Source organism: Cebidichthys violaceus, unplaced genomic scaffold (genome assembly GCF_023349555.1).
Source record: "Cebidichthys violaceus isolate CVI_PGR_0920_01 unplaced genomic scaffold, fCebVio1.0.p SCAF_19, whole genome shotgun sequence".
Lineage (NCBI taxonomy): Eukaryota > Metazoa > Chordata > Actinopteri > Perciformes > Stichaeidae > Cebidichthys > Cebidichthys violaceus.
Window position 1 is genome coordinate 12,546,489 of NW_027176361.1, and position 121,896 is coordinate 12,668,384.

Genomic DNA, 121,896 nt, shown 5'->3' on the forward strand with positions numbered 1-121,896 from the left:
CAGAATACCCATATTTAATTGGCTGAGCTACATTACGTGATGTGATTTACGCCGCCGAACAAGTGCCGTAAAGGCTGAAAGAGCTGCGCCGGTTAAAATGCAAGTGCTCTGTTTTAGGTCCTGGGTCCAGACACAACGGCGTCTGGGTCTGGATCCGGACCGCGGTCTGCCTATTGGTGACCCCTGGTTTAGAGCATGGTCCCAAGAGACTTAAAAAAAGTATCCATAAGATACATGTGCCTACCAAGTTTCATACATGTAGGTCAAACGTAGCACTCGGGCTGGTCTTTTGAAATATTGTAAGGGGCGTTCTGGAGGCAATTTACTACAACCAAGCCAAAAACCCATATAAAATGTCTTCCTATGACACATGTACAAAGTTCCATGAGTTGTTGAGCATCCAAAGCCGGTTGTTGAGCATTTCGGTGCTCGGGCCCTAATGATAATTAACCCGATGAGGTTCCTGGTTGCTCATCGGGGACATTGAAGGGGAAAGGCTGTGCTTGTCCCACCTGAACAGAGGACAGCCCTTTAGCTGGAGGGAGAGACTGGACTGTAAACAGCTGCTACAGGGACGACGCCAGTTGCCTGCAGCAGCATATCCCTCCCTTTTTATCCCTCTGCCGCTGAGAGAACCTGGGAGACAAACACAGATTGTTATTAGGCTCTTCATCAAACGATAAATCTCAGATTACAACCCATCAAAACTTTAATGCTTCATGTTGAACCCTTACCACTGGGTCAGGGTCCTCTGATTCAGCTCAACGAGCTGGATCTCCATCTGAGGCATCAGCCTCCGGCTGGCTAGCACCGTCTCTCTGATGGCCACGTAGTCCGTGATGATGAGGGACCACCGAGTCCTCGTGACCCCATGTGGCCGCTGAGTGGAGCTGGCAGAGCCGACTGCAAATGGTTGGCTGAAAAAGTCACGGAGAGCAAAGTGTGGGTTCATTTTACACCCGAGGCCTATTTGCAGGCCTCAGCTAGAATAAAGATAAGAAATACCTAATTAATTGTATAAAAAAAAAAATATATATATATATTTTTTTTAATATATTTTTGAGATGAGAAAAATCATGGAACTATCAGAATACATGTTACAGGTTCACATAAGATAAGGATGGAACACAGCACAACTTGGAAAACTCAAAAGCTCGATCTGGAAAAACAGCACTTTTAGGGTATTGTTTTTTGGAAAGTATGGGTATCCAAGACTTTTAATATGCTGGGCTCTTAGAACAACTGATATAGGCTCTATATACACAGCTATACATAGATGCAGTGAAACATTTATAAAATATAGAGCATATAAAATTAGAAAACTGATCAAATATTCCAATATTTGAATAAAAAAGTATTTTTTAAATTCAAAAACACTCTATATCACTTCTATGTATCACTCATGATGTTCAATGAATCAATAGACAGAAGATTGGACCTTTTTTGAGTGTTTTAAGCTCTTTCTAAGCCCTTTTTAGTTTAGTTTAAGGTCAAATACTGCTTCAGACTCAGCCATTCTCTCTGTTCAGGGCTGTATCTCAGCCCCCCCTTCTCCGATTTTCACCATTGAGACATCCTTCGAACCGTAGGAGCCAATAGAATTGCCTGGAATTGAAAGCTAGATGATTGACAGCACTATTAGCCAATAAAGCTCAAAAACGTCCCAGCTCTGAAATCTGATTTGCTGAGCTTCCAACCCTCCCAAGAATCCGAGGAGTGTCGGAGAGACACGAATCGAACGGATTCACACGGAGCACCAGCAGCTGGACAAACATGCAGTGGAAGTACGGAGATATTCCATTTTTTTCGCTGAGATTCGACCAAAAGTAAGTACAATATTCGATGAAAGCTGTGTGACTTTTTGTGTTCGAAGCTGAATATCTCTGCGATGGTTTACCGGGGAGAGAAATGGAAACTATGTCCGTAATCTCCGTCAGGCGGACATGCTTTTTCATGCTGCATGTTCGTAGGTAGCACGTTGCTAACGGAGTGTAGCAGCTGTTTTCTCCGGTCTGTCCCAGTCATATCGAGTATGATTTATGATATTTTGTTATTTGTTTGCTTGGCTGATGGGAGATGTGTTTGTCTCATGTAGAAGTGACCTAGTTCATGTTGTTCCCAGGACGCTGAGGTTTCTGCAGAACTATAACATCATTATATTCGTTCTTCGTGGGTTCTCTGCCAGTTACTTTTAACACAAAACTCTCTAAGTTTTGATGTACTCTGCGTCCAAATGGGGGACCTACGGGTGTATAAGGTTTATACAGCAGATATTTACAAGAGGATACGTTCATATTTGAAAAAAAATCTTACCGTTGGAGTCCTTGCCAGGACAGGAGGTGTTCTTCCCCTTCGTTGCCTTGAACCGCCCCTTAGGTTGCCTCTCTCGGTATCTGGGAGGGTAGACAACTCGCTGTTTGTCCTGCTCTGGCAATCGATTCCAGAGCACCTTACGGTTACCAGATGACCCTCTTAACCCAGTGAGCCACAGTCGCACCCAAAATAATGACTCCTCTGAGGCGCAAAAGCTGTTTAAGGTTCTTCTTGCGGCCCCCGGTGGATCTCTTTTCTAGTCTCTCTATCACACTTGTTTTATTTATCAACTAAATAAATACCTTCGAGTCATCGAGGATGCTCTCTTTGAAAGCTCTTTGAAATGTGGAGCAAAAGGAGAAACAACTGTTGTTTGAATTCATGGAAGTCAATGAGGCTGGAAATTGTCTTAGTGTCAAAATATTTATTACACAAAGTGTATACACATTACATTAGTCATTTAGCAAGCGCTTCTATCCAAAGCGACTTACAATTCATGTAAGATAGATATATCTACACACCGTAGACGCAGCTACGAGAGCAAGGACACATTGACATGAGACTAGTAGAGCAGTAGCCGGGGATCGAACCGCCAACTCTGATTGAAAGGCTGCCCTGCTCTCCACTTTGCCAGATAGATAGATCGATCGATCATTGATTTAATGAGCCATTCGCAGTTTCACTGTACCGGCCGTGTGTACTTAGACTTGCATATATATATATATATATATATATATATATATATATATATATATATATATATATATATATATATATATATATATATATATATATATATATATATATATATTCACACAGCACACTATATCAGTCTTTTTTTTTTGTGTCTTGACTTCGCTTGCCTGAGATCTCCCTGGCCCTCTTTTGTCTGGCCCGGGCGTTCCTCGTCTCCATCTCCCTCTGCTTCCTCTCCCTGCTGGTGACCCCCCCACTCTTCTCTGTGAGCCACTGGTCCACTGTTCTGCCCAGTGGGTCCGACTTTAGGCAGAAAGTCTCCCTGGCTGAGCGGAGGATCGAGTGTCCCGTGGCTTTAATCATCCTCTCACTGCACTTGGCACAGGACCTTATCTTTCTGGGCGGGAAGGTACCAGCTGCCATTGTTGCCCGTTTTTTTTTTTTTTTTTTTTTTAACCGCCATATGGTGGTCCTGGGCACCCCTCTGTCCTTCAGCCATTCCTCCAGAGTCTTCCCATCCTCTGCTGTGGCTTCACAATAGACAGACCCCTTGTATGGGAAGTGTTCAGGGGTCTGAACAGAGTCCCCACAGTGAGGACAGGAGGAAGGGCGTTTTTTTAGGTTGTTGGTGGGTGACTTTATCAACTCGTCCAACCGGGGTGGGGACCAGGTCCTGCCCTCGCCGGTCTGTCCCTGGCTGGACGTCCCTGGCTGCTCTGAGTCCCAGTTCTCAGTCTCCCGGAGAGGAAGGTCAACGGGAGAGGCAGCCAAATCCCTGCAAGAGATAAGAAGGATGCAAATATCATTTACTTTTATATTAATGTTCATCTGCTGTGACCGCCAGTCACCTCAACAGTCCACCTGTCTATTTGCATTAAATGTAAGTTGAATATAAATAAATGTTATTGAAGAGTTGTTGTTCACCTTTCTTCTTTGCTCTGCTGCTGCTGCTGCTGCTGTTGCTGCTGTTGCTGCTGCGTTCCATCTTTGAATGAAGTGATGGTTGAGGCCATGCCACCTCTGTATAGTTCAACCCCCCCACCCCTCCTGACACTTCACCCCAGCTCCTCCCTCCTCTTCTCCTGCAGCCAATCCTCCACAGTTCTGCCACCTGAGGAGCGCTGGCAGAAGTGAAACATTTGTTTCAGCTTCTTACTGTAGAAGCGGCTGTGCCCATTCTCCTTTGTCTTTGGGTGGTGGCATAGGCTGCAGGTGCAGGAGAACTGGGCTTTGACCACCCTAACGTCCTGCCCCTGTCTCTCTGCCTCCTGCCTCTGTCTGTCACGTTGTTACGCTTCCACAGCGTTGAACGTGGCAGTTGAGGAGGAGGAGCAGCAGCGTGCCCGCTGGCCTCCACTGTGGGGAGAGATGGTGGAGGACCAGCACTGGGACCAGCAGCAGCTGGTAGGTCTCTGGCTTGCAACAGTGCCGGCTGCTTGGAGACACCTGCTAGGGGCGGGTCTGTTTGTGGCCTCTCCTCGGTGGGTGGACAGGGAGCTGGTCTAGCCAGAAGTCCACTGGTTGAAGGGACGTCGGCCTGGAGGACTGAAGCCTCCTGGGTCGCCTTCCTCCAGTTGAACCTGGAGTTAATACAGGTTTTTACGATTTAAAATCCAACCAACCGCCGTGAAGACATAACTAAAACTTTCAGTACTTTGCACTTCTCTTTGTTTAGTTTGGATACTCACCACTGTGTCAGCGTCCTCAGGTTTATCTCGAAGAGCTTGAGCTTGTCTCGGAGGCCGGAAGTTCCAAGCACGCAGTCTCTGATGGTGCAGTAGCTCCTGATGATCAGAGACCAGCGGCTGACCCGAGCTCCTGCCAGAGAGCGGCTCTGAGGATGGATCCTGCACAGCAGGATGCAGATGGCCTCCACCAGCCTGCTGGTGTCAGGCCTCGTGCAGGGGCCGCTGCCCTGACTGGTGAGACAGCTGCAGAGAAACAGGAAGTCAGAAAAGCACCTTACCACCTCGGTGTCATTTTGTCAAATAGACCCTAATATCGCTTACCGCCTCATGCTTTCCACCCCAGGGGTGACATTGGACGGTGTGTGGGTGGCAGACTTGGCCTTTTTAAACCTCCCCTTGGTGAGGTTGTCCCTGTAACGTGGGGGATAGGTGACAGAGCCCATGTCTACCTCCTGGGAGTTTGGCCCACAAGGCCAGGATCTGCGCCTCACGCACCACTGTGACCCGGCTCGTCACCCGCAGCTTCACCAGGTTCTCGGCCAGGTTCAGCACATGCTGATAACCCGGGGAGCCGTCGGTGTGCCTGCACTCCTACAGAGGAAAAGATGAAAACAGTCCTCCGTTCGTCATGTGGCTTTGAGGACGGAGGTGACGTGGAGCTGATGTAGAAAGGTGAAATGATCAGGTACCTGCTCGGCGGCGTCCTGGAGGTCATCGGCCGGCTTGGGCTCTTGGGGCTGCGAGGGGTCTGACAGGAACTCTCTGTTGAACAGCAGCTCTTGAAAGTCCTCGTCAGACTCTTCCCCCTGCACCACGTCGTCGTCCTCCTCTGGGATGTCGCAGTCGTCCTGCAGTGCCTGGCCATTCTGAGAGAACAGGTAGTTGATCCCTATCAACTTCCCTGTGGTGGCAGCACAGAACATGAAACCAAATTATGAACGCAGTTAAAGATACGGGCGGTTTTCTGAGTTTCTCCCTCCCTCAGCAGTTACCTGTGTACTCCCGTGTCCGGGTGAAACTGTCAACCAGCCTCATCCTGTACAGGCTTTGGGACAGTGGCCAGGGACCGGCCGTTGTAGCTGCGCTGCTGCTGGCGGTTCCCCCCTGCACCGAGGCATGCCCGCGGTCCTCGTTCCATCTCGTCAGGCCCTCCAGCAGCTAGAACTGGAAGTTCATGGCACTGGCACCAGTGCCTGGAACGTGTCACAGAGAGGAGTGATGCGAGGAGCAACAGGCACAACACAGTGAAGATTAACTTGTGTGTTCAGGGTTCAGACACTTACCAGGGATGAACCTGTTTAGGTGGAGGTGAAAAGACTCCAAGGAGGTGGAGCCGCGGGAAGAGCGGTACACCGGCAGGCTGACCCCATCTTGCCTCCTCGATGAGACGCTATCTCTCATCCGCCGACAGTGCCGAGCCATCTCCTTGAGGGAGACACTGCTCCAAGCCCCGGGTCCCTCTGCCTCCTTTGCTCTTTTCAGCAGGGCGATGTCCACCGGGTCCCAGGCGAAGATGCAGGCGTCGCATGAAGTGGGCATAGAGGGGGTGGCTCTCGGTGGTGACCATCGCCGCCAGCCTCCTCATGAAGTGCCAAATGTCTAGCCTGACCACCAGCTGGGTCCACTCCGGGAACAGAGCTGCAGCTGCTGAACCCCCAGTGATGGAGCAGCTGTCCCTGTCCACATAGAGGACCAGAGGTGGCTCTGCCCCAGCCTGCTGGTACCGCCTGACCAGCCCGGAGGTCATCCGCTTCAGCCCGTAGCCCTCAGCCACGGTGACAACCGACATGAGCACCTGCCCGTGCTGGTTGCCCACGTTGGTCACCCGCTGGGCCGTCCCCGCAGCGTGCCCGGCCAGCTTCCTGATGATCTACGCAATCACAATCGCAATTACTCTATTGATCCCTGTGGGGGAACCCGGGAATCTATTCTAAAATACAATACGTATAAGAGCATGTGAAAGCTGAATACAACGTAACAATGTCTCAACATTCTTACCTTCTTTGTGGAGTCCATCTTCAGGATGGAGCCAAAGATGGAGGTCACCTTGCTTTACCAGTTGTTTACTCTCCTCCTCTGATTAAAGAAGCATTTTAAAGTTAAAAAAAAAAGTGTCAACAATAAATTCAAGTCTTTCTGTTCTTATCAAATCGTGACCTGAATATAACTTAACTTTTTACTTACACTTCTCCAAGTCAACTACCACCTTTACCAGCTCTGCATCCGAAGGCTCCTCAGACCTGGTCTGAAGTGGGAGGCTGTAATCACATGACAGAACATAAACAGTGAACACAGGATTTTCAATAAAGTTCAACTAACTCTGTATTAGTTTAGGCCTTGCCTGGAAATACGGGCCTGCATTTCCACGTAGACAGAGAACGCCGCCCAGAGACAAAGTCTGCAAGTGCTGAACCAAGAATCCTATAGTAAGAATAAATGACACACAGCAACATTAATAATGAAACATTACAAATACTAACATTCTTCGGGGAGGTTATCCAGGTACATCAATGTCAGAGAGCTTTACAGTAAAACACGATGCACTCTTGGTTCTCTGGCTTGCGGACGAGACAGAGACTGTGCTGCTGCTGCTGGTGATGCCGGTGGTGGTGCTGCTGCTGGTGGGCCGGTGGTGCTGGTGGTGGCGTCGACAGCAGCCGTGGTGGTGGATGATGAAACAACAACAGCAGCAGCAACAGAAGCTCTCGTCCTCTGTCTGTCTCTGCTCCGGATGTACTGGACGGCAGTCTCCATCTGCGTACCCGGAGTTGGTGCCTTCCTTCGGGGGTAGTTGACAAATCTGTACAAATCAGACAATTTGTCACATGATTTTATTAATCGATGGCCAGCACAGCAACTATATTATAGTCCAAATGTTACAAAGATGTACCGGATCTTTTTGGAGTCCTCAGCCTCGTACAGGCTCTGCAGGGTCTCAAATTTATGGTCCCCAAAGCCAACAAGCGCCTGTCCCTCCTGACCGGGCTGGAGGGGCTTCACCCGCGCCTCCTCAAACGACTGGTGCAACCTGACTGCTTCCGCAAACTCAGGGTACGCCAAGGAGTAGCGGGTGAAGGCGTCCTGCAAGGTCACAAAGGGAGGTTAAAACCGTCATCACTCTTTTTGAATAAAATGAACTTGTACTGAAGGACTCCACCTTGTTGGCCATCAGGGGGGACTGAGACCCTGCCCTCTCTCGCTCCTTCTGGTAGGAGGACACCAGATTTATGCTGTAGCCCACAACGTTCTCCAAGAGCCAGTGGAAGATCTTGCCCTGATATCGACCAAATTGCATCTTCCACCGGCTCAGGACGAGGGTGGCGTTGGTGGTGTCGCCACCCTCAGAGGCAACGTGGGCCCAGGCCTTGGCATCCACCTCCTCTGCCTTCTTAGCCCTGTATGGAGCTTGGCCCCCGGCTACCTGCCAAGGGTGTGGGCCTGTGGGGAAGCCTTCAAAAGGAGGGTCCCATTCAGAGCCCTCCTGAAAGTTGGATGTTCCATCTAAACATAAATATAAACATTAGCAGAATACTGCACTAAATACTTCAAGATCATACGGAAGAAAAATGAATGATAATGAAGAAATGACATGCAACACTTACACTCATCATTTATAAAGTGAACTCTATAATAGGACAGAGAGGACATAAAAAATAATAATAATAATAATAATAATAATAATAATAATAAAACATTCAAGAATACTCAATTCTGTTAAGTTTAAGTGCAACATGAGGTATGTTGATACCCTCTTCCTTTGATCAATATTGAAAGAAAGAAACAGCCAGTGTGTCTACAGCATTACAAATGTGAAAAAAATAAAAATAAAATAAAGAAAGCAGAGCAGACCGGAGCTACCAAAAAGATGTTGAAATAGCTTTAGCCCGGTCTGATTCTGCCACAAACTGTCTCTTAAATGCCCCGCAATGATACCTTGTTGGTTGTTGTTGTTGTTGCGTCTTGGCCCCCGTCGCTGATAGACAGGCATGGTGGCGCTTCATATGTATGGACATGCCCGATGTTTTGCCGTTATCGTATGTCTTTCTCTTTAAACAACGCCTACATACCATAACGGTTTTGTCCACCACAATTATCCGTCATTATGAGTTACAGGGTAGACTAAATGCTCCCAAACTTGCGACTTAAATAACGCCGTCTAGCTGACGTCCATTATTTACATTCCCATGTATAACATACAGCGGTGCGTTAGCGACGGAAGAGCCCAGCCAACAGCTGATAAAACGGTTCAAACAGCACCAACATCAGCTGGTTAAAACAAAGCACAGATAAAGAGTGTAACGTTATAACTTCAGGTATTAATATTAAAGTTTGACATAGTAGGACCTGTAAAGCTCCGACTGTAACGTTACGGTCTAGTGACCATCACTCACTCAGATAATGGCAGTGCAGTAAACTCAGTGTGACCAATGTCCGACGTATATATGAGTTTTACTGTGTTTCACATTCATATCTAACACAAATTAACAAGCGCTATATCAATACAATTGAATAAAATTTAAAGTATTGTACTTACATGTTAATAGCTGACAGGTCTCAACTTGAACTGAGCGCTCGGTAGCGAGGATCCAAGATGGCGCAAGGCAGCCATCTGATTGGATGCCAACATTTTGGATACTCTGATTGGCTCCTGGAATGACGGTGACGGCAAAGAGGTAAGGTAACCAAGTGGGCATGGTCAGTGGTTAGAGTAGAGGGTTACTGGTAAAGAGTAGCTACAATAACTTAGTAGGTAGACTATGTAATAAACTACATGGTTATAGCTGTGTAATCCTGTAGCATCCTCAGCTGTAACATCTGTCCCTGTCTCCTCAGCTGTAACATCCTCAGCTGTAACATCTGTCCCTGTGTCCTCAGCTGTAACATCCTCCTCTGTCTCCTCTGCTGTAACATCCTCAGCTGTAACATCCTTAGCTGTGACATCTGTCCCTTGTGGTGGAAAAAAAATCCTATACCCGCTTTGCGTGAGTCTTTTAATGCTGAAATACATAATGCCAAAAACCAGGTTGTCTTTTAAGTATTTATTCTCTACACAGAGAAGGTTCAATCATCACAACAGAATGTGTACAGTGTCAGTGAGGAAGGACTAAGAAAAAAGTGAACAAGCTTTCTTTATACAGAATGAGCAAAGGTGGGGGCCGATGGCCAATGTTACAGACGTTTCAGTCTCAGACTTTTGGTCTCAGACTGATAGGAACAACAAGTGAAAACAAGCGGCCCTACTGTCTTAAATTAACAAGGTCATTATTGCGCTACCTACTGCCACCCACTGAGATGGAAGAGTATTTAATTACTTAGCCAGCCACTATATTGCAGGCTCAGATGCTCAATAATGGCAAATGAATTGCAACAACTAAATCATATTTTTTTTGGACCGATTAAGTGAAATTGGACATTTTCCCACAGCACACTTGATGATCTCTCACGGTAAACTGGTGGAAAATCACTGAGGTAGACGACAAGCTACAGCCTTAATTTTAATCAAAACGGGGCGTCTTCCGAGCGGGACGAAAAGCATTGGTCTCAATGTGCGGCCGGCTGTGAGACGAGTGTGCACAAAGTGCAAATGTGGAAAATACATAAAACAATATTCAATAGCTTCACCGCCATGCAATGTAATGCCACCAAAATCACTTCATACATCAACGAGCTTCTCTTTGTTGAACTACAACTGTTATTTTTATAAAATATGCGTTTGATTAATTTTAGTGATTTTTTTTTTTTTTTTTTTTGTTGGAAATAATATTCAATAACTTCCCTTTTATGTAATGTTGTACCCTTGCCTTCAAGAACCAGCATATCAAAACTCCTCACAGCCATAAAACTAACAGTTCACATTTAAACATCACTGCAGTTTGTACATTTCCTTCCTGTAGTGCAAAATACTTTGTGGGAGCCAGTGGGAGAGACCCTGGTTAAGATCTCATTTTTACAAAGAGGAAAACTGGCAAACACAAAAAGTGAAAGAAAATTCACACCAGCAGCAAACACAAAAAAGAGATCTATAGTAAACTAAAAGTTGATTTCAGGAAACCTAACCCGAAGTCTGAACAAAAATGTTTTCAAAGTGATCAGTTAAGAGCAAGGTTATTATTAACGAAAACTAATGAAAAAACGAAAACTAGGTGTGAATTTTTTTTTGTTAACTGAAATAAAAATAAAAACGAAGCTTTATAAAAAACGATAACTGAAACTGTATTCTGTCTTTACAAAACTAACTATAAAATAAAATAGAATTATAGAGAAAATGTCTTTAGCTTTCATCTTTGTCAATTTATTTCATAGATAGCCTAAGTCTATCTTCCGCTGTACCACTTTTAGTACTTGTCGGGGGTGCTGGCGGGACTCCGGCCAGCACGGCCAGGAACGTCTACGACCGTCGGACAACGCAAGTTTGACATTTTTTTTCCTATGTGGACCGCCTGCTGCTGGAAGTTACGCTTTGCAAATACTCAACCAGGGACATGCAGGCAGGTGAGGCAGCCTCACCTGTCATCATGAAAAATAAAAAACAAATAATGCTAAAATAAAATAAATGTTAATATTTCTCTACTGATCTGTGCATAGTCGTGGGGAGGAGTGTTTACAGTTCGGTGGGCTGAGGATTGCATCGCTGCTGTTTGCAGATGATGTGGTCCTGATGTCTTCATCAGGCTGTGACCTCCAGCACTCACTGGATCGGTTCGCAGCCGAGTGTGAAGCGGTTGGGATGAGGATCAGCACCTCTAAATCTGAGGCCATGGTTCTCAGCAGGAAACCGGTGGATTGCCCACTCCGGGTAGGGAATGAGTCCTTACCCCAAGTGAAGGAGTTCAAGTACCTCGGGGTCTTGTTCGCGAGTGAATGGAACGTGAGATTGGCCGGAGAATCGGAGCAGCTGGGGCAGTAGTGCAGTCGCTCTACCGCACCGTTGTGACGAAAAGAGAGCTGAGCTGCAAGGCAAAGCTCTCTATCTACCGGGCAATCTTCGTTCCTACCCTCACCTATGGTCATGTGGACTGGGTCACGACCGAGAGAATTAGATCGCGGGTACAAGCGGCCGAAATGGGTTTCCTCAGGAGGGTGGCTGGCATCTCCCTTAGAGATTGGGTGAGAAGTTCGGTCATCCGTGAGGGACTCAGGGACCCCTGCTGGAGCTGTTGCCCTCGCGACCCGATTACGGATAAGCGGTTGAAGATGAGATGAGATCTGTGCTATAAATGTAATTTCTGTATGATTCCAATCATTTCAAGCATTTTTATTATCAAAATCGCTGAATTAGCGCATGTCCTGTTCAAACAGAGGAGACAGTGAGGTGAGGCAGCGTCGAGCTGTGCCTCACCTCAGATTGTGAATCCCTCACTAACTGGGTTGAGCGAGTGCCTTTTGCTTTCTCATTGTTTGTCACCACTGTACTATTTGTTGACACTTTTATTTTATGTCCTTTCTTTACATAGAATAGGTAATGTATTTCATGTATGTGTAGATCATATTTAGTGTTGCTAATCTGACCGCAGTGAAAAAGCACAGAGAGGCAAACAGTACCTCTGCCTCACTGAAGGGGGCGTGCGAGAGCCCACAGGTCGGGTTCATGCTTGTTCTGTCGGTGCTCTTCTTCTACACTTCTCTTCTTCTTCTTCTTCTTTTTATATTTTGCTTTGACCGCAAAAATTTAAGATTCTATATCCAAGCTTAAAAATGTCTAAAAAAAACAGGGAAATATGACTAAATCAACAGAAATTCAATGTCGGACAGGTAAAGTAACCTATGTGTTTGTTGTTCTCTTTATACATCCGTGGTTGTTACACAGATTATCGCGGAATCTCACGATTTTCGCGGGTGGTGCCCGCGAGCGCTCCGCTTCTGAAACGCTCCCGGTGGAATCAAATATGTACCTTACCTATGTGTGTAAAGAATGCTGATATGAAATATGAAAAACAACCAGTAGTCAATGTGCAAGCTGCCAATTGAATGTTGATTTAAGCTACTCTATTGGGTTCATATATTTGTAAATCTGACTTATGTAGTGTCAGTGCCTCACCAGCCACGAACATCACTGTACTCCACCGCTTTCTGTATCCTCTGTGTGGCGCTACAGAACATGCCCAAACATGCGTTATATCAAGTGCAAACCTCATAGTGTAAAAGTCATGTAAATCGGATGCTGTTTGTCAGAAAATGCAGATTTACTTGGTCTGTTGCATTCCGTGGTAAAGACTAAAACTAATACTGAAACTAATAAAAACTAAACTCAAACTAAGCATTTTCAAAAAATAAAAACTAAACTACACTAGCGAGTGAGGTACATGGAGATGTACCTCGCTCAAAATATCATGAAGGAATGTGATGTCAAATTTCACAAGATGCTTGGGTGCCTACAGCACTTTCCTTTGGTGTACATATGTATACTGAAACAGGAATAAGCATAGTTGCGCAACACTTGAGAAAGAAGACCCCACTGACCTTATACCTAGATGCTACAGGTAATGTTGCATCCAAAGTTCCCAGGCAGACTAAAAGAGTCCTTTAATACTCTCTCACTCTTCCTGGAGGTGGGCGGAATGCACCTCCCCTCCCAGTCTGTGAAATGCTGACAAATGAACACTCTATACCACTAATCACATTCTGGCTAATGCAGTTCATCCAAAAACTGTCACAGTACGCAAAACTAAGAGTACACCAGGTTGAAACGGACCACAGCTGGTCATTACTTCAAAGTGTTCTTCTGTCATTCAACAAGGAGAGAGAGCATTGTCAGCTACTTGTTTTAGCTACTTACAGGGCTTTTGCTACTTGTTCAAAACTGAAGACATGGAAGGAAATAAGAATGTATACAGTGCTTCACATATGCTCTGCACACATGCTCAAAGCTGTCACTCAGTCAATTGGGAGAAAAACAGCAGACAAAGGCTTGAAGGATTTTACAACATTTGGATTTGCTCGGTTGCAAAACACTACCTCGATGACCACAGCACTCAAAATCTTCCGCTCACTGTGTGCTGTCTTAATGGGTAAATACAACACCAATACTGTCCTGATTAATTTGAAGGCCAATCAGGATTTAATAAAGACATGGAAGAGACAGAAATGTTACAGGACAGCCCCCTGGCTCAGGAGGAAAATGATGACGAAAGGAAAAAATGCCCACTCAATTGTTGGCAGATCTCCCTTCACTTCTGAATACAAGAAAGTCTTCGAGGAGGTACAGGGAGAGCTTGAAAAAGAGGATGCCAAGACCCCAAATGAAGAAAATCCATTCTTCTGCCCAGGCATAGTTGATATCCTTTTTGAGAGCTACCTAGGCATTTTCCCATTTTAGAGTGGTCTGCTGTTGGGGAACTTGAAAAGGTATGCATCTAACACAGAACAAGACACCTTTGGTCCCAGTAAAACAAGGGACAGAAACTGCCACGTGGAGAGATGGTTTGATATTGTTACAGTCAATTCTGAAAAAGCAGAGGCAACTGAGACCAGGGGCTTTTGTCAGAAAAATGTATGGCTCTCTACAGGGGAGATACAGAAAACACATCATGTCTCATAACTTCTCTGAGCAGTTGCACCTTAAACCCATGCTACCAAAAGAGACGGCGCAAAGCCCCACACTGCCAGGTCCAAGTTCTACACTGCTCCAACAATAATAATTGTTGTCTGCATTAGTTGCTGGTGACGAAGTCACAATTGGACGCTGGATGATAAGCATTGAAAGCCACGTCGTCTGTGAAGGCATCCAACCAAGCTTCATCACAGGGCTTGCTGCAGTTTTCGCCAACTACTATGTGTTCAACTTGCAATACCAAGAGGAAGCTGCAAGGACACTGGAGTTTGTTCAAAGTTAAATCTTCTGCAGTCTTAAATATTGTTTGGATATTTTCTGAAGGGTAATATGTTGCTAAATGATTGAGCTTGATCCTCCACACAGGACCTCTAATAGGAGGAAGGAGAGATAGCCCACACTACAGCCTGGTGTTCTTTTTTCCTTTTAAGGTAACACCTTTCAAAATTGTGTTCTGTTCAGTTATATCCAGTTGTCTCAAACATGCAGTTCCAGATTTGTTCTTTTACTCGGTTTCCATTGCACTAATGACTGTAACAAAACAAAATACTGAAGGTGGGGTACATTTAGTATACTGTGTTGAGTTGTATATAGAGTGTTGAGAATCTGTTTAACATGATTCAGTGTTTAATGAATGCAATTTGATATGGTGCTTTTATTATTTGTATTTTGCAAAAATGTGATCACTGTAAAATTGTCAGTTATTGAATGTGTTTGACACTGCATCGGCTTTAATAAAAGCTTATTAATGTAAGGCCATCTCTTGTTTGAGTCGTTTCTATGCTAGCAATTTTCAGGGGTTTTATTTTGAAATGTAACATTTTTAAATCATTAGCTTCTAGCAGTGTCATACTGTAAATATACATTCTACAGTACTGTAATCAATTTTACGGTAATGAACTGTTCATGGACATTGCAGTAGGAACACTAAAATAACAGTATAATGCATTTTCTATACAGCTCTGTACTGTAATCATTTTTACAGTATCAAACCGCTGTTGTAAATTACAGTAGGTATGCTGTAGAATTACAGTTGGAAGCTGTAGCTGCCAGCTGTTTACTGTAATTTAACGGGGAAATTTGTTACATTGTACTTTCAAAAATCCCAAAACACAACTATTTTAATAGTCATAAATAGTCATGAATACAAAATGAGGGGGGCTCGTTCAATGTCAGCTTTCTGTACCAGGACAATATAATTTGCAGCTAGAGTACTAACAAATCTCAAATGGAATAAGTTTGCAAATGCTGTACACAGTGATTACAGAAAATTAAAGAATCCTCTTAAACTTTTTCAACTTTGAAATTCTTCTACTTCCTCATACTTTCAGCTACAGACACCATTTAAAGTTTAAAATGTTGAGAAAACTGATTAATTATTGTATGTTATAATCTTTTTTATATCTTTTACACTTTTTGAACTGTTAAGTTTCAACCTTCATGATTTTTTTTGGTCCTTTTCTGACTATAATGGTTGTGTATTGCGCAGCTTAGAGTGCGTGATGTCACCGCCAGAGTGAAGAGGAGCTTGAGATTCTTGTGAAAAAAATGTCTTTTGCCACTGACTCCACAATTTTCACTCTTCATGCATAATTTTTGGATGGAAAAGTAGCTAATCTTGTCCTTGTCGTAGACTGTGGAATCCCACAGATTTCCACATTTGGCACAAAAGCCTTTTAATTGAGAGGAAAACCAACTTTCTGCTCAATAGAGACCAATGTTAAATTTTACTTCAAAAACATCTTCCACAAACATGGTACCCCATTTCTCGATCACCAGTTAAGCCACATTTTTTACACTACAGACACAATTTTCACACAATCTGTTTTTCAAGTCATCCTTCCGCTCCAGTATTAATATCGGACCAACAGAAGCTACAGTTATGGGGGTTTTTAGGTTTTGTTTGACAGGTGTTTCCCAGTTTGTTCTCCATGTAAAGGCTGCAAGGACACAGGTGTTATTATTATTTATTATTATTATAGGTGCAAATTATACAACTAAAAACAGTAGAATAATCAAGGAATGTAAAAATCCTTTTTATTATTTAATAAAAAGGATGTCATTGTGGTGAAACATGGTTTTCATAATTCAATAACTGTTAGAGTTCTTTAGAATTCCATAAAGAATCAGCTTCATTCTTCTTCTTCTAGGTTGGTTCCAAAAATACCACATTTTGTTGAGGAGGTTATCTCTCTATACAGTGCCACTGACTTCAGAAGTAATTTCAGACTCTCAAGAGGACAAGTGGAGGTAGGCTTACCTACAGCGTTTCAAGGCTAAATATAATCACTCATATTTGCATATCAGTTTGACTCTCTTCTTTTCTAACTAGGACCTTATGACCACGCTGAGACCACACTATGTGAACAGACAGCAAACTAAACTTCCTGTCTGTAACAGTGTTCTCGCGTGTCTGTGGACTCTGTCTAACCAGGAGTCATATAGGGGTGTGGCAGACAGATTCAACATTTCCAAATCTATCGACCCATCTACATCACTTCTGTTCCCTGGTCAATACACATCTGTCCCATCACATTTCGTGGCCTACAGGGGAAGCACTCCACACGTCCCAGTTACATTTTGAAACAGCTGGATTTCCAAATACAGTCTGTGCTGTCCATGGATGTCATATTCCCATTGTCAAACCACATTGCAACAATCCCATAGCCTATTATAACCGGAAACAATTCTACTCCATCATCCTCACTGGATTCTGTGACAGTAAGCAAAGCTTCTGTCACGTCGATGTAGGTCACCCTGGTAGTTGGCATGATGCCAGAGCATTTCACAACACTGATGTTGCACGGTTTTTGGAAGAGGATCCTCAGGCCCTGGTCCCAGAGGGAATGCACATCATCGGTGATTCAGCTTATCCTCTTTTGAGGAAACCATACCGGGATAATGGCCACCTAACCGCCAGGCAGCGGCGCTTCAACCAAAAGCTCACTGCCGCTCGTGTAGCCATCGAGCATGCTTTTGGCCTCCTGAAATCTAAATTCAGGAGACTCAAATGTCTGCACATGAAGGAAGTGGGAAGTATCAGTACAACTGTCACAGCATGTTGCATCCTTCACAACATTTGTTTGGAGTCAGGTGATCAACTTGATGAAGATGAGCAGGGTCTCCTTCATCAACTTAGAGAGGACATTGATGATCCACATCCACCACAGCCCAACCACCAAGATGCATCTCAGTACAGAGACATGATCTGTGCCCAAATTTAAGGACAGTATACACCTTCACAATACTTTGTTTAAATTTTCTTTACACATTTTTGTGAGCTGGTGTGCAGGATGCCACAGGGTGATGGGAGGCACTTCAAGTCAAATGCAAAGTAGAAATGAACCTTGTAATATTTTAAAGACATTCCCTTTTGATTGAAGTGCCTCTACATCATCAAGACTTCTGCTGTGCCTCCAAGTGGCAGCTCATGGTAACTGGGTGCAAGAACCCAGGCAAAATCAGCAGGGGATCGTCGAGTAGTGGTTATACTGGTTAGGGTGAACCAGCCAAACACTGCTAGTTTTGTAGAGAAATTTCTCAAAAACACAGATACATGAATATGGGTAAACATTTTTTATTTTCTGTTGATTTCTTGCAGTAGTGCTATCATTTCTTGTTGCTGTTTCAGCATTTGACCCATACATGTCAGCATTTTCTTTCTAAATCTCTCTCTTCTTCTCTCTTTTAGCCGCCGCCAATTCCGGCCTCACCAGTGACTCCAGTGCACTTGTCCTTTGTTCAGCGTGGGACTGGTAGGTCTCTAGAAAGGACTGTTGCCTGCTGCCTTTTTTCCTCCTAGGTGCTCTGGTGGGTTGCGTGGCAGTTGAAGGACCGGGTTGCTGTTAGTCAGCCGATTCCACAGTTGATGGCATCTGACTGGGGAAAAGTGGTGTTGAAAGGACCGTCCCTGGAGGTGCACTCCCCACCTCGGAGCCACCAAATATTTCATCCATTTGCTGTAAAAGGACACAAACAGGATTCCATTAAAAATCATATGTACAAAGTGGTTATTTCAAGTTTGTCTGCAGAGATACAACCATGTTACATAGTTAATAAATTGTAGGGGGCAAAATACTGACCGGGGAAAATGGAAAATTGATACTAAGAGAGTCCAAGTAACATTTAAGATGTGTACACAGAACAAGCACTTACCAAGTAGTATTCCCAGGTGATATTGCTCTCTCCTGTTGCCCGAGATCGGTCTTTGGCCCTTTTGTATGTTGTCAGCATGTTTCCCAGTTTCTTCCTAATTTTGTCATTGTTGAATTTGTAACCTTTGGCATTAAAGACTTGTTCCAATTTCTTGTAAAATGATATTTTATTGTGGTGGTACAAGTTTTTGTAAGTCATTGTAAGCTGAAGTAGTAATAGTGTGGTCCGGTGTTTGAATTCTGTAAAAACAGAGTAATGTTAAAAATCATTAATATTTATTATAATCTATTATAAAACAAGACACTATACCTGTCAGGGATTCGTGGCATTCTGGCTGCAAGGATGGCAACGGGCCCAAGCTGTCTGTAGAGGAGGACTGTGGTGGTTCCGGGTTTGTTTCAGTGAGGCAAACAACTGTGGCTGCTGGCTGCTGGGTCCGAACTTGACTTAAGGCGGGGGAAACTGTAGGTCTGGGCACAGGAGTGGGGCAAAGAATGAAATTGGCTGCTGGCTGGGTCCCAACCTGAGCTAAGATGGGGGAAACTGTAGGCCAGAGTGAATGTTTGAGGTTAATGAGGGAGGAAGACTAGAGGCTAGGTGACAACACTGTTTGGAATAAAAATCTGAAGCATTGCCATTTGTAAATTTACTGCAGAGAAAGATAGTCTAAACATTTAAAAGAATTATCCCTGTGCATTTGATTCTAACTATTTATAATAATTACATTATTTACCTTGATTGGGTCCTGCAGCTCTTATTTCCGCCATTAAGTTCATGGCAAACGTGGGATCTGGAAACAGATCTAAGGTAATGATGGCCATCCAAATGGACAAACAAATAACAAAGTTATTAAGGTATCATACTTGTTTTTACTCACCAGTTGTCACTCGATCAAAAGTTTCCCTGCTAATTCTTAACTCGACAGAGCCTTCATCATCCTTCAAGATAACCGTTAGTTTGTCCATTGTTGCAGGTTTAGCTGAGGTCCTTTAGGGGCCTTTATATACCCAATTGCTTGACAATAAATGACAACACACCTGCTTGAAATGGAGCAGATCTACTGTGGGGGAGCCCATTACAATTGACAACAGATTGTGGCCATCACTGTGTGTGTGTGTGTGTGTGTGTGTGTGTGTGTGTGTGTGTGTGTGTGTGTGTGTGTGTGTGTGTGTGTGTGTGTGTGTGTGTGTGTGTGTGTGTGTGTGTGTGTGTGTGTGTGTGTGTGTGTGTGTGTGTGTTGCTGATTTTCCAGATGATGTTGTGGAAGATATTTTATATCTCCAGTATATACATGTTAGAATTGATAACATTGTATATAATATTATAAGCAACTTATGAGCAGTCTCAACATAATTTATTAGTATATATTTCCATTTTGTTGTAAAATCTCTCACACACACACACACACACACACACACACACTATTCACAGATGAGCTCTGTGTAAATTGGACACACTTTCGTTGAACAGGTGTTTGTGATCAAACCAGTGGAGTCAGCTCTTATACAAAATAGAGATTTGTGTACTGCATGACTGTGTTCAAAAAATACATCAAGTTGGATTTAGGCTTTCTCAAAAAATAAATATTTACAGATGCTAAATAAATAACCTTATATTATTATTAACAGCCACATCATTGCACAAAATGAGGCTGTTGGCCAACAATCTAGCATTAAGTATTACAATTAATTACACAAAATTAGGATTTTCTACAAAACGTGTTGTTTGGTGTCAAATCCAAGAGCCAATCAGCTCTTTGATCCGAAGACAGCCAGACGTTTCCCATCATGCCCTGGGGTCCCGCAGTCGGTGGAGAGCAACTGCAGCGCCTGGCTCTAAAACCTGCGGCCGCCTCGCTCTCGTGAGGTTATTGTTGCCCACGTGTTCATGACATCAGAGCAAGTCCCATCATGCCCTGGGGTCATGCAGTCGGTGGAGAGCAACTCTGCAGCGCCTGGCTCTGAAATCTGTGGCTGCCTCGCTCACGTGAGGTTAACGTTGCCCACGTTTTCATGACGTCACAGCAAATCGGATGCAAATCTACCCGGCACGCATTGTGCGCCGATCGCCGGTGATTGATTCTGCGCACGCCTGGCTTATGTCGAACAAACCTAATAAGACACTGTTCCTGAGGAGGAACTTCAGACCTCATGTGACCTCTGGGCAGTTAACTAGCTTTGCTCCACTAGCTTTGTGGAGGGTTTCCTTGAGTCTGTGCTCCATGGATCATATTTCTATCGACAGGGTGATTCACTTTGTGACTGTTTTGCTTCTGTAGTTATTAAATATCTTTTGAACCAGCTGATTTTTTTGCACTGCTTTGCTGACGAAAGACGCAGCAGTGGGAGACGCACGGCCTTACTTCGTCTGCGAGAGTTGAGACTGTGGTGGAAAAGAATCTTTTTAACCTCCCTGTGAGAAATAACTGAGATGAGAAAACTCTTAAATATAAAAAACATATTTAATGAACAGACAGTTTGTAATAATTCAGCTGAATTGATAGAGCTCTTTCCCCACGGATGGTTCGGAGGTCTAACAACAATGAATAGACAAAACAGAGTATATATGCACATTATCTCTCCTCTCCCTTCACCCCCCTTCACAGATGTCGTCCTCCTCTGTCTGCCGATGCACCCACCAAGGCCAGATTCCAGCCTTTTGGTGGGAAGAGGGTTAGGTGGTGAGATCAGGATGACACTACAGCAAGCCAGAAATGCTAAAGTACCTTTGATATGAGATCTTATCTTATTAGTTCTTAAATTAGTTTGGTTGGCCTCGTCTGCATTTCTGCAGGTTTTAAGCAATACAAGTCAAATAAGAGAACGGTATGATAAATTTCTCCAACAGAGACCATAACACTTCAGGTCCCTGCTGTGTCGACCCCTTGATTGACCAAATGCAAACTGTATGTCCTCCTTGCAGATCTGAATGTGAATGCCCCCCCTTCCTGCCCTTTGTTCATAGTCTCCTCTTACCTCTGTTTTACATACACTGCTCTGGCTCCCTGTATAAAATGCTTCTTTTTCATTTGTTCGATGTCAACCTACCAGCACAGATCTGCTCTGTGTCGGTGAAGTCACCAGTTTGCCGCCACACTATATTAAACTCATAACACCACAGCAATTTCTGAGCTGGACTTCAATGATTTCTTCGACAATTTGGTGCCATAACCCGGATGGCAACAGACTTCCACGGAGCCTCCTCTTTCCAGACCAACAGCACACCAGTGACTAGAGAATCCAAATTATTCTAGAGGTAAGAGGTTCTTTTGAAAACCTAATTATTGTTGCTATGTGCTGTTGGAGGTCTGTGAAATTGGATTGAGACCAACGCTATTCATCCAGCTCGGAGGAGATTATGATTAAATTAAGGTTATAGCTTGTCGTCGACCTTACTACGGTTACAGAGAGGTATCGTTTGTATTTTAACGTTTCGCTAACGATTTATTGATCCGGGAAGTACAAATCTTTGAATATCTTTCCAACTTTACCTAACCTCGTTTTTCATCAGACAAAACACTGCTCCCATGAGAAATTCCCTTGAGAAGGATGACCAAGTAACTCTGGAGATAATTTGTTAAATTGGTAACGACAATGTATGAAGGTATATTTGTGTCTTTATTACGCAAACAAAAAAAATGTTTTGAGAGCAAATTTTTCAAACTGCAATCCAAAATCAAGTTTGTAAGTAAAAATATATACTGAGAATAACTCAGGTGGACTTGATAAATAATTTGTTGGTTTTGCTTATGAAATGAAATTTTTGGCTGCAAATCAAAAATCTTTGCTCTAAAAAAAACAACCTTTGCCATCAAAAAAAAACTTTGCTCTCAAAACGAAAACCTACAAGTTGACTTTGGATGTAGTGGGCGGGGCTTAATGAGCTGCTGAATGAGCCAGGAGTTTCTATTGGTGGGTTCGACTTGGCTCTTGGCACACTAATGGGAGGTTACTCTGATGAGCGACATGGAGCTAAGTTGACATTATACTGCTCTGTTTTGTCAAAATTATTTTAAATGTAGCATAAATATAAATTTTGGGGTTCCTGCTAACAAGTACGAAACATGTAACAGTAAAAGGTACCCAAAATATTCAAGATAAACACTATTGTAAGTAACAATATCAGTTGACCCCATACAAAGGCTTGTATCATTTGATACTTGATAATTAACAAAATTGTACCACCTGTGCCTTTATAATAAGCTCCAGAGAGTAAAATAGTGACACAAAACACTTTACACTTACATTTAAACTATAAAATAAAATAATTTAATTATGGAGGGGTTCTGTATATTTGTTAAATCATTACACTGTTTAGTTTGTTGGCAATGACTGGCTTTTCTTCTTATACAATATGACTATATGGTCTGTGTATTTATAATAATACAATGTGGTCATAATTCCCTTTTATACAGAATGGAACCTTTTCCACAAAGAGCTTTTGTTCAGGTTTGTTGACCTCTCTCCTCAAAATGTAATTTATCTAAACATTTTTTGATACTACTGTTCTAATAAATTTCTATCTTGCTAAATTCCCTCTTACAGGAATCCATTAGAAGGCGGCTTTTATTCAGGGTCAGGGATTGGCTTTCTGCAGTAATCACAAGGGAGCCAATTGATTTTGATTACCTGCACATGGTTATCTCTCAGGAATTACAGTTTCTTCGAGCAGGGGCAGCCTATATGGATATTCCTCAGTGTGTAGTAGATGGTTTACAAAATCTAAATGAAGTGATCAAGTCTCACGTTTCAAATAGCACTGTTGCTCCATTACTTGACAGTGTAGCTGTAGTTGAATGGAATGGTATGTAAAAGGGTCTCTACTGGCTATGGGATATTGTGTCACATGGAGTAGACTGAAGCTGTCCATGCAGCGTGTTGATACCGCTGGCATTATTTCAAAAATTTCAATTGACATGCATTGCCAGACGGACATACTTTGTTCCAGCTCCATTGTCTCTTGTCCACATTGACACCAATCACAAGTTGATCAGGTATTGTTTTAAAATTAATTAGCATACATATTTATTTTAATTAAGGATTTTATATCACTGTGATAATGTCAATTCTTCTGAAAATTTGAAGGTACAACATAGTGATTTTTGGAGGTATTGATGGCTTTTCCAGGAAGGTTAGCCTGATCTGTTTTCTATAACTATTCTTTACATTATCACATCTTGTTTACATTATCATTCTTGCTCAGATTATAACAAGTAATTTTTAAATCCTATTCCTGAACAGATTTTCTACCTTAATGCAGCTCAGAATAACAAACCAGAGACTGCTCTAGGATTTTTCATGGATGGTGTGCAGAAGCATGGATGGCCATCAAGGCAAGGACCTTCTCCTTCACACCAGATGTAAATAGTTTAGCTGTCCAACCCGTGTCACACTACTCTGTCTCATTTAGAGTCCGAGCTGATCAAGGGGTGGAAAATGTGGACAATGTGAGATGCATGTTTAATATGAGAGGAACCGGTTGTGGCAGCTTTATTGCTGGCAAAAGTGTCCACAACCAAAAGTAAAAATTGTATGTATTACTATAAATGTTTAGATTATTATTAAAAAAAAATGAATATCAAATGTAGCCACTTCATCATGTAATTTGCTTCCAGAGTGGAACGCCTTTGGAGAGATGTTTGGAGTGCTATTACATCTCAGAATTACAACTTGCTTCACATCTTAGAGAAAGATGGCTTCATTGACCTTTCAAATGCGGTTCACCTCATTTGGCTCTGGCAAGTACCTGTGCCAGAGCCAGATCTGCAGGAGTAGTGTGTACTATACATTTAGCACAAGAACAAAGAAATGCAATTTAAAGTATGGTATTCATTAATTTGCTATATCACTCTAACCTAAATTAATAAATATTAACATTAGATCATCTACAGCAGTGATTCTTAATCATAGGGCCACGGCCCACGATTGGGCCGCGAGCGCCACCTAGAGAGCCGCAGAAAACTTTCAGTTGTGCACCTGTGGGCCGCGGGACCCCACATAGGCTATCAATTGAAGACACCAGAGATATTACTGTTATCCATGAGACCCTCAGTTACAATATAGCTTCCCACCACTTGGTGGCGGTAATGCGTAAGTCAGTTGTTTAACAAGCTCCAATAAGCAGAAGAAGACACTCAGCTAGCCGCTAGCCTGTAGCGAAAGTTATGGAGAAGTATTTAAAATAGTGCTGGGCAAGTTAACGCATTATTATCGCATTATCGCATTAATTAAGTATCGCTGACAATTATTTTATCGCACATTAATGCAATTTTTTTATTATTATTAAGCGGACATTTTTAACACAAGAACCGGGCAGCGAGCGGTGAACAGCTGTTTGTGTGTGTTTGTGTGGCATCTCTTCCTGCCCCCCCCACGGTGACACGTCTCGTTACAGGATCAAACGTGACAATATCAAAATACATAGTGTTTTTAAATAAACATATAAGCACGTGAGAACAAACTGCTCTTACCTTTTACAAACGAGGCCTATTTGCAGGCCTCAGCTCGAATAAAGATAAGAAATACCTAATTAAGTGTATAATTAAATTAAAAAAAAAAAAAATCATATATTTTTTAAGATGTGAAAAGTCATGGAAATATCAGTATACATGTTACAGGTTAACATAAGATAAAGATGGAACACAGCACAACTTGGAAAATTCTAAAACTCTCCCTGGAAAAACAGCAATTTCAGGATATTGGTTTTTGGAAATTATGGAAATCCAAGATTTAAAATATTCCCAGCTCTTATAACAACTGATAAAGGCTCTCTATACACAGTTATACATAGATACAGTGAAACATTTATAAAATATAGAGCATATCAAATTTAAAAACTGATTAAATATTCCAATATTTGAATAAAAAAGTATTTTTTAAATTCAAAAACACTCTATATCACTTCTATGTATCACTCCTGATGTTCAATGAATCAAAAGACAGAAGATTGGACCTTTTTTGAGTGTTTTAAGCTCTTTCTAAGCCCTTTTTAGTTGTTTAGTTTATGGTCACATACTGCTTCAGATTCAGCCCACTCTCTCTGTTTAGGGCTGTATCTCAGCCCCCCTTTCTCTGATTTTCACCATTGAGACCTCCTTCGAACCGTAGGAGCCAATAGAATTGCCTGGAATTGAAAGCTAGATGATTGACAGCACTATTAGCCAATAAAGCTCAAAAACGTCCCATCTCTGAAATCTAATTTGCTGAGCTTCCAACCCTCCCAAGAAGCCGAGGAGTGTCGGAGAGACACGAATCGAACGGATTCACACGGAGCACATGCAGGTGGACATACCAAGCAGTGGAAGTACGGAGATATTTCATTTTTTCGCTGAGATTCGACCAAAAGTGAGTACAATATTCGATGAAAGCTGTGTGACTTTTTGTGTTCGAAGCTGAATATCTCTGCGATGGTTTACCGGAGAGAGAAATGGAAGATATGTCCGTAATCTCCGTCAAGCGGACATGCCTTTTCATGCTGCATGTTCGTAGGTAGCACGTTGCTAACGGAGTGTAGCAGCTGTTTTATCCGGTCTTTTCCAGTCATATCGAGTATGATTTATGATATTTTGTTATTTGTTTGCTTGGCTGATGGGAGATGTGTTTGTCTCATTTAGAAGTGACCGAGTTCATGTTGTTCCCAGGACGCTGAGGTTTCTGCAGAACTATAACATCATTATATTCGTTCCTCGTGGGTTCTCTGCCAGTTACTTTTAACACAAAACTCTTAAGTTTTTATGTACTCTGCGTCCAAATGGGTGACCCTCGGGCTCTCAACTCTTTATTAGCATAACTTCACATGCACGTTACTGCCCCGGTACAGACTCCCTCCACGTTCCATGCTTCACCTACATTCCCCTGGGTCCTAAGTCCCTCCCTGTACAGCTTCTTATCACCCTATATGTACCAACTACATTTATAACAAATATTACACATATTACACGGTAATCAGCGTTGCATAATATGTGTCTAACCAAAAAAAGCAAAGAAATGATTCATTTAAATTATTTTTTTTAGATTTTTTTAAGTTTTGTTTGGAATATGTATAATAAGCATATCATTTAGTTATCCTACTGAGAATTTAACAAATGTAAAAAACATGACGTAGATAGGTTTGCAGTTTTCAAGGTGTATATTTCAAATTGCATCTATTACACACATGAAGATAAAGTTGTGAACACCGGCTGAATATCTATGATCAGAATCATTATAACTGTATTTGTTTAAAGTGTTTGCAAACCAAATGTTATTGCACCTTTGTTCATATAGCAGTACTTTTAAAATAAAAGTGCACAATACACTACTTTTGAATTCATTATTGAACATTGCGCATAACATTGCAATTAATAGCATTTTGGTTTGCACAAAACACTGTTTCAGTCACTTCTGTTGCTTACTCCAAGACTCCCAGTGCTGCTCTGCCGTGATTCTGTGAGTGTGTGACTGCAAAGCCAGTTAATTAGCGGATCAATCTCACCTGGTGCACTCAACCTGGTGCACTCAGGCTGTAAGGGGCGTGGCCCACAGTTCAACTCAACACCTCCCACTCGATCTTCCCACGGAAACCGCTGGAAAGATCGCAAAACACGGTGCACATGTGGTCAGAGACTCCCTGCTGGGCCTCCTGCCTGTTCCTCAATTGGCAGCAGGACAACCAAGTGCCGAACATCCCGGTGAAGGATTGTGGACTGAAGAGCCCTCCGCATACTGGAGGCAGGATGCTTGGAGGCTGATGTTGCAGGCCTCACCTCAGGGATAGAGGAGCTTGGAACAACCCTGACATTCACATCCCGTACAATGCCTCTGAAATCAGGGTTGACACTGACGACTCTTCCAAGCCTAAACTGGCCCCTCAATGCGTTTTGGTCACACAGCCAAACAATGTCTCCAACAGCAACATTCCTCTGTATGGTGTGCCATTTACTTCTCACAAACAGATTGGTCCAGTGAGCTGGCTCCAGGACCTCTAGAACATGTTGATCTGGTGCTGCATTTCCTGGAGTCTCTTATAGGGCTAGCATGCAAAGTCAAACGTCCTCCAATCACCACTTGAGGATGCTCGTCCCAGCAGAAGGGTATTGGGCGTGATGTACTGCACACTGTCTTCATGGCTCTGCACCCTGGCATCGATTGGGCGCTCATTAGCGAGATTAGCGGCGAGCTGAAGCGTTGTCTGAAGCTCACTGTAACGGAGGCCTGACTCCTTCCCCAAACTCTGGAATGCCTTCTTCAAGATGCGAACAGCTGCTTCAGCGGCACCATTGTGATGTGGCGAATCAGCTGGTTGGATTTTCCACTGCCAGTCAGTTTCGTTTTGAGCTGCAACTTCCTCCACAGCAGACCTGTCCAGGCCATTCAGGAACTTGTACAACTCTTCCAAAACAGGCTTGGCACCGACAAAATTGGTCCCTGGATCAGACCAAATCTTCCTAGGGTGCCCTCGGATCGCTGTGAACCTCTGATAAGCCATCAGAAAGCTTTCAGTTGACATGGTGTTGGCCAGCTCTGTGTGGATCGCTCTACTGGCCATACAGCAGAATACAACTCCCCAAACCTTCATCGTGACTCTCTTCCTTATATCATCCTTGACTTGATAAGGTCCAAACAGGTCAACAGCTGTGAACTCAAACGGGGCTGCAGGTCTAGTTCTCTCTTGAGGCAGATTGCCCATCACTTGCTGACATCTTCTGGCTTTGGCTTTCTTGCAGATCATACAGTTGTCAATTACTTTTTGAGCGATTCTTCTTCCCCTGATGACCCATGCTTTTTGTCTCACCTTTAGGAGAGTTGCAGCCACTCCCTCGTGGCCCCTGCAATGAGCCTCACAAACCAACAGTGTTGAGATCCAAGCGCTGTAAGATAAGAGGGACACACCAACTCTGTCTTCATTCAAGGCCTGAACTCTCCCACCACAAACCAGTAGTCTGCTTCCCTGCTCTTTATAGACTACCAGCCAGTCTGTCGTGATGGTCGGAAAGGTCGCGCCCTCTTGCGCAGCAAGAAAGAGGTCTCTCAAGACGTCTTCACGCTCTGTTGCAGTGATGACTCTAGTTGATGAAACCGCCTCCCACTTTGGAGTTCCCAGGATCCTACTTTGAGCTGCAAACCTCTTTGCTGCCCTCCAGACCCAGGCAATTGTCTTGACCAGGTGAGTCAAATTGCTGAACCGTCCTTCATCCACCAGGCTTCAGACAGCAGCGCCTGCAGGTGGCCTTCGATGCTCTTGATCTGGGGGTTCTTTCTTTACCTGAGCTCTTGTGAGTGCAGCCACAAACGATTTCTTCTGCATTTTTCCAATTGCATCAGGTTCGGCAGGGGTCTAGGAAACTTGACCTTGCTCAGCTGAGCATACTCTTCAAAGAGGCTGATGGCATCTTCTCTGAGCTTGTCTGACAGTGCAAGGTCCCACGTGTCCTTGATGGTACTACATTTGGGTTTGGCCTCTTAAAACACTCTTCGAACCAAGATGGCCCTTTCTGCTTTGCAGGCGTTGTCAGACCAATTGGGTCATACAGCCCAAAAACCTGGCTGAGTAACTCCCGTCGTGTCAGTGGATCTGGCATCTGGGCTCTCACCTGCTCCAGCAGAAGGTCTTGTCCAAGTCTCATTTTCCTTTTCCTCTTTGAGAACTTTATCCCAACCATGACATGAAGCTTGTCATCTTCCAAGGTGTAGCCAAGGCCAAGAGCTTTGTTGTCCTCCTCTTTGAGCTGGTTCGGCAGGATCATGGTCTTTTGAGTAGTCCCCTGTTCCTGTTCTCCAGCAGACTTCCTCTTATTTTGACCAGAGAAGACCCATGGCTTCAACTCGTACCCCCCTGCCTTCAGGATCTGCTCCACATTTGCTGTGATAACTTTAAGCTGGTCCAAATTGTTATGAGAGGTCAGGAGGTCGTCGACGTAGCTGTCCTCTTGTAGCACTGGACGCTCTTCCTCAAGATGGCTGAACTGGGGAAGATTAGCCGTCTCTCTCATGGCGAGTTGAGCTATACAGCCTGCTGGCGAGAAAGGACAAGCTCAAATCGTGGCAGCGGCAGCTAGTAGAGGCACTTCCTGTGGCAAGCTCAGATGCCGCAGCAAGTTGCGGCAGCTGCCACGACTTTGTGGCAAACAGTGGCAGCTGCCAATGTTTGCCACTGTTCGTTGCAGCTGCCGCAGCTTGTTGTTGTTGTTGCGACAGTTTGTTGGAGCTGTGACTTGCTGTGGCAGCTGCCACAGTTTGGGAGAGGTGCCGCGGCAGTTTAGCCTTTATTTTTTGTTATTTGACAATATGTGACAATACATTAAGGTCCTTAAATGTATGACTGTTGGTCGTTGTTATTGGTTTAATAAAAAAATTACGATTTGTAATAGATTCGCTACTCGTTTCTATTAAGCTAATATAGGCTAACGTCAGTTGGTACTTGTTGCCCATGGCAACGATAAACACTCAGTCAGCGGACTGAAGAAATGCAAATTGTAAATATGGATAAGATGCATTGTGTTGTTTACAATAATGACAACCCATATCACCTATTGACTTGGATATATATATATATATATATATATATATATATATATAAACTATAATAAAAATAAACTACAGGTAGTGTCAGATTTTAAATATTTAGGAATTTTTATTGATTCTAATCTCATTTTTAATAAAAAGCAGGTAAAACATGTGACAAAGGTCTTAAAATGTAATCTCATGAATTTCAGATATATAAGAAACAGTCTAACCATGCAGGCTGCGAAACTGTATTTTAATGCGATGATTGTCCCCCATCTGACCTACTGCTCAACTAGCTGGGCACAAGCCAGCAGCACAACATTAACGTCTATTCATATTCTCCATAAACAAGCTCTAAAAACCCAGAAGTCACCATCACTGCAATATCCTCATCAAACACATATCTTGAGTTAGGAGAACCTCATTAAATTCACTGATGTGTGTCTGGTTTTTTAAATTTTACATGGTATGGCCCCGCCTCCGCTTAGTGATTTTATTAAACAAAGCGCTCAAAGCAGCAGACTCACTAGATCTGCTTCAAGAGGTGATTGTGTCATTTCACATAGGTCAAGCTCTTTTAGCATATCTACATTCTCTGTGAAGGAAGCTCACTCGTGGAATGCTCTGCCACCACATATACGCAGACAAAACATGTACAAAACATTCAAACATAGCCTTAAGGAAGGGCTTGTTGCCAATCAGGTGTGCAAGCATTGATGTACTGTCTGTCCTGTCTGCTTGTTTTGCCTATATGTGCATTTGTCTTGTTCACTGTTGATATTTTCTATTTTTGATGTGTATGTTATGTGCCTCAGTGTTATATATGTGCTTGTACTATAAGTGGGTTTGTTCTGCCTGACGCATGCTGCAGCCTGTTATGTCTGCTCTGCTCTAATGTTGTACACTTTGCTGTTGCTTATATGTGTATTGGTTTTGTCTATACGTTACTGTCTATCTATGAATTTTAATTCCATTTTTATTTGAAATTTTATAATTTTTAGGCAGCCTTCAAATATCTGTCCGGGGACAGCAGATGAAAACTAGCCTCTCTGGCTAACTCTGGCTCACTTACAGTTTTACTGTTAATTGGTGTGCATTGTCCCTGAAATAAATAAACAAATAAATGTATATGTTAGGACAAGGACTTCAAAGTTAATGGCAAGAAGCCACCCCAACATATGTTTTTTTGATTTAATTTGATTTCATCTCATTAAAGCTCCATAGCATGACCTAAACTGTATACTGTTTTCTAAAATATGTATTGTTCATGTGGTGTTGTAGTTTACAAAATAGTGACTGCTCCAGTTTTCTGCACCCAGGAATAGTACATATTGAAGACAAGCGTTATTGACCCATTTGGCCACAAGAGGGAGTACACCTTTAAGTGAGCACTTCTGTCAGGCGTAAACAAATGCAGGGCACATACATATTTTTTAATTATCACCACAGGTATAGAGATGTTTTCCTCAGTTTGTTTTTCGAAAATATATTTTTCTGAATTGATAAATCCATTGTGCAATGAAATTCGTTAGCATAGCCGTTCATACACCCCAGTTTAGTCTACTGGTGTAGTTTCCATGGTGACACTATAGCACTGCCTGATTATGTTCCCTAAATTTAGTGCATCTAAATCATTTTCTGTTTTTCTGTTTTGATATTGGTTAAAGAAATTAAAGATTGGTTTTCTGTTTATCGAATATCTATATCGAATCAAATATCAGTCTCATTGTCTAATTTAACTTATCATTCATAATTCTCCAACCAAATCTAATATTTATTATGTTTGACTATTCATAGTTGGTTATACTTAAATATTTTAATGTTATTCATATGGTGTAGCCTTCACAATTGATCTTTTTTGTGTCAGATTAGCTATTCGATTATATCATATTGTAATTAAGAGTACCAAAAAAACAAGTATTGAGCTAAGTTTGTAACACACACACACAGTTGATGCTTTGTGCATTTGTATTTATCGCCACAGATCATTACAAAATAACAAAAGACCCAGTACTGCCTGCTGCCTCTTTATTACAACAATGCCTGTTTTAAAAAGTCCTGGATGAAGCTATATATAAATTGCAACACCACTGACTTATTTACCAGAGCATACAGAAGAAACACCAGCAGTATTTTTTGGAGCAAGCTTTGGCATCATCCTTCATTTTGGTACAAATTGCTTTTGCCAATACATAGAAAATTAAATGACCTTTTAGATGCATGAGTAACATTTTTATAACGTATATGTGCCACCATGTAAATAATATGAAAGCAAACATTATTAGTTCATGTTCCACATTTTGTTATGCTTGTTTGTCATTGTCTTTTTATGACTGTACGTAGATAATGACATTTGTTTACAATAACATAATCTTTTTTAATATTTACTGTATCAACAGGTGTGGTGTGTTCTCTGACATTAAGTTATTTTTTTAATTGGCTCCTGCTTTAAATTTTCTTAATTAAGCCCGAGGGTCCCCCATTTGGACGTTACTACCAATGGGCTTTTAATGGGGCTCAGTGTCTCCCTCCAACACTCCTTCAAGGACACTTGCGGACAGTAGATGTGGATCGAATCACAACCTTGCCCTGGTGAAAGAAATAGCTCGTACATACCCAATCATCTGATACAGTCTCTGAAATTAAAGTGGATAGAGAGATTCAATAATATTAGATATCCATGAGCTATGTTTTGTGACAAACATAATTTACTGAATCAATATTTAAACTGTTGCCAAATTTGTGTTTTTCCGAGTAGTTTGGATAATTGAATGCCCTGATTAAAAATGTTGTGCATTGTTTTATCCATTAAAACCTTTCCAAACATGTTTATTGTGCGAAGGCGCAACACTTATGTTATAATATGACTTGAGTGAAAAGCAGGCAATATGTTTGGCTCTATAGTCGTAAATACATTATATGTAGGCTACGAATTGTCACACCGAAGACAATATTCCAATTTTGTGGGGTCAGCATTTATGATAAAGAGGTGGCAGGGGAGATTGAAATTGAATTGAATTGAAGAGATACAAAGCTCAAATTTAAGATGGAGGATCAAAGTAATGGTATGTAGCCTACTACATTACATTTTTGTGAGAATCGTAGGCTTTAAAAATGTTGGAAATTGTTACTAATTTCCAAAAATGATTATTATGGTATAACGCAACCCTTTTTCCTGCCACATTTTCGGTTGATTTGAGGCTGCAATATTTAAATTACCTTCCATACCTGGCAACCCTGCAGAGCGTAAACACATGACCACCAAGAGCCTATACCTAACGACTGGAGAGACCGTGTAAGGTAATCAGACTAAGTCTGCCGATACTTTTTGAATGCATGTTCATTTTGTTAATTTTAATTGACATGCTCATGATTAAAATGACTATTACGTTACTCATTTAGTGCTTCTTATAATGGCACGTACAATTATTATCTAAAACTTATTTTTAGAGTCTAAATCTAGAGATTTTTAGTTTGTTTACTCTGCCAGCCTGGCTTGACAATAATGGCCACTGTCTTTCGCTAACAATCCACCGAAATAACAAATAAACATTTGGTATAAATAATATATTTGTTTGATATGCATAATAAGTTCAGGATTTTTTTGTTGCTACTATTACAAGTGTTATTGTATTCATCTGTTGCCATTTCTATTTGACCATCTTCTTGACTGTATCTGCAGACTCTTGAGATGGTGGCTTTGCATCTAAAACGAGTATGAAAAATGGAAGGTGAGAAGGGCTAAAAAATAATAGCCTAAATCAAAGTTTTAAAAGTAGCCAAAATGAAAGGAAAAACTAAAATAAATTATACACAATGTTAAAATCATCAGGCAGATTTATTTACAATATGGGCTACCAACTAACTTAAGCTCAGAAGTTTAAGGAGTGGGGGAAGGGTGTTGATGCTGTTGTTCTTCGCAGGTTCACACCAGACCTTCTCCGATGTTGCATCATTATTGGCCTGTGCTGGTTCTCAGTGTGTATTCTGTCAAGAAAAGGAACTCGCAAATAAGCATCACCTTCACAATAAGCATCTCAGAGGTGCAGTTTTTTTGTGGAAAACAATGGAGGTATGGAGTACAGCTGATCTATAGCAAGGTGTATGATGTAATTTAATTGTTTTATTTGGAGATTGTAATGCATTTTACCAATTTATTTTATTTGTCTTTCAGAGAAATTTGTGGTGGCCTGCTTCTGCAAAGACAGCGAGCAAGCATCCAGAAGCCACTACCATTGCCCATTCTGTAAATTTAGAATTTTTGCACGTTCAGGCAACTTCATAAAGCATTTAAAAGGCACACATGGTAGGTGTTCTGCTGTGGCATTACATACATCTTAATCTGATGTTAACCAACATCACCAAGCAGTAAATCCATGGAGATAAATATAATCAACTCCTCTGTGTGTGTGTGTGTGTGTGTGTGTGTGTGTGTGTGTGTGTGTGTGTGTGTGTGTGTGTGTGTGTGTGTGTGTGTGTGTGTGTGTGTGTGTGTGTGTGTGTGTGTGTGGAGAGAGAGGGACAGCTTTATAACAGTTTATAACATAATATGTTGAGCATTGGGAAAAATAATAAGCATAAACATATCGCAATTCAAGATACACCTGACAATTGAAATAATCATATTTTCTCAAAGAATACTGTATATAAATATTGTGCTGTACTGCCCACAGAAATGTTTTGGACTGGCCATGTGATTTCACAAAGGACTTGTATTTTTCACAAGGATTTTTAAGCCCTTACACCGTCACCCATTAATTTATTATCACTTAGCCCTCACATTTTGGTAATTAAAGTTTGTCAGTGCTCATAGGATATTTGCAATTTACATTACATTACATTACATTAGTCATTTAGCAGACGCTTTTATCCAAAGTGACTTACAATAAGTGCATTCAACATTGGTAATCAAAAGAACTACTAGTCACCAGAAGTCATAAGTACATTTCCTTTTCCAAACAAGCATCTAAGAGCATGAAGCAGAGCATAACTCAGAACCAAAGTACAGTGCAGAAACAAAGAAAAACAGTTAGTGCTATAAGTAATACGAATACAATAAGTGCAACAAGCTAGTATGAATACAATAAGTGCTAAGTGGAAGGCTCAGGCTAGCACTTCCTGAAGAGGTGGGTTTTCAGCCTGCGCCGAAAGATGGGCAGCGACTCCGCTGTCCTGACGTCAGTGGGAAGTTCATTCCACCACTGTGGGGCCAGGACAGAAAACAGCCGTGACCGGGTCGATCGGCCGCCAGGACCTCTGAGCGACGGGGAAACCAATCGCCCCGAGGCAGTAGAGCGAAGTGGTCGGGCGGGGGTGTAAGGCTTGACCGTGGCCTGGAGATACGAAGGAGCTGTTCCTTTCACTGCCCTATAGGCTAGCACCAGAGTCTTAAACTGGATGCGAGCTCTTACAGGTAGCCAGTGTAGAGAACGGAGAAAGGAAGTTGTGTGGGAAAACTTGGGGTGATTGAACACCAGGCAAGCTGCGGCTTTCTGGACAAGCTCCAGAGGTCTGATGGCCGGCGAGTAGAGAGTTGCAGTTTGCACTGGTATTGGTCCAGCTATAATTTTCACTTTAGTGAATCAGTTTGTTTTATTTTGTTCTGATATTGGGGTGCATGTTTTAGTTTTATTAAGTGAACTTTCATGGAATGACCATTACAATTATCTAATGCTAGTGCAACATTTTAGCAACTTCTATCTCCTGCAGGTATTGCATCAGACAAAAAGCAAGGTAATACATGGCAATCATTATTTTTCTTACTTTTGGCTTTCTTTCATATCTGATGAACAGTCTTGGAATAGTGCTATAGTCCCACAATTAGTTCTCCAGGAGGATATGCTCCTGCGTTGTCCTTAAGCTGTGGTATAACATATAAAATGACACATACAGTTTGCCACAATATTGCTGTCGATGAAAATAACCTATGTATTTCATATCTAGCGCATTGGGACACAAACATCAAACAATCAAATAAATGTTACTGGCCTATAAATGCTCTGTAGGCTGTATGTCTTGGCAGGTGGCACAAACAGACTGCTGAGATATTGTATTCCATATTTTCAGATTACACATTAGACTCATAACTACATTCTGATAAAGGTTGTGAAAATATCAAATTGAATTCTGTCCCTCATAATAGCTGTACTGTCATTTGACTAAATTTGGTGTGTCAGGTGGTCATTGGTCATCAATGTTGTGTATTCACTAGCAATGTCAATGGTTGCAGTTTCCATTGTGTGGCTAAACAGAACCAGACTCGAGAGAGTCTGGTTCTCTCTACCCCACAGTTACAAAACCACCTCCTAGATAAACACCATATGTAAAAGGCAAGGATTCTATAGCTTGAGTATTGTGGTTTAAACATTAATTATTTAAAGCCTTTAATCAATGTTTAAATGTTTTACATTGAAAGCTGGGATAAAGGTTCTTGTTTTTGTTTTTGCAGAGAAGCCAAGCACTTTAAAAAGAAAAGCAGACACAGATGACTCCGCAAAGAAGTTGGACTCAAACCCTGACCATTGTGCCTGTTCGTATTGCCCAGCAACACTCAGTGCACCAAAAAACTTAAGAAGGCATATCAGAGAGGTACATAATCTAGAAACTACACCAATGATATGTATCGACATAAAAAATGGAATATACGTCACTCCAAAATATCAACATAGTCCGGTCTTTCCAATTCATGTCGTCAAATCGACATATCCACCTCAACTTGACTGTGGGTAGAGAAGTGCCGCACATTCATGCAGATTGCTTGGTCGTCAGGAAATCCTGAAAAGGAATGCGTTCACCTCGAAAGAACGAAGACGGCCAAACCCTATGCTAAGCCAGCAGTCCTCACATCTACCTCACTGCAGGACATGGTTCGCAAAGGGTTGATGACGTCCGAGTGGGGTGACAAATGTGAAAAGCTGAACATTGCTGCCAACAATAATGGAGTGGACAGTGTTTTTCCAGTTTTTTTTGGAGATGAGGGATACTCTCAACGGTGGTACTTCTTTTCAGTATTCACAAATGAAATGGACAACTGGTGTCACTTTGGGAGGACGAGAGTGACATTTGATTCAGTGGGTGGACAGTGGAACTGTCAGTGTCGGGGAACTGGAAGATCGCACCGTTGCATCCATCATATGATGGGAATGTGGTGGATTTTCCAGCAGTCCCCAGGCACCCTAGCATCCTCTGATATCCAAGTCGAGGACATTGATGACTTGGAAACCCATATGGTTGAAACCACTGTCACGTGTGAGCCACACAACCTGAACACTCAAAACATTTGTTTAGTGACTGAGTACCTGGCAACAAAAAGCGCATCCCATGCCTGCAAGACTTATCTGTGAAGCCACCCCAATGTTTCATCCCCTCTGAAAACACCTGCCCCTACTGTCCAGGGCCCACCCCTCCAGCACTAAATCCCTCCAAAATTGTGACCACCCAAGCAATGGTGTATGGGATAAGCTATGTCCAAAAAGGTAAATCATTAAATAAAGTCCTTAAATTAGTCTATTTCTTGCATGGATGTACCCCTCATAAGATCACATTTATATCTGGCCTCAATAACAGATATGACGATAAAGAACTGAAGGTTTTGTGTATATATATATATAATACAACTATTACGTGTACTTTTCCAATTAGGTGTCTCAGTTGCTGCCAAAGAGTGCCCAACGTGTGCGAATATTGTGAGATTCCAGGAATATTCTTCTGGATTCCACAACTTTAACAACCGGGTCATCCTAACACTGCCATTGTGTGAGCTTCTGCTGTCTGGTTTGGCGGTAAGGCAGTCAATAATGCTTTGTGTACTTCAATCAAAGTCAGCAATTATTTATCAGAAAAAGGTTAAGCATAGTAAACTATGTAAATTATATATTGCTCATGGATATCACTTTACTATGTTGTTAAATAACAGAACAAGACAACCAGTGGACGCATGTTGGACACGCTATCATTCTTCAATGACAACTGGTACCATCACCAAATAGTGAGGAGAGCATTCCATCACTTCCTCTCATTGACAAACTTCCAGTTTGACTTCTATTGCTACCAGTGTGGATACCACCCAGCTGTCGTAGTAGCAGATGCAAATTGGAAACTGGCCTTTGATGTCCCACGTAAGAATATTTTAGATTTCTGTAATATCTTTATAGTAAAATTCCAATATTGATGAAGATTCTTACAGATACAAATGTGTGACTGTATCAGGGATGTTAGATGTGCAAGTATTCTATATTTAATGACTTCCTTCAAAATCTTGTTATGGAATATTTTCCATCTTGTTGGAATTACAGATTTGTAGGTAGAGGTTAAGGGATGTTTCTCTATGAAAGGTTGTGTTTGTCATGCCTTTGTAATTGTGTTAACAAATTAATTTGCAGTTGGGACATTTAAAAGGCCTGATCCAGAAACCATATCTGAGAAAGACCTTGAAGTGGATGTTGTAAAGGCATGGTCGGATCTGGACAGGTCACAAATAGCAGAAGGCCTTGTATCAGGTTTGGATTACATTGTGAAAGCGATCTATATTATAAATGTGTAAAAAAAAAATTAAGTTAACGCACAATGGTATCAACCATACACTTTCAAACAATGCTATGCTACACTAACTAAACCTTTGAACAAATGAATTTATAATGTTATATGTTTTACAAATAGGGTCATCTGTGGCAAACCCATACAGCACATCTGTTCACCACTCCACTTTGGCACCGTGGATGGGAGAGCACACCAGAGTTGGAAACATTCTCCCAAAAACTGAGGTCAAAAAGGCAATGAAAAAAAAAACTGATGACAACAAACATCCCCCCAAAAAGATAAATGAGGACATAATACTCAAACTTATCGAGTCAAAGAAGGTACACATTGTTCCAATCGTACTGTTTTGATAAAGAGATAGCCCTCCATGTAACTTAGTCATTCTTCATTTGTTGAAGCCAGGGGATCCGACAGACTCGGGAGGAATGAGACTGGAACGAGGAGACAGGTTAAACACACAACAACTTCTTTAGTCAAAGAAAACTCGAGAGACAAGAGCTGGCCTGATTACCACTGGAATGGTAAAACGATCTGGCGAAGACTGGTGCTCCTGCTGCTCCTTAAGTAGGGTTCTTGATGATGGTGAATGAAGAACAGGTGTGACAGCAGGCAGCAGCCAGACTCCGCCCTGGTTTCCACGGAAACCTGCTCACCCAGCCTGAAACTCAGAAGACACACCTCCCAGCCAAGTCAGATCATGACAGGTTAGTACTTGGATGGGAGACCGCCTGGGAATACCAGGTGCTGTAAGCTTTTTCACTTCTCTCTCCATAAGGCAGAGTACACTGCTGCTTTTTCACTTGAGAAATATGTGAGAAAAAGGCAAGATTGAAGAAGAGACGTATACAAAGAGGTGGGTAACGGTAAAAAGGGAAAAGAGAATCAATCAATATCATATCAATATTTTCTTATTTTTGGAATTTTAATCAATGAACTGGTTTAGGTTCGTTAACATTTTGCAATTGACCTACTGTTTGTATTAGAGTTTTTTCAAGCCGGTTCCAACCCAACAGGTCAGAGTTCTCTGTGAAGAAAAGTAAAGTTTAATTCACCATTCACCCCACTCTCTTGACCATTCAAAGAACTGCTTCATTTTTTAAAATCGAGGTCCCTTTGAACATAAAATGAGATGTTTTCAACATGAACGTGTACTAAAGTTACTATAAAAGACTGCAATTTTTAGTTTCTATGTGTTGGAAACAAACTTGCTTACGGCTATACCTGTCTGATCGGCGCCTGTGTTCTCACTGACCGAAGCTCCATACCACACTCATACCATGTGTGAAATTTAAATAAAATTAATACAATATATATATATCCATCTATCAGAAATGCTGTGTGCCTCCCTGCCTGAGGGTGGTGCTGTACAATGTGAATTGCAGGTGATTGGACTTGAGACTGATGAGGCCTGAAATAAGAGGGAACCTGTGGAGGCCGGTTCCCTCTCCGGCACCCAACCGGACCGTGCTGCACAGCAAAGGGGATTGCTGTGATACGGATCGTATTGTGATATCGTATATATGTTAATAACAGTCCATGTAGTGGTAGGGGTGAGCATATGAAGGCAAATCACTGTCTAAATTCGAGAGCGCAAATGAGATTCACGCGCGCGCAAATCAAACAGCCACACGCGTATTTTACTTTGTCGAGTGCTTTCACATCACTCCGCGAGCGATATTCCCTCTCGCGCGAGCGAAACTTTACTCTGCTCGCTCGCTCGCAGTTTTTCGTTTTGACAGTAAGTGGGCGGACCCAGTCTCTACAACTAATTGGTTACAATCCTCGTCTTTGGATAGACTAGATATCACTGTGACACAGACTCAGATTTTCAGATTGCACTACCTGTGCAGTAATAATGTACATCTTACTGCACGGGTACTTTTACTTTCTGCACTTAAAGTACATTTTGCTGATAATAACATACTTGACTAAGGTTTTGAATGCAGGTAGTAACTCGTAATGGATTGTTTCATCAGTATTAGTACGTTTACTGCAGTGAAGGATCTGAATACTTTTTCATCCACTTATTACTTGTCAGTGATTTAAGTTGGGCAAACAGTTAATATAGAAACAGTGGTCCCTAATCTTGGCTACAGATCCTTGAGCGGGTCCAAATTGTTGCTCATATTATATACAACTACATTATATCTCTTCTGTAAACACACCAGTATGATTAAATATGATAACATCATGTTTTAATCAATTAAGATCAAAGAGCTGTTTGTCACAAGAGGTTTGACTGTCAAACACACATTGTCTGTAATAGAATGATGGAGTGAATTTAAATCAATCTGAGCAACTTGACTCCATTTACAAGAGAAACACATTTTTAATTATTGTATTTCAAAACGCTATTAACATAATTTGTAATTCATCAGCCTCTACAGTCTGAAAAGTTTACAAAACCTGTCAGACAAATGTAAAACATTCTGAGTAGTGGAGTAGTGTTTAGTGGCGGATTGAAAACCACCTCTAACAGACCTAGCGTCTGTGTCACAGTGATATCCGGTCTATTCAAAGACGAGAATTGTAACCAATTAGATGTAGAGATACAACGGAGACTGGGTCCGCCCCCATACTGTCAAAAAGAAAAACTGCGAGTGAGCAGAGTAAAGTTTCGAAAACGTGCAAGAGGGAATTTCGCTCGCGGAGTGACGTAAAAGCGCTCGACAAAGTAAAATACACGCGCAGCTGTTTGAATTGTGCGCGCGCGCAAGTTTTTCTCATTTGCGCTCTCGGATTTTGACAGTGATTTGCCTTCATATGAGCAGCTCTTTTGTTGTTGTGATATTGTTAAGGCTACGGTGCTACATGCACATGAGCTAGTGCCTGAAGCATAGAGGCAGAAGTTTAGAAGTGGTGGAAAGAATGTCAACTAGACGTACATTGAGTTTACGTGTGTGAAAGGAATTGCTATTTGATAAATGGTGTCAATCCAGCTAAATTGGTGATTTTGTGCTACTACGGCAGCTAGTGCTGTTGGAAGAGTTTAAAAAGTGGCTACCAGAGCGCATAGTCCTTTATTTAAATGAACAGAGGAATCACCAAAGCAACATATTGATGATTCCTTTAAACCTTTCATTTCACAGGGTTACTTTTCCCTGTGCCGTGAGGTGAACAAGGTCCCATTATCCATTTTAAGAGATACTGGGGCGAAGCATTCTGTGGCTCGACGGTGTGTGGTGCCGTTCTCTGGTTAGTCTTAATGTGGCTCTGACCTGTTGGTGTGGGGAATAAAATTGAGTGTTTTACGTATACCACTTCTGGCCCAGTGTGAGTTGCCGTGAGAGATTGGCTGCCCATTGTAGGGATTAATCTCATTCTTGGGAATGATTTAGCTGGGGATAAAGTTTTTCCTGCTATTCCCGAGGTAACTGAAACACCTACAGCTGATGTGTCTGTTATTAGTCCCACTTCAAGCAGCGAGCTACCCATTTTCCCAGCCTGTGTTGTAACACGTGCCCAGACTCGTAAACTGGGTGAGTTAGCAAATCTTTCTGATTCGTTCAGCCCCTCCTCTGAAACATAAAGTGGCCCTGGTTCTGTTGAGGTGGTGACAGAGGAGGATCATTTGTGTTGGGCAGTAGATAAACATCAGCTAATTAGGGCTCAGCAAGCTGACCAGAAAAGTGACACAAAGGCTCGCAGTTCCTTTTCGCACAGTCTGAAATTAAAAAAAAGATATGACAGGAAAACTCTGTCATAGTTTTCTTCCAGGAGACCGGGTGTTGGTTTTGTTAGCTGTGGTTGGTTCTTGTCTCCAGGTATAGTTCTGTGGTCCTTACGAGGTTGAGCGAAAGGTGAAAGTTACAGATTATGTAATTAAAAAAAGTCCCAGGTGTGCCATGTCAACAAGCTAAAATCTTAGTTGTCTGTGGTAAGTCCAACATGCCATCTGCAGTTCCTGTGCAGTGTATATCGACTGTGATGTCACCACCAGACAGTCTTGGGGGGAATGGATTGCGTGAGCCACTTGTGTCCAAGTCTAGAGAACACCCAAACTACAGTGTTACGGTATGATGTAGATGTTGGTGTAAAAAAGCCCATTAAGCAGCACGCTTAAGTACCGTATTAATCTAGTGAAGCGGGCTGCAATGCAGAAAGAGGTTGAGTATCTCCTGGAAAATGGATTTTCTGTGCCAAGCTCCAGTCCGTGGAGCTCACCTTTGCTTCTGGTCCCATATAGGGTGTTGAGCAAACATTTCTTGAGACACACGAATGCGTTCTCGCTGACCGAAACTCGGTACCACACTCATACCATGTGTGAAATTAAAATAAAATGGATACAAGTTGTACATTTGGATTGTCTTTATTCGAGACTCTGTTTTGTCTTAGCAAAACGGTTGTGTTTCGTGTGCATGGCAATGATCCAAGCTCTCTGTTGTGTGGTGGAGGACTGGAGGTCTTCGTGCCTCACATGGAAGTCGCGATGTCTCACGAAACATTTGTCCAACTTGAAACATTTGTCCAACTTCAAACCATTTGTCCAACTTGAAACATTTGTCCAACTTCAAACCATTTGTCCAACTTCAAACATTTGTCCAACTTGAAACATGAACGCGATACACCCCATGTTTACGGTCTCATACACCACCAACGCCTGCGTCAGCTGACCGAAGCTCCATACAACACTCATACCTAGTGTGAAATTGAAATAAAATGGATACAAGTTGTACATTTGGTTTGTCTTTATTCTAGGCTCGTTTTGCCTTCACAAAACGGTTGTGTTTCGTGTGCATGGCAATGATCCGAGCCCTCTGTTTGTGGCGGAGGACTGGAAGTCTTCGTGCCTCATGCACCCCAAGCTCATCGACCCCGATGGAAGCCTCAAGCCCCAACATTACCATATCCTGAGCCACCAACGCCTGCGTTCCCGCTGACCGAAGCTCCGTACCTCACCCGTACCTTGTGTGAAATTGAAATAAAATGGATACAAGTTGCACATTTAGTTTTGTCTATATTTGAGGCTTGTTTTGCCAACACAAAACGATTGTTTCATGTGCACGGAAAGGATCGGAGCCCTCCGTCGCGTGACCGAGGACTGGAAGACTTCGTACCTCACGCGCCCTGAGTTCATCGACACCGGTATATCATACGCAGCGAGTCTACGGTCTCATGAGCCACCGACGCCTGCGTTCTCGCTGACCGAGCTAATGCTCCCATCATTTCTGTATTTGAGATATATACCTTTGTTTGAGAAGCCTTGTACGAACCTCATTCTGAGCTTCATGTTAAGATACAGTTACTCTATGGGGCTTTTATTTTGAAAGGGTGGGACTGGGTGGGTGAGAGAGGGGGAGAGGAACCGGAATCATAATATTTGACACATACACAGAGGTTATTAAATAACAGGCTCTTGTGTGTGTGTGTGTGTGTGTGTGTGTGTGTGAGAGAGAGAGAGACGGACAGACAGACAGACAGACAGGCCGACTAATCAAACAGCCGCGCTGCTTCTCTTGTAAATGAGTCAAGTTGCTCAGATTAATTTAAATTCACTCATCATTCTATTACAGACAATGTGTGTTTGATAGTCAAACCTCTTCTGACAAACAGCTCAAAGAAACTCTTTGATATTAATTGATTAAAACATGATGTTATCATATTTAATCATACTGGTGTGTTTACAGAAGAGATATAATGTAGTTGTATATAATATGAGCAACAATTTGGACGCGCTCAAGGATCTGTAGCCAAGGTTAGGGACCACTGTTTCTATATTAACTGTTTTCCCTACTTAAATCACTGACAAGTAATTAGTGGATGAAAAAGTATTCAGATCCTTCACTGCAGTAAACGTACTAATACTGATGAAACAATCCATTACGAGTTACTACCTGCATTCAAAACCTTAGTCAAGTATGTTGTTATCAACAATATTTACTGTAAGTGCAGAAAGTAAAAGTACCCGTGCAGTAAGATGTACATTATTACTGCACAGGTAGTGCAATCTGAAAATCTGGGTCCGCCCACTTACTGTCAAAAGGAAAAACTGCGAGCAGCTAAAAGGCTCACAAAGGAGCAGGTTAAAGTTTCCCGAGCAAGCAGAGTAAAGTTTCGTGAGCGGACTTGAGTGAATTTCGCTCACGGAGTAATGTAAAAGCACTCGTCAAAGTAAAATACATGCACGGCTGTTTGATTTGTGCGCACGCGTGAATCTCATTTGCGCTGTCGGATTTTGTCCTCTGGGGTTGAAAATGAAATCATAAAAGTATAATCATTCTATGTATCAAACTATAAAATACAGTTACTGAATGTTTTGAGGGAAAGAGAGAGACCTTTGAGACAGGCTTTTCAGATCCGAAAACAACTGTATGATAATGTGATGAGTTTGGTGAGCTGACTTCAGGAATGTAAGGTGTTAACAGTGGGGGAAGGAGATGTATTGATCAAACAGAGATGTAGATGAAGACAGCCCTAAGAAAACATGGGGGTCGGGTAAACGCAGTTTTATGAGGAGGAGGACAGGTCGGACCAGAGGACACTGTTCAGACATTATGCGGATCACTTAGACCAATGGAGAGCATTGTCCGAGGACAGGAGGAGACAATCAGATTCCAGCCAATCACAAAGCTGATAATGGACTTTTGAAAGTAAACTACTGACTTTTGGGTATAAAAACATTGTTCGGAGAGATGTTGTTCAGTTCTTGGCGATCCTCTTTACTGTAAACTGGCGTTTGTAGGCCGGTAGGGGGGGAGAGTCTTTGAACTCGGTTTCGCGATTCCTTACTGTCGACAGTGTAATTCAGTTTGTAATTGTCTTTTAGCATTTGTGAATTATAAATACTTTTTCATTGTAAGCCGGATCCAGCTGATTTTTCTTAGCGTGACTTCGTTGCTCAAACAACAACGAAAGAGCGAGAGGTCCGCGGCCTCCTGCGAGCAGAGGTCCCACTTCACCACAATCCTGGGGTCTATTTTGATCCCAGCAATTTGAACATACGACTATGGAGAAATATGCATATCACAATAAATCTCACTGATTGACCTAAAATTGGAAAGAGATATTTTTGGGGTGTTTAAATGGCTTTACATGTCACTTGTACATATCAACATGTTGAGTTTATGTTTACCCAGTTGTCCCCATTAAATTAGGAAAAGTCATTAGATATGAAGCAAAAAAATTATGTCTCATTTATTTAGAGATGTTAAACATTGAGTGGGGTCTAAATAGACCCCAGGACATTACAATGGTTAACAAAAAGCAGGAGTCTGAATGCCAAAATATGGGTATCACGAGAAAGCTAAGACTCTGCCAAACGCTCTGATGTGTTTTTTATGTTTGTGGTGTTAAAAAATTTGCACAACATTTCCAAGCTTTTTTGGTCAAAAATGGTGTATAAAGAGTAAAAATTGTGGGACCTGGAGCATTTTGAATATGTTTTAATGAGTTTGTGGGCTGAAAATGTCCGTTCAACGGAGGCAGTAGATATTGGGATTGTCACTGCCAAACATGTCACGCTAGCCCACCGACCAATCACGTATGGCTAGGCCAGCTGGCTCTGACATGTTAAAGAATATGCCCAACATGTCAAACTAAAAAACTCATTGGTTGAACACTATGACAATCAACAATACCGTCCCCATTTACTTTAATTGCAAAGAGATTCACTTGTAATTCTGAAGGCCTCCAGGCAGATTTTTTTAACCTACACTGTAACAAATTTCCCCGTTAAATTACAGTTAACAGCTGGCAGCTACAGCTTCCAGCTTTCAACTGTATTTCTACAGCGTACCTACTGTCATTTACAACAACGGTTTAATACTGTAAACATATTACAGTACAGTGCTGTATAGAAAATGCATTATACTGTTATTTTAGTGTTCCTACTGTAATGTCCATGAACAGTTAATTACTGTAAAATTGGTTACAGTACTGTAGAATGTATATTTACAGTATGACACTGCTAGAAGCTAATGATTAAAAATGTTACATTTCAAAATAAAACCCCTGAAAATTGCTAGCATAGAAACGACTCAAACAAGAGATGGCCTGTCATTAATAAGCTTTTATTATAGCCAAACCAGTGTCAAACACATTCTATAACAATTTTACAGTGAACATATTTTTTCAAAATACAAATAATAAAAGCACCATATAAAATTGCATTCATTAAAGCAAATGTATCAAACACATTCAGGAGCAAAAAACATTGTAAGTAATTACATTTTAGTACAATCAGACCAGAACACTGAATAGCATTAAACAGATTCTCAACAATCTACTGTATATAAAACTCTTATAGTATGCTAAATGTAAAACAACAAAACTGTAACTGCACGTTTGAGACAACTGGATAGAACTTATGTTAAAAGGAAAAAAGAATACCAGGATGCAGTGTGGGCTATCCTTCCTCCTATGTGAGGTCCTGCGTGGAGATCTTCTGTGGACTACATAAAGCCCCAGTCAAAGTCCAGGAGGTTTTTTATGAGGGTGGCCACATGGGGATTGACAGCTGCTGCCTTCTTGTGGACCAGCTTCCCTGTCTTTCTGGACACCGCCTTTCCCTGGTTGGCCTTTGTCCCCCTTTCTGGGTTGAGACCAATGAAGCGCCTAAATAACAGAGAAAGCAGATATATATTAGGTGTGGTAAGTAAAGAGTATTTGCACTTAATAATGAACCCCATTGGAATAAACAAATACAAATTCTAAGTTGATTTCATTATAATGACCTCTGAGTCTACTAATAATGAGAGAATAATCTTATTTTCATCTAACATATTTGTGAGAAAAAAAATGTGAACATACAAGGTCTGATTTTTGTTCTACACGTTCTCACATCAAGGCTACAAGCTCAATCATTCTGCAACATATTAACCTTCAGAAAAATATCCAAACAATTTTTAAGACTGCAGAAGATTTACCTTTGAACAAACTCTAGTGTCCTTGCAGCTTCCTCTTGGTACTGCAATTTCAATACGTAGTAGCTGGAGAAGTCAACTCCCCACCTTCACCCTGGGAGACGACGGATTGTGCATCTGTGTTCTTTGCATTTATCCTTAAATACTTCTCGATTTCTTTTCCACATTCTTCAATGGATAGCTCCAAGGCATGCAACACGTTGATGTCAGTTAGTAACTCAAAGTGACAGTAAATGCCCCTTTGGGTAAAAAGGTAAGGCCACTGCATTCTGAAATCTTCAATGGAAGGGGCTGGTGTCTGATTGATGTGAAGACAGAATGTTGTTTTCATGAGGTTTAGCACTTCTCCCTTGTCACCACCGTGAATACCTTCCTGGCTGTAGATGTTCACCAATTGTTGCCGCTTCTGCTCCACTGTCTCAGTGGTTTCTTCTGGTGGCAGTTCTGGCTGAAATTGTGAGCATCCGTAAGAATCATTTGGCCTCTGCAGTTGTCCTTCAGACAGTCTTGATGATCTGAGTCGTTTCAATGTCCTTGCACGGTTCATGTTCTCAATTCGTATTTTCACTTGAGAAAGCAGTGATGTAAACCCACCACCAATGATGACACCCCCTGGTGTCATATCGGCAAAACTATTTGGGTACTGCCTAACAATGTTTCGGCAGATTGTGAGACATTCATTGCGTGTGGGGTTAGCCTCGTATTTTCGAATTTCATCCACAATGATCCGAATCATCTGGCGTTGCTTGTCAGGAGCAGGTCTCTTGCTGTTGGCAATGGCTGACTGCACTTCCTCTGGCATTTGAGCCCATGGAACTTTAAAGTTTTCGTACCATTTCATGGACATGTTGGCTGATTGGCTCACCTGGCTCAAAGTACACGGTGATGATGCTTGTGAAGAGCTTGACAGTGAAGATGAAGTGGAAGAAGGCAATAGACTGGAGACCAAAGACGGACTTGTATGTGTTGAGTCAACTGGCAAGATTTGGACATCAAGGGTAACTAGTAGTTTCTGAAACATATACAACACATACAAAAATAAAATAAAAGTATATGACATCAGTTTTTACAATCTTTGTCCCATATACATGCAAATTGATATCATAAACACTAGTGATAGTGAATTTGCATGGCAATTCAATTTATTGTTTTGACTTAATTGTGTGTTCAATGCATTTGTCAGTGCAGTCTAAACAGTATTGTTTATTACTTATTACTGAAGCTTTAACTGGACAGAAAAACTACTAACTAACTAACTAACTCTATTGATAATTACCCATTTTGAATGCTTCCAGAAGTTTCCTTTACTGTATAACAGGCATAAGGTCTCTGATTTCATCATGCTGCACATATTTGAGGTCTTCTAATGATTCCACACCAGAGCTTTCAAGTGCAGTGATAACCTGTTGTTGAGTATCCTCACACAGGTTGGGCAAAACTTTGAGGATGATGACCTTTATTTGCTCACCGATGGATGACATGATTCTAAAATGTGGGGACAGAATGGTGAAGAGTTAGCAAAGACATGCCCCAAACTGAATATTGAGGCAGTGGGTAGTAATCAAGCAGCTTTGCTTGATTGACACAACGGTAGGCTTCCTGTAATAGTTTAATGTGATAAGCGTTATTGTAAGGTTGACGTACAGCCTGATATACCTCAGTGATAAAGTACACTGCTGAATTCTTATGAATGACAGCCTTTTTGATATTTCCTACTACTAGGCCATCATCATTATGACCTACCACAACAAACATGTCGCTCTTATACAATGTCCCTTTTACGGTCACATTATGACTGATGAGGGTATTTAGAGGATCAAAGTTTAGATGAGCAACTGACTGTCTTATTTTATCATTGTAGTCTCCCACGATGAATTCAGTTCCGTTCTCTACCACAACAGACGGTGGGAATAGACTCCCAGCATTGCAAAAGCTGATGTCTTTCAGCAAGGGTTCCACAGAGGTTTTTAAAGTTATGCAGCTTTCTTGCACACTGCTTGAAGTAAGTGTGCTTACTTTCAAATCTTAATGTCCACAGACAGATGAGTGGCCCAAAGTGAACAATGAGTTCTGGATAATGATTTAGGTAGTGAAGCTTAGGCTTAAGTGGATGATCCCCAAAAGTCTGCTTTCTGGTATGCAAATACTCATCAATCAGAACCCTTAGATATGCTATCTGGCCTATGGAAATGGTTGGAGCACAAACAAGCTCCACAATCTCTCTCAGCTGTAAGATAAGCTGCCACACCTCACTGTCTCCAGGGCTTTTTATTTTTATCACCAATCAATACTGGCAACATTCTCAGGAAACACCAATTCTGAACTGCATGTCCAGAGAGTTTTCCAGCCGCTGGGTTCACCTCACAAGGTTTGTTGTTGCCGTCATTACCCAGATATTTAAACTGGTTTATGCGCTGATTCAGTTCAACATAAGTAAACTCTTTTTGCATTGAAACAAGGTGGTTGAGGTATAGTGCCAAATCAGTTGATACAATGCCCTCAAAAAGGTCATGACCAATACAGGGCGGTAATCCAGGCTGACATACATGAAAATATGTGAACTTATTAAAGATGGAGTCAAATTTAATGCCACAACAGACACTTGCTTCCACATTATGACTCCGAGCCTCAACATGTGTCTGATATGACTGTGGTGTGCGGTCAGGGCCCTTTGCCAGAGGATCTGCCAGAAATGCTTGCTGATCAATCTCACAATATCTACAAAAATGTGAGCTCTTGCTAAAATTTTCAATGAAGCCCCCAATGTTGTGTGAACCCAAATCGTCCCCCGCTATGGCAACCAGGGTTCCCTTGCAGAGCTGGCCATCCGGCAAAGTTACTCCATTCAGCTCAAAATCCTTTAAATCTTTCACAAGTGAGCCAAACACAAGATCCTGTCCAAAATACTTATGGTCTTGCTCTCGACAAAGCAGCACAAGTTGCATCTGATCAATACTTGATCTGTTGTGGGGCAAAATATTTGCAAGGGTCAGATACACGGCCAAAATCTTGTGCTTTTTCCTTCCAGACCCTAGGGGGTTTACTACCTCAAAGGCATCCTGATACAGGATTATGCCTTAAGAAGAGGCCGTGTTAAGCAGCAAGTTATTTTTAATATTCGTGCCATCCCACAAATCCTGAACAACATTATCATGTTGGACTCTAGTTTTTACTTGCTGTAGTTGCTCCCTCACTGACTCGGAGGACAAGAGAGACTCAATGGTGTTTTTTACCGGAACATATTGTGCAAAACATTCTTTGTCTGACTCATTTTGACCAAGACAAATTGAAACTGGCTCAACATATTGGAAGTTACTTTTAAAAAATGTTTTTCTCTTTTGGTCAGTTTTTAGTGTCTGGGTATTGCAAGCCCTGTAGAGATCCTCATTTTTCAGGGTATCTATCACAGTGTTTACGTCGGCTTCATTAAGTCCAAGCGAAGTCAACTGTTCTTGAAGTTTGGAAAGTAGGTGTGATTGATTTATGTCATGTATTTCCTGACAGTGTTCAATGATTGTTCGAACAGTAGAAGATGGAAGGAGCAATTTAGCTTGCAGCTTCAGGTAAAACAAGGCTAAATTTCGGAGAAATTGTCCTTCGTCTGCTTTTTCTGGGTAGACCTCCATTTCTTCATAACTGGACTGACTGGGATTCTCAAGTTGCATATCACAACACTCATCATTACAATCACTGATGCTGCTTGGATTTGCAATTGAGTGAACTAGACTTTCTTCAGAGCAATCTTTATGCTTAGTTATCATCTTTATATTGCAGCCTAAAGGGCTTTCCAGCTAAATATTCTCAACAGTCCAACAAAATCTACTCTCTCACAGGATAACACAATTATTATGTCAAAACAGAGTAGGCCAGTTAACTGTTAGCTATAACCTCAGTGCACATGTCAATCAACGTGTTAGCTCATATTTGCATCATATCCAAGTGTCCCTTTCCTCGTGGGGAGAAAAGCAACTTGACAACTCCTAAAACACGTTTTATTTGAAATAACATTCGCCCCACAGTCAATTCCAAAATAAAGTCCAGTCCTTTCACATACTTAAATTTTACAGCATCAATACGGGATCATATCTTACCTTTGATTTAACAGTAATTGAATCCAAATTAAATTAACATAATGCTAGCCCAAGTTAACATAGCCTCAATGTGAAATGAATATGACCATGCTAACGTTAGCTAACTTAACTCAGCTTGTTGATTCAATTGCTGAGACATTCAGGTGTCTATGGAAATGAAATAACTCTCGCTGGTAACGTGGTTGGACAGAAAAATAACGATATTAAATGTTGTCAATCAAGAGAGTAACGTTAAGCTAGCTAAAGGTAGCTGAGCACGTTAGCATGCATGCTAACAAGTCACGTTATCGGCAAAAAATCAATACAATGCAATGTAAATTCAACACAAAATGACTGATCACGGTCACGCTAACTTTTATAACATCCAAATTACCTTGTTCAGAAAGCCACAGGGGCAGGATGGACTACGGTGTCCGGTGTGGTGTTTTCAGGCGAGGTGAAGCAGCAGGTGGTGCTCGGTCCACTTCAGTGCTTCGGTCAGAGTTCGTGGAAAATCGTCTTCTCTTATTGTTATTCCTCCATCCTCTATAAAATCACTGATCTATAATATCTAAGGCTTTTTGTTCACTTTCTTTAGGTTGACTATGTGCTAACTAAGCGGTAGATACTTGATGCCATGTGATTTTGAAGACTAATGGGCGGGCTTAGTCAACTGAAAAAGGAAAAAATACTGTAGTATACTGCAAGATTCGACAGTAGCCGGGTCATTCTACAGAAATGGTGGAATCTAGGTAGTACAGATCTGCTGAGATGTACTTTTACTTACATACCAAAAACTTATTGTATAACATTAACTAACTTCTAAACTTCATGAATCCACAAAACGTTGAGCTTAATGTATTTTTATTATTTTTATATATTTTATTAAAGAATTCATGTCCGGTTTATTTGTCATTGGTGTTACCTACAATGTAAACAACATTAAATGTTTAGAAAAATATTTTTTGTCATAACAACCTGAAAATGTAGCTTAAGGCAGAGTAATTGAATGATGAGACCGAGAAAAAATATTTGATTATTCAATTTTTTTTAATAAAACTGCACACGTTTAAACAACATTGTAAGGATTTATTTGATTTGCATAATTTTTTTCTGCCAAACTAACAAATGAAGAATATTCAAAGAAAAATTGTGAGATACTACCTGGAAAATATGAACGTATCATTGCATCCTCAATCAACACACAAAAGATTGCTAGAAACAAAAAAAAAAAATACATCTATAATATCACATCTCTGAAAATACACGTAGTAACACCTGTGATGCAATATTACACCAATGACATTCTTGACATAAGACAGTATTTTTTGCTGATTGCTGCTGTTTGGTGAAACAGAAGTATCTTCTCTTGTATTTGTTACATTGTTTTGTGACCTGCTTTAGTTTCTCCTCCAATCCTGGATTTTCCTCTGTCTTCTTTGGCCATTGCTTCTACGGATATTTCCTCCTTGTTGTCGTTGCCTGTCAAAAACATTGATGAAATACTGTACATCAGAATATAAATGGAGTCTTCTGTACAAATAGACAATAATTTTAACTTTTTTTCCTCCTCATGTCTTTTTGCAGCTTGTATGTGGCTCATTTATACAGGAATGTCACTGGTGTTACCAGGAGGAGGAGTAACACCAGTGACAGTAACTCCAATGACAATATAGAGAAAAACCTACAATTTTAACAAAATGGCTGCCATGTGTCAGACCACATGTTTTCAGGCAAATCAAAATCATTAAACTGTTCAATATATTCAGTTTTAATGTTCAGTTTTTAACCACGGCTGGCAATAAATGAGTAACACAAATGACAGACTTAAAAGCTTCACTAAGAATTCTCACATATATCATGATATTGTAAACAAATGAAGTAAGACATCTGACTTACCAATTACCTTTGTCCACTGCACTTCCTCCAAGGACCTCTTGATCCAGGAAGAACCTCAAATAGTCAGTGTAGTATTTCAAAATAAAAGTGTTTTGTGTAGCAGTAACACCAATGACGTAATTCTATGTGACTGGTATTTATTTGATATTCTTAATAATAATGAGCTATTTTTAACTATGTCAATGTTCTATTTAATAAATGTAATGTTCAATGTAAATGTGAATAAGATTTAATTCATGAAAAAAGAAGTTTTGAATGAAAAGTAGAAGCTTCATTTTAATGTATGGTAAAAGTGACAAGACAATTCCTAGAATTTAGGATTTTAAATACATTGCCAAAATTGAACATTGAACATTAGATTAATACATTTAGTTTTATCATTCCAAGGACAGTCTTTAATTATTGATTATGTATCATTTATGTGATTATTTATTTAACTTGAAGGATTTTGGTGTCTGCAAAAGTAAGTGACAGCACTTCCACTGTTTTTGTAGAATGACCCAGCCGCTGTTCATTTTTTTTTATCTTCCAACACCTCAACTTTTGCTGGATTTAACTGTATTCAGCTGTATTTACGAAGAACAGTACATTACTGTTGAGAATTTCTTGTATTTTTACAGCAATTTGTTACAGTGTAGAGACAGCATAGGGGTGAAATCTGATTGGATAAAAGCTCTACTTAAAACAAGCTGTGCTGGAACCAGAGCAACTGAGGAAGACAGTAGCTGTGCAATGAGATAATAAGCTAATGGGAAAAAATATTTAAAATACATGTAGTGTATTTATGAAAAATAATTAAATTATAAAATAGCTATAACTTTGTGATTCTGTCTACGCCAGCAGAGAAGGTTTTGCTGGCCCTGACGGCCCACCACTGCAGTCCTCATAAAATTCCCTCCAGAGTCACTGGGGACATTATACAACTTATTTCACAGGCTGAGTAGTACTCCTGCTGATGTGTAAACTGATCTTTATGTTAAATCATTGGAGTGGCCCTTTGATCATGACTCATGTAGATACATGAACGTGTCTCAATGAGTCTCTATTAGCTGCTGAAGAAGACGTGTTGCTTTGCTGTGAGACACAGATAGCTTTTACAATGTATTTCACTCTCAACAGTATATTACATATATGACCTAAATGTTAATTATATGTTATGTATGTTTGCTGTTATGGAGATATACTGTAGAGTGTCACAAGGGATGTATCAATTCCAGAAGTGACTACAGGAAAGGAAGGACTTATTTATCGATGCACTCTCCTCGTTAACCACTTATAGTCGCCTTCTTTATCCTTCTTGACTAACGGCCTAACATGATTGACTGCCTGCTGTTTTAATGTGGACTCCAGAAGTAACTGTATCTTCTCAAGACCTGCAGTCACCAGGTCGTCTCACTAAAATAGTACTCTAAATATATCCTGTTTGTGCGGCTGGGTTTTCAGTAATTCGGCTCCAGTAAGTGCTTGGAGCAACTACCAAGGTGCTCATACTGTTTGGGCTGACAGACAGTTGGAATTTCAACCAAATCTGTGACCGAAAAACTTTTCTAGCTTCTGGTCTCATTTACAAAACTCCTATGTTTAAGCCAGGCTGAGGCTGCATTGACAGGACAGCTGGTTTCATTCCTTCACATATGACACAGATGTGAGCATTTTGTTATCAGTTTGAACAACAAGAAGGTGCTTTAATCACATTTATCTTCTACCATTTGGATTGTATGGATATACAGCTTTGAAAGACAAAGTTAAAGTGTTAAATGTTTACTAAACATTAACGTGCAATTCTTTGTATTTTAGATAATTTTATATTCACTGTGGCAGGGCTGGATTAACCTTCTTGGAGGCCCAGGGGACCCTATTAACCCCACCTTTGTACCCCTTCATTGAGCATTGTCGACATTATTCCTGGCACCAGGTTTGCTGTGTAGTAATTTAATTAATCACAAATAACATTCGGTATATGCCCCACATAAGCACAAGATAAAATTAAATTATGTACATTATCAATAGGCGGGGTTCTATCTCAACCTCTAATTCGTTCTTGACGCAACTTCTCTCCTAAAAAGTTTATCACAGGTTAAGTTTCACTTAACTCTGTTCTACACTTTTGATTCTCATCCTCCAGGTTTTTCCCCAGTACAAAATCTGTTCTCATTTCCCTGTCGCCCTCGATAGCCCTGACCCTCACCTAACCACACATCTGCCCTTCAGCCCCCAATCAGCTTTGTAGGTGTACCGGCCCACTCACTCATCCCCTTTGATCTTTACTGCAGGGGGGCGCAAACATTTCATGCCAGGGGCCATGTGATTGACTTTTTAGCACTTTGTGCTGTAAAATTTAATCTGAAGCAGGTTGATTAAATCTTACTCCTCATGGGAACAGGGATGCAGGGCCTTGCAGGGTCAGGTCAGGTGTAAGTCTTGCAGTGGAGACATCATGGGCGTCAGTCTTCTAGGACCTCAGTCTGCTGTTGCTCAGTGTTAGCAGAGGAAATGTTTCCTCAACTAAAAAGGGAAGGTCTACCAACCAATTTTTCTTTAAGGGACAGGAAAAAGATAAAAAAAAAATGTCTTGTATTGTGTTACTGTTGACATCGTCATTATATAATCAAGCGTGTGATTTTTCACAGCCATTAACCAAGTGCTGTGAGTTGCTTAGCCATAACTATACAAATTTGAATCATGCTTAAGCTGTCATGAGTGCTTGGAAAACAGAGGAAAAATGCTGTACATTCACAGATACATACAACAAAAAATGTCTTTCTATTATATAGATTTAACAAATAATTATTTGGGCTGGAGGGTTGGCATTTCCCCCAAATTTTTTACAATATCTTTCTATTTATGTCCTACTTACTTTAATAGTCTCAGATTATCACATTAACGGTCACTAATGTAATTTAAACTCGTAAGTGTTTATTGGACTACTGCTACTTTGGAAAGCCGGATAACTAATTCTATTACAATATGTTACTTGCAAGACTGATAAAAATATATCAACTTTTCACATATTTAAAGTTTTAAATTTAAAGAACCACTGACTACAGTACTGAGAGCTACACCTTCAGAATGTGTGCCCTGTTATCTCAACTTATGCGAGTTGTTGGATCAAGACTTCAAAGATACACAAAAACACAAAGTTTTTATTTTAATTGTCAAAATGATCATAATTGGCCGTCACAGTATCCCCAGAGAAAATATTGAGACACTAAGGCCATCATACACCATAACTAAAATGTGTTCAGAACAAGTTAGAGGACAGAATACCTACAGCTCTAAATCCATAGATCACATATTGTCTGCATATTTTTTTGCTGCATTACTATCAGCTCATACTGGATATGATTGGGACACTTGTTCAGCAGTCTTTGACACAAGGAGAGCAGAGTTTCCCCCAGTTAAGCTCAGGGTCATCTCTGGTTTCCCACTCAGTATCTGCCGTATTTACACTGCTGGCAGGGGGTGACAGGGAGATTTTGTTGCCTACCAACAGCAGACAGCACGACCCCCCCCATAGCCTGGTGGTGAGTTCAGGGTCCCTGGCAGCCAACCACCAGCATTCCCCGTTATTAATTTCAATTAGACTGGACTCCCTGACGCTGGCTGAGCCCTGCAGTACTGTAAGCTCAGTACTTAAATATCTACGTCTCATGCTACTGACACTGAGGTCATTCTTACTCTCATATATTGTTCTTATTGTACAGCATTTTCAATGTAGCTGGTAGCATAAATTGGGGAAATTGTAGTTAAAGCTGCACTTATCAATAGTGTTATATTAACAATGGATCATATGACTGTGTAATGTGAAAGGCGTCACATAGTGAAGAACCCATAGAGAAGTATCTCCAACTATAGAGGTTCTACTGAGCTTTTTTTTGCTTCAGTCTCACCGTTCTGATAAGACATGGCCTCCATAAAATGACACTAAAAACAAATAAAACCAAACTATATTGTCAGTTAAGTTTGGAGGGGAACCTATTTTCATATTTTCGTCCTTCAATCAGGGATCGACGGTTCGATCCCCTGCTTCGCTAGTCCATGGGCAAGACACTTAACCCTAAATTGCTCCAAATTGAATGGGTATGAATGGTTAGTTAAAGTCCTGATGGGTAGGTGACACCTTCCATGGTAGCCCCTGTCATCATGTGCACGTTGAGTGGTCGGAAGACTAGAAAGGTCTATACAAAGTACAGTCCATTTAGCATTGTATCAAGGGGGTTCATAAGCTTTACTGTATATCTCAAAGGAACTGAAAATCACCTTTAAAGCCATTATATTGTTTTTTTATTTTCTTCAGCTTCACACACACTGGGCTTTAACAAGGCATGGCCTTCAACAGACATTTTAAATTTGACTGGAAATCCCAGAGTTTCAGAAGACACAAAATATTAGGTTGAAATGTGGGGTCAATTTGTTTGTTGGTAGCTTTGTTACAGGGAATTGGTTTTAAACAATAAAGAAGGCATCTATTATATGTCATAGCCATAAAAATATGGCATCTGGGGTTTGAATATATCTTTGGTGGTAGAACAAGCAGATTGGAACAAGGAGGGGGAAGTATACATTACAGTTATGTCATTGGTCAGGTCACCTTTGTGGTGTTAGACAACGCTTAATGTTTTTCTAATTTCCTCCCCCTTTTATCTCCATTTGATGAGGGTTAGAAAACATCATATCAGTATGACGCATTCAAAGGGGCACTCTGCTAATTCCATATGTCAAAGTCATTTCAGTCATCGTGGTTAATATAATGTCTTCCATGTCTCTGGAGGAGATTTGTCAAGTCTGACAAAAGGACATCAGTTCTGCCTGGGCTTTTTTTGGTGGAGTAAAGTTTGATAGACGTTTGTTTTTGAGGCAGGGAGCGTCTCATTAGAGATGCAATAGAGTTATGAGAAGTTTAGGATCCAGCATTTTCTGAGCTTGACCTGGAGACCAGTTTCCTCCTCAACTTTATTGAAATACAATACTACATTTCCAGAGTATCCCTTTAAATGTTGTACATGTAGAAGCAATTTTGCCTCACTAAAAGAGACAGAGGGCCACCACAACCTGTGTTCCAGCTCGACCTTTAACTGAAATGGGAAAACCGTTGTGGGGAATTATACTTAACCACAGATAATTGTTATACATCGACTGCATTTTTGATTCCATTAATTAATTTCATTTTCTAAATTCATATTAAATTGTGAATAAAAACACTTTCAGTGGACAAGGGACCACATGAGGCTTCCCAGATATTTGTTCAGTCAGAGCTCTCTAAAAAACAATCAGAACCAAATCTGAAAAGAGCTTGATTGTGAATATTCCTTCATTAAATGTGACCTACTTATGCTTTGGACCCCCTGGCATCTTCCAGGGGCCCCTGGTGGTCCCTGGTCCCCAGACTGGCACACATTGACCCCCTGAGAGCTACAAACGTGCAGAGTGGCTCTCTCCTCATGGGGGTGTGTTGTTGCTGAGTTGTCACTTGAGTGTTTATCTGCCAGACAGCCTTCATCAGAGGTGTGACACAATCCTGCATACATTCCCTGCTGTCTAACATAGCTGCACTTTTCACATTTTGCCTGGGTGCCTATATTTGAGCTTGCCGGGTATATTTAAAAACAGCCAGTGAGTCATCTGTCTGCATGGAGTGGTGATTTGTTGTTCCGGCAGAGAGTCTCTTGACTTCAGCCTGTTTTCAATTTCAATCAAAAAACAATATTTCCCTCTGACATTTGGAGTTTGAAGTGGAATATAATAGAAATAATGAAGGAAAGTACAAATGCCTCAATATTAGTACAGTAAATGTACTTGGTTACTTTCCACCACTGATTACTGTTCACTATAACTTTAATTGTTAAAGTGACAGTGTGTAGGATTTAGTGGAATCTAGTGGTGATTCTTATTTTCAGGTGAAAATACTCTGATAAAAACACATTATGAATATTATACTCCATTTCTGCTATAGATCCCCCTAAATGCTACACAGTGGCCCTTTAATGTCCCTTCAGAAACATAACTGTAATCATTTAATTGATGTTTAAGTAAAGTTACTGAATTTCTGCTATAGCAGAAATTCAGTAACTTCAAATGAGTTCAAATGAGTATACTCATCAAATGAGTATACTCATTTGATGGGATTTATTACATATTTAATATTTTGTTTGGGACAACCATTTAGAATTAATGATATTGAACTCATTTGATAGGGGAGTCCTCACAGTGACCCCTAACGGTCCGCGAACCCCATCTTGTGAACCATGTGGCCTAGAGACAGTTGGTCAGTAACGTATCTGGTCCTTTTTAGATGCTCGGCTTTCGGCTTCATATCGCGGTGAACTGGAATGTCTGCAGCGCCCCCCTGTCATCAGAGTGTCTGTCTATGGCACGGAGCGTTGCGCGGAGCGTTGCGCGCAGCGCCATCTCTACCTAAAGGTCTAAAAAATCCCGGGGGGCTCCGTCTCTGCCGTTTCTTTCAGACACCAAATGTAACGTCAAACCTGCCGGTTGAGCTATGAAGACAGAGCAAAGCTGTGTGGAGACGCCGGCGACTATCCGGGATGTCCAAAACCTGCTCCAAAAACCGGCACACGGAAAAAAGGACGCCCCGGAGAAGCAAAACGAAAGCAATTACGTCGATTTGGAATTAATGCACGTGAACACAGGCGGGACAGAACCAGAGAACGACTGTGGCATTGGTGAAAGAAACCAAATGTCTGTCCTTATTAACAGCAGTGGCGCCGAACCTCTGCGCACAACGGAACCAATCCCGGAGGTGGCGATTAAAACCAATATTGAAACTAATGGTTCTGGAGTTGGGAAATATATAAAAGATGTCAAGAAGGATCCCTCTGATTCATCACACCTCCCCTTTCTTAACTCAAAGTCAGAGGTTTGCTTTAAATCTGGAGACGAAGGCGAGCGTGCCACAACGCAGCAGCCTGAGGTGTCCAAAAGAGAAGACAGCAAAAAACCTCCACGAGGTGAGGGATTACACTGTAGTGATAATTATCTGAGCGGGAGAAGTGAGTCGGATGATTATGAGGAGGAGGATGATGTTAGTTTGGTGCTTTCCGACGACTGCGTCCAGTGCGTAACGGAGGATGAGTCCCATTATATTACCACGCACGAGATCCAACTCTCGGAGCTCTCTGACCACGAGGAGGACTACGACCTCGGGGTGGGCTCCTCCACCAGCTGGGACGTCGAGGATGACAACCAGGTCTACTCTTTTGTCGATTACTCCTCATCTGACGGTGATGGGGCTGCGGGGGAGAGGGGGGTCGCCCGCCAGCCTCGCTCTCAGGGCGCAGCAGCAGTCAGCACTCTGCTTGAAAGTGATCCGAGCGACGGGGCCAAGTTCACCAGCTCAGATGAGAGTGTGTCAAAGCCCCAGCAGCAGCAACAGCAGCAGCAGCAGCGCAGTGGCAACAGTGGGGGACAGATCCACCTGTCAATCAGAACCACTTCTCGAGCTATAAATGACCCTGGCAGCATCCAAGAACAGGGGAATATCCTTTATCATGCCAGGCACTCCGGGGACGTGAGTCGCTATGTGTTTAGGGGGGTTGATGGGAAGGCAGAGACGCTGTGTGACAGTGCGAAGTGTTTCATAGCCGCACCCGGACGCTTGCACTTTGGCCGCAAATTGAGAGGGAAAGAGGTCACCGGGTATTCCAGCGGTGCGTCTAGCGCTGTCAGCGAGCTGGACGAGGCTGACAAGGAGGTGCGCAACCTGACAGCCAAAGCTTTCAAGAGTCTGGCGTATCCTTACTTTGATGCCATCAATTTCAGCACCACCAGCGAGTCCTCTGCATCAGAGCATGGGAAAGGGATAAACAGGTGGGCCACGTTTGTCGACCTGAAATATGGCAATATGAACATGTCACGGGGACTGGACCAAAGTGTGGTTTCCCATCAAAACTCAGCAGCCTCGTTTGAAATAGCCAAGAATATAGACAATAAAGGTTATCAGGGCATCGCGCTGGCGAGCAGCAAACCGCCCCCCAGCAAGATCTTCACTCTGAATGGTGACCCCCACAGCGCGTCGTCATCAAAGCAAATCGAGCTGATGGGGGAATTCAGCCAGGGCCACAGCGGAGTGATTAGACTCACGGAGACTCTAAATTTTCGTTGCAATGTAAAATCAGGAATGTCTGGGGGAGAAAGGCTCACTAAGTTTGCACAAAACGCTGCAGGATCACGTTCCACAGATGCAGTTACCAACAGTTTGCCAAGCGGCCAGAGGAGAGGGGCCAGCAAGTCGCCCTCTAAAACCATGGAAGACACGCACAAGAAAGCCGTATTCGCCTCGAGCCTGATCAAAAATGTGATTTCTAAGAAGATGCAATTCGAGCAGGAGCGCAAGATGGAACGAGGGGAGATAAGCGAGCCGCATCCGACGCCCACCCCGTGCTTCATGTATCAGGAGAGCGACTGCCACAGGGAGAAGGGGAGCAGGGAGCTGCGCAGACAGAGCTCCAAGTTTTCCGAGAGCAGCTCCGAGTATGCCGTAATGTGCGTGGATGAATTGGAGGACTTCGTGGACAGCGGCTCATGTGATACCTGGAGCGACTCTCGGAGACAAGACGCGGCTGCTCCTGCACCTCAAACTAACTTGGAACCGGTCAATGAAGCTGGGATCGCAGCTAAAAAAGGCGAGTTGGAAGCGTCTAAAAGCACGCTGCTTCGCAGCCAAAATAGCGCCTTCAGATGCTGGAAGGACGAGGAGCTAGAGTTTCAAAAGGATCATAAAAACGATAAAACTCCGGAGAAGTTGCCCTCAGCTGACGACAGAGAGGGCGAGAAGTACTCAACGGGAAGCGGCAAACTGACTAAAATGTCACATTTGTTTGTGCCAAGTATCCAACTGCTATCTGGTGACGGAGAAGCCGGACAGCAGCTGCAGAACAGGAATTATAATCCATATGGAGACGGAGGAGAGATCAAACTGCGCTCTGACAACACCACGTTAAACATCGCAGACTCCAGGAGCGCGGCAACATCTAAATCTCCGGAAATTAAAATTAACTTAAAGAGCGCCAGAGACAATAAAACGGAGCGTTTTGGTGTCTCCAAACTGCGCGCTCCTAATATAGGCTGTAATGCAGCCAGCCTCGTCAGAACGGAAGACTTGAAATGCCAGGCGCACGCTGCAGCTTTGAAGGGTGAGTCGTCAGATAAAGTGCCGCATTTCATGGTTAGAGACATTAGAGATAACAAAGGGAAGCTACAGACGCCCATTTACCAAGTGAGAGACATGCGTAAAATGGTTAAAAGTTCATATCACTTTGTCTCTTTGGATAACAACGAAAATAAATCCGACAGCCACTCAGAGCAAAATAAGCAAATGTCCTATCGGAATCCCAATTCTGTGTCCCCTATAGTGATCAAATGTCAGTCTGTGAATACAAATAGTAACGGGAAACCTCCTGGAAATCTCACCGAGTTATCTGAACAGGAGCCGTTTGACACAAACAGGTTGTCTCCAGAGGGCGCTAAAAATGCTCAGCTGCAAAGGGCAGCAGGGATAGCACCCATAGGTGACTCCAATGATTCCTCAGATGAGGTCATTGGTTTGAGAATTGAAAGCAGAGCGGCTTCAATGAAGCAGGAAAAAATATTGGATGTCACAGATAAGAAACCAGAGTCAAAGATTGCGAACCAGGGGGCTTTGGAAAAACTCCAGGCTGCAGTGAAAACCATGGAGCAGCTGTATAAATTTGAAAAAAATGAATGGAAAAGGAAGAATGAGCCCCATCTCCTGACAGACAGCCACGTGCTCTCACTGATAGTCAGTGAGGAGCATGGAGGACTTGAGGAGGACGGTGGGAGAGCGTCCAGCATGGACAGGACAGCCAGAAGAGACTCTTATCCCAACAATGACAAGACGCCACCAGCACTGGCGGCGTCCTCTGGCACTAACAGCCTGCTGCGACGAGAGGACAAAGACCTCCCCATGGTCTTCCAGACTCCCGGCAGCCGTGAGGACAGGCTGGTTGAGAGGTCAATGCAAACCGCGGGGAACAGAAACATGTTCAGCCTCAGCTCTAGCCTCAAGCCCCAGCCAAACGCCATCACTCAAACACCTTTCAGCACCAAAAGCTTCGTCCCTAAGTCCCCAAAATTGCCTGTGTCCTTAAGAGTCAGCCGGACAAAGCCAAGTGGAAATGAAGGAGCCGAATCAAAGGAGGTTGAGCGGTCCACGCAGGAGCTCTTTCGCGCCTCAGCTGACAACGAGAACTACCTAACCATTCCGGTAAAGTCTCATTCCAGCAGCATCAAACAAGCCTCATCTGCTGAAAAAACATCAGTGTACACATTTACCACCCAGACACAACCAACCACTCCTTCAAGACACCTGGGATCTGGCGCCAGAGGCTTTGAAGACCACAACCAGTCCCCTAAATGCTCCAGCACTGTGATGGACACACACTCACCTGAGATCCCTCCTGCTACCATCTACCACTCTTTGCCAATAGGCATGTCCACCAATCAGCCGCAGGTGTACTGCTTCTCTCCGGCGATCACCCCAGCTCCCACCCTGGACCCCTTCCAGGCCACCCAGAGGAAGATGCTTCTGGATCCCACCACTGGAAACTATTACCTGGTGGACACTCCTGTGCAGCCGGCCACCAAGCGCCTCTTTGACCCCGAAACAGGCCAGTATGTGGACGTGCCCATGCCGCAACCTCCCATGACCCCGGTGCCCATGCCGATCTCACCTTTGGCCCTCAGTCCAGGAGCATATGGACACACCTACATGATCTACCCAGGCTTCATGCCGACCCCGTCCATGATCCCAGCCCGGACGCTGGTGCAGTCGCAGATGTCGGTGCAGTCAGAGACGGAGGGCGGAGGGAAAGCCCTGTCACAGCAGGCTGAGGGCATGTACATGGAGAGTCCCTTCTACATGGCTCCTGGAAAGTCTCCTCATATGGCCTACGGGTCTCAACAGCAGATGGTCGCAAACAGGCCGCCGCAAGGCTTCTCTAGCATCAAGCAGCCGGTCATCAGCATCACCTCCCAGCAGGGGCCGCGGATCATCGCTCCGCCCTCGTTCGATGGGACCACCATGAGCTTTGTGGTGGAGCACAGATGAATGGCAGCTTAACTGGGCAGGTGAGTAGTTCTGACTGTTTAGCTTGTGTATGTACAGTATCAGGTTTGAGTAGACCTGAGTGAACCAGGATGCTGTATTGTGTCATGTATATAGAATTACTTTATGATTTGTTTGTAATATTAATAAAAAAAACTAGATAGATAACTTATAGATAACCTTTTCTTAGAATATATTAAAATCTGAATTTGCTTTAATTTAATGGTGACAATCATGCATTATTTTGTCTTCATCAAATCTGGATATGATGCACAAATGAACAAATCTCTACACATGTTGTGTTGTTTTTTTCTGCTTTTGATATCCAAGGCTGAGAAACTACTTGTGTAATAACAATCACAATAGTTCTAATGTGTCTTCTCATTCTAATAGATAGCACTATTACTTTAGATTGTTAGTTCATTCTTGATCTTGGAAACAGCTGAAACCCTTATTTTATATTTGTGGCCTAATGGGACTCTTCACTGATACATTTTTGCTCTAATGCCACACAAGAGTGAGACTTGAGCAGCCGTTTCCTGCTGGCCAGGTCCCCCTTCAGTCTGTCAAAGCATCAAGTGCCATTCTGGAGTAACCTTAAAGCAGAAATGAAAGCTGCTGATACACTCTCTACTGCTTGACATGTTCAATTTGTTCAGATTCGCTGTACCTCTGTACATTTTACAAGATTAATTTGTATTTCTAATTATAACAGTTTAGTTCTAGTTGATCAAAGTTTTAATGAAAAAGCTATGGAGGCCCACATGTTCAAAATGACTAAATAATTAAGACATTATCAAATAAACAGTTATGAATACAGACAATACACTGTAAATAATATAGCCATGAAACTGAAAATCCAATACTTATTAAAGCTCACTATTATTAGATGTTTATTTCACGTCATATTATTCAATTTGAGCAGTTTTTATATTCTTTTTCCAAAGTCAGTTTTTATTTGACAACACTAGTTTTCCCGCCAAAACTTTGATGAGAGCAAGATGAGGAAGCTTAACTTGTATTGAGACCTAAGGTGTTCAAAATTAAATAAATACAGTCGAAATAATAATAATAATCAATCCTAAAAGAGATTCAAGACATACTCAGCTCATGATTGCCTGTTATTCAGATCTTGCTATCACATAATGTCTCTTTGTCTCTTGATCGAAACATAAAGACTTTTTGGTTCTCTCTGGCTTCATGAAATAAAAGCAAACTTTGGAAAAAGGACATTTTAAATAAAATCTACTAGATCTTATTAATTCTTATTCTTATTAATTTAATTGTAAATAACACATTTCAAAGTCAAAGTTGTAAAAACTGACATGATAAAGAACATTGTAAACATTAAAGATAAAAAATGCAAGTGCAAATCACTTGCAGTAAACTCTGTAATTTGGAAAAGTTGCAGGATTAAATAACATTTTATAACAGCAATCTGTTCTAAAAATGTATTATTTTATAGTTTCATTGTAAGTCTTCAAATGGTTATTAATTTCCCAATGTCTTATTTATTCATTCTGAACACTGTGTGTCTCCATAGGCCCTCATATAACCTCAAGAAAGCCTGTAAGTACATAATGGATTGCTGGCACACTCTCTATGTGACAATTTAACATCTCCCCTAAATACAGGTTAGTCGGTCTATTTATGAATTTTCTAGTATCATGTCAGTTGGAAAAGGGCATTAAGAATGTAACCGATCATGTGCTAGGATTCAACATGCATGCAACAGGAGAAGACACCATGTGATTGTAAAGTTTACTACTGAGCACCTCAGCGGGCGTTCGCTCTCACAAGCTGTGAACTCTGATACCGCAGCAGTGATACAGAGGATTATATTGATATAAGATTATTCATGGGCAAGGTGTTTGAATGTGTATGGTGGCCATAGTGTGTGCAGGAGTGAAAGGTCGGGCGATAGCAGGTATTTGTTATGCGTAAACTCACACCGCTTCAGCTGCTGCTGGACATCAACAGGCTGCATGGCAGCTCAGAGTCAGCCGGCTTTTTATAGGACCAGTCATTTAAAGACAGAGAGAGTGAGAAGCCAGGTTCACGTGGCCTCTGATCAGCAATTACATAAACACAACATGCAACATAGCAGCAAAACATTTGGAGTTCCCCTTGTCATCTGAGAGAGCCACATACTGGAGGGTTCAGTTGTGTTTATAAAGGAAACTGATAGCTTGTAGTCTAATAGTCTAGAGCACATGTATCAAACTCAAGGCCCGCGGGCGGAATCCGGACCGCCAGATCATCTTATGTGGCCCGCGAATCCGCCAGCAAAAAAGTAAAAAAAAAAAAAAAAATATCCCTATGGTCGAAATTATGAGATATAATTTTCTCATAATTTCTACTTTCTAAGATACTTAAACACAACAGTCATAGAAGCAGCTCTTTGGCTTAGGTTAATCTACATTTGACATATAAATGGATTGTGAGTACATTGAAGAACTGAAATACTTCAATTGCTTGCTGTTTCAAATTGGATTGTATTGATAAACGCAACCTTGAAAGGATTTTAAGCAAGAAGCAGCTCTGGCGTAGAAAGAATAAAACCGATGTGGCTGAGGTGGCCACCTTCATTGAACAGCAACTGGAAACATCTGGTCAGTGTCATGGTTACAGATGGATGCACCAAAAGTGCCATGGGGATATTTTTATTATCAAGTCCAACTTTTCATCTTTTTTTGTAATTCTTTTTTTGCTGCCAGAGCCAAGTGTGCTAAATTTAGCCTCCAAGAAAAACATAAAATTGTTATAATAAGTTATAATAACAGAAATATGCTTAAATATATTTTTACATTTATATAACTGCATGTACAGTATTTTTACACTTGAATAAACAATAATCAAATGCAGAGACCGTTATTTAACAATATATTAGGGAGTAGTTCCATTTATACAGTCTTAGAGTTACAACCGGCCCTCTGAGGGCGACCATGATGCTGATGTGGCCTGAGATGAAAATGAGTTTGACGCCCCTGGTCTAGAGGCTGGAGAAATAAATGGGCTTTTGAGTGGAAGGTAGTTTAAATCCTACAAACTGGATGCAAAACTGTGTGAGGAGAAGGTCAATGAACAATGTTCATGGACTATGTAACAACTGTTGCCTTTGAGTGTGGAAAGACACCCAAGTGCAATCAGCTGAAGTCAGCAGGACCCCTTTTAAGCTCCAGGGTCTAACAAGTTTTGTTTCAAGGGTTTCCAAGGAATCCAAAACAGAATTGGGTTAAAGCTTGACTTTGCTGTCATTTTGCTTACTTAAAGCAAACAATGCCTCTGTGGAGCATATGAGAGAGTCAGTATGAGGCAGTTGTTTTGGGATACCTTAGGGGGCAGACTGACATACAGGGGGAAATGAATTGTTGTGCAGGTTTTTTTCCTAATACCCAAATATATCAAAGTTCAATAATGTCAAAACAATGTTGGCATTGATTAGTCTGCAAAATCTGAGAGTGCACATCAGTGGCCTCAAAAATTCCTTTGGTTTATGACCAAATACCTGCAGAACTAATGACATCAAATGCTAACATGCTAAACTAAAATGGTGAACATAGTAAATGTTACACCTGCTTAATGTTGTGAGTATGTTAAACTGCTGACTTTAGCATTAATCTAAATACTACTGTTGAAAGCTGTTCACATCTTCAATTCTTTCACTGGTTCAAATGGGTCTGCAAGCAATTTCTCAAAGTTGTTGAGGAATACAACACATTTGACAGATTGCAGTCTGTTTTTTATTTACTTTTCCTTGACGTAACAAATAGCATCTTATTACAATCCAATTGTAGTGAAAAACTACATCTTAGTTCTGGATTTAAGCACTGCATTTGATACCATGGTTCATAATATTCTGTGAGATTCTCTGAAGAAGTGGGTTGGAATAACTGAAAAAGAACTTAAATGGTGTTTTTCCTACATATCGAATCGATTGTATGGTTGTGCACCTCTGCCCTGTGGAGTTCCTCAAGGGTCATTTCTGGGACCTGTTTTATTTTCTGTTTCCATGCTCCATTAGGGTGAATTATCCCTAAATTAGTCTGTGTTTCTTGTCATTCCTATGCTGATGATGTCCAGCTTCATGTATTTGTTCAACATGAGGAACTTTCAAACCATTTGGCCTTTTACATAATTGTCTTAAAGGAATAAACACCCACAAAATGACCATTTGTATATCAATTTGATATAGTTCTGTATATAAATATATAGTTCTTGGTGGGAAAGACCTAGATGGGAAAATGTGACCCTACCATCCTATTGTGCACAAATGAAACATTTTACATGTGGAAATTCATGGTAATTAATGCAAATAAATAATAACTAGTATTTAAGCTGATTATGTGTTCGTACAAACTTAGTGTCTGTTTTGTTTTCTAGGTTCCCAACAGGGCTGAACTCTGAGTGAATGCTTGGCTGCTCTGACTTTGGGTCTCTTCGTTGTGCTACTTTAGTTTTTCGCTGGAGGTGATGGATCAGGGCCATTTTATAATATGGCTTATTTCTCTCCAGTTTCACCTTTTCTAATTTGTACAAGATGTGTATGAATATGTATTTTTTGTTTTATAAAACCACATTGTAAAAAAATTGAAAGACTTCATTTGTAGCCTTGTATTGCATTGAGTTTGCTAGCACAGTTATCAATCACCCCCTAAAATAATCTGGGAATTGTCAGATTATGTAGTTTATGTAATTTTGTAATTTATCTCATTTTACAACACATCTTTTATGATGACTAAATTTAGCATTATATCTATATCAGCTTACATTTTCTTACCATCTCTTATGTGTTGGATTTTATGCAGTGTCTATTGCTTTAAAATGCACAAAAGTCAGCATTTAATATTATGTTTTATTATTACTTTTTAGTCAACATGTATTTCTACGTGTATCACTGTTTAGCAATTTAGTATTTTGACACTGACTTACTGTTTTGTACTTAAAATGGTTTAGACTGTGGATCTGCTGGCCAGTCCAACCTTTCCTTTTGAATCAACTGTTTGCTACTTTATTGTCTTTTTGCGAGGACACTAAAAAACCCAGTTGAACCCAACATCAAGCATTGTTTTATAATAACTGCTGTAACAATGATGATATTGTTATAAAAGAATACCACCTCATTTGTGAAAAGATCATAGTGATGTTTGTTAGAAGTCTTAAGAAATCTCAAAGAAGTGAAAGATATTGTATTTTATTGAAGTGAATGTTTAAATTTGAATTACGATGTTTGCTGCTTTCTGAGCTGGTGAAATGTTTTAATGTAGAAAATGCTAAATCATGGTCACTGTTTTGGATGTAAGCTCCATCGCTGTCCAGACCGCACCCTTTCAGCTTATTATTACTGCTCAGAACATATTGTACATTCTGAAAGGAAAAAGTCTAAATTAAAGGTGGCTCAGTTTCCCAACGTACAAAAACATTCTGACTTGCTTTTACTGGTAGATCATTTCTTATAGTTGCTGAAGTATATGTCAGAAAAAACTAAAATATTGTTAAACATATTGAGTGCATTAATTAATACAGCAAGCAAATAGATTCATAATTAACAATCTGAGTGGCTGGATTGATAATGTGCAAAAAAAAACTGTGAGGCGAAACTAAATTCCAGTAGTGCTCAGTCATATGGACCTCTGACCTTCAGAATAAAAGTGGATTAGATTTGAGGTAAAGTTACTTGTTATTTACAGTATGTTGTTATTGTTGTTATGATACTGTTATTTACAATATGCTCACTAAATAAAAAGCATAAATGCATAATCAGCCTTAGGAAAACATAACACTATAATGTGTGTCCTCTTGTATGCTGCATATGAGTGACCATGAGCCACTCAGAAAGTATAAATTACACACTGAATAAGTCCTGTTTGAGTAGTAATAAGTAATTTATATAAAGTAGAATCCAGGCTTGTTTTTAACAAATGATAATTCCCTACTTTTATTCTGAATATCAGATGCATATTCCTGAACTTGTAATTAAAGATCTCCCCTAAACCACGTACTCGGTTTAGTTTAGCACTCTGTTTGTACTGTTTATCAATCGGTTCCCTTGGTTTACTTAATCTGTGTACCCTCATTTTCAATACTGAAGGCAAAAATCATATCTCAACACCAAGACAAATAAAACCAAACTTATCTTAACTTATCTTAATTCAATGTAATGTTTTAGTGTTCCAAAACTACGTACATTTTAGAAAGAATCACAAATAATTTACTTACTTTAATTTACCTTCAATATTTTTTCATCCATCTAGAATTCACTGGCCTCTTCAAGCCAAAAGGTCACACTGGTGGGGTTATCATTTATTCATTGCCTTGTTTTGGGGTTGTTGCAGCACTTTGCAAGTCATATTTTAGCAGGGTTTTTTTAATGTGCATTAAATGAAGAGCTTGTTTTTCCTTGCAAGAGAGGAAAAGTACAGTGTGTTGTATAGAGAAATTAATAAAAGTGAACATACTTTTTTTCACAGGTCTCGAGGAAAAGCAGATGTTCTGATGCATCTCAGATTCAAAGCCTTGCACAAAGACACTCAAATAGGGTGGGGCTTTGAAACGATGAACTTTCTGGACAGACAGTATGTGTTGTGAAGGAAAAAGAAAGTAGAGAAAAAGTTAGGAAGTTTGTGACTTTTGGAATGAGGGGACTTTTAATTTGGAATTAAATGTTAAACCCATAGCAGGGAATGGTGGGTTAAGATGTTGAAATGAAACGATGAAAACTCTGATCCAACTTGAAAGTAATTGTCAAATGAAGGCAATGTTTAAATTTGTAATTTTGATGAGTTTTTTAAATGTAAAGTGTCATTTCAAAACGGTCAAGAATACCGCGACGGATGATTCATCAGATACTAATGTGAAAATGTAATAAACATGAAAGCCTTTTGCAGACCTCTCATTTTTGTTTTTTTACCTGTTGATTGTTATGTGAATATGTGATCTACTGCATGAAGGCACATTAAGTAAAAATTAATTTAGTTAGTTTCCCCCTTTTCAAAGTAATACCAATGAATTTATAAAAGTAAAATGTATGTGGTAGAGCACAGGCTTTTACTTTCTGTGTCCCCTAAAGTGACAGTTTATTGTTGGAGCAGCTGAAAACAGCACAGAACTGAAGGATGTCTTCTGTCAAAACTGGACTAAGTTTCATTGAGTATGTTTGTTGGCTCATCCCTATTTTGGTCATATTCAGGGTTGTTATGTTTATATGCTCAAACACAAAAAAGGGATCCTTCAGAAACTCAATCATAACCGGGATACTCAAGTCCTTACAGTTTACTGTAAATTATGTTAGAACCTTTATTCTTCTGGCATTTGATGACTATAGTTTCAACATATAACTGGTTTTACTGGATCTGTTGGATGGGTTTCTTAACTTAAAAAGTGGAATCCTTTAGATACTGTACCTTTAAGTGTAATACAATGGTTTATAGGTAAGCTGCCACAATCGTTGCTTCCATCCTGGATTTGTCTGGAGTCCGAGTGGCACAGAAGTAGGCCTACTGGGCTCAGGAGCTGCTGTTCATCAAGACTTATTTCCCGGTGAAACCACACCGTTGGTGTAGAGATTAGCTATTATCCCCTGCTTCCAGCCATGCTAATCCAGGCTAATCACGCCCTAACTCTTGCTCCAGGCCTATCAATTTATTCATCTCAGTCTTAGAAATAAAGCAAAGAAGTGTATTTCCAAATATGTTGAACTATACCTTTAAGACACGTATTAGCTGGTCTGGAAATGGAATGAGCACTTTCTGGAGGCAGACATGATGTGATATGTTACGAAGTCCAATCCGTCCTGTTGAGGAGTCTCCTCATTTGCTTTCAGCCACAATTGACCAAAAAAAAACTTAGAGTTGCCATTCAGCACTGACAATTTACCGCTGTGTTTACAAGGCTGTAAACTGGCTTAGCAGTGATGATGTTGGAATGTGTGCTAAAGCAGTCGGTGTTAAAGGCTTCTCTGCTGGCTGTGGGCGCATATAGAAACTGGATTAGGAGGGGATGCAGGTGAATTTATCGCCCGATTTTTGTTGGGCCAACTGAATTTAAATCTGGTAAAGTACAATCTTGATAATCCTCATGTGAATGTACAGTGCCATGAGTTTTAACAAGTGTGTAATAAACTACATTAAACGGTCGTATAACATTAAAGGCCACTTGTGAAAGTACAAAACAGCATAGAAGACAAGTTAACCTGCTGGTTAACAAGGCATCGTTGCTCAGTGGACAATGATGTGTACATGTTCATGTTCATAAGGTCTGTAAACTACAAGTAGCCTACAGGGCGGATCTAACAAGCTGTAACTGTTCCTTTAACTTCCTGTTTATTGTTTAAAGGCGGCTGAAAACTCTCCGACTTCAACGCCCGCTGCTGCTACCTCCTGCTCTCATCTCGAATGAGACTAACGTTTGATCCTAAAGTAGATGTAGAGGAACTTAATAGGTGGATGCATTATGTGGTACAAGCGGCCGAAATGGGTTTCCTCAGGAGGGTGGCGGGCATCTCCCTTAGAGATAGGGTGAGAAGTTCGGTCATCCGTGAGGGACTCGGAGTAGAGCCGCTGCTCCTTTGCGTGGAAAGGAGCCAGTCGAGGTGGTTTCGGGCATCTGGTAAGGATGCCACCTAGGCGCCTCCCTAGGGAGGTGTTCCAGGCACGACCAGCTGGGATGAGACCCCGAGGGAGGCCCAGGACCAGGTGGAGGGACTATATCTCCAAACTGGCCTGGGAGCACCTCGGGATCCCCCAGTCAGAGCTGGCTGATGTGGCACGGGAAAGGGAAGTTTGGGGTCCCCTGCTGGAGCAGTTGCCCCCGCGACCCGATCTCGGATAAGCGGGTGAAGATGAGAGATGAAATTATGTGGCAATATTGATATTTTTCTTGCCAGGATTAGAATCCCCCTGTTATTTCAGCCAAGATTAATGTTACAGATGTGATAGGTAGGCTTTTGACCAAGTGATGTCACTATCTCAGTGTTAATATGTGCTGGTAAAACCATTTGACTCGTAGGTCTTTAAGACAAAGTTAAAGGGTGAATGCTATATTCCACCTCTACTCCTCCCAAGTCAGAAATATATAGAAACTCCTATCTCTCTAAAATATTTGAAATTCCATAGATAGCAGCCCTCAAAGTGTATTTGGAATAAGACGACCGTCAAACAATTAAATGACCAGAAAGACTCAACAGGACTGAATAATTTAGTATAAACATGAACCAGAACAACGAAACACACATGTAGCCTACTTGTAATTGACTGATTAAAGAATTACACACAAGTCAAACGTTTTTAGACGTAGGAAACTAAACAAGATAACCTAAACATTGAAAATAAACAAATTTAATAATTTAATCTTGTTTGCTGTTTTCTTTTAGTGTAGACCGTGGTTAGAGCAATTCGGGCTCGGGAGCACATCCATGGTTCAGAAGGAGTTTCTGGTTGCCTTCCCTCACCACCGGGCTTCAGTGTGTAATTACCCGCCGCCAGTAACTGCATGAAGACCAGGGTCGAGCTTGTATGTAGGTAGATTATGGTCAGGCAGTCAGCTACAGGGGCACTCTCGTATTGCTGGTTGGGCCATAGTCTGTGGTTTGTGCACCAGTAGCCTTCACTATTCGTTGCATTGATTTCACAGTCACTTGAGTATGGAGAGTGTTGAGAACTTATTTGCTTCGCCCTCAGTTTTTAGATCTGTGCACTAAAGAGCAAATACTGAAAATAGCCAAATATTTTGATATTATTATTATTATTGACATTAAACTTCTAAAAGAGAGCATGAAGGCCATTTAAAAATCAATTTTAGTTGAAAAGAAGGTTTTGACTGAAGACACATCAGCTGGCCTGAAAACAGTTTAATGTGTATGTTGGTGGCAGAGGGACACCTGTAGTAGTTTACACTGACCACGACCCACTGACCTTCCTAAACTCGTTGCAGTCATCCAACCACAGGTTGATCAGGCGGTTACTCTTTTTGCACTTTTACTGATATTTGTTATGTAAAGGAGGCCGACAACGTCGTGGCGGACGCGTTGTTCAGGGCTCCCCAGTAATGAGGTTTTCCTTGATTTTCCTCTTGTCTTTTCCATAACCTCTTACATTGCTTTCAAGGTGCACCGGTTGCTGGGGTGGGAGCTTGGTGCAAGGGATGTTAGACCGCTGGAGAAGGTCACCGGTTCACCTCAGATGCTTTTGAACATTTGGTAAAGTCTATTGGTTTCTGGGATTCAGCCAATTGTCTTGTTTTGGGGTTATTGGTTAAATGCATTGTATAGTATAGTTATAGTTATGATATTTTGGTGCTGGGATTCCCTTCAGGACCCAGCTCTTATGGAGGGGGGTGTGACGGTCCTCTATAGCTTGTTTACGTGTATATGTTTGTTTCTCTTTAATGCATCAGGTACCTGGAGGTGTGGATCGGCCTCGTTGGAGGCACCTGGGCCTGGTGCTCTCCTCCTATGAAGCTCCGCCTCTCTGGCCTGCGAGATTTATACAACCTGTTTCTCACGACCCACACTCAGCACTCATGCAGACACACACCTACGCCACTGATCTGACTGATAAGCACGTCCCATCCTTTTCCGAGTCGTTTTGGGGTTCATTGTCATCAACTTTATTTCAATAAATTGCTGATTATTTGCCTTCAGGCTGCATCTCCCTCTCTTTCGTCATGGCTTCAGAGCCAGGTGGCCACAAAGATACAGTGTTGAAAATTTGTTTCTCTATTTTCCAACTACCTGCTTGCAGTGTTAACGAGAATGTCAGAGCTCAAGACATTGACGTTGAACAATTTTGACACTAAGACAGACTTGAACTGAGAACATAGAATATCAGGCTCGTTCAAGACGAGCCAGTCCTGCTGAATCGGTCAACGGCGATCACCGCACAGTGCATGCCGGTTAGATTTGTGTCTGACTTGATCCCGACTTGCTCTGACGTCATGAACACGTGGGCAACAATAACCTCACGAGAGCGAGGCGTCTGCAGTTTTTAGAGCCAGAAGCCACAGTTGCTCTCCTCCTACTGCATGACCCAGGGCATGATGGGAAACGCCTGACTGTCGCCAGATCAAAGAGCTGATTGGCTCTTAAATTTGACAACAAACACCACGTTTTGAAGAAAATCCTATTTTTCTGTGTAATTGTAATATTGAATACTCGGTTTTTGGCTATCAGTCTTATGTTCTGCGACGAAGGTTTAATCTAAAAACATATTTTGTGTGGTGGATAATAATAAAGCTTATTCATACAACACATAAGTAGTAATAATACTACGGCAAAGCGTGTGATAGGTGTATGTGTGTGTATGTGTGTTAGGAGGGGCTTGTGCATCACTGGAACTACGTCACTCGTTATGGGCCGTGTTATGGGCCGTGTTAGTTGACAGGTATTGTATATATATACACTTTAACCACTTTGTCGCTGGATCTTTTTTTTGGGCTGGACTCCAACTCACTTGGCTCACTATCAAGCATGCCGTGACACGGATATATGGATCAGACTCCTGCCTGCAGTGTTGTAGGCATGTCTACAGACATTAAAGCTAACGTTGCAGTTGTGGATGCTCCTCAGCACAAGAGGCGGAAAACGGGTGGCCTTACTTCAGAGAAGTCCGCGGTGTTAGAGATAGTGACCGAGGGTGTCAATGGGTATGTTTACACAGTGAGATATGAGGATGGGAAAGTGACATTTGGTGCTTGTATCTGCACGTGTGTGGATTTAGAGGACGGTGGTGTTGAGGATTGGAGTGGGAGTGGGTGCATGTCTGTAAAAGACTCAAAACAGTTTTGTTCTGTTGTCTGCGCGGACCCTGATCAGTCTGGTATTCCAGAGTGGATTTATGTGTCTCAATGGGTCAGTGTTACAGGCCCTAAAATGCACCACCTGGCCAATCGATTTTTCAGATTGGCAGACAATTTCGTTTTTATGAATGAATGTGAAGACTGCGAGAGCATGATTGCTGCCAGAGGCCACAGAGAGTGCAAAAAGCAGCCATACCCTCTCACAAATGAAGAATTTGACATGTGGTTTTAAATAGTTTTCTTTATCCAGTGGTGTGACTGGCAGACTATGCAAAAGGTGTTTAGCAAAATTGACGAGACAATCAAAAGAGACAGAGTCACCATGTCTTATGGTGATGTTGGAAAACGCCTTGTTTTCGACAATATATCCAGCGGTACTCAACCTCAATACCTTTTCTGTGAGTTCAGACTGACATGTGTTGATGGCATTGAGTCTTCAGACTGTTTTTTATTAGATGGTACGCCATCTGATTATTCTAGGTTAAACATTACTATACACAATTCAGACAAGTTGTTTGTGTAAATGTAACTATTGTCAGAAAAATGTGTTGTGTCTTTAAAGAAATGTTTTCAGGAAGCAGGGAGGACTCAAGGGATGGAATGTCACGTTCCCAAAGCAATGGAGGCAAAGAGACCATGATAACTGGGGCATTTTTGTGTGCTCAGTTAACATGTAAAGTTGTAACATTAGCTTTTTCTCACACACACACACACACACACACACACACACACACACACACACACACACACACACACACACACATACAATGCGAAAAATACAAGTTTTGTTATGTGACTTTATTATGATATTATTCCAAAAAAGGCAGCTGAGAATGAGGCAAAAAAACGAGAGGTCAACAACGAAGATCTCCCCCTCAACCAGTGTCGACCTCTAAGGAGACACCATGCCTCTGAGATGATCAAAGGCCTTAGTATTGAGGTCAGACATATTCAACTTTGTGCTTAAATAAAATGTTTAGTCATAGTGAATTTACACATGGTAATGTTTTTTTCCTTACCAAAGGATTTCCCAATCACCAAAGAAGAGCTACAAAAACAGGATGAGGAGGAGGCCAGAATCTTGCTTCAGGAAATAAATAAAAATAGACTAACTGTCATTGCGTGGCCTGCGCCTTTCAGCGAGGACCAGGCACAAAGAGGTATTGGAGAAGTTGCAATCACAAATCTGAAAAGAGAATCTTTCATGGCTTCACAGTTGTAAGGCTATAACAACATAATAAACTTAAACTGTTTTAATCACTCTCTTAGAACATTTCACAGTGAAGTGAAAAGATTTTCTTGGTTGGCGTGGGCTGTGGAGTGTGGATCCACTTTGACGACCAAGGACCAAGGACCAAGGACGGGAGGACGCAGTACGGTCATTCTGCAATTGGAACAGCAGCTTACTTGATGACGTGATGATGTCTTTCTTCACAAACGCACACGCATACATATAAAAAGCCAGTGGCAGTTGGGGTTGTGGAAGGTTGTTGTGAATGTACAGTGAATTAATTAAGAAAGAAGAGCACCAAAAGTATATATTAGACATATAACATATAACACTGACAAAATATTGTATAAACAATGGATCAGATCCGGATTGCGGTTACGGTCGGTAATCTGTATCGAGAAGCTGAAGAGGAAGCTGCCCAACTCAAGAGGTAAATCCATCAAACAAGTGCCAAGATGGAGGAGGATGGAGAGGAGACGTGCCATATTAGCGTGTCTCTCTTGCTTTGTAAGTCTGTCTTAACATTACGCTTTTTGTTAACCATTATTCTTCTCTGTAACCTGTCCTCTCACTTTTATGTAGACTTGACAGTTTACTTTGTACGCCCAAAGAAAGACTAATACAGTTTAATATTGTATATAGTATTGATTTAATGTTTGAGGGAGTTGTTCATTTTGTTGAATGTCAGCTGTAGTTTCTGCTGCTGTTGGACTGTACTGGGTTATACTGAGAGGTGTATCTAATGATTAGTCTATCCTCTTTCATATTAGATGGAAGAAACACCTCAAACACAGATTACATAAAAAATACCTTTACATTATAACATTGCTGATGTATTTTATTGCAGGGCTGTTGTACTATTAATATATTATCTATCTAGGTTAGCTTTATCTAGGTCTAATAAGCTGGCAGGTATGGGGGGGATACAGTAACATCAATATAACAGATAGTATTTTAATATGAACTGGATTTGCCTATATTCCACAAACACACCTACATTTTGTCTTCTTGGTACTCAAACATCAGGAGGAGGAGGAAGTGATCAGCTCTCTTATTTGAATGCATCTGGCGCGGTTAAATGACGTCATACACGCGCCACCATAACTACATGTGGAGTGTGGCTAAGTTGAATAGCTTATTTAGTTGTAAAGTTTACTTTTGGTGTGTCCTGCTGTCTGTGGTTGGATGTCAGAGTACACGTGGCGCGTCTTTTCGTTCTTAGTGAAACTATAAAGAAGAACGTTGCTATTAAATGCGGTCAGTTAGCTTTCCGCAAAGAGCAGTCGACAAGCTAACATCAACAGCTAGTTGACACAGCAGCGTTAGCCAGCAGACACTGGTCCTCACTGCTCTGTACAGATGGCTGATGAAAGCGTGAAAAGTGAAGCTTCAGCCCAGCAGAAGAAAGAGGATGGAGATAACGGGAGCAGTCAGAAGACAGAGAGCCGTGATGGAGAAAACCCAACTGTGTCCAAAAGGCAAAGGAAGAAGCTTCTGAAGGAGCAGAAATGGGAAGAAGAGAGGGAACTACGGAAGTAAGTCAGCTCGTTTAACTGCTGGCTCATTATTGCGTTCAACTACAGAGGTTGTCCATTGGAATAACATGCTGTTCGTCCTTTTTTAATCAAATATTTAAAGTGTTATTTATATTGTCATGAAGTTGGGGTTATCGTGTTGCTTTGTAGTAGATATTTCCATCAACGTGCCACTAATTATAATGAGGAACAAACTGTAGACAAAGTCCACAGTCAGTACAGAGGTTTGAATTAACTCATCCTGCCTCTCTCGCTCTGGTATAAAACACAGAGCGTGAACCATCTCAGATTCATGTTGGTCCTATAGCTGCCTCACCTAATACTAACCTAATGTGTCTAATCTGACGTATTCTTACAAAAGACATGTACTTACTTTATGCTAAATGAAGCACAGTTTAATCAGCAGATATTAAAGAATCTGCTTTATTTATATTGATGCTTTATTTTTGTAGCTCCGGCCATCAGTTCTGTCAGTTATGACAGTAATTTAGATGTGGGAACATCTAAAATGTCATAAAATACATAGACATAAACAGCATTAACAGGATGGGAGCAGGAGCACAAGATGATTAGACCCATTTTAAACAAACCAGCAGTTTATATGAAACACTTTATTTCTGTGGTTCACTATCATAACATTAACTGAAACAGCTGGATGCTGCCTATTTTGTGACCCAGTGTTTAATTTACCCATCATACTGCATACAACTCATGCATACAGGGAGGGATATGAATACCTATCTTATCAGTATGAGTATAGGGATATTCATTTAGTGTCAATCAATCCAATGAAACGATCAAAACAAGCAATGAATCCAACTGACAAATATTTTATAGGTAGTGTCGTAATAGTATCTGCCCTGTGCTTTCTGCTACAGGCAGAAACGGAAGGAGAGGAAGCAGCAACGTCGGCAGCAGAGGCACAACCATCATCATCATCAGGAGGAGGAGGAGGAGGGAGGAGAGGCCCAGAATGCCAGGAAACGTCTACACAGAGAGGTGACGCCCAGCTCACTGAGGCTGGTGGTGGACTGCAGCTTCGACGACCTCATGCTCATCAAGGTAAAAAAGCTCTGGGAACCACTGTGGAGGGAAAGGCACCATGTGTTTATTACGATATGAGCTGAGGTTCAGTCGTGTCTTCAGGATGTCCGGAAGCTTCACAGGCAGGTCCAGCGGTGCTATGCTGAGAACAGACGAGCCTTGCATCCAGTGCAGGTTAGTGGCTGCTGACTGACATGAAACAGTAGAGACACGCCTGTCTGATGTATAACCATTCCTCTCATCTCCACAGTTTTATCTGACAAGCCTGGGGGGTCAGCTGAAACAGAGCATGGACGAGAAGGACAAAGGATGGGTCAACTGGAAGGTAAGCATCGATTTATTTTTATTATATATATTTTTTTAAGCCGGCTGTGTGTGAGTTTTCGCTTACTATGTCACTGTGTGTAATTGTCAGTCAGGCCCCACCCCCTTGATTTTTAAGAGTACTCCACCTATTAAGCATAGTCTAACTCGTGATGGAGAGTTAAAAAGAAAACAGATCAAACTGGATGCAGCAGAACCAGAGATATGGTCTTACTTTATTCCAAAGATACTATTTCTCACGATGCAGTGGTGCATAACTGTGTGTATATGTGCATGCTGCTGTTCTGTGCAGGACATCACCATTAAAACGGAGCACTACAGTGAAGTTGTGGTGCAGGAGGAGCTGGTGTACCTGACGTCAGACTCTCCCAACGTGCTGGAAGAGCTGGACCACAAAAAGGCCTATGTGATAGGAGGCCTGGTGGACCACAACCACCACAAGGTCAGTCTGGCTTCACGGCTACAATGCCCTGCTCGTTGTAGTTCCTGCTTGCTGATTCGAGCTGGTCGGTTTCCTGTCTGGGTTTTGTTTGCAGGGGATCACGTTTGAGAGGGCGAAGGAGCTGGGGATCGATCACGCTCAGCTTCCTCTGAGCAATTTTGTCAAGATGAACAGTCGGAACGTTCTGGCAGTCAACCATGGTAAGGTTCTTCACCTGGGACCTCAGCTGAAGACTTGAAGAAGTCTTGCAGTGGTAGTCGCTGTTACACAGGGTTACAGTGCTATGGTGTTCGGGCATACACCGATTACATCACTTGCCCACCCCCCCAACGTTGTTTTGCTTTTTTAATAGAAATAAAAGACATTTAGTTCATTTTTGCAAATCCACACCTACATTTATCAAATAATAAACCTTGTAAATTTATAAAATACTAAGCATGTTATCAATACTTAGTCGGATGACTGATGCTACAATTATCAACTGAAAGTTTCTTTTTTCAGCACAGAGTAGCAGGAGTCAGATTTCACTTGTCATGTGACAAGAGTAAAGGTGTGTCCACACTAAACGCGGCGCGGATTATTCACGCGAGTAGATTACATACAAAGTCTATGCACAGACGCGATGAGACTGGAGTGGTGCGAATTGGCGGTGGAGCGGCCATTCCCGAAAGTTGAAATTTTTCGACTTGGGTGAAAAAAACACGTGACGCTGCAGCACGATAGCCTATCAGCGTTGAGATGCTCCACCTGTCATCACTGACGTCCTGCCGTTGTTGAATCAGGAAACAAATACTGTAGCCATCTGTGTTCACCCAGAGCTCTACGATACGTCCTATTAGTAGAGACCGGACAAACTATGTGTATAAATTAGTGCTGAGCATTAATTAATTAACGCCGACAATTATTTTATCGTGCATTAACGCAGTTTTAAAAAAATGCAATACACACCATTGATGCCTGCAAATCACCAAACAAACAGTGGAGGGAGGCTTCAGCAGACTACGTTGATGCAGCGTGTGGGAGAAGTATAGATAAACAAAAGCAAGACAAGCTAACAAATGCCACAGCGAAGTGGATCGCTGCAAACTGCAGGCCGATTAGTATTGTGGAAGATGTTGGTCTGAGGAACTTTCTCAAGGTGCGTTCACGTTGCGTTTGGTGTGAACGCAAAGAATGACGGCACGTATGAGCCTCCTTTTAGACGCACCATCACCAGAAGAATACACGAGTTGTATGAAAAGGAGAGGACTACAAAAGCGACGTTGTTACAACGTGCACCAGCTGTTGGTCTCACTGGAGACTACCGGACATCGCTGGGTAACCATCATCACCTCAGAGTTACGGTGCATTATATTGATGAACAGTGGGAGCTGCATTCACATGCTCTGACTGTCATGAAAACAGAAGACAGACATTTGCTGAAACGTGCGTGGAACATTTTATTAATGTTGCACAGCAGTGGAACATTTCTAACAAAGTCCGAAAATTGTAATCGTTGCCCAGCACTAGTATAAATTTATGTGTGTAAACCATATGGTAGAAACAATGAAAAAGACGCTGCCGTATTTACGCCTCGATGACGTAGATATTTTGAGTGTTGATGGAGCTGTCGTCCTCATTACGTAGTTATGTCGGCATCCTTTTTGTCCGTTGATTGCAGTTAAATCACAGCAAAATCTGTTTATTTTGTGTTCATACAGCTGTAGTAAACCAGCCGACGGGTGGCTTGATAGACACAGTGAATACAGCTCGATAGAATCCACAGAGCTGCTCCGGACTATGAACCAGACAAGATTGTGTTGAGTTTCCCGGGATATCTGGGACTTCCACAACAAGTACTAAGCAGAAATAGAGGTTATGTTTTCCATGGTTGATGGCGGAAATAAATGACGGACAGTTGAACGGCTTCCAGGGTGATAAGCCACGCCCCTTCTCTGGCGCGTCAGGCGCGATTCACACGAATAAACACAAATGGTCCCCGCATTCACACCAAACGCGGAACACAGTATAAGAAGAAATGACCGACAAGACGATGGCGGAGGACTTTGTGTCAGAGAAAAATCAAAAAGTGTCTATTTGGCAATATTTTGGATTTAAAACCCAATGTTAATGGGGAACCTGATAACGTCAATGAGGCAATCTGTAAACTTTGTCTTATGAAGGTGGCACAGCTGGAGGCAACACGTCTAATCAACACACACCTTCAAACGCACCACAACAGTGATTCCATTGGTCCAGCTGAGCTGATCGCAACAGTAACTGTATGCTGCTGCAACTGAGGGGGCAAAGGATCAAATGACCGATCTTGATCATGTCTGTCCTGTGTTCTTTGTTTCTCCATCTCCCACCGCCTGTGTTGGGTTTTAAAAGTGTGCTTTCATCCCTCCGTCAGTGTTTGAGATTATCCTGGCTTACCTGGAGAAGAGCAGCTGGCAGGAGGCCTTCTTCACCGTCCTGCCTCAGAGGAAAGGAGCGGTGGCCGTCGGCCAGGACGGAACAACTGTTCAGGGAAAAGAAGAGGAAGAATCAGACTCTGACCCTGACACACCAGACCAGACTGAGAAAAGAACCTAAATGTAGTTCAAATGGACAACTTCAAACAAAGTTCACAATGTGTGGATATATTGACGCTGAGGTTATTCAGCTATTTTACTTTGTGCCTCCTGTAATGGGTAAAAATTGAGTTGAACAGCTAATGGACATTTCAGTTTTGCAAGATTTTTTGGGCTGAATATACACTTATTACAGAAAATAATTTATAAATCAATCATTTAGTTTTTTTTTATTTTTAACGAGAAAAAGAAAAAGACCTGGTCTCGCGGCACTGTTGCATAGAGCTGCCTGGGGTTAGTTATACGGTCTTTATTATTTCAGTGTATATAGTGCTTACATGTTGCATAATTTAAGAAAAGGATTACATTAATAATTACAACGTGATGCATGCACAGAGAGGACGTTAGGGGCCCCAGAGTGGGCTAATCTGGCCCTTTTATACAAGTAGAGCAACAAGTAGAGACTACATGATGCTGCCTTGTATGCCATCAGAATACATTGAACAGTGACAGATATGGGGAAATGTTTGACATGAAATTAAAAGCTACATTGAAATGAAATTAAGGCTCATCAGATGCAAATTAATTCACATTGCAGTGCCACAGCTTTGGTGGAAACCCAACAAATCTCGTGGAACATGAAGAAAGAAGGCAGCAGTAGAATACACGCTGATGTGAAATGTTCTGGACAGATCATCTGTCAATGTTTGTGTTGCACCTTTCATAGGTCAATGCAGCTCAACGTGCTTCACGAAAACACACCTAGTTAGGTGTGTCTCAATTCAGGGGCTGTGTAAGACATATCTGCTGGTGAAGGACCATGCATTGCTTCGCAATGTTATAAACTATAAAGCCAGAAAACACTTTTTACCAGGAATGGAAGGGATACCCTTGGTTGCTCTAGCAATGAACCCCGGAAGTTGTAGTATCTATGGTAACAAGATATGGCAACGCTAAACCGAGAAGAGTCCGCTGTATTTACCGTTAGTTGAAGCTGGAGCTAATCCTTCGTCCAATGGCCCGAAAAGCACTGAAAGTGTTGGTTGAATTGAAGTTCCGAGCGGTAAGAGCGGTCGTTCTCTTCATCCTTTCTTCACCTGTCGTCTGGATGTAACTAGTTACTCTACACCAGTCTACATTCTAATCTTACTTTCATATTTACGAACTGTCGGCCAGTTAGCGCCGGATTTAACGATGCTATATGAAGCGTTATTTCGGCGTGTAAATGAACGCACCAAATATAGTGTACGTTTAATCAATTCCATCATAAGTCGGCTTACCTGTTCTCTAACTCACCACCAAGCGGATCGACATAATATTTGGATACAATGCAGGACTTTTATTTTGATATGTAGTTTTAGTATTTGGTTTAGTAAAGTATTGCTACTTTTACTCTTTTAAATAAAGGATCTACTTCTTCCAATCGCAGCCTGCAGGACTGAACAGACTATATGGAAGTATTGTTTAAAATGCCTTTTAATTACAGTCTCAGAAATATGCATTATACTGTATGTATTAAATGTATGTTTGTGATATCAAGTTCCATTTTACCTGACATCATCATTCAATGGTGGCCAACTAGGGAAGATGCATCAGATTGTTTTTGTCAATATTGATTTAAACTAGAAACTGCTGCAGGTGGAAGACAGTGCTTCAATGCATATCAAAGAGCCCAGAAACATAGCTGTGTGATGCAGAGCCTGAGGAAAATATGGACAATGTAGAAAGTTACAGCCCTCATTAGAACCAAAAAATGTAAAAAGGCCAAACGCTGTAACTTGTAGCTCTTAGATTTCAACCCTGAGTGACAGCAGGAATAGCTGTACGTGATGATGTGTTACATGAGCACACTGTTTTAATTAAGAGGGCATTAGTAAGCTGAAAAGGTGAAAGTTGAGATGGATTCAAGCTTTGGTTTAAATAGCAGTGAATGAGAATCTGTTCGTGATCATCATCATCATCACCACTTGATGATCCATGTAGAAGACACAAGTTGACATGCAGTTATATAGAAATAAAAAATAAGTTAATGAAATGATGAATAGATATATATGTGTAAATAAACTAATTAATAAAAGGAATATGAATAAATACTTATACATATTGTAAATATACAAGCATACATGAATAAATAAATGCAAAATATGTAAATAAATATATATATATATATATATATATATATATAAATTAATAAATACATATACAAATGTGTAAATATATAAGTATATATATATATATGAATGAATAAATACACAAATAAATGTAGCATTGACATATTTGATGTCTCAATTTCATTTAATTTCATTTACGATGACAATTAACCATTAAATTACATTTTTGTTTGGTTTTTCTTCTTTTATTCAAGCATTTGCTTGTATGTTTAGTTATGTATTTATACAATGTGTTCCTTCTCTTAACACCTTCCATACATAAGAAGACATAGACATAGAAATAAATAGTGAAGCAGAAATAAATATTTGAATAAAGGGTGAACTAGAGACACCGCTAGTCCAGCTTAATCAGAAGTGGCCTTCAGTAATATATTGATCACTCTTAGCAGTCAGTAAAAATGGCTCAGGACATGTGCACATTTGATTTATAACCCTGTTTAATCATACTCCGTTCCTCCACTGCTCTCAGGTTTCTTGTCCTGGAGTCCATCTGCCAGCCAAGGATGACATCTACCTCAGCATGTGCTTCATGGGTCAGTACTGTCAGTCGGAATGTCTCCCTGCTGTCTTTCCTCTGCTGTTTCATGAGAAGATGACCGTTGAAAAGGTAAGTCTTTACTTCTGAGAGGAGTGTATACTCTGAATGGGAAAACTAGCTGAAGTGTAATACATGAAATGTGTGAAAAGTTAGATGCATTTAATACCATAAATAAACTCAACATGCACCAATAACAACTCCTGTAGATATAGAACATTAATATTGTTTGTAAAATAAGGAAGCTATAGAATAAAATTTAAAAAAATTAATATTTTGTTTTTGTCTAGATTTTCCGGCATGCAGTTGACCCTGGAGACATCGCTGTAATGCTTGAATGTAAGTAAATTAATATTTGGTTGTAAACATTTACACTGTCTGAAGCAGATATTGTATCAACTGATGTGGTGGCTTTCGCCTATTCCTATTTCTTTTTCATACATTATCCCATCTCAGATTATTTTCTCTGGTTCTTCAGAGGCCAGCCTCAGCTTCATACTGACACTTGACACCTTTTCTTGTCAGATGAGACGGTCGCTATTGAACTGGTGCAGCTGATTCCTCCAGGTGGGTTATTTGTTTTTATATCTATACTACTTTGTTCCACTGGTTAGAAATGTACCTACTTGTAGCGCAGCAGACACTTGAACTTTGACCTTAAACGAACAGGTTCCAGCCCGGATTACGAGGTGTAACAGACGTGTGTTTGTGTTTGCAGCGGCGGACTCTCTGGCCTGCTTTGAAGAAGATGCTCGACGTTTCTTATTCCCAGAGCCCAAACTGGTTCCCTCCTCCTCTGGAGTGGATCGAGAGGTTCTGATGACCCGAGCGCCTCACTTTCCAGTAGGTCCAACCCTCTGACACTTTACCTGAAAGTGTACAGTAATGCTGTCTATTTCCAGCATGTGGCTTGAAGGTATTAAGTGCAGCCTGTTCACATGGATACATCACTAGCACATTATTACCTTTGGCCACAGTAGCAGGGAAATATCAAAGATTAAGACAGTCTATATGTGTGATCTTTGCAGGTAAATGTAATGTGATTATGGTACAAATATTTCTTCTCTTTTTTTTCCAGGGTATCGCTCCAAGGTTGGAGTTTTGCACCAAAACGACCATCATTGAGTGCTCAGCTGATGCAGAGATCAACATTTACCCCAATGTGCCCATGGTAAGGACTGTATTACATGGCTCAACATTTATGTAGATGATGCATGATATTTAAAACTGCATCATACAATATTTGAGGTGATCACATTAACTGAAGCAGATTAGATTTTTGTCAGCAGGAGACCCATACATGATACCATGATCCTTGAGTATTTTATAGTTTCTTTGAATTCAAAGTGTGGCCTTTTTTTAATCATATCAGGCTAATACTTGTATTTTGGGTTTCTACTTCAACATGTTTACATGCTTTAATGTTGAAAAAGCAGTATTTTCTCATACCGTCTGTCTGAATATACCTGTATTCACCTGTATTCAGTCTGAAACGCTCCATTTTAGTGCCTGTCTCTTTAAGACTATTCTGCTCTGATTGGCTTGCAAGAAAAATATTGTGCACCTTTGCAAAGGTAGTTCTAAAGCTGTGGCTCTCCAGATACCAGATATAAAACACAAGATCCAATATATATAATAATAAAAAAGAATAATCATCACTTTTTTGCGCTATATTTGCTGAATATTAGCAGCTCTTGTTTGCAGTGTAGCCATGGACTTACAGACAACTGTCACTGGATGACTTTGATACTGAAGAACACCAAAAAAAAAACCATGATGATTCTCAGACAAGTTCTGCAGCTATAAGGATCCTTTTTTTAGGATTTCTATTATTCTCTTTTTCTCAATGGATGTCAGATATAATAATGATATCCTTGGAAAGTGTAGGTCACAGTGAATCTAAGACTGTGTGTTCTCATATATGACACCTGCTGTGTCTGATGAGTGGATCAAACTACAACAACTTCCCCTTGTTTTCTGAACACCGTCACACACTTCCCTTCACCTAACACAGTGTCTTTGCCTCACGTCTCTCCCTCTGAGGATCTCCTTCAGCTCTCTCAGAGTTGGAAAACTTCTGGTTTAGAGGATCTAAGGCCACAATCAGGCTACAATGTTATGAGATCGGTTATATGTTCCGGAGACAGTCAGAGCACTGCTTTAAAAGTAAGTAACTCCAGAAGCCAATGCAAGGATGATGCTTGGACAGGTGTGATGTGGTCTCTTCTTTAAAGCGTGACAGCTTGAGTTGTGAACAGACATATTTGACAGCAGAAAGCATGATTGAATACCTTCCTTGACTTATAACTCAAAATGTATATTTGATTCAAATGTTACAGCTATGCTTCTAGCAGAAGGTCTAACCTAGGCAGCTACAAAGCCCAGCCCTTATGTTATGTTTGAGTTGAAGATAGTTCTGAGACATCCACTCTTCTGTTTCCAGAAGCCGGTGATAAAGCGGAAACATTCCAGCAGACCCAGGAGCTCCTCTCCTCAGAGGAGCCAACCTCAAACCCTTGGAAGGAGACGAGGTGGCAGGGCGCACAGAGACAGATGCAGCAGCGGCAGGTCAGCGTTGTATATTCCCAGAGCCCAGTCCCTGTCCCCCCTGAGAGCTGGAGACACACAGCACCTGGCCCGGCTCAGCCTGGACTCTGCAGCTCCCGGCCCAGCCGACTGGGACACAAGCAGCACCTTCCAGCCTGTGAGCACAAACAGGACATCTCTATTTCAAGATTCACAATCGATTTTTCAAAAGTGTCCATCATTTCCAGCCACAAGATGGCAGAGAAGAGCTAAACTGGCTTGGACTCAGCACAGACGTTATTTCTTAACTTGTCTAATCGAATACAAATATCACCTCTACCATGTAATGTACTGTTTCACTGGTGAGAAGGTTTGGCAGTCAGTTACAAAATGACTCTAGTATTGGCCAAAAGCATAATATAATAATATTAACATAATCAGAGTGTATGCGGTGGATACTTCCAGGATGTTTAAACAGGTCACATACTACAGATCCACCACTTAAACATAAACATACTCAAAACAAATGTCCGTCCTTTAACTGTAAATGTATCCAAACTCATGTTGATTGAATTGAATTTTATTTATTTTTACATTGCACAAACCTCACTCAGTCTTCCATGTCAGCCACCCAAAAGCAGCTCTCTGTGGCCGTGTAATGAAACATGCTGTCAGCAACAATGAAAACCTGTTTTTCTTATGGAACCCACCCGTTAGTTGTAAGAAGGGATTACTAAGACATTTATTAGCCTTTTGACTTGAACCATGACATTCTCTGTCAGAAACGCCCCGATTTAGTCTCTTTAACCCCCTCCTGAAAAAGCCCAGTCTGCTCTGATTGACTTGCGAGAAAAATATGGTCCAGTTGAATCACGTTTTCTGATATGAGGCAGCCCACAAAACACTGTCTATGTTGTCTTATGTCACAGTTTGTGGGTTAGTAGGCACTCCAGATACCCACATAATGAGAACAAGCACTGAAAAAGTGAGATTTTTGTCAAATCAGCCACTTAAGGTACAGATTATATCAGACCAAGTAGAAGAGAACAGAAAACCCCCTGAATGTATTGAATTGACCAATGGAGCGTTTCATTGGCTATAAAGGGAGTTTTTCATCGGTGTTATTTCTTCATTCAAAGGTTATATGGCCTCGATACAGTTTCTGGTTTTGTTGTAGCGTCCTATCGTGCCAATTTCCTTCCATTCTGATGTTTTGACAGTGGGGTTGAGTCTCAAACCAGTGGACCGAGAGGACATTTGGGGATTGGTTGGCGGTCTCCTTTGCTAATTATTATCTTACCTAGTCACTGACATTTCAGGAAACATATTTGCTGTTTGGAACATCGACTATATGAATAAACAATAAAATGGTCCAACCCTCTTGGTTGTGTACATCCTGACCTGGGCCTGCAGGCCTGCTCACTGTGTCACCACTCTCCTGTGTAGACGCTGACTTCTTGGCCTGGAGCTGGTCCTTCTGCCTCGCCCCAGCGCTCTACAGTGTTTACCAACTCCTCTTCACCTTTGACCAGGTCATCCAAAGGTAATAACCCACATATCATGCTTTTATCTTGCTACTATACATAGATTATGGTCCCAAACAACTGACTATAAGAGCTTGTAAAGTGAATGTTATTGTTATACTGTTCTGTTGACATGACATTAACAAGCTGTCAGTTTTTTGATGAAAACCGACTCGCAGTCAAGTTTCTATTCTTCTATCTGTTGTGACTCAAAACATTTACCCCTCTTTTTGCTGTTTTAGTGAGGTATTCTCCAGCTGGTAGGCAGAAATCCTCCTCCAATGGTTTGGTAGGAACAATTTATTTATTTCATTGATATTATTTTGACTTTGGCTTCTTACACAGGAAGTTATGGGGTTTATCAGGTGAAGTACAGAGCTGGAGTCAGAATGCAGTTAGCGTAGTTTAGCATAAAGACTCGATGCAGGGGGAAACAGCTAGCCTGGCTCTGTCCAAAGTTTAAAAATACACCTACCAAAACGTCTAAAGGTCATTGAATAAATATCTAATTTCAATCAACACTCAAACTGAAATGTATAAACGTCAATTTGTAGTCTCATCTCAGCTGATTGCCATCGCGCCACCGCGTGAAACACTTGCTGAAGCGTTAGAAGATGTATTGTTGAACTTGGCTGACTGTTTCCCCCTGTATTCAGTCTTTATGCTAAGCTAGGCTACACACATACTGCCTTCAGCTCTGGAGACATAAGATTCATGTCCATTTTCACTCTTGGAAAGAAAGACGCTGAGCAAAATTTCCAACAAGTTGAACTATTCTTGAAAGGCGAAACCGAGAACTACGAAATACAGGACTGGAACCTGTGATAATGTTTGTATACACAGGCCTAAATGTGAATTATGATGAGTTGAGAAACACACAAATATGTATATTTGGTATCTGTAACTTAAACTCTTCAATCATGTGTAAATATATTGAATAAATTATAAAAAAATACAGATTGAGCCATTAATAACTGCAATTGAGACAAGAAGTAGAGGGTGATATGAATCAGTTGCTGAGGAACAGATGCATTAATGTGATGGTGAAAAGAAACTCCTTTCTGCCTCCATTGGTAGGTTGGAGGGATATCAGAAGACGACTCCAGTTCTTCAGAGACACATGACCCCCTTGTCCACCACCAAGGTCCTGACCCCTCAGGGCTGTGGCGCTCTTACAGGGAACAGGCCAGGCACAGCAGGTCCTTTTCTGCACATTCATAGTATAATCATGCACCTCATTACATAGGTAGAGAATATAATCACAAAATATCAAAATGAAATGAAAGCCTATTGTGATGTTCAGGTCTCAGTCCAGCTCTCACAGAGAATGGGAAGAGGTCCAAGCGCGGGTTCGGGGACTCCTTACGACACCAAAAGCTGTACGGAGACTTGCCTATGTAAGTATAACATATCGTCAGTATGTGTTTCACCCTGGTGTTAGACTTGTTACCATGTATACAGGCCACTATACCCTTACTGGCCACTATCATTGTGTTTTAGGGGGCCACACACTCCGAGGTAGATGAGGTTTTGGCCAGGAGGTCCATCTCTCCAGGCCCACCGTGATGGCTCTGGAAAGGTGAGGTGGACCTGCTCTGTCTCTATAGGTTTCACTTTTCACTTGAAAAAAATGCTGCCCTCCTGGTGACATCATGCTGAAGATACATACCATGTAATGCAACATGGTAACACTGCCTTTTGTCTCTATACTGTGAACTATCCAATGAGGGGGAACAAATCATCTCTTTTTCTGAAAGTTTATGCCTGTAACAAGACTTTTAATTTGAAACTATGGATATCCCAGTGGTGGACCGTGCATTTTATTCCTGGGCCTTCTGTGCTGTCCTACTAGACTTGAGCCATCTCCTAATAAGCTCATTATGACGCCACAGCATATGGTTATTTGTTTCTAGGGGTGTAATAATACACGTATTTGTATTAAACCGTTCGGTACAGGCTTAAGAACCGAACAATACCTTTGAATAATACTAGTGCATTTGGAAAATGCAGAAGCTTAAATTGTGGGAAATGTAATGTTTTCGGTGGACTGTGCTCTTGTAACAGACAACGGGCTTTGTGACCTCTGAACCCGGAACAATAACAAAAAACAGCTGAGGCTGCGGCGCCGCACGTGTCTTCAGGGGGGCTAAGCTAACTAGCTTAGCGGGGAAACAACAGCCAAACAGATTCAATTATCCGGACTATAACCACGGGATGCTTCGTAATTAACGGAAAATGAATATAGTCCAAATCAATGTAATTAACACAATGACAAGAAAAACTCACAAGAACCAGTCACATATATTTATATGACAACAAAGCAACAAATCAATCCAGCAACACTGCGGCGCTAGAGCACGAGCCATTCATATTATTCATAAAAACGACACGATAGACAAATGAATACAGTAGAAACGCTACTGCAGATGTAAAGACTCAAAATCAGTGAACTTACCACAGCTGCTCTTCACTTAAAAAGTCCACTCAGGTCTCTCCAAACGTTTTCAAAAGCAGTAGCTTGTGCTGTCCTGTCGTGTAGCTGCCTTGGTTAGCGTAGCATAGCTCCAAACACCAAGAGCTCAGTTGCAAATGAAACACATTCTTAGCCATAAAATGTGCAGTGCTTCTCCACCGCTGTCAGCCAGAAATACCGTTCTACAAATCCTTCTCAATGCTGGGTCAGGGCTGCTAGCTATGGGCTTGACCGACCCTTTGATATGATGTCCAGCTTTTCTGGAAATGTCCTTCTCCAGAAATCCATTTAAAAACGCTAAAAATGTCATGTCAATGTCATAACTTCTTACATATGTTTCAACTTGAACTGTTACTATACACTAAGATCTAGCTAGATAGCTCTCTGTTTGACAAAAGTCACGCTGGCCCACTGACCAATCACGGCCAAGGTCAAAAGGTCAAACGGTCAAGACCAAGCTGGTGATTGTCTTTGCTACCAGGTTCTCACCAGATCTCGACGCTTAAATTTTATCTGTGTATCTTAAGGTTAAACTTGGCCGTGAGGTCAACTGTCAAAAGAGCGACACTGTCCACAGAAGATTCAGCTCATTCAAAGTATCTCCTGAATGCAATGAGTTTGATGAAATGTACATTCCGGAGCTCTGGTCAGAAGGGGCATTTGTCCGGCGCTATTTTGAGCTGATATCTCAGACACAAGCTCATTATTTGCCAATCACATGGCTCAGTTCTGTAAAGATAATCATTTTATATTGTCAAGCGAAGTGCTTTTGCCTACAGATAGCTATACATACATTAGTGAGGCCTGGCACACTACGTCATGGCTGGACCATTGTATTAGTACAGCTGATGCACATTGGGATGTATGGGCATTCTTTATGGAGCAGCAACAACTGATCATATACCTTTTGCTATGTCGATAAATGTTGAACATCTACCGGCGCTATCTAGAAATGGAAATAATGTCAACACAGAAAAACTTGACTGGTCAACTCTCACTGAAGAGGACGTCTTAGGCTATTCTGCTAGTACAGACCAATCCGTCTGTAATATTCATCTACCTAGAGATGCAGCTATGTGTACTGACGTTAACTGTAGGGATGTGGCACATAGGAGAGATCTCTGCTTCATGTACAATGATATAGTAAGTGCTCTGTATAAAGACAGTAAGCCCTACTACAAGCATAAAAATAAGACCCATAACATCAAACCTGGTTGGAATGAGTATGTAGCTGAGTATCGTGCTGCAGCCTGTGAAGCTTTCAAATCATGGGCTATAGCTGGTAGACCCAGACAAGGGCCAGTGCTTGAGTACAAGAAGCTCACCAATGCTAGATATAAGTATGCCATTCGCTTCATTTGCAAAAATTATCAACTCATGAGGGCTGATTCCACGGGCCAAGAAGCTGCTAAGCAACAACGTTGTTGATTTCTGGAAAGAAGTGAGAGCTCTTAACTGTAGAACATCTTTACCATGCACTGTTGATGGAAATTCAGGAACAGACAACATTGCTGAGTTATGGCGACAGCATTATAGCACCTTATTCAACTGTATCAAAAGTGATTTGTATAAGGTGGACAATTTTGAGAGTAATGAGTCAATGTCATATGAGGTGTACCAAGCTATAAATAAGCTGTCCGAAGGCAAAGCAAGTGGTTTAGACCATATTACTGCTGAACACCTTAAATATGCTAGTCCGAGGTTAGCTCCTCTCCTCGCTATTTGTTTTACTGGCTTCATGATTCACGGCTTGTTACCAGACTCAATGCTGTCTGTTCTCTTAGTGCCAGTCATTAAAAATAAAGCTGGTAAAGTATGTAGCCTAGATAATTACAGGCCCATTGCTTTGGCCGGCATACTGTCAAAAGTCCTAGAACGAATCCTGCTGGACAGAATATATGACTTTATCACCTCCACAGATAACCAGTTCGGCCAAACATGGCACTGACTTGTGTCTATATGCCTTAAAGGAAATTGTCAACAAATACAGAGGTCAAAACTCATCAGTTCTGATGTGTTTTATCGATGCCTCCAAAGCTTTTGATGAGTTGTTTTTTAAACTGAGCCAAAGAGTAATTTGGCTCAGTTTACATACATTGTGAGAATTCTGGCTTACTGGTATGCTCACCAGACTATGCAAGTAAAATGGGGTAAAAGTGTCTCAGCCCCATTTGGGGTTAGCAATGGTGTCTGACAAGAGGGAATTTTACCCCAATTCTTTTTAATCTATATATTGATGATCTGTCCAAGTAACTGAAAGCCTGTAATACTGGGTGCATTGGAAATACTCTGGTTAACCATATCATGTATGCAGATGATCTGGTGATTTTTAGTCCATCTAGCACTGGTCTTCAACAGCTCCTTATTATATGTACTGTGTATGGTGTCAAACATGACATCAAATAAAACGCCAGTAAGAGTGCTATCTTGATCTGTCGAACCAAAGAGGACAAATGTTTAAACTTCCCTGACTTCAAATTGTCTGACAAAAACCTTGGTGTCTGTGATGAAGTAAAATATCTTGGTCATTTTATAACAGAACACATGACCAATGTCGTATGATGTTTGCACAAGCAAACAGTCTCTCACGCAAGTTTGGTAAGTGTACAGATGGAGTGAAGATGTCTCTGTTCAGAGCATATTGTACACCACTCTACACTGCACACTTGTGGTCAAACTACAATAAAGAGCTTCAAGTAGCTTCTAATGACGCCATGAGGATACTGCTGAAGAGACCGAGATGGCGTAGTGCTAGTGAAATGTTTGTGACTGCACGTGTCAATACTTTCCAAACTGTAAGAAATCTCATGTACAAATTCATTTGTCGACTTAATGACTCTGAAAATTCAGAAAATTAACCAACATAAGGTTTAGTAGCACACGCTACCAGACCCAGCTGTGGTGACATTGGTACAGCTGTCTCTTTGTAAGGCATTGCTAGGCCTATGTACTTTTACTGTTTGTGTATGTCATTTTATGTATTTGTCTCTCTGGACCCTGAGTCTGAAATAAAGTCTATCTATCTATCTATCTATCTATCTATCTATCTATCTATCTATCTATCTATCTATCTATCTATCTATCTATCTATCTATCTATTTATCTATCTTTTTCCGAAAGTTTATGCCTATAACAAGACTTTTAATTTGAAACTACTCACAACTAAATCACTCATCACCTGTCCTCTCTACTCCCACTGTACTACAAATAACACGTTAGGACCACCTGAAGCACCAAAGCATCCAAAGAAGCCCAAAATTGTACTGTTGCTAACGTGTGTGATTTCTGTCTTTTTCCTCTCTAAAGGGGAGCGAGACTGTCACCTTGCCAATTAAGTCTCCAGATGTCAAGACTCTCCTGATGTGTGTGTATGTGTACAGAGAAGTATTTCACTGCAGTGGTTTGATAAATGCCCACACACAAACATTTAAATGATGAATGTGTGTATGTGTTTAATGTAAAAATAAACCGTTAAGAATTGAAACTCATTGTTATATCTCAGTTTGAACACCAGCCAGTAGTGTGAGGTTGAAGTCTTTCGTCCCCATTCCGTTAATCTTTCAAGCTGACATTGTTGGGTCCTCAGGTAAATCCCCAGAAGGTCATTAAAAGCAAACTGTGTCTATGGCGATGCAGCTCTGTGTGAACTAGTGCTGTATATCAGAGAAATAGCTGCTCACCATGACCGTAAGGCATTAAACACTGGCTCGAACAGGAACATTGTGATCTATTGCGGAATGGCTGCTGAAACAGAACTCTATTTTGGTGTAATAAGCAGTCAAACTAAAGGCCTCAGTGGCAGTGCAGATTCAACAAAAGTCTTAATTCTGTAAGTTACAGACAGTTTTAAACTAGCAGGGGCTAGTGTGGTTTATTCATGAGCCCTGGCCAGTTAACTTTAGCCCCTTTTGAGTTATTCAACAGACAATTTACTGTAACAATGATTCACTATGTCATTCAGCAATTTTCTTCCACAGTGCAATTCTCTGTGTGAAATCACTGTGATTGACAGATTGTCTGTTTTGGCACCAACACTTTATACATGTGGGGCAAGTCACCTGAAATGCACATAAAATATATCAGGTACACTGAGATAATCATGACTTAAGAAACTGATAAAACATCACCTATTTTAAGCATAAACCATGGTCTTAAAGAGCGTTGTGTGGTCGGTCTTAAGGGCAGGCACCCCAGGCTAATGCACACATTCAGGTGTTCATTTTACTATTTTGTCTATTTCCGTCTGTAGATTTCTCCTAAATTCACCATCAGTTACTATTAGATAATGCCTCATTTGCATATATAAACATAACATTTTGTGACATTAAAACATAGTTTTCTCTAAAGGAGATTTTTGTCAGACTCTGAACCAGAAATCTTCACTTTAGCAGCACTTACATACACCAGAGATTCATACATATTTTAGGGCAGTAATTTATGGAGTGATACAAATTCCCTCTGAAAAAACCTTTTGACTCTAATATGGCAACTAAATTATTTTTTTCTGATTTATTTTGATTTCCATTCCGGAAATGTATAGAACATATTTGAGAAGATAATGACTCATTTGCATATCTTTACATGTAACAGAAAAAAACTGCACTGTGAATTATGTTCCTACACTAGCAGAATATTACTTGTTTCAACCACCTGAAAAACTCAGTTTATCCAAAACGTGTGTATTCCTCTTTAAAAAGAAATTGTGTTAAATGGTTAAGAACAATGTCGTACTTATCATGGTGGATATGGTTAGTAGATACCAAAAATAAAAACAACAGAATCAGACAAATAATGAGCAACTTTCTTTTATTTGCTTGCAGTTACACATAACGTAGTACATGTCGATTCACATACTGTAGGTACTCAAGTAGTTGGAGTGAAGGGGGTGGTTGATGCCAATGTGCTTTTGAAATGTAGAATACAACCTAATTGCGAGGGCTTCTCATTTCTGATCAGTATGAAATTACAAACAAGGACCTTCATTCACCCATGTTTTATTTCAAATATGGCCCTTTTGGCAGTATACGGACAACTAAAACATAGACACTGAGTCTCACTTTAATCCAGACACAAAGTATTTGGAATTTTGACGTCTTGGGGAAAAGTCTCTTAAAAATGAAGCCCATAAAACGTACAAGTCACGAGACATGTTAGGCTACTTCATTGAACCTTTTTATTATTCTGAAAATAGACAACGTTTGCTTTTTCAACACTTCATGACCTCTATCAAAACAACTGCATGATACCCGGTTTAAAGACAAAGCTGACAGATATAGAGTAGCACTTGCAGTTGCTATTCTTTCTAAGCTAGGTAGCTGCTCACATTGCAAAGCAATGGCTGTTGCTTTGGGAACAGTATTTAATACCTAGCAAAGAAAGTCTTTCTTCTGTGATTTTTCCAAACTGGACCACTGAAATTAGCATGTCAACCTAGCATGGACTTTTTTAGAGTAGTGTATACAGTTGCTAATTTTCTACGCCAGCCTAGCTATGTGGTAAAGTATTGACACATTAGCTGCAGGTTTGTGTGCAGTACATTTCAAAAACTAAAGAAAATCTCACAGATGTTTCTAAGGTGATATTTTTCCCCAAGCTAGACTACTAAAATTAGCATGTCTAGCTAAATTTCAACTTCTAACTTCAAATGGAACACGTCGTACATTGTGATATTGTGCTGTAAACTACTCTGCTAGTTTAATTTCTACCACAATCTGAGCAACAAACTACCAAGACGCTTAATTGTTGCATGTAGAATGTAGATGTGCTGAGTCTGTTGTTCTAGAAAATACCTCCATTAGCATGTGATGGATAACATGAGTTCATTGAGTTGAGTGTTTCTATGGATTACTGTATTTCCTGCCAGGACATGGGAAAGTAAACCAAAGAAAAGAATGAGTGCTACTTCAACCTAGTGGCAATGGTATTGATTATCATGCTGATTATGGGACCATCACTGGGAACAAAACATAAATAGTACAACAGAAAACCCTCAGCAAAACCACTGTTGGTCCCAGGTTATGTGTTTTTCAAGTCGACTCCACCAAACAACTCTACACTAATTATTCCAAGCTTAAGTACTGTACAGTATGTGCATGTGTAGGCATCATAGTATTCAGCTGCGGCATGGAGTCAAATAAATAGCTCAGTTACAGACATGGATATACATTTTATAAAAAAAAAAGTTAGACCACAAGCATCACACGCAGTGAGCATCACAAATAACAGTGCAGCCAAGGAGCATTAACATAAGTACAGACATTTGTATCATTTGTGGCATATACGTCAAAGGATTAACTGTCATTGACATTCTAAGGAAGGCGAGGCCCATTGGTCAGTCTGTCCATCCAACACATTTGTCCATAGTACTTTAAAAACTACTGGTTAAGTAATTGCCATTGTTGCCATCATTTCCACCTGCCCGCAAGAACAATAAAAATGTAATTACTAGATTTGCATAAAATGAACTAAGCACATTTAGTAAGTTTCCATCCACCCGTTTTTATGCACGTGGTTTTCTTCACAAAAAACCTGTGTGAAAATGCTGAAAATATCTACAAAATATTGAAATGTTGCAAAAAAAGTTGGTGTATTGATGAAAGCAAAGTGCAATGAAAACAGAGTGTCAGATTAAAACCTCATCACTCCACACAGACCTGATGTAACCTTCCTCACATTAACACATAAAACAAACAGAAATGTCATATTTCCATTGAGTTTTCTAAATTGTTTTTCAGAGTTTGAGGTTCGAAGTTGGTTTTCAAACTGGAGAATTAGCATCACGTGGTGTTGATCAAGATGAACCAACTTCTAATAATCGCATAACGGTAGTGGATGGAAACAAGCATTCATTCTTCCTCGAAATTCGGTAAAAATTTGCGATTCATTCAGATGGAAACATGGCTAGTGTTGCTCCCCTGTTTTAGACATTGCTATACTGCTTTACCTCTATAGCTACATTTAGGCTGCAACTAATGATTCATTATTAATATCATTAATATGTCAATTAATTAAATATTATGTCATATTAGAAAATAATAAAACATGCCCATCAAAATTTCCCAGAGGCCAAAGTGTTCTAGCAGTGCAGCTAGCCAATCGCAGCCAAATTTGAAATTCCATTTTTTTTTGCTAGTTAGCTATTACAGCAGTTCCTCACAATGTTTTTCGTTCTGGAAGTGGTTTCCAACCTTTTCTGCAACTAGATCATTCTTATATTGACAACTTTGTTGTTGACACGTTAGGTCTTTTATCCTCACTACCTCTTCTGTCTCAAGCTCTCTTGAACTCTCAAAAGTTTTTGCTTTATGCTCATGCTAACTAGTTGCAAAAGTTACACAAATATAGCACATAGCTAAGTGGCTCATGGCGGGCAGATTACCTCAGTCGTTAAAAATTGGGCATGACAGGCAAAGCTAAGAAAAGATGCAGACAGGACAATCTATGTCAAGTTAATTACTGCACAAAGTGCCTGTAATTTTTTACAATTATCATTCAGTGTTTTTGATGCATCACATCCTTTCCATGCAGCCTGGTATGTTTCAAGGTGCAGTACCAGTTTGCAGCTTTATAGCATGGATACAAACTACATGATGTCAAGGGTTGGCTGAGGCATTATAAATGGCACTGATGCTCTGACTTTACCAATCCTGGTCAGCATTTGATCAGTCAAAGAAAAAGCTGTCGTAGTTTTATGTTAGGGTGCTGTACTTGTACTTGTATCAAAGGAATACCTCCTGATACTGATCTTGTCATCTCAGTCTTGGCAAGAAAGCAAAGAAGCATATTTACCAAAATATCAAACTGTTCTTTACCAATGGTATGGTGTTCGTGTCTTATTCAAGCAGAAATACCTATAACATGCAAAATTCCATTTACTGCGTCTTAGCTTGGCCATTGGTCTAAGAGCATTTGAACATATTTCGACCCAACACCACAGTGAAAGAATTAGCAAAATTATGTTAATAAGACACACTCTGATTATCTGATTATTGACACATGAATCCATAACAACAATTAAATGATCTTGTTTGAGTAGGAACAATTCGGGGTATCTAATGTAATGTAATGATCATTATACTTTGCAATAAATCAAAGACTGTTAGAGATTTGGTTCTGAAAAAATGTACTCAAGTTTCACAGTGTTCAATGACTTCATAAGTCTTGGTTAACCATCTCCTGTCTCTGTGGAGTCTCCATAAAAAAATCAGTCTGCAGCCAGCGATTAGCATTTCTTTAACATATTGCTTCATGCAACTCGGTGAAAAACCACTTTATATGTTTGGCACAATTTAAATATACAGATAGATATACAAGCAGTGCATTATGGGACATGGAGTTTCAACAACAGCCACGCAAAGATCATTCAGACATGTTAGAGAATTATTGTCTCATCAAAGAGCAAATAAAATGGGAATGGAGTTTCAAATTCAGATTATTATTGATGATTGTATCTTGTGTTAAATCATACATTTCCCTTTTTTTTGCAAAAAACAAACATACACTCCAGATACATCCAAAACACACATACAAACAGCTCTTCTTTTGAGTGTATCTTTGCAATAAAGAACTCACTCTTATTCAGAAGAAAACTGACTTTTTTAAAAATCTTGGCACAATTTGAGTGAAAGAAGGAAGCACTTTAATCTAGTCGTGGTTGTAAATGTCCGACATGGAGGGTGATCATCTTGGATAAGCTTGAGGAAGGCTGCTATTGCTGATGTCTGAGCTTGGATGGGTCTGGTTGGATAGTTTTCCTCTCTCGTCATGGAGCTGATACATGATGGAAGGTTTTCCGTTTACATCCATAGCAGCATGGCACTTTCTCTGCTCCTCAGAGCCAGCCACAGCCTAAAACTGAGAGGTTTCAGTAAAGGAGATCGCATCTGTCTTGTCGACGGTAAAACCTCCATTTACGTAGGATTTGTTCTCGCACTCTTCGTCATCCAAAGTGGCTTCCAGAGCGAAGGGGTTGGCGACATCGACGTCTGATGTCAGATCCATCCTCTCCAGTTCCCGCTTGGATAGTTTCTGGACGATACCGGCTCCGTAAGCATCGCCAAGAACGTTGATCATAGTACGGAACCGGTCCCTGAAACACACCCCTCAAAGTCAATCTACAGCATCTTAGGAAAGTAAGAAACGTGGGGGAAACAGTCAAGACAAAAGGTCAACAGATAAACTTACAGCAGCCAATCCACAGCGACTATCAGAGTGACATCACTTGCAGGTAATCCAACAGCTGTTAAGACTATCACCATGGTGACAAGCCCAGCATTAGGGACTCCTGCTGCTCCAATACTGGCAACTGTTGCTGTTATACTGCAACAAACAGACACAATGTCATAAATATTCTTCATAATAACAGATAATGCAGAAATTAAATATGAGAAATTTGGACATTGGTGGCCCCAAATGGCATCAGTTAACTAAGTGTGAGCAAAATCAACTTTTGCTACTTAGATATATGCAGTTTGTACCAAAACATTAGATTATAATAATACAAAGGGCACAATATCAGGATAGTAGACACTGTATATAAAATGAAGCTGCAATTTCAAATTTACAGAGGGTATCTCTGGGCACACAGATGTTTAACTCATTGGAAGTCGAGTAATAGAGCCTAGAAACGTTGAATGGAGTAGGTTGTGTTACTGTAGTTTTCTATCAACAGTCAACTTTGATTTCTTGATTCCATGATCACGATCGTTCCCTGACCTTAACTAAGCAGTACTTTATTTTATCGATGACCACAAAGATTCCCTAATCTTAAACAATCAGTAAGGTCTGAGTATCGGTACTCGATTTAAGATATCGACCACAATAACCCCCAGTGCCAAGTAGTATTGCAACTTCTCCAGTCAAACATTACCTACAATCTATCCTTTTCGTGCCCATCTGTAAACCGGAAATGCATACCTGCACACAGCTCTGAACACGGAGATGTCTGAGCCGGCGGTTAACAGCTAACAGTGCTAGCAACTAACGGTGCAAACAGTGTGAACTGTGCTAACAATGGCAACAGTGCTGACAGAGATAACAGTGTTTACTGGAGGGTGGGCGTTACACTTTTGTAACACTGCCGCCCCACCACTGGGAATTAGGGGTTGGCGTTACCAGCAGTAACTGCTGTAGAAAGGCTGTGAAGTGTGGCGGCGATTAGCTAGCCAGTGGTACGCTCACACAGCTTCCATTAACTAATTGACTGAAGTACTCTATTGGTGTTGGTATCACTTTAAGGGTAGCTACTGGTATTGGTACTGGCATTGTAATTGTTTAAATGACAGTGGAGATGGTTATGGATTTCCGCAAAAACGCAGCCCCACCTGCCCCTATCACCCTGTGTGACTCCCTCGTTGATGCTGTGGAGTCCTTCCGCTTCCTGGGCTCCACCATAACCCAGGACCTCAGGTGGGAGCTTAACATCAGCTCCATCACCAAGAAGGCTCAGCAGAGGATGTACTTCCTGAGGCAGCTGAAGAAGTTCAACCTGCCAAAGACAATGATGGTGCACTTCTACACTGCCATCATTGAGTCCATCCTCTGCTCCTCCATCAGTGTCTGGTACGCGCATCATTCACCCTGCTAAGAAGGTGATTGGCTGCAATCTGCCGTCCCTTCACGACTTGTTGGCCTTTAGGCCCTCAGGCGGGCAAGAAAGATTGTAGCTGACCCCTCTCACCCAGGACACAAACAGTTTGAGTCCCTTCCCTTTGGCAGGAGGCTGCGGTCCATCAGGACCAAGACCTCACGCCACATGAATCGTTTCTTCCCATCTGCAGTTGGGTTCATCAATAAAGCCTGGGACCCCCACTGACTCAGACACTTACATCCCCAGGACAATTTCTTACTGTTACACCCTCTTGCACATCTTTTTCTCTATTAATATACACTTGACACTTTAATAATATACTTGTTTTAACATACTCATATTTTATTGTAAATGTTTCTATTTTCTATTTATAACACACCTTTGTCAGTATTATTTTTTATATTTATATATTTTCCGGACAAGCTATGACTAGAGTTAGCAAGAAATTTCTCTTAGTCAACAATAGTTTTATAGTATCATAAGTTTTATTTTATAGTCTTTTATATCCTGCAGCTAGATGTGCCCCTTAGTAACTATGATGTACCTGATAGTAACAATCTGGCCCACATCCAGAGCATAGTCATTCAGCTGGGCAATGAAGATGGCGGCCACCGCCTCATATAGCGCTGTCCCGTCCATGTTAATGGTGGCACCCACTGGGAGGACGAAACGGGTGATCCGCTTGTCAATGCGATTGTTCTCCTCGGCACATCGGAAGGTGACAGGCAGGGTGGCAGAGCTGAAAGACAAGACAGCTGTTGGCACACAATGGTTTTGGTTCATAAATATGAAAATGTTTGATTTGGCTTTCCAAGCAGAGTGAGGGGCTCAGTGCATTCTAACCTGGAGGAGATCATGAGTGCTGTCACCAGGGCCTGAGCCATTCCCAATGTGAATGTATATGGGTTCTTCCTCACAATGACAAAGAAGATCAGAGGCAGACAGACAGTGGCGTGGATAGCTAGACTGAGAGACAAAACAGACATTATTATAGAACAATATTCTATATTCTGTGTTACAGAACCTGATACACTTTCATATGCCATTTGGATTCTGTGCACATGTTATTTGTGATACAAATATAAAGACCGGGTTGTGTTTTTAACACCATATCTTATTAAAATACTGTTTACTATCATTTATAAGTATACATGAAACAAAGTTTACTGTCGCCTAGGCTTAAACAGCCCAATGGGGCAATTGTTAAAGGAATAGTTCAACATTTTTAGGAGTAATCTTGCTTTCTTTTAGAGAGTAAGTAGTTAACCTAGCTTAGCAAAAAACTGGAAGCAGGGTTAAACAGCTAGCTTGGTTCTTTCAAAATTATAAAATATATGCCTACCAACAATTGGTGTTTATTCCCAAACTAATTAGATGCAAGTTGTCAATTAGTGCTCATTACAATTATTGGTAGGTGTATTTTTTAATGCCAACTATTTCCCTTTGCTTCCAGTCTTAATGCTAAACTAGGCTAACAGCTCTCCTGGCACTAGCTCGGTATCAATCTTCTCATCTTACTCTCAGAAAAAACACAATCAAGTATGTTTCACAAAATGTTGAAGTTGAAGTTCCTCCAAAGTGTTAAAAAACAATTGATACATTTTAGGATAAAAATGTACTTCAGCTTGCCCTATGCTCAAAGACAAAGTCAAGGCTAAAAGAAGTCAGCAATACCAGGTAGAAATTTTAAGCTCTTTTTATCAGCAGGCTGACAACCATGTAAGCTCGGGGCCTGAACAATTTCTCCATTTTATTTTATTCAAACCCAGTGAAAAGCTGCAATACAATGATGTTCCTCAAAACTAAACTTTGAGCAACAGCGGCAAGTTGTACAATGCACAATTCTAGTAATTATTGGGAAACAACTATTTACCAATAATGACTCTTCACACATGTCATTAAGTGAGGTGTCCAAGTTAGAAATCATTACATCATCATCATTACATTGCATCACAGTGGGTGTAAATGATTTACTGCATGAGAAAATTGCCAATTCATGTGTAAATATTAAATTTCATGTTCATAAAGTGATCACTGTGTGTAGTTTTGAAATCACTATAGCTCACTTCACTCCTTGCTTCCAGAATGAATGTTCTGATCAAAATAAACAATGATGAAGGCCATTGAATAAAGGGAGAACGAGTTCAAATGTCAGTTAGGTGAACTGACTTTTAAATAGATTTCAGCTACAGCTCTTATAAAAAGGCACATTTAGAGAGATTTTACTTTACTTTGACATTAAAGAGACTTCCTCTGTTGGTCAAAAACTCTTAATTACATTCGCTGTGATTCATTGTCATAAAGCAATAATGCATGAAAAAGTTTTTTCATAGGCTATAAAACTGTATTCAGAACATTACAACAAAGTGTGACCGTTGCGTGCAAATGTCGTCACAGGAGCACTGGGAGCCTTGGACCGACCCTGTGACCTAACTGGAGGGGATTTACTGTACAGTCTTTAATGGTGTCACTTAGATTTAGTGGCATGGGCGAAGCTTTCATTACTGCAGCTGCAGGTTGAGCAGTTTTAAATGTCCTTGGCCCTTATCAGTGCCTACACAGAGCTCAGCTTTTACTGTATCACTGGAGGGTGAATGGCCCAAATGTCAACCATAAATCCCGGTGTCTGGAACAGGCGGATACAGAGTAATGGGACAGCTTACCCACTCAGCACCGTCACCATATAAAGACCCATCTTCTTGAAGATCTCCCAGTCTTCAACCTCGATGATCTTAGCTGCAATTAGGAACAGGATCCCTATTGGCATGTAGCTGAAAAAACACATCAAGTTGGAGTCATTTGGTGTATAGAATATAGGATTATAGCAAATAGTGTGCATTTGGACAACAGCTAAATGCTAACTTGATTAAATCAGAGGTTCTAGGTTCTCAAATATGAATTTATGCTGATTTTCTTAGTGTTCTATGATAGTTAAATTAAAATATTTAGGATAAAAACAGTTGGTTAGACAAATAAAGCTTCCAACTGGTTGGGTTTTGGCAATTTTAAATGAAATTTATGAAGAAGTTTCTCTATTTTTCTTTTTGACTATCAAATCCAAATATGTTATCTCACAAAATCCCTGTGGGAAGACGAAAAGAGAGACATAGTGTTGCCAATATGTTTGCTAGTCTGACAGGCAGTCAGTAATAGACAGTGTTGGGGGAGCTACTTTGAGCCTGTAGCTGGTGAAGCTACAAGCTACTGGAAGTACTAAATCTACAGCAACACTACAGTTTTATTGGAAGCAGCTAAATGCTACCACAAATAGCTTGTATCATGCCATATTTTGTGTAAGTAGAATAAAAATTATTGCTGTTTGTTATGGGAATTGTTGTGTTAAAATGCTCATGTGCTTGAACCTGCAAAAACATAATGTGTATATATATATATATATATATATATATATATATAATAGTACATAATGGAGTAGTACCTAAGAGTGTCCGTGTAAAAGTATTCAATTTGTATGACTTCTGTTGCCAAGACTGAGGTCATGCTAGGAGTTATATGAAACAGCACCCCAGAAAGGGCTGTATGCTGTGTTCTGACCTTGCTAGATGCACCTTTTTGTAACAAAGAATTTCCAAGTATAAGCTGTAAAGTAAAAAAAAATAATTCTCTTTTGTCTCATCCGTACATTAAGGGTTTTTGTTTAGATAATCTTTAGGAATAAGAGGAAAAAAGCAGATATTGTGTTTGAGTTTTTATTTGCTCTTCATTGCACCTTAACTAGACTAGTTGTCAGCTTTTTCTAAAACTCATTGTCTTAGAACACGGAATTTGCAGGCTGAGGAAGATCACAAGATGCAATAGAAACCCTCGAAAATGCTAGTAAGTGGACCTTGAGCAAAGATTTTGTTTTGTTAAACTATCGTTTTCCAAGATCAAGAGCTTTCAAGCCTTCGTTTGCAGATCAGGATTCAATTTTCAAAAGTACTCAAAAGGTGCATTTGTATAGTCGTCCAAGTTTTAAAAACTGAAAGTAAGATCATGAGTTCACCATGTCACTAAATGTCGTCCCAACCCATAACTGTAGATCAGTCTTTCATACATACCACATAATGATATGGACCAGTTTCATGGTTGCTTCGTTCAGCGCATCAAAGAATTCCAGGAGGATACGTCCTTTTTCGCCCATCTTTCCAATGACAAGGCCAAAAGCAACACAGAACACGATAATCCCCAATACGTTGATTCCATCTGAATACGACCCGACGATTTTATATTCCTTGGTTATGTTCTGCCAAGAGAAGACACAAGGAGGTTATTCATTCAGCTAACGAAGAGCAGGTCAGGAAGCTGCTTTCTCTAAAGAGCCATTGATGAGCTGTGCAAATGTTTCCTACAGAATCACAGCCCAGTGACCCGGGGCTACTTTACTTCTGATGCATTTAGATCAGACACGGGTTGCCAGGTGCAGAAACATGACACGTAAAGTGCAGCACATGGATCCATATGGACACACCTTCGTATGTAAAGACCAAAACCCCAACAGACATGTTAATGGATGTTCCCAACACAAGATACTTGTGAACTCTGGTGATCTAGATGAACAGAATAGAGTAATGTGCACACCTACCTCTACCACCGACATGATAGTAGTTGCGAGAGGTGGAATTGTGGTGGTGTTGGCTGAAACTTTCGGAGGCTCCAGCTCTTTGCGCTTGGTCTTGTACTAGAGTGTGGTCAAATTTCACAACATCAGAGTTACTTCAACATGGCTACAGACTTGTGCTCACCACACCCTGTTGTAGGTTTAAATGATAAACATGGGTAGAAAGTGGAACAGAGATGAATGATGGATGTGCAAAGCCTCTTACCTGCTGAAAACAAGCCTGCACCAGATTTTCGGGGAACATGTTTCTGTTGAAAAACAAGATTGGGGGTGAATGACAGACACTGATTAATGATGTGTATTACACATCTCTGACAGATGGGTCATTGCAACTACTCTTTATGCTGGTCAAAACCATTCATATCAATTAAGAGGATGTAAATTTATTGAGGCAAAGGAGTTAAAATTTGCAATAACATCTGAATGACTGGGTATTTCATGGTTATGAGAAAAATGTATCACATGGCTGGAAGGTCACCTGAGGAGGTCCAAGAGAGTGTCAACTGTTGTGACGTTGGGCGTTGTCCCGGCTCTGTCAAGGTGCTCAGCTGTCTGAGAGACTCCCGGTTTGATAGTCATCACCAAAATAATCCCTGCAAATGATAACAACGTGACTCATTCAGGTTTAATATCAACCACCTTTGTTACACAACACCATTTGAGTGACTTAACTGTAAAGCTGACAACTAGACAAGTGAAGAAAATAATCAACTCACCAAGAATAACTGCAATGATGGTTGTTGAGAAGTAATAAATAACAGCTCGCAGACCTATTTTTCCTGATACCTCAGAGTCCAGGGCTGCAACACCTGTGGACAAAAAGCACAATATTGAATTGATTTCCAAACCTAGTAGAAACATGGTGGTGCAACATGGCGGACTCACTCTGTATGTATATATAAATGGTTCATTCTAATGGAACAAAAAAAATATACAATAAAAAAACCCAACTTACATCAGTATCAGATTCTATTTCTGCCAATAGTTCCCCTAAATGGTACACCTTTAAGCCTGGAGGCTTCACTAACATAGTAGGCCAGTAGGTAGTGGTCATAAAAAAGTGTCTAAATGAAGGTAGCCGATGCAAATGTAGCTTAAAGCTAAAACAAATATTTTAGATTCAGGTTTGTTGATCTGAACTAGTTAAAAATTAACACAGAGAAATATTTAGTTATATTACTGATGATATGTATGTATATATATATACATATGTATATATATATATATATATATATATATATATATATATGTACATATATATATACATATATATATATATACATATACGTATATATATTCGTATATATATATACATATATAGTTTATGGATCTCCAGGAGATTTGATTTAAATAAAAAACTGACTGCTTCAACAACAAATAAACAATAAACATGCAAGATTCACTTTATTCTTGACACTTAGCTAATAGCTGAATACAAATGTTTGGCTCAATGTGCATGCCCTTTGACCTCTGGCAGGGATCTGCTCAATGTGCATGCCCTTTGACCTCTGGCAGGGATCTCACCAATATGCTGAGTCCTTTATCTGTGAACGGCCTCTTATTTGGTAAGACTTTTAAGTGGTGGAGGATATTACGTGTTTTACTACACAGGTAATATTGAAAAATAATTTTTTAAAAAGGAGTAAATGTGAAAGTAATTTTCTGCATATCTATTTATCTGTTTATATACTGTATGTTCAAATTCATGTTAACATACATTTACTGCACACTCAATTGCAGATTCTTTCATTTACTAAAAAGCTTTGGAAATAGTAGTTTGATAAAATAACTATAACTCAAGGGTCACGTATCTCACAGCCTCATCGGATGGGGTGAGCAAACTTCATCCCATAACTACCTCATACTAAATACTGTTGAGAGATCGAAGAAAAGTAGGGAATGGGATCTGGCATCTCAGGCTCTGCACTCTCCCTGTTTGCATCCTACCTTACGGGTCGATCCTACCAGGTGACCTGGAGGAGGGCCGTGTCGGAACCACGCATGCTGACTACGGGGGTTCATGCAAGGTTCAGTCCTGGGCCCCCTTCTCTTCTCGCTCTACACAACATCTCTGGGTTCTGTTATTCGCTTGCATGACTTCTCCTACCATTGTTATGCCGATGACACCCAGCTGGTCATGTCATTTCCCCCCGGTGACACCCAAGTGGAGACGCGCATCACTGCGTGTTTGGCTGACATCTCGAAGTGGATGACGACACACCACCTCAAGCTCAACCTAGACAAAACTGAGCTACTGTTCCTCCCGGGGAAGGGTTGCCCGCACCGGAACCTGTCACTGACGTCAGGACAGCAGAGTCGCTGCCCATCTTTCGGCGCAGGCTGAAAATCCACCTCTTCAGGAAGTGCTACCCTGAGCCTTCCACTTAGCACTTATTGTATTCATACTAGCTTGTTGCACTTATTGTATTCGTATTACTTATAGCACTAACTGTTTTTCTTGTTTCTGCACTGTACTTGTTATGCTCTGCTTCATGCTCTTAGATGCTTGTTTGGAAAAGGAAATGTACTTATGACTTCTGGTGACTAGTAGTTCTTTTGATTACCAATGTTGAATGCACTTATTGTAAGTCGCTTTGGATAAAAGTGTCTGCTAAATGACTGTAATGTAATGTAATGTAAGTATGAAAGTATAACTGTTATAACCTGTAACCTTTTTGAATCAACGTATAACCATTGAACCTCTAAACCTTTTTAATGTTTGATAGAAGTGATTAAACCCATAAATTGCTTTACTTTTTGATGGATATGATTAAACATATAAACTAGGATCAAACCAGTTACCTTCTGTGTCTCACTTAGAGAGAGGAGGCTTCATGTGAGTGACGCATGAGCCTGAAGGAGGTGCCAGCTTTTTAGCAGCAGAAAAAGGAGCAGAGAATCTGTGAGTTTGGGCTTTTTTTCCCCCAACTAGACTTAGGGGTCTTATCCCCCTTAGAATAGAGGACAAGAAGACCCTTCTACTGTCTTACCCCCTCAGAAGTGGGGGCAGAAGACACTTATGCTATCTTACATCATCAGGGACCGCCTCTGATCTCCCACTTTCCCCACCCTTCCGAGAGAAGGAGTCTTTACCTCCCTCCCCAGCACCTACTTCCACCCCCCAGACTCCATCCAGGTCCCTTTCCTCTCTCACACTCTCCCCATCCTCTCCCCACCTGGAGTTCCCTGTATGCAGCTAGCCTTCTCAATTCCTGTCCTGACAGTTTATAGAAAAAGACAGGTGAGGCTGCGAGGAAACAATAGTAAACCTGCAAACTTATCAAACTTAACATTCATTCCTCATCAGCCTGTCCAAATAAATTAACCACATTAAACGTAGCTTTATTAAATGTCAGGTCTCTGTCAGGAAAAACATTTTCAATAAATGATTTTATTGTAAGGCACAAACTGGACATTTTGTTTTTAACTGAAACATGGTTAAACCAAGATAACAGTGCAGCTGTTCTTGAATCAACACCTCACAACTTCAGTTTCATGAGTGAAACAAGAGCGCATAAGAAAGGAGGTGGAGTTGCTATTGTTTTTTAATGATTCTCTTCAATGCAAGCAGGTGTCCTTTGGTCATTTTAACTCTTTTGAATATGTGGCTCTGAATTCCACTCAAGCTTTATTCCTAAACATTTACAGACCACCTAAATACTGTGCAACCTTGTTTGATGAGTTTACTGAACTGCTGTCTATAATCTGTATTGATTTTGACTGTGTTGTTATTGTTGCCGTTTTTAATATCCATGTTGATAATTCCCAGGACAGAGGGTCTATAGAACTATGTGGTGTCCTTGAAAACTATTCCAAGGTTGCTGTGACTGATGTTGCACTCTCTGATCATTTCTGTGTTTTCTTTGAGAGTGCAATCTCCTTGCACACAAATGTCCAAACCGAGGTTGTTACAAAGCGTTACATCTCTGAAAACACCAGTGAACTATTTATTAAGAAGTACTCCTCCACACCGGCCCTCTCTTGCATCTCAGTCACTGAGCTTGTATATACCTTCAATTCTAAAGTTAAACATGTTAACATTGCACCCACTAAAGTGAAGGTTGTCTCAGGTAAGCAAAGATCTCCTTGGAGAAATCCTACGCTGGTCAGAAAAGAGAAAAGATTGTCGGAAAGCTGAACGCAGGTGGCGAAAAACAAATCTCCAGGTTCACTGTGACATCTATGAAGAGAGACTTCACAATTATAATTTGGAACTTAGAAATGTAAGGCAGTCCTCCTTCTCTGACATCATAACCAAAAACAATAACAATACACGCGCCTTATTTCCTACCGTCGACAGGCTAACAAACCCTCCAGTGTCAGTAGCTGCTGAGCTCCAATCCTCCTGGGAATGCAATCAATTTGCCTCCTTTCTTTACTGACAAAATTCAGAAAATTAGACAAGCAGTCAGGGCCTCCACTCCAACCACAGGATATGTGTTGTCCCCATCTCTGAATAACATCCATTCAAATATCATGACACAATTTCATTCAATCAACCTCAGAAGCCTAAAAGACATTATTCAACATCTGAAGTCATCCTCCTGCTGCTTGGATATTCTACCAACACACTTTTTCAAAAATATTTCAAACTGCATGACCACTGATCTTTTACAGATTGTAAACACATCCCTTCTCTCAGGTGTCTTCCCACAAGCCCTAAAAACTGCAGTTATTAAACCACTCCTAAAGAAGGCTAATTTAGACTCCGCAACAATGAAAAATTATAGGCCAATATCAAACCTCCCATTTTTCAGTAAAATAATTGAAAGAGCGTTTTTTCAACAACTGAACAACTTCTTGGCTGTAAATAACTGTTTTGATGTCTTCCAGTCAGGCTTTCGACAGCACCACAGTACTGAGACTGCTCTTGTTAAGATTTTCAACGACATCCACTTAAACACAGACAATGGCAGAATTTCAGTCTTAGTATTACTGGATCTCAGTGCTGCATTCGACACGGTCGACCATGATATACTACTAGAAAGACAAAAAATCTGGATGGGACTCTCTGGCACAGCACTTAACTGGTTTGAATCCTACTTGAAGGACAGAGAATACTTTGTGTCTGTAGCTAATTACACATCAGAGCTGACTAAAAAGACATGTGGTGTTCCCCAAGGTTCAATACTGGGGCCTCTTCTGTTCAACATCTACATGCTTCCACTAGCTCAGATTATGGAAAACAACAAAGTGTGTTATCATAATTATGCAGACGACACACACATTTAGATAACTATATCACCAGGGGACTATAATCCCATACAAGGGCTGGCTAAATGCATTGAACAAATCAACAACTGGATGTGCCAGAATTTTCTTCAATTACACAAAGATAAAACTAAATTAATTGTTTTTGGTACCAAGGATGAACGATTGAAAGTCAGCACTCAGCTTCAATCACTGACGTTAAAAACCACAAACCAAGCCAGTAATCTAGGTGTAGTTATGGATTCAGACCTCAACCTGAACAGTCATGTTAAGACAATCACAAAATCAGCCTCCTATCACCTGAAGAATATCTCAAGGATTAGAGGATTTATGTCTCAACAGGATTTGTAAAAGCTTGTCCATGCATTAATCTTCAGTAGACTGGACTACTGTAACGGTGTGTTCACAGGTCTCTGTAAAAAGTCAATCAGAAAGCTGCAGCTGATTCAGAACGCTGCAGCTCGAGTCCTCACAAAGACCAAGAAAGTAGATCACATCACTCCAGTTCTGAGGTCTTTGCACTGGCTTCCTGTTCAACAAAGAATTGACTTTAAAATGCTGCTGTTGGTTTATAAAGCACTGAATGGTTTAGGGCCAAAATACATCTCTGATCTGCTGCTACCCTATGAACCATCCTGACCCCTTAGGTCATCTGGGACCGGTCTACTTTCTGTTCCCAGAGTCAGAACTAAACATGGAGAAGCAGCGTTCAGTTCTTCTGCTCCACATATCTGGAACAAAGTCCCAGAAAGCTGCAGGTCTGCAGAGATCCTCAGCTCCTTTAAATCAAGACTGAAGACGTTTCTGTTTGCTGCTGCCTTTAATTGAACCACATTCAAGGATATTAATCAATTCCTGCATTTTACTACTGTATTTTATTTCTTAAACTGCACTGCAACTATTATTCTGTTTTGAGCTTTTTAGTGTTTTAATGACTGTTTTTAATGTTTCAATGAATGTTCTTAATTGTTTTTAAATCTCCTTTTTCTTTTGCATTATGTTTTGATGCTTTTAATGGTTTTATGTGAAGCACTTTGAATTGCCTTGTTGTTGAAATGTGCTATACAAATAAACTTGCCTTGCCTTACCCACTTAGAAAAAAAGAAGAAGAAAAAACTCACAGACAGAGCAAATAGAGAGAGCCTGCAAAACTCCAGCAAAAACATGCAGAGACAGCAGAGCAGAGAGAAGAGAAAGGGGGAGATTTCTAGGATAGAGACTAGATATACCCTCATCTAGCAAAATCAGTGAAAACTGATAAAGAGGTGAACTCCTTATAGTCGGAGTGTTAGAATTAGTTAGTATTGTAGCACTATGACTGTTTCATTGAATTGAAATTGTTGTATGTGATTTTTGTGTGAAAAACTTGAATAAAAACACAGTCTGAAGCAAACAAAGTATTCTGGTCCTTTAAAACAAGTTAACCCTCTTCCCCTGTCTGTTGATGGTGTGATCAGAAGTGATGACTGAAGCAATCAGAGGAGCTTGAGGTAAGTAAAAGGAACGTATATCCTAGCAGGTGGGACAGCCGACAGATTAACCACGTGTTAGGTGCGAACTACTTCCCCGCCTAGAAACGGGGCAGGCGCTGCTTCACGCTACAATACTAAGCACTGCACTAGCTCACCCCTTATGGAGTTGATGAAGACTGAGGCTATATCCATACTACTCCGTGAAAACGATCTCCGTCCATACGGTGTTTCAGCCATCGTTTCCGAAATGATCTCCGTCCATACTACACGCCTGAAAACGAATATCACGTGACTCTTCACGTACACTGGGCATGCGCCTATGTAAACAGGAAGTAGATTGTCGTATTTTGTAACGAAGCAACCAGAGTAATAAAGTAGTCTTTAATGATCGTAAGTACGTGTTTGATACTTAAGATCTTCTCTCAAATCTTCCTCTATAAACTCAAACAGATACAGTTCGTGGAAAGTTGTATAAGTTTTATTTTTCAGACTTAACGTTAGTTACAGCGCTGTGGGTCTCTCTCTCTCTCTCTCTCTCTCTCTCTCTCTCCGCTCACTGATCTCTCTCTCTCCGCTCACTGATCTCTCTCTCTCCGCTCACTGATCTCTCTCTCACGCCGCTCACTGATCGCTACAATAACAGCTGTTTCCTCCGCAGACTTGCAGACTTTAACTGGACAACAGCTGCTAGTAAAGACAACAAGGTCAGCAATGCCTGTAATCAGTTGTCAGCATTAAATTAACCTGGTAGTCGATCGCGGGTGTCCACGTCATCGTTTCCAAACTTATGCGTTTCCGTCCGTCCACACGAATACGCTACCCGGAGTTTTCAAAGTTATCCGGCTTCGGGATCGTTTCTAAACTCCTCCGTTTACGGTGCTCGAAAACGCCGGCGTAGTGTGGACGCTCAGTGTAAACGTAGCAAAACATTTGCGTTTCCAAACGAACACGGAGTAGTGTGGATGTACTCTGAGATGCTATTTAAAGCAAAAAAAAAGTAAGTGAACCTTGAGTAAGGATGTTAAGGATTACAAGCCTTTATTTGATAGCCGACAGTGGACAAATGACAGGAAACAAGAGGAGACAGAAGTTGGGAAGGACATGCAGCAAAGGTCCCGGACGTGAACGTTGTGGTTCATGACTGGCACATTAGAGGGGAACACAATCAATATTTGTGAGCATGAGCTACTCTCTTTTAAAGCCAATCAGGAAATCAGGTCATCTTTATTTTTGTTTTTTATGCACTTCCATATCTGCCATTGCAGTACATCTTTATACAAACAGAAATAATTATGTTGAAGTTACCTGTTATCATGCTTGAAATGATGAGCGGGAGGATGACAAGCTTCAGCATTCTCATGAGGATCTCTCCTGGGAAGCCGAAATACTGCTTGTGAAGGTGGGAGAGGGATGAATACTCTCTGACCACAACGCCCAAACTGATCCCTGATCAGGAGAAAGACAAAATTACATCATAAAGAATTCTTGGTCTCAGCTGAAAAAAAAGGATAAGTCCTTGGCTGCAGTTGTTTTCATAAGTTTACATACCCTGGCAGAATTTGTGAAACATTGGCCATTATTTTTGACAGATCATGCATAAAACGTTTTTGTTCTTTAAGGATAGTGGTCATGTGAAGCCATTCATCATCACATAATTGTGTGTGCCCTGTTTGAATCATAATGATAACTGAAGTCACCCAAATGGCTCTGATCAAAAGGTTAAATACCCTTGAATGTTTGGCCTGATAATATACACACGTTGACACACACAGGTTTAAATGGTATTAAGGGTAAGGTTCCCCACCTGTGACATGTTAGGTTGTAATTAGTGTCTGTGTATAGTCAATGAGTTTCTTAGCTCTTGAGAGATCCCTGCACATTTTCAACCAGGGCTGCTGGATATTGAGCCACGGGGAAAGCAAAAGAACAGTCAAAGGACCTGCGAGAAAAGGTAATTGAACTTTATGAATCTGGAAAACGATATAAAAACATATCCAAAGATTTGAAAAAGGAAAGGGGGGGGGGGGCTACAGCAGCACAGGAAATTCAGTTAAATTGATGGCAGCATGTTATCAGAAAATATTGGAGGACAATTTGCTTTCATAAGTCGGAAAGCTTATGATGTCTCCTGACCCCAATATAATTCTCAATATAATTGAGCCACTTTAGGGAGATCTCAAACGTGCAGTTCATGTAAGACAACCTAATAATGTACGGGACCTGGAGGCTTCTTTCCAAGAAGAACAGGCAGCTTCACCATCTGAGAAAATAGAGGGGAACATCCACAACTATCACAAAAGACTGTAAGCCATCGTTGATGCTGAAGGGGGCAATACACAGTATTAAGAACTAAGGGTATGTAAACTTTTGAACTGGAACTCAATATTCATCCCATTATTTTCGTCATTGCTATGTGTTGCATAATGATTGTGCTACTCTGTGACGCCTTATAAGAATCTCATTTAAAATAAAAGAAATGTGTTTTGCCTGGTCACTCTTTTTTCTTTAAAGAATGGGACACATCTTATTAAATCTGCCAGGGTTTGTTAACGTATGAGCACAACTGACAGGACAGCCAAGCACATGCAACATTGAACTTGGTATAAAATTACGCTTAAATGAATGCAGATTTTTCTCTGCATTAGCAACTGTCACATTATTGCACATCAGTGAGTTTTCATCCTGACGGAATTCATGAGGCACAACACACATTGTATCTTCCTTCACATGTATCGCACTCACTGACTTTAGTAATCCACTCCAAACCTCCATCTGTGCTATCACACATAACAGACCACCGTTAAAGATGCTTGTAAAACACAGCGATGACGCAGCAAACTGTACGTGGTCCAACGATCACTCAACCTTTCACATTCAGCACACTGCAGATTCTCCACAAGGTAGAGTTTGGTACCAGCAGCAGCAGCAGTTTTGACCAGCAGTGAGGATATTGTAATATTGCCACCTATGGGCAAAGACAGTTGCTAAGCAAGAGAACAGTGGCTACAATTTTCGCACTTGTGCCACCTACAGGCAACGAGTGTTACAGCTGCATTTTTCTAGATCTCCTGTATTCTTGTGTACCGAGTTGTACCACCAAGGTGATTGTTGTCACAAAATCACTTTAATTGCACTTTGCTATAGTGAACTATTAACGAAACGCGACATCACTCTGCTATACATTTTAACAAGCTACACCAGTGTTTCCAAAAGTATTCTGAGAGACTTTGGTGGGTGGATGTTCCCACAAAATGAAAATTTCAAAGGTAAATGCTTCAATCTGGCGAGCTTTGAGAGTAAAAGTAAAAGGCTAGTTATACTAAGTACGTTGTGCTCGTGCAACCAATTTTGTGCTGTTCTATACAATTTAATCATAAACACATATGTTGTGAAGATATGAAAAGTGATGACAGCATGGTTAAACGAGACAGGGTCTGTGTTTCAAGACGGGTCGCTGACATGGCTGCAGGTCAGTTGCAGCGGGAGGAAATCCTCCCACACAGAACTTCCCTTTCTGATTGTTTTGCCTTGTGAATTTCAGTAATTATCCACTTTGTGATGTAATGTCCCATTTAGCACATCAGGGAAACCACAACCATTGGGAAATTACAAATCCAGCGGCTGAGTCATGTGCTACACTTCCTGCTGCGAGTTCAACTGAAAAGATAGATAAAGGTTTGAGTGAATGTTTAACTTATTCATTCTCAAATTCTGAAGCCGGTTATGATACAAACAATAACATTAACGTACCGCTTCTGTCTGGATGTGAAAGTGCTATGGAGTAGCATTAGCCAACCCAGCAGGAATTGCTAGCATATAATTAAATTAATCAAACATCATCATTTCTTGCATTGTAATCAGAGGAAAAGGGATCATTTAATATCAGTTGGAACCGAAAATGTACTGTTAACAAACCTCACATTTCCTGTAGATGGTGCACATCAGCACGTTGTAGCTGCAGGTCCACAACCTTAGGTCTGGACCCTGCTGCTCACACTGTGTGTTCTCCTAAATTTCCCTCCATGATTTTATACCCGCACCAGACAGCATGTCATTTCCTCCCAGCACAACTATGATGTTTTGAAAGCTTTAAACTGAACTGAGTTCAAAATAATGACAGTGAGATGGAAGGAATTTTGTATTTTGGGGAAACTATTAGCTCCTATAACAAAATCATGACTTGTACCTTTAACGCTGACTTTCTTTCAACGCTCCATATCACCCAAAAAAGTAAAGTTTTTCTTTTTAAAGTAATAAAGCTGTTTCAGTAAATAAGAATGCTTCTTTGAGAGTGAGCTCATCACTGTGAAAGAACATCTAAGGACGACAGACTCTACTGTCGCTGAATATAACCTCTACCCTTCACCTACAGACCATAACACCTTTATAAAGATAAAAGTATGTCAGCATCAGATAGTAAACAGAGAGCACTGAAAGATCACAAAATACCTGACACTCTCCAGACTCCGATGAGAACTTGTCAAAATCTTACTTGCTTTGTCAAAAATACAAAAGAGAATATTTAAAACGTTTCCGCCTCCAAAGATAGTAATAATCTCTCATTTTGGATGTGAGGTAATCCAGCCTTTGTTACTGTTTATTATCATGTCTCCTGATATATCAGTTCACATTATGCCAGAACATCAACTAACCAAACACCTGGAAAAGCATTAACTTACAAAACATATATTTCTTATACAATGATTAGAGGGAGGCTAGAAATATGCATCCGAAAGATTTGCATGGTAGCCAGGAAGTTCCAGTGATTGCTAACAGCTGGTAATTATTACCAAAGCAGGTAGTGTTAAAGCACAATGTCTTAAACGTTTGATCCTCTGTGACACACTCCAAGTTAAATAAAGGCACACATTCTATAAACAGGTTTCAGAAAAAGCCAAATTTGAAGTCACAATCAATGTTCGTCTTCTGCGGCCAATAATCTGGGGTTTGTGGTTCATAATTTATCATTAACATCTATTTCTCTATTTCTAGGTTTTTGGGTAAATATCAGAAAGAGAACAGAGCAGATCTATATGCAGAAGAAGATACAAACTTGATTACTTCATAAAAAACATTTTTGCTCCTACCTAGATAGACTAGGACTGTTAAAAACCACAAACCAGAAACTCCACAGACAAAACCAGGAAATGACTGATCACGTAAAAAGTATATGATTTCTGCAATCGGGCTACGTTTGGGCAGAGAATAACAGTTAAGAACGTTGCTTTCTTTTTGAGAATAAGATGAGAAGATACGTATCAATTGCATGTCAGCGTACAAGCTACAAAGATGAAGTCAGAGCATGGTTAGCATAGCTTAGCATAAAGAATGGGAGCAGGGGAACGTCACACTAACGTGCTGACGTAGCTGAGCTAGAGTATTCTGTTAAAACAGATCCTCATTGCTCCTCGTGAAGCTTGATGGAAGTGATGTAATGTAGCTGCGGTGTGTTTTATGTGGAGTTAGCACTGTGCCGGACTCAGTTTAAAAAATAGCCTTTTAAACGCTACATTGTTTGTCAGCAACCAGTCATATGGTAACTTAGGAGGTCAGGCTATTTGGTCTTTTGTGCTCTGACTGCATGCAGTCAAAATTTAGTTTTAATGAAAACTCAACTCCTGCTGTTCTTCACCTGTTTTAGTAGAAGGAAACAACGGAAGTGACAGGCGAAGCGGCTTTACAAGTTATTTTCTTTATGAATTAGTGGCTGTATTTTGTATTTAATTGATATCGATATGAAGAGTGGTTGTTGAGGATTTGGTAAATTCAGATAACTATTTGGAAAAGTAGCTTATAAATATTTAAAGAAATTGTTAAATATAAATATAAATATATTTAGTAAATGGACTTATACTTTCTAGTTCTAGTGGCCACCATGGAAGGTGCCACTCGCGCGAACTAATCCGTTCACACAGCGAGCACTTTGAGGTGTGAAGGACCCGGGGATCGAACCGCCCGTCCTCAGACTGAAGGAAGATCCGCTCTACTAATGAGCCACAGATGTGTTGTTGATAGTGGTGGAAGGTGATAGTATGAATGAGTGCTGGTCATGAATTAGTCTAGCTTCAAAGGTGTTGCTAGGTGTATTTTTGAACTTTGGACCGAGCCAGGTTAGCTGTTTCCGCCTGCTTCCAGTCTAAACTAGGCAAATTGGCCCAGGCTGTAGCTCTGTATTGAACACACATACATGACACTGAGTTTCCCAGCTCACTCAGGAAGAAAGCAAATAAGCCAAAAGTGTTGAACTCTTCCTTTAATGTCGTTGCAATGTAAATGTGTTCAGTAATGCCAGCAGACAGTGACTGTAGCAGAGGACACGCAGCGAGCTGATGGGACTCCTCACAGACCCAGCGTCAGCTGTCCCTTCAGTCTGGTCACGTTTGACTAAGACACGTCCAGACAGACGGAGGACAGAGGCTGTGTCTCCTCACCCACACCACCCATCCACCATTCTTTTATGAAAGATTATTATGAATTATCATTATCCTTGACACACATTTAGCATGCAGTGTTGCTGTGGCCAGCTGGTGCAGGAGAGGTTGATTTATTTACAACAGTGACAGCTGCTGAAAGCACATTTGAATGCTAAAGCGAAGCGGGATGGACAGATAAACAGCGATGCACATCTCATTCTCTCAGCATACATGATGAGGCATTAAGGGGCTTCCACGTACCGAGCAGCACCGACAGAATCGTGGCAATCAGGAGCCAGTTCCTCTTCAGCAAGCCTTTGAAATTCACGCCTCGTCGCTCTTTGTTACCCATCATGTCCACGGTGTTGTTATTTCTCCAAACAAAACAAAAGAGAGAGGGAGAAATCACACTGAAGACGCGACAGACTCCTGCGGGTTTGGATGTCAAGAGGCAGACGACGCAGAGCAGGATGGAGAAGCCGCGTTGCTATACAGCGGAGGATGCAGCCGTCAGATGCTGCTGCTGGCCAGAGACGGTGTGAGGCGGGGATAGAGAGAGAGAGAGTGTGTGTGTGTGTGTGTGTGTGTGTGTGTGTGTGTGTGTGTGTGTGTGTGTGAGAGAGAGAGAGAGAGAGAGAGAGAGAGAGAGAGAGAGAGAGAGAGAGACAGACAGAGAGAGGGAGGGAGGGAGGTCTCCCTCTGCCACCCTTCCCCCACACAAGGTGTCTCTGACATTTTCTCCTTTTCATGAGTGACATCAGTCTGTGTTGTAAGTAGAAGAATTATGAATGATATCAAACTTTTGGAAACAAATTCATTGTTATAGGATGATTTCAAAATGTTCCATGATCTAGTCTGACCTCAACCTGAAGCAGCTCCTCAAGCTAAAACTATTATTAATGTTGTCGGCCTACCTCAGTCTGGATTCCATCAAATGTTTGGTGGTCTTGATCCTGAAGCTGTACCCAGACAGACTATGTAACTGTCTGAAAAGTAACTAAAAGGCTTTACTTTAGGTTTCATTTGATCTGATAATTCCAACCTGATCTTTTCATGTTGCCTGCCTATAAACTCTTTCTAGACACGGGTGTATAGCGAAAACATTTGGG

The 121,896-nt window shown here is 41.0% G+C and overlaps 5 protein-coding genes and 1 long non-coding RNA gene across 9 annotated transcripts; 4 read left to right on the forward strand and 2 right to left on the reverse strand.

Annotated features, from left to right (window-relative positions):
• Nucleotides 1-6,873: 6,873 nt before the first annotated feature.
• On the reverse strand, nucleotides 6,874-9,240 carry LOC137874851 (uncharacterized). Its single transcript, XM_068713818.1, has 6 exons — nucleotides 9,232-9,240; nucleotides 8,300-8,322; nucleotides 7,855-8,198; nucleotides 7,588-7,778; nucleotides 7,225-7,497; nucleotides 6,874-6,955 (listed from the first exon to the last, which is right to left on the reverse strand). Exons 3-6 carry the CDS (start codon nucleotides 7,990-7,992, stop codon nucleotides 6,874-6,876), a joined length of 684 nt encoding a protein of 227 aa, XP_068569919.1. The 5' UTR covers nucleotides 7,993-8,198; nucleotides 8,300-8,322; nucleotides 9,232-9,240.
• A 27,468-nt stretch (nucleotides 9,241-36,708) lies between these two features.
• cunh4orf54 (chromosome unknown C4orf54 homolog) lies at nucleotides 36,709-71,203 on the forward strand. 4 transcript variants are annotated; one of them, XR_011103341.1, is made up of 7 exons: nucleotides 36,709-37,360; nucleotides 37,527-37,666; nucleotides 37,801-38,002; nucleotides 38,267-38,383; nucleotides 38,544-38,743; nucleotides 38,822-39,127; nucleotides 68,720-71,203. XR_011103341.1 is itself a non-coding variant. In XM_068713720.1 (2 exons), the coding sequence occupies exon 1, from the start codon at nucleotides 59,753-59,755 to the stop codon at nucleotides 64,337-64,339; it is 4,587 nt and encodes a 1,528-aa protein (XP_068569821.1). In that variant the 3' UTR covers nucleotides 64,340-64,359; nucleotides 68,720-71,203. The 4 variants fall into 4 exon arrangements, 2 of the variants coding, with proteins under 2 accessions (XP_068569821.1, XP_068569822.1); XR_011103342.1 differs by lacking the exon at nucleotides 36,709-37,360 and having other exon boundaries at nucleotides 37,525-37,666; XM_068713720.1 differs by lacking the exons at nucleotides 36,709-37,360; nucleotides 37,527-37,666; nucleotides 37,801-38,002; ... (1 more) ...; nucleotides 38,544-38,743; nucleotides 38,822-39,127 and adding an exon at nucleotides 59,753-64,359.
• A 5,401-nt stretch (nucleotides 71,204-76,604) lies between these two features.
• Nucleotides 76,605-78,114, forward strand: LOC137874349 (uncharacterized). The gene is made up of 3 exons (XR_011103292.1): nucleotides 76,605-77,069; nucleotides 77,154-77,289; nucleotides 77,399-78,114. It is a non-coding gene; the product is annotated as an uncharacterized lncRNA (long non-coding RNA).
• Nucleotides 78,115-78,413: 299 nt separating this feature from the next.
• On the forward strand, nucleotides 78,414-83,818 carry trmt10a (tRNA methyltransferase 10A). Its single transcript, XM_068713723.1, has 7 exons — nucleotides 78,414-78,895; nucleotides 79,774-79,957; nucleotides 80,042-80,113; nucleotides 80,190-80,264; nucleotides 80,556-80,705; nucleotides 80,800-80,905; nucleotides 83,098-83,818. Exons 1-7 carry the CDS (start codon nucleotides 78,720-78,722, stop codon nucleotides 83,277-83,279), a joined length of 945 nt encoding a protein of 314 aa, XP_068569824.1. The 5' UTR covers nucleotides 78,414-78,719; the 3' UTR covers nucleotides 83,280-83,818.
• An 80-nt stretch (nucleotides 83,819-83,898) lies between these two features.
• spata6l (spermatogenesis associated 6-like) lies at nucleotides 83,899-95,924 on the forward strand. The gene is made up of 13 exons (XM_068713722.1): nucleotides 83,899-84,320; nucleotides 85,898-86,035; nucleotides 86,254-86,302; nucleotides 86,489-86,530; nucleotides 86,682-86,806; nucleotides 87,042-87,134; nucleotides 88,407-88,667; nucleotides 89,936-90,032; nucleotides 90,255-90,301; nucleotides 91,090-91,211; nucleotides 91,316-91,409; nucleotides 91,513-91,591; nucleotides 95,792-95,924. The coding sequence occupies exons 1-12, from the start codon at nucleotides 84,273-84,275 to the stop codon at nucleotides 91,576-91,578; spliced, it is 1,182 nt and encodes a 393-aa protein (XP_068569823.1). The 5' UTR covers nucleotides 83,899-84,272; the 3' UTR covers nucleotides 91,579-91,591; nucleotides 95,792-95,924.
• A 1,350-nt stretch (nucleotides 95,925-97,274) lies between these two features.
• On the reverse strand, nucleotides 97,275-121,434 carry slc1a1 (solute carrier family 1 member 1). Its single transcript, XM_068713725.1, has 12 exons — nucleotides 121,049-121,434; nucleotides 115,680-115,820; nucleotides 108,408-108,500; nucleotides 108,170-108,284; nucleotides 107,897-107,939; nucleotides 107,656-107,751; nucleotides 107,132-107,316; nucleotides 105,737-105,844; nucleotides 103,917-104,039; nucleotides 103,618-103,812; nucleotides 101,669-101,803; nucleotides 97,275-101,573 (listed from the first exon to the last, which is right to left on the reverse strand). The coding sequence occupies exons 1-12, from the start codon at nucleotides 121,140-121,142 to the stop codon at nucleotides 101,333-101,335; spliced, it is 1,569 nt and encodes a 522-aa protein (XP_068569826.1). The 5' UTR covers nucleotides 121,143-121,434; the 3' UTR covers nucleotides 97,275-101,332.
• Nucleotides 121,435-121,896: the final 462 nt, after the last annotated feature.

Bases quoted from the DNA above. Each gene is read 5' to 3' on its own strand.
- LOC137874851 (XM_068713818.1), bottom strand. From the start codon at position 7,992: ATGCAATTTGGTCGATATCAGGGCAAGATCTTCCACTGGCTCTTGGAG. The intron at 7,779-7,854 runs GTGGAGTCCTTC...GTGACCTTGCAG, and splicing joins CCCCCCTGATGGCCAACAAG to GACGCCTTCACCCGCTACTC. The intron at 6,956-7,224 runs GTAAAGCTCTCT...ATGTGATTACAG, and splicing joins AGAGTGCATCGTGTTTTACT to CCTCCCACTTCAGACCAGGT.
- cunh4orf54 (XM_068713720.1), top strand. From the start codon at position 59,753: ATGAAGACAGAGCAAAGCTGTGTGGAGACGCCGGCGACTATCCGGGAT.
- trmt10a (XM_068713723.1), top strand. From the start codon at position 78,720: ATGGCTGATGAAAGCGTGAAAAGTGAAGCTTCAGCCCAGCAGAAGAAA. The intron at 80,114-80,189 runs GTTAGTGGCTGC...TCATCTCCACAG, and splicing joins GAGCCTTGCATCCAGTGCAG to TTTTATCTGACAAGCCTGGG. The intron at 80,906-83,097 runs GTAAGGTTCTTC...TCCCTCCGTCAG, and splicing joins CGTTCTGGCAGTCAACCATG to TGTTTGAGATTATCCTGGCT.
- spata6l (XM_068713722.1), top strand. From the start codon at position 84,273: ATGGCCCGAAAAGCACTGAAAGTGTTGGTTGAATTGAAGTTCCGAGCG. The intron at 86,303-86,488 runs GTAAGTAAATTA...TTTTCTTGTCAG, and splicing joins CATCGCTGTAATGCTTGAAT to ATGAGACGGTCGCTATTGAA. The intron at 90,033-90,254 runs GTAATAACCCAC...TTGCTGTTTTAG, and splicing joins TTTGACCAGGTCATCCAAAG to TGAGGTATTCTCCAGCTGGT.
- slc1a1 (XM_068713725.1), bottom strand. From the start codon at position 121,142: ATGATGGGTAACAAAGAGCGACGAGGCGTGAATTTCAAAGGCTTGCTG. The intron at 108,285-108,407 runs GTGAGTTGATTA...TATCATTTGCAG, and splicing joins CATCATTGCAGTTATTCTTG to GGATTATTTTGGTGATGACT. The intron at 107,940-108,169 runs GTGACCTTCCAG...GTTTTTCAACAG, and splicing joins ACTCTCTTGGACCTCCTCAG to AAACATGTTCCCCGAAAATC.